The 141,693-nt window shown below is 38.0% G+C and overlaps 12 protein-coding genes and 1 pseudogene across 14 annotated transcripts in view; 5 read left to right on the top strand and 8 right to left on the bottom strand.

Annotated features, from left to right (window-relative positions):
- LOC131768958 (metabotropic glutamate receptor 3-like) overlaps positions 1-7,311 on the bottom strand; it is a 12,049-nt pseudogene extending 4,738 nt beyond the window's left edge.
- A 2,541-nt stretch (positions 7,312-9,852) lies between these two features.
- Positions 9,853-13,136, bottom strand: LOC131768969 (uncharacterized). The gene is made up of 2 exons (XM_059084683.2): positions 12,975-13,136; positions 9,853-11,215 (listed from the first exon to the last, which is right to left on the bottom strand). The coding sequence occupies exon 2, from the start codon at positions 11,178-11,180 to the stop codon at positions 10,659-10,661; it is 522 nt and encodes a 173-aa protein (XP_058940666.1). The 5' UTR covers positions 11,181-11,215; positions 12,975-13,136; the 3' UTR covers positions 9,853-10,658.
- Positions 13,137-13,841: 705 nt separating this feature from the next.
- LOC131768914 (nucleoprotein TPR) lies at positions 13,842-48,506 on the top strand. The gene is made up of 57 exons (XM_059084617.2): positions 13,842-14,055; positions 14,274-14,378; positions 15,109-15,182; positions 15,312-15,408; positions 15,690-15,751; positions 16,904-16,945; positions 17,383-17,496; positions 17,713-17,763; positions 17,915-18,007; positions 18,363-18,443; positions 19,289-19,376; positions 20,104-20,172; positions 20,298-20,369; positions 20,951-21,045; positions 21,297-21,389; positions 21,638-21,742; positions 22,870-22,977; positions 23,280-23,413; positions 23,934-24,026; positions 24,174-24,258; positions 24,386-24,451; positions 24,742-24,899; positions 25,737-25,815; positions 26,191-26,334; positions 26,928-26,966; positions 27,585-27,719; positions 28,116-28,256; positions 28,777-28,887; positions 29,471-29,555; positions 30,016-30,114; positions 30,347-30,441; positions 30,893-31,180; positions 31,872-31,946; positions 32,220-32,408; positions 32,603-32,730; positions 33,311-33,596; positions 33,775-33,879; positions 34,664-34,870; positions 35,971-36,123; positions 36,497-36,967; positions 37,586-37,661; positions 38,067-38,322; positions 38,705-38,859; positions 39,598-39,946; positions 40,631-40,747; positions 41,178-41,250; positions 41,817-42,387; positions 42,620-42,852; positions 43,412-43,518; positions 44,037-44,134; positions 44,555-44,641; positions 45,470-45,782; positions 45,959-46,023; positions 46,814-46,882; positions 47,245-47,340; positions 48,056-48,106; positions 48,307-48,506. The coding sequence occupies exons 1-57, from the start codon at positions 13,842-13,844 to the stop codon at positions 48,387-48,389; spliced, it is 7,728 nt and encodes a 2,575-aa protein (XP_058940600.2). The 3' UTR covers positions 48,390-48,506.
- A 1,021-nt stretch (positions 48,507-49,527) lies between these two features.
- Positions 49,528-52,551, bottom strand: LOC131768909 (uncharacterized). Its single transcript, XM_059084611.2, has 3 exons — positions 52,508-52,551; positions 50,991-51,436; positions 49,528-50,250 (listed from the first exon to the last, which is right to left on the bottom strand). Exons 2-3 carry the CDS (start codon positions 51,426-51,428, stop codon positions 49,678-49,680), a joined length of 1,011 nt encoding a protein of 336 aa, XP_058940594.2. The 5' UTR covers positions 51,429-51,436; positions 52,508-52,551; the 3' UTR covers positions 49,528-49,677.
- Positions 52,552-61,875: 9,324 nt separating this feature from the next.
- On the bottom strand, positions 61,876-70,497 carry LOC131768977 (CDK5 and ABL1 enzyme substrate 1). Of its 2 annotated transcripts, none has more exons than XM_059084695.2 (11): positions 69,982-70,497; positions 68,071-68,166; positions 67,149-67,224; positions 66,884-67,001; positions 66,527-66,639; positions 66,137-66,243; positions 65,599-65,635; positions 65,245-65,310; positions 64,434-64,470; positions 64,170-64,240; positions 61,876-63,284 (listed from the first exon to the last, which is right to left on the bottom strand). In XM_059084695.2, the coding sequence occupies exons 1-11, from the start codon at positions 70,464-70,466 to the stop codon at positions 63,240-63,242; spliced, it is 1,251 nt and encodes a 416-aa protein (XP_058940678.2). In that variant the 5' UTR covers positions 70,467-70,497; the 3' UTR covers positions 61,876-63,239. The 2 variants fall into 2 exon arrangements, with proteins under 2 accessions (XP_058940678.2, XP_058940677.2); XM_059084694.2 differs by having other exon boundaries at positions 61,876-63,632; positions 69,982-70,496.
- Positions 70,498-73,062: 2,565 nt separating this feature from the next.
- Positions 73,063-74,441, bottom strand: LOC136279125 (melanocyte-stimulating hormone receptor-like). Its single transcript, XM_066162597.1, has one exon. The coding sequence runs from the start codon at positions 74,236-74,238 to the stop codon at positions 73,333-73,335; it is 906 nt and encodes a 301-aa protein (XP_066018694.1). The 5' UTR covers positions 74,239-74,441; the 3' UTR covers positions 73,063-73,332.
- Positions 74,442-85,044: 10,603 nt separating this feature from the next.
- LOC131768956 (peptidyl-prolyl cis-trans isomerase FKBP1A) lies at positions 85,045-89,251 on the bottom strand. Its single transcript, XM_059084658.2, has 6 exons — positions 89,144-89,251; positions 89,037-89,078; positions 88,857-88,946; positions 87,128-87,150; positions 86,085-86,158; positions 85,045-85,594 (listed from the first exon to the last, which is right to left on the bottom strand). The coding sequence occupies exons 1-6, from the start codon at positions 89,181-89,183 to the stop codon at positions 85,540-85,542; spliced, it is 324 nt and encodes a 107-aa protein (XP_058940641.2). The 5' UTR covers positions 89,184-89,251; the 3' UTR covers positions 85,045-85,539.
- Positions 87,943-95,175, top strand: LOC131768927 (protein-L-isoaspartate O-methyltransferase domain-containing protein 2). Of its 2 annotated transcripts, none has more exons than XM_066162063.1 (4): positions 87,943-88,075; positions 90,658-91,339; positions 92,715-92,838; positions 93,648-95,175. In XM_066162063.1, the coding sequence occupies exons 2-4, from the start codon at positions 90,758-90,760 to the stop codon at positions 93,794-93,796; spliced, it is 855 nt and encodes a 284-aa protein (XP_066018160.1). In that variant the 5' UTR covers positions 87,943-88,075; positions 90,658-90,757; the 3' UTR covers positions 93,797-95,175. The 2 variants fall into 2 exon arrangements, with proteins under 2 accessions (XP_066018160.1, XP_058940613.2); XM_059084630.2 differs by lacking the exon at positions 87,943-88,075 and adding an exon at positions 89,521-89,781 and having other exon boundaries at positions 93,648-95,174.
- A 7,035-nt stretch (positions 95,176-102,210) lies between these two features.
- Positions 102,211-104,244, top strand: LOC131768951 (protein phosphatase 1 regulatory subunit 27-like). The gene has a single exon (XM_059084654.2). The coding sequence runs from the start codon at positions 102,565-102,567 to the stop codon at positions 103,090-103,092; it is 528 nt and encodes a 175-aa protein (XP_058940637.1). The 5' UTR covers positions 102,211-102,564; the 3' UTR covers positions 103,093-104,244.
- A 5,786-nt stretch (positions 104,245-110,030) lies between these two features.
- LOC136279248 (uncharacterized) lies at positions 110,031-110,816 on the top strand. Its single transcript, XM_066162856.1, has one exon. It carries the CDS (start codon positions 110,031-110,033, stop codon positions 110,814-110,816), a length of 786 nt encoding a protein of 261 aa, XP_066018953.1.
- Positions 110,817-113,671: 2,855 nt separating this feature from the next.
- Positions 113,672-115,146, top strand: LOC131768967 (ankyrin repeat domain-containing protein 49-like). The gene has a single exon (XM_059084680.2). It carries the CDS (start codon positions 113,859-113,861, stop codon positions 114,501-114,503), a length of 645 nt encoding a protein of 214 aa, XP_058940663.1. The 5' UTR covers positions 113,672-113,858; the 3' UTR covers positions 114,504-115,146.
- Positions 115,147-116,986: 1,840 nt separating this feature from the next.
- The window catches only part of LOC131768944 (endoplasmic reticulum aminopeptidase 1), a 34,262-nt gene continuing 9,555 nt past the window's right edge, over positions 116,987-141,693 (bottom strand). Inside the window, exons 5-21 of the mRNA XM_059084645.2 lie at positions 128,804-128,924; positions 128,038-128,192; positions 126,834-126,950; positions 126,195-126,329; positions 125,521-125,586; positions 125,118-125,183; positions 124,351-124,508; positions 123,695-123,774; positions 122,809-122,942; positions 122,437-122,492; positions 122,052-122,196; positions 121,568-121,641; positions 121,099-121,209; positions 120,197-120,373; positions 118,925-119,065; positions 118,016-118,094; positions 116,987-117,736 (exon numbers count right to left, since the gene is read on the bottom strand). Coding sequence (XP_058940628.2) covers positions 117,572-117,736; positions 118,016-118,094; positions 118,925-119,065; positions 120,197-120,373; positions 121,099-121,209; positions 121,568-121,641; positions 122,052-122,196; positions 122,437-122,492; positions 122,809-122,942; positions 123,695-123,774; positions 124,351-124,508; positions 125,118-125,183; positions 125,521-125,586; positions 126,195-126,329; positions 126,834-126,950; positions 128,038-128,192; positions 128,804-128,924 — 1,980 coding nt within the window. The 3' untranslated portion in view covers positions 116,987-117,571. The remainder of the gene's footprint in view (positions 117,737-118,015; positions 118,095-118,924; positions 119,066-120,196; positions 120,374-121,098; positions 121,210-121,567; positions 121,642-122,051; positions 122,197-122,436; positions 122,493-122,808; positions 122,943-123,694; positions 123,775-124,350; positions 124,509-125,117; positions 125,184-125,520; positions 125,587-126,194; positions 126,330-126,833; positions 126,951-128,037; positions 128,193-128,803; positions 128,925-141,693) is intronic.
- LOC131768945 (uncharacterized) lies at positions 132,848-134,041 on the bottom strand. The gene has a single exon (XM_059084646.2). It carries the CDS (start codon positions 133,813-133,815, stop codon positions 133,036-133,038), a length of 780 nt encoding a protein of 259 aa, XP_058940629.2. The 5' UTR covers positions 133,816-134,041; the 3' UTR covers positions 132,848-133,035.

Consider the following 141,693-nt stretch of genomic DNA (forward strand, 5'->3'; position numbering starts at 1 on the left):
CATTTCAACAGGTGTGAGTCCCATTCGCCAATTTGAACAGTTTTGTACTCGTTTCCACGCTTTGTGAACATAAGAATGTCATATTGCCCTTCAACGTCACCATTTTCATCGAAGTGCATATGATTACCACTTTCTCCTATAAAAGAGACATTTCTGATATACTTCAAGATCTCTCTTCCCGACATATTGCGCATGCGTTCGCAAACACCACTCGCGCCCGAACCTTATCTTTCAGCATAGCAATCTAGTGCAATGTGCAAACACGTTGACGGCATCCATAGCACTTGCGACACGATTATCCACTGGACTGTTCATAACGTTAAGATTCAAGCGGCTACATTTACCATTCAATCTTCTATTAAGCGAACAATTGAAATGTTGCTCCCAAAACTCGTTAAACCATGGATTACTGGAGTTCACACTGGGCTTCAGACGATAAAAATGGTCGTTAAAAGCTTTCAGTTCCACAGTTTTCGGAGTAACTGTAATGGTGTTCTCTGCCACATCTTCCAAGCCTTTTAACCACAACATGTTTCCCCAGGCGTCTGTTCCTAACCACTGAAAAGTCCCAGATGCTCCTTTGCTTTTTGCAGCTTGCAGGAGATTTCGGATTTGTCGTTCCTGACTGCTGAAAACTACCACGCCTCTGGCTTCGATCTCTTGCAGGAGTTTATCGATGATTATGTTGAATGTAGCAGGGACTAGATATTTCAACCTTCTCGGCTACAGCAATACAAATACCTAAACACAAAAAAGTATTTGAAAAGTGACCTGAATTCGAAGAAGTATCGGTGAAAAGTACTAATTTTCATCGCCTGACTTGCTGTCCTAAAATGAATCAAAACAATATGTTTCATATACGCGATGTACTCCTACCATACTTACTCTCTTTTTGTCCAGTCAGAAGCAAAAAGGAACTAAAATTGTACCAATTACACTTACACTTCACACGGGCATATCTCCTTCCTTTCATCTCGTTGAGTCTATTGACTCTTTTTGTCGAGTTTTGATAGGTTATTGCGCCACTAGCACCATTAATTCGCACTACAAAGAAAGCTTTTGAACATAAGGCAGGATTTGACTTGGAAAACCACTCGCTTAGATGCTGATAGAGGTTGGTAAACAGTGATAGGGAAGAGACGGGGAAGGAGGTCTTAGGGTGAACCTAGTTCCCTACTTTGTCAAAAAATGTCATTGTTTATAACATTTAAAACAACCTGGAATACCTCAGCTAAAGGCATCTTGGTAGGGCGTTAGTGCAAGGCCCCCTCCCCCTTCCCTTACTTATAAGCATGAACACTGAAAATTCCTGTGAACCATTCCTCATAAGCTAAAGCTTCATACCTGCTTTTTTTGCTTCCTCTTTGACAGCATGATAGCCGAGCGTGCCGTAAGAATCGTCACTATAAACAATTGAGATGTAGGTCCAGTTCATGACTTTAGCGATGTCTACTAGCGCCTTGGCCTGGTACAGATCGTGTGGAACTGTACGAGAGAAGAACTCACATCTTGTTTTATCGCTCAGTTCATAACTGGTGGAGTCAAAACTCACTTGCGGAAGCTGGAACAAGCGGTACAGATGTGCAACTTGCACGGAGATGGAACTGAAAGATGGTCCTATTACACCCATCAGGACGGAACCATTTGCGGAAAGATGTTCCCGGATAGCCTCCCTGTCTTGCACGAAGTGTAAGGCCCTGTCCAGAGCCACTGTCTCGCTAGAGCAGGTGTCATACACCTCTAGTCCAAGGGTGACACCTTGCAAAATGGAATTGTTTTTGTTTATGTTGTTGATGGCAAAGAGCATGGCCTCAAGTCTTTGGATACCAATGCGTTCATGAAGATCTCCGCAATGCGTTTGATCCACTAAGTCATGATCGTGTATCGGTACCAGACCTCCAATGACAATCTCGCCCTTTACTATCAAGCGACGAACTTGGCTGGTTACGTAATGAATATTTGTTGCCATGGTGATCATTAATATTATACCAATCATCGTCTCCATTCCTTTAGCTTTACCTAGAGAGGGTTAAAAATGTTATTTCCGTGACGTTGTTAAAATTAAGTGTTACAGAAACGGTATGTTGTATCTGAGGATTTTAGTCAAATTATTCCAAAGGGAACATGAAGGAGTACTTTTCGATATTCTCTACTGGAACAGTTTGAGTGTTATTCCAACTTCACCGCTTGATTCTAATTTTCCAATTAAAAGGTAGGTGCGTAAGTACATATCACGCACAAAAAATTCTGACTTTTTACACTCAGAAACACGAGTTTCACAAATTTGGCCCGTTGTTCTTTAATTCAAACCGGATTCGGGTAAGAATTCGGTTCAACGTGAAGAGGTTTTAGCTTCAACAGATATAGTTCTGCCAATAGATTAAGTTAGACCTATGGATCGCCTCCGTCGAAGCGTCTTTTTTTACGATATTGGTCAGCCTTTGCCGTGTTTTATCGCGTGTCAATGTGTTTCATTTTAATTGCGGTATGACTCTGCAATTTAAAAATCTGAAGAAAGCTCTTTTTCTTTTCCAAATAGACAGCTTTGTCCAATGTGATCATCTCTTGTAACAAAGCTTTCCGAAGATATAGATAAACAAACAAAATAAGAAAGATAGCAAAATAGAACGATTTTAGTCACAAAATAATCAAGACTGTGTATTATTTAGCGATTATAAAAACAAACTTGAGTTAAAGCTAAATTTGAATTCATAACAAAAATACGGTCGTGGTTTTTGGTTTAAGAAATTAGAAGGAATGACATTTTTCCCAGATTAACATCACATAGCAAATGAATGATCATATCTTTTAACCGGAAAATTTGATATTGCTTAGTTTATGTCGGTGTACAGTAATTACTGAAAGCCTTCTTTGAGTGAGAAACCACGGCGATTGAAATTCGTCATCGTTTTCAGCTACATTTTTGTGAACGAAACCGAAAAAAAAAAGAAAAATCCAGTGGGTTCCTGCAAAACCTGAGTAGAAAAAACTCCAGGCATGCAGCGTTTGATAATGTAGAAGGCTTTTAGTTACGACAGCGAAGGTCAGGATACGTCAATGGAGAATTGTCTCTCGTGCTAATTACTTCAGAAGCACTCAGCTTGTATATTTCGAATTATCCTTAGTTAAGAACCAAATATATGAAATGTATGGCTCCAAATACTTCAGTTTCTATGAGAGGTTCCGACTTGGAAATTTTCAAAATGCTTCAAACTAATTATGAATCCTTGCCCAAAATTATATATTGCCTGAAGGCACTAATTGTGAATGCAATCAGTTTGTACCAAGTTCTAGTCTAGTGAATATAAAAAATAGCGAAACCGTTTTTGTTTGAAAGACGTCAAAGAAAAGAATTTGCCAAGAAAAACAACCATCAGATAAAGAGAAATTGAAAAGCGAAACAGGAAAAGTTTCGTCACATGTTTCTCTAGCGAAAATATGGTTTCTCTTGAAACTGTTGTCATGACTTAAAATCAGTCAGTCATTGCGAACAACTTGACGGCGGGCTCCTTTATGATGTTAATGTATCAAAGTGGCAAATTTTTCATTTGATTTCGATGGTGGTGGCTTTTCTTCGGTCAAAGATTTCTATGCTCCTTCTGAGAGGTTACAGTTACCAGTTACTAGACTAGTTTAAGGATGTATCACAAGTTTTGAAATAACGAACTTGATCAGTTTACTACAACTAAAACTACAACTGCTACACTTGTACTTCATACTGAAGTCATCTGGCCCCAACTAAACCAAATCTTACTAATCATACGACTTCTCTAAAAGATAAAGACAAACCTTCAGTTTAGATAACGTAGGGTAGTTAGACAAAACATAGCATCAGCTTTGAATTTCGAGACCAGGCAAGTTGCCATCATAAAGAGTTAAAGATAAAATTACCTGTGGGTTGCCGCGTTCGGTTCAGGTTTCCGTGTGTTCGACAACACTCAGTTTGAAATCTAAATGCCTCACTAACTCTGAATATTGATTTGCTGTTTATTAGCATAAATATATACAATATCTTGGTTGTCTTAATTCCTTTTATATAGTTTAAGTGCCAAATCTAGGATATATTGGAAATGAAATAATAAGAACGCAATAGTTTATATTCAGGGCATCAATTTTTGAAGACCAAGATTAGCTTAGGGAAAGTTCTTGCAATTCGACTTAGAGCTACAGGTTTAGACAGACAGAACCGTAAGATACATAAATTCATTCATGTTATACGTTAATGAAAAGTGTAATTTAAGTTTTATCACACGCATAAATTCATATTCTGAGTTTTGATTTAACACTTGGTTATAGAGAAAGCTTTTTCTGGTTCATCTAACTGATAAGAAGGCGTACTGACGTAACACAATTGTGTACCAAAAACACTTACAAACCACAACCAACCGCATTTCATAGTTCAAAGTAAATTATTGAACTTAAATATTAAGGAGGTTATCTCAGGAATGATTGCAAAAGAAGAGCATACCTTCTAAGTTGTGTATAGTAGCTTCGATTTTATCGCGAAATCGTATTGCCGATAAAAAGAAACCGTCCCTCGTGGTCTCTGGGATATCCTGCTTTTGGTTTTCGGTGCGGAAATCGGAAATTTGTCTTTAAAAACAGCGGTTAACCGCCTAACATTCCTTCTTCACGACTTTGGGAAATACCTTGAGATAAAAACTTCAGAGCGAACTTTTCATAAAAGCTTTTTACTACCTCAAACGACAAATACAAGAGTCGCTCAAAAAAACTATCTTTCAGTTCAAGCTTTCCAAAGCGTTGCGTGCTTGGCTTAGTGACAAAGGATTGATAAACACAGCGCAGAAAATGATAAACAAAAAGATTTGCGGCTTCCTAAAAATCTCTTTTCTCCAATAGAATCCGGCTTTTGACACTAAAAACTTTTCAATTTATTTTTCTCATCAAGTGTTTTATTTTGACACTTTAATTTCACGCTTGTGAAGTTTTTATGACTTTCCTAATTAAATTGCCATTTTTGACCAGAATTTACGAGAAACTTTGAAGTGCGACAACATCAAGTGTTTACTCTATCGCTTCATTCGTGCCCAATCACCTCTCTTATGTGAACTGAAAATGGCGATGAACTCAAAGATGCGGATCCTTACTTTTCCGTTTCAATTAAAACATGGGTGACATTTAATTTTGCCTCTTCCGTTAAGAAAAAAAAAAAGCGAAATTGATTATAATAATTTCTTTTTACCAGAAAAAAACCTTCTAGTAGGTCGTTTTTCTAAGTGGCAAAAATCTATCTCGATCAATCGAAAATCCACTTACGAGTGTTACACTTCGGCAGATGCGAAGCTTGCCGAAAAAGACAAGATGTTCTCTTAAAAATGCGCGCCGTTCTCTATAAAATGGTGTTTCAGTTATAAGGGTAAAACCGACTGAGAAATATATTGCTAAGAGTTGATCAAAGCCTTAGCAAGAATAAGGAGTTTTGCCATCATCAAGTTTGTAGCTTTAAAAAAAATGTTAATTGTCGGTTGATATCATATCAGTTATTTATTCATACAAAAAATATTCGCACAAAACTGTGTGACGAACTAAACAAAGCTCGTGTATGACAGAAGTTTATGACGAGGGTTACGAACAACATACATCATAAAGTTTTGGCAATGTCAGAAAAAGAAGACTATTATACTTTATATTACAAAATGTAAGCAAAGCTCAACCGTGAATGGACGCAGCTGAAATATAAAACCTATTGAATGTATCATGAAATAACAAAACTGATAATTTTGTTTATATTATTTTTGTGTGGTGAAAACTGATTTCAAAACAAGTGATTATTCTCCAAGAAAGCCTCTGTTTGATTAGAGTTTCTAATGACGCCTGTGTTGATAAAAAACTATGACTTTTTGTTAAGATTAATGTAAGCCCTTTTCTTTATTATTCAAATTATTTTAGCCAAATATATTTCTGCCTTAATCTATTTTTCCTTGGTATTGGCTGCATAGGGTGAGGCTAATACAAGCTTTAAATCAATACGCGAAATCCATATTTATTCGCGAAAATTCTAAAACACATGCAAAGGATAGAATCACGCGAGCAAGTGTAGATAAATTTGATTGTTAAAAAAGAAACTTTGTAATGTAAAATGTACTACCGAAATTCTATGTAGAGTGTCGTTTGACGAGACGTTATTCAAAGCGCCAAAGTATTAATTTCCTATGTTTTGAGTATCTCAGTGTGAATTAGTTGCCATGGAGAGCTTTTTGATGCTTAAGACTAAACCACGCTTTCACCGCGAGAGTCTTTGCCTAAATTTAATAAGTGAATAAAAAATTGAAAAGAACCAGAAAATTCTTATAGCTATTTTTGGGGAAAATGGCAGTTGTATCTCTTTATAGTATTAAGATATAACATTTTACGTTATTTTCGTTCCATTCTATAGTTTTCTACGTCCGAGTGTAATCAATTTTTTACTTTTGTTGTGTTAGCAAAATCCACGCCCAAATTCAATATGACTCTTAATTACTTGACTGAAGATTCCAAGCTTATTCCAGAAGGTTGGCCAACTTCAAGTGATCTTAAAATTGCGGTTTACAGAATATTAATAAATCAATGTTTGTACCTCCCTGACAAATGTTTCCCCTTTTGTGCGACATATTTGGTTTATCAAAGATTCAAATTGACTGAAACAGTCATTACAACTTCGACCAAATACTTATCTTTTCTCTAAACAGCGAGTTATTTGCATTTGACTGATACGCTTTGAACTCACCTCTCTTAGGTGTTGCGCCCTTCAAACTTCCCTTTAAAATGGAGTAACGATCTCTAAATTGCTCGCCTTGTAGAGAACGGACGAAGTTTTCCTTAATGCACAAAGTTCAACTCAACAGTTCCCAATTTTACTTGTCAACATTTGGTTGGATACAAAGAACAGCAGTTTACGGTCGATTGGCACGCGCATACCCAGACAGATTAATCCCTCACTTTTAAAAACTTGTTTACTTGATAAACCTCTGAACACGTTGCGGTTTCATCAATAAGTCCTTTGTTGTGGAACTCGTTCACAAACTTAACGTCTCATTTCCTTTAAATAAGAGAATTCTCTGTTTACCAACTACAACGTATTAATATGGGCGAGTTAGACGTACTTACGCGCCAAGTGAAGAGCCCTTCTGTCGTTGAATAGCGTCAACTGGAATACAAGGAAGCCACTTGTTGCAGAGTATTGAAAGCGAACGATTTAGATCAACGAGAAATGATGTGTTCGAGAGCCTAGCTATTCGCTTGCGGCGTTACTCGTATCTTCGCAAGCCATGTGTTATGTGTTATCTCTCGACGAATGAGTGTTTTAGCATATCTTTGTCTTGTGGTCAAATTGGCGGATGGCACGCGCAGTACAGGTGCATTGTAACTCTGACAGGTGAGTGCAACTGTTGAATAAATCATTTGTGACGTTATCTTGATCGCAAGCAATGCGTAAACAGTAATATCCTTTCATGGTTCCCCACTCGAATCAAATGAGACTAATTTTGCCTCGCTAGTCGCCACCATCCATCATTTACGAAGAAAGTGCCTAGGCGAGCGAGACTTAACATTCGTAATATTGGCTTTCTTGAAGACACAAAGAAATAAATGAGGCGTTTTCTTCATATCCCACAATAAGCTAGCAGGGTGCTACTTCTGAATGAAAGAAGGAGAAAAAATTACTAGTGGGCGTTTTTAACAAACCTAAGCTATAAATGTAAATCAGGTAAATGTGATGTAAATGCGATCCACGGCATCCTTTTTTTCATGTGATGCCAGCTAAGTTTTATCTCTCCTTATATCAAAAAGGAAAACGTAATGCTACAAAGGTCTGTGTTGGGTCATATTTTAATCCCTTTGGCATTGAATTTCATTCTTCTTCGGTATAACTGTCATTTATTTTTTGCAGATAAACCAACTAATTTATTTCTAGTTCTTTTCGCTTGAAGACGTCTGATCCAGCGTAAAAGACGCATGTTGTCATGCGCGCAAATCAAAATGATTTTAATCACTTCCGAAACAAGCTTTCCACTCTTCAATACTCCTTAATAACTTTTTTTCATCAGTTTCTCAAGAGTTACTGGCGCTACTCTTTTTTTTTCATCGAGAATTTTATATTTCGTCGTGTAATGCATTAAAAAATTAGCTAAGGCTTTTAACAGACTCTACCCGACCCAATATCGTTACATTTTTACAACCGAAGAAAAAAGGAAAAAGGGTTTCTGGCTGACACCCTAGATGCAATAATTCTAATATTTAAGCACTGCTTTAATCTCCCAGAAGACGGCAGTTCTGTTTGCGCAGTTTAATAAGTCATTCCTAAATTACGGTTGTTACGTGTTATTAGGCCAGTATTCAATAGAGCGGACGGATCAGTATTAAATAAATATGCTTAGTTTCACGATGAACATGGTAATTTACTTTACTTGAAAATATATATTCCATTTTTAGACTCAGCGGCATAGATTTTTGGAAAATGATTCTCTTACCAAGTAAAATGCACCGTGGCTTGGCTGTTTCCGTGTTCCTCAATTATTTTTCATCTCGCCTTCATCTCGCCACCTCTTGACGCGAGTGTTCGAAATTGAAATATTGACCGCGGTCAGACATAGCTCCGTCGGTTTCATTCCTTCTCATAAAATTTTGATGATAATATTACTTTAATGGCTCAAAAAAGACGATGGAAACTATACCGCAAATTCATCTCGTGCTGCCAAAGAGATTGATTGGCTACGATCCTCACTGTTTTTCCATTTGTATAGTTTTTTCAGACTTCGGACTGTAATTAGTAAGCCACTTGGTAGGAGTAATTTACTCAGTACATTTAAGAGAACGTTTTGCGCTATTTTACTCTCAAGTGGCTGTACAATATTTCCCAATGCTATATCAAGGAAAAAAAGAACATGTAATCCCTTATGGTATCCATCAGCAGAAATAATGGTATCTAGTCTCCTCGTGTGGCGCTTTTAAACTGCAGGCAAAGTCGCTCGTTCTGAATAATGCAAACTATCAGGTGCTTTCTTACTGAGCCAAGCCTCAGTTGCTGATTGAAACTTAATTCGCCAAGACCTCCTGTGTAAAAAAAACGTATAAATGCATTTGGGACCAGCGTGAAACTACAGACTGCTGAGGTTTATCGGCATCGTGGCCAAATAATTTCTAAAATTCAAAACTGAGGTGCCAAAAAGCAAAATTAGCGGGTGGATGATTGCTCGTCCTTGAAATTCTTAAGAACAAACTATGCGTTCGATAGGGAGGCTGTAATCTGGTGTTTCCACCCATTTCTTCCCAGGAGCCCTTCCTTTCTCAATTAACGCCGGTTGAGCCACTGAGACACATGGCGCTCTAGTGATGTAAAATATGTATCACCTACTCGTCAGTGTTGTTTTTGTTTTTTGTTTTTTGTTTTCTTTTTTAGACATATGTCTGTCCGTCCAGTCAAATGGATGGGATCCTTTCGTCTGGGTTGTACTCTGACAACCAGTTACAGACCAGTCAGGCGCCAATCTTTACTTATCCTCTGGGTAGATCACATGGTTTTCAGGGGGAACGGAGATGAGGATCAGTCGTCGCCAACAGGGTATAAACGGGGGACTATAGAAAATTGACTGCCAATGAGAGGGGGGCAGGGGGTCAGCCGATTTTATCGTGACACAACCAAAATCCTCCGACCCAACCAAGGGATATATAAATAATGTGTAGTCCCTAAGTATTTAACTCATTGCAAAATGCTTGTTGGTAACCAGTCCCTTCCTCCAAGGGAAATGACCTACGACAGTCCTACATTTAAAAAAAATTGAATTTATCATAACGTTTATAAAAATAGGTCAACCAAGAATATACAAAGCATACTAATCTCCCCCAATTGCCATGCTATTTTTACGTTTACATTTTATATAGATATTTCACACTATACTTCTTTATACGCTACAAACGCGGAAAAGAAATGAAGAAATCAATGTCAAAAGTTTAGAATACTGCACAAGGATACTACAATAACCTTTCAAAAGGTATCACCAATTCACGAAAGCTTTTATGTGAAAGAAGAGACACCCTTAGCGCTCGGTGTTGGCCTCAAAAGCGCAAAAAGGAGGAAAAATACTGACGCTTATCCTGCAAGTTTCATTGATGTGAGTAAACAGATGCTGAAAAAGATCTGATAAGCTGACGATATTCCACGAAATATTACTATTGAACCTTGATCCGAGGTGTTTCCTTCTATTAATGGTTATGGCTAATTTCAGTGCAGTGCATTTCGTAAACCAAGGTTCACTCGTCAAAAATCTGCATGTCAAGTTGATAGAATCGCAAGGTTACTGCTGGTAAAACTCAAGATTACGCTGACACGTGCAGATTATGGTTTGATAACCTTAAGTGTATGTAATGTACGTTCCACTAAAATAACCTTTAAAATGGTATCAGACGCTATACACGTCCTTACCTTTAGGCAAGAACAACATATTAATCAGAATATACGACAAAAGTTTTGTAAAAATAATTTTTCAACTGAATTAGGGATCAATGTCAGTATCTGAGCTACTACGTACCTACCCCTCCCCTAAACCAACATTAAAATTGACTTGTTATCAGTTGACTGTTGTTGAGTTAGGGGAGGGGTAAGAGCGCAGTTGTTCAGATATTGACTCTGATCACAAACTGCAGTCGTAAGCATAATTTCCTTACAAGTAAGTGTTTTTGCTATGCGACGAGGCCCGTCTTGTTCGTACGCTTTCGTCCGCTGTGTTGAATACCACGTGACCTGCGTCTACACCATCAGCCGTTCCGTTTTCAGCGGTAGGTCCTTTGGCATGGAACACTACATCACCAACTTGAAGTGTGTCAGGATTTTTCTCAGAAATCGCGTGGTATACAACGTTATCGCTTTGAAACTCAGGTGCGCGTCCACCCTTGGTATAAGGCTTTTGCTTCAACACGTCATCGTTTAGAAATGTCCGGGAGCCGCTCAGATTTGGACTTTCTTTACCCGCCTCGTTCAGGTAACCATGCTGGAAATGCCCTTGAGGGGGGTAGGGTTGGTGCTTTGCGACCTCAAATGCAGGTGGGGGTGGCTGGTTGATGATTTGCATTTGTGCTTGGGCTTCTTGCTTATGCCACTTTACCCACGTGTAGGCGATCAACGACAACAAAATGATGAGTGCAATAACACAGACTACTATCATGAGACTGTCGAGCGTTTCCATGACGATCCAGTTCTTAATCTGTTGTGTGTTCAAAGCTAAATTGACAAGAGAAACAAAAAAAGTCATTACATCAATTCAAAAAATTATACAGCAAAATAAAGATGCTGCACTGAGAAAGTTCCCTCCACACTCATTCACGTGATAAAATAACTGAGAGAAACTACGAATACCCTGATTGGTCAAAAATCTATCGCTTATTGTACCGGTAAACCCCTTTGAAAATTAAAGGTTATTTCATAAAAGCAGTAGATGGCAATTTCTATCGGTTTACTGGCGTTATAACCCGCAGCATGTTGGGAGAACACTCGAAAAGATGAATTATCATTCACCTGCGGTTCCTGATTTAGAAAATCTTCTCATGTTCTCCCAACATTGCGCCGGTAAACCGATTGAAGGTGCGGTCTACTGCTTAACTAATAATAATTGGGTCATACGACTTAACGATCCGCGGCGTGTAATGTATTCATCGCGAAAGTTTGAGGAAAAAACAAAACAAGGAAACTTCGCTGCTAAGGAGATAGCATGCAAACCTTCTCATCAAGGAAGTTTTTCAGCAAATTTTTCGCCTGTCACGCAAGAAAATAAAATGGTAAACCACCAAATAGCGCAAATTCGTCGCCTCTTTTTGGCTTTTAAGCGGCAGGTCACGATACGTAAGATCGGTCTTTGCTGTATAGAAATAATTTCCTTTAAAAGAAGCAAGGCCTTGAATCGATAATTTTTTTTAGTGTGGGCAAACGCGAAGGAGGAAAAACGGATGGCTTAGGATGAATAACACTACTAACACTAAAAAGGTTTGCAGATATGGAACTTGATCAATTTTGGTTGAAGTTTTCAAACAGAAAATTCAGCCTTGTGTTAGCTCCTTCATGATTCGAGAAGTGAACTATTGTGCTACGTTGTATCGGTTTCTTATTGTCTAGCACGCAGATGTGTGACGATTTTTCATCGCTCGGTCACACATAAGTATCAGCGTCAAACTGGGACTTTCCTAATTTACCACACTTCACTCTAAATGTTATCTTTCTAAGTTAAAGCTGTCAGTTATATATCTACGTAAGGGAGATATGACAAAGTCTGCTTTTTGCTCTAACAACGCAAACATGCGGCTGAATCGACTTGTTGATTTAAACAAAAGCTAGCAAATTAGCAATTTAAATAATTCGGGTTATTTAAACGATGAGACGTTGAATAAAATTTTATGAAAAGTTAACCAGCTTTTCGGGTACAAAAATGTACCTGCTCCATACAACTTAATTAATGTCACTTCTAAAAATCGCGATAATACTGTTTCAAAGCTAAGTGGGCGGTATACGTTAGTCAATATTATTTAAATGACGAAACTGTTATATACTTCCTAAGTGACTTCTAAAGTTTCAACTACGTGCGTGCTTCCAGAATTCAAGAGGAAACGTTTATTACGAAGCTGTTAATGATTTCGCAAGAGACTCAGCCTGTTACTTTAGCTTTTGCTAGGTGTGATAAGTATATCTGACTTGCACCTGAAATCTCGTAGTAAATAAGTGATACGAAGCCATTAACACTAATTGATCTAGTCATAATTATTTTCAAGAATCGTCTGCTGTCTCTAATTTAACTAAAGAAATTACTGCAGACGATTTCTCGCAACCTTTCCTGACACTAAAGCATCGGCATCGAAATCGATATTTCACAAAAAAGAGAGATTTCATATCAAACTGTTTTACTCAGTAGGTCGTTCAAGCGAGACAGATCCACATTCCATCCAAAAAACAAGAAATCGTTAAATCAGGCTGTATGTTGCGTGATACTTACTGTTATACCAAAGCCTGTTTTGCGCAAACTGTATCAGTGAAAGCAACAGAAACCTTTTTCTTGGACAGACCGGCTAAACGGAGACCGTTGGTAATTTCTGCTCAGACCGGTACGCGATAACAATGATTAAAACGTTACAAGCCAGTGACTATTAAAAAAAATTTACATATGCAGATTGAGATCTTTAAAAAATGCAAGGGTCCTGAGTCCCTCCCCCTCAGCAATGAAAATAATCCTGAGGGAACTTTCAAGTTGAATCCAGGCGAAATAATCAAAAGTCTGAATAGGAAGTTAAAGAAACTAAAAAGCCATCAGATGGAGATGAGAAGAAACGATTGTTTAAAGCCAAACTTTTCAATGAAGTTTTATTCACCTTCTAAAAGTGGCTGAGGGGAGGGGACAGGCTCCACGTGACTAGAGTATCGATCCCTCGCAAACCGGATGGGTGGGCCACGAGGAGGTCACGCACTGTAGTCGATGCGTCTTCATCTCAATAAAACACCACGAATAATAAAAGACAATTTCATATTTGTAAACGCGATTAAAGCCTATTCAAATTTACAGATTCCAAAATATTAAGGAAATTTTGAGTCAAATCTGCAAGTAACGATTTCATTGAGTTATAACTAAAAGCGTATCACGGATTGAATGAATTAATGCTTTCAAAAATCCATCTCCCTCTTCATCTGCCAATTCACTTTCCGTGATACACTTGTCAGTCTAGTCATAAACAATGAGTCTTTGTATTTGGTTATTATCCTACCATTAAGTTTGCAGGCTCACTTTTATTGTCATGTAGCATGAACGAAATATACGAATTCGCAGGAGAAATATCCCATGATACCTCGAAAGCGTCTCACTGCCAAAATGGCGGCCTCTGTAGCAGAGGAGAGTGAGGTTGTGACAACTTTATCGGTCATTTTAGGGATTTCTAGGGAATTAATTGCTCAGTTTGCCACTAGACATGAAGATGCAACCGTATTTCTACTCAAAGTCAAGCAGATGTTTGATGAATACTCTTCTAAAGAGGAAAAAATTCGCTCGGACATGGCTACCCTTCGACGGGCACGTGTAGACGCAGGTTTGTATTTTTTTCCGTTTTACGTGATAAAAATCCTGATAACATTCCCTAATATAGCTCCTTTTGGCTTTGACTTACTGTTTCAACTCAAATACGTTTGGGAGTTGTAGAATGTTCCTTGAAATCATGTTTGCTATTCGTTTGAGGCGGTGAATATAATTATCTTATGGGTTAATCTGGCGAGTTGGCTCAAACTAACCATCATTCCGTGAATGTAGAGCAACAGTTCAACCAAATAGAGAAGCAGCTAATCTCCTGCAATGCCAAACTGGAGTCAGAGCAAAAACAGCATGAAAGACTTCAAAAGGAACATGAAGAAACTGGTAAGCTTAAGATATGTATATGAACGAGTGATTATTATAGTATCCAAGGTTACGGAAAAGTCTGTACTCTAGCAAGTACCACCATTCCCCTCTAGATGGGATCTTAGTCCATACAAGGTTACCTGCAGCATTCCATCAGGCTTCCCTGACAATTTGCAGTCACCCATACATACTCCTGGCTGGAGAGAGACACTGTAAGAGTGAAGTGTTTTACCAATGAACACAACACATTGACCCACAGTCCAGTGTACTGACCACTAGGCTGCTGCATCACCTGCTATTATAGTGTTGAGAACACTGTAAAATCTAACAAGATGCTTCTTGGATATCATCCAAAAGACTTCAACAAGACACAGGATGTTGTCGCAATCAATATTACTTTCAAATATCATCAATAGTTTTCTACTAGAAGGAATTTGTTCAGGGAGTGTTAGAGTATCTCCATTGCTGATAGAACTTAATTGGGCCTGACTGGCCATTGCAGCACTTTAGAAAATTGGCAGTACTTCATTTCTGCAGACATAGGGGTGTTTTCCCCAATCCAGTTTGTGTGGGATTTCAAGTTTGCAATTATATAGTATAGGATGTGCAGAAATCTCACCCCAGTTTGCACTATTCTAGTTCTGTTTTCGAAACAAACTACTGTAGCTTCCTATTTTCCAAACTTTACAAAAATCCTAGTTGCTGTAATTTTATACTGAAGGTAATTTGTACTTTTGCTTTCTTACAGTGGCTTCCCTTGCAGAAAAGCAGAAAAGACTTCAAGAAGTAGAGGGTATCAAGGAAGATGCATCAGCTAATTATGTAAGCTTTTCTTTGTAATCTAGTGTATTTCCACTCTCATGCTATTCTTCTAAGCTGATGACAGTCAGTGAAATGTATACATGAGCTCTAGTTCTTAGGAAGTGTGGATATTGTTTTTTTTTCCCCCAGACACGTGTGTCACGACTCAATGAACAACTTGAATCAGAAAAACTAGAGCTCTTGTCAGTTGTAGAGCGGAAAAACCAGGAGATTGACAGATTGAATGGTATGAAAATTAATATCTTTGTTTGATACCTTTGTTTGTTTCTATTTGTTATTGAACAAATAGATTCTTTGTGGCTTATGATTACTTTTTCTCCTAGAAATGAAAAGGATAAGGTTAATATGTGTTAAATATGGTTAAATAAAAAGTGAAGGTTTAAGTGAACTATAAATTAATAAAGACCCTTACTGGCCTTTATAGTGAGGATTCTGGTTTGATGTTAAACATTTCTCATAAATTTTTTAATGAGTAATGTAAATATTTTGTCCTTGATGTAAAAACAGAGGAGTGGAAAAGCATGTCAGAAAAACTGTCTGAAGCCAATGCTGTCAAGTGTGCAGCTCAGGTATGGTAGTAAATGTGAAAGACAAGTTGTGGATGCAGAGGTAAAGTGGGAGGTGTTCTAATTTACTCTGTGTCAGTATAAATGCAGCTTTTTGGTTACTGTCTTTAGCATCTTAATGTTCTTGAAACGAAAAAAGATATGAAATCATAGGATTCAGGTCATAGCTGTCAATAAGTTTTGAAGCAGCTGTTAGATTGGAGACGTCACCTGCAGAATTGTAATAGGTGCCAAATTTTAACATAACAGCAATTACCAGCATCACCTATAACATTGAGTGAATTCAGCCTTAACAAGTGTTAAAGGTTGTGGCCCTTATTCACAGTCCCATATGTATTGAGATTTACATGTACCTACTGTTCAAATCTGCATGTATATGCTCTTGTGCTGTGGTTTATTTTCCCTCTCTGTTGTCAGGTGTATTTTTTTCTTTTATAACACCCATTTTGGAATCACTGGTGGTCCCTGTAATCTGATTGGCTCTAATTGGTGCAATTTATTCATGAATCACACCATTGTTTGCTTTAAATTGCATCTTTTTCCCAGCCAATGAGAAGGCTACACTAAAAACAAAACAACCAATCAGATTTCAAGGCTTGTTTAAAGTAACCAATCAAATTGCAGGAAAATGAAAGACAAAGAGTATCATGTGGCAAATTTTGCAACTTTTGTTTTCAAAATTCTTATTTTTTCCCCACAAAAATGAATAAATTTAATTTCAAGCCAGCTTAGTACTGCATCAATGAAATATTTGAACTGACCAAATCCTGTATTTGGGTGATTTCAAAATGGATGTAATAAAGTGGTAATTGAACCTCATGTCCTACAATTTTTAGTCTGAAATCATACTTTTGATTTCAAATCAAACTCGCACTGTGCACTCATTCGATTTTGAAATCAGGTGTATGATTTCAGCCCAAATTACATTCCACTCAGTTCAATTACCATTATTAAATAAGAATATCAAATGTGATACATGTCCTGTCATGTACATGTAAGATGCTACTTGTATTACGACTCAACTTTGTTGTAAAACTATTCTGTAAGACTTAAACTTTTGAACCACACTTTAAAAATTATGTGTTTAATCTGGAAGAGAGGGGAAAATGTATATAGACACTGTATTTCTGTATAACTGGGTTATTTGTATTTCAGGCCAAACTTGATCAAATTCAAAGTCAGGAAACTTCTTTCAAGGTTAGGATGATAAGAGCTATGTGTTTAGAGAAAGATACAAAGAAAAATAGCTAGAAAACTATTTGAGAAGAGAAAACAAATACCCTAGAGTTAAGTGCTCATCTTGACTAAGCGTCCACCCTTTTGTAATAAAAGTTAATTAACAACCACCCCCCTCATTTAAAAACTGAAGTGCACAAGAGGAGTTTTATTATGATTACTTAACTGGCTTATAATCAGTAAATTCACTGTCTATGGTATATCTTCAGATTTTGTTATTACTGTACTCATTGTTTTGTTGCAAAGAGAAAGAATGAGGAGGCAATGTCTTAGAACAAGCTGTTATGACCATTGAATATTTATAAAACCTTAAACAAGAAAAAGTATTGGAAATGAGGTACTGTACAACTGCCCTTAAGCTGGTTCTTTCAAGTTAAACAATTATGTTATTCTTGTAGTTCCGTGAAAAGAGAATTGAACAAGAAAGGGATCTTATTGAACGACAGAATAAATGGCTGAATGAAGAACTCAAGAACAAAACTGATGAATTGGTACAAATTCGGAAAGAAAAGGTATTTGGTCTTTGCATATTAAGTTCACTTTTGTGCCTGTCAGTTCAGGCCAAAATTCCGTTTACCTATTCTTAATACTGTAATTGACCAATTTTCTCTGCTGAATATTTTTTTTGCAAGGTTTTTTGTTTCTTTTTCCTCAATATCAGTGAACCTGTGAAATACTCTGTTGAGGTTTTTTTTTTACAAAATTGATGTAATAATGTTACTTTTTAGTCATCCCAAGTATTGGAACTTCAAACACTATTGGATCAGAGAACTGAAGAGGTAAGAGATTCATTAGTTTTAGGAATACTCTGCATTACAAAGTGCTTCACAAATTCAATGTTGTGAACAGCTTTTTGCATGCAGTTAATAACTTTATGCTTTTCTATAAGTTTTTGGGTGTACAATGATGTTTTGCTTGTGCATCTTTCAGCTTTCTCATCTTAAAGCTTCATCAGAGACATTAAAGGAACAGAGTAATGAGACAAACAGCAAAGTTGTAAGCTACATGCAGCAGCTACAAGCGGTGAGGGTTCTGAGGACCATGCCCTTTAACATGCATTTGATTAGTACAAAATTAATGTAATTCTCCTTGCTGTCCTACATACATTTCTTACAATGTTTATTCTGCATTTTCCTGTATGGCCTGCTGAATTTAAAGGTTTATTGAATATACATCTTTTCGTCACCATTTGAAGCCAGAAATATGTGTTATATCTCGCTAATCTTGTTGTCTTGATCTATACTGTAAGTTCCAAGGTTTTTTTCTAGCATTTACGGCCCAAGCAGAAAAAAACTTGGTCCTTAACTTACAGTACAGACCTTAAACTCAGTTAGTTACAGGTATGTACTATGTTACTAATGTATAGTTTTGTTTGCAGGCTCGTGAGCAGTTGATTAAGCAGGACGACCACTTCAAAACAGAACTAGCTTCACAGTCAAAGCTGGCAGTACTTTATAAGGTGATTTTTCTTGGAATATTTGACTCTCTACCATTTAAGAGGTTGGCAAAGGGTTTATACAGCTGTACCTGACGTGTGATTAAGGCTTAATGTGTGAAGAGTGAATTTTACAGAAAGGTGAGCGTGTTTTATGTATTTATGAACTAACATTCATGAGGCCTCCTGAAGACATGACCTGTGAATGTTTCCTTGCATTTTGGGAAAACCTGAAGATTTTCCTACAACATTGCACACAAGATGAATAATTTGAAGTTTTCCCTTCTAAATCTGTGACATGTGAAACACAGTTTATGGTATTTGTCACACAAGAATATTTTTTCAAAATTCAGGCATGAAATGGGATCAGGCTCCCCCCCACTCTTTGCCACCCTCACTTATTATACAAACTGTGGTGTTGTACAAGGATTTCCAGCCCTGAGAAAAGCCATAACAACACATGTGAAAAAAATACAATAATTTTGCATGTGTGTTTGATATGGCTTATCAACTGCACCTTCCAACTTTTTGCAGGAATTGTTGATCCTATTTTTTCATTCGTGAATAAAGCCAACTTTTCTAGTCAGTGAAAGCCTCTTGTGCTTATATAAGGAACAAAATAATACATAGTTGCTTGTAAATACAGGTGTATGGAATTTCTCTTCTTGTGTTCAACTCAACATCTTACTTGTTCCCTGTACTCACTTGTGAGCTGTGAATGTATTGAGTAGAACACTTGAAGAGAAATTCCATGTCTTCTTGTGCCCATGGATTATTCTTTATTTAACACACCTTTGATCCAAAGAGAGCATCTTATTTCAGTAAGAAGGAGATCATGATTATAACTTTGTGAGTAATTTTATCATTAGGATAGTGCAGATGAAGCAAAGAAGAAAAGTGAAGAACTTCTAACAGCATTTGAAGAACTTCAAAAGCTACTAAAAGAATCTAATGAAAGTAAGTAACTGCAGATGTTGTTTTTGTTGTTGTTGTTGTTGTTTTTTTTCAGTTTAAAATTAAGTCTAGAGTAAAATAAACTTAAACTAGTTTGATATACAATATGTATGTTTTTACCTTAGTTATTGGGATACTGTATGTCAATCACACGATAATCCTTATTGTTTCTAGTAATTCTCGTTACTGTCTGTTATACAATTTGTATGATGTTAGTTTAGAGAATTTTGTACTGGATCAATTCATAATTCCCCAATTTATATTTTTCTTTTTTCCTACTTGATATTGTGTATTGTATTTTATTTTTCTTTTTGTGTGCTTGATATTGTATCAACATTGTTAGCTGAAAATTCTGTCTCGGTCACTCTTGGGAGTTGAAGGTTAAACAAAGGAAAGTATGAAACAATCCACTGTTGTTTAAAACCATTCTAACCTGAAATCAGCTTTAAAAAACATCCATGCAGGTTATAATTGACTCTTAACCCTATCACTCCCAAGATCTCATTAGTAATTCTCCCTACTGTTTGTTATATAGTTCATATGATGTCAACTTTGAGAATTTGGTATTAGATCAACTAGTAATCCCTGAATTGATATTTTTCTTTATTCTCACCACTTATCTGCTTGATATTGTATTGATATTGTAAGGAGAAATTCTGTTTTGGTCACTCATAGCAGTTAAATGGTTAAGAAAATTATGGAGTGCTTACTCTCTTCTTGAAATTCTTAGGTCGACTCGAACTTGATAGCAGATTCAAGGAACAGGAGAATTCCCATTTGGAGAAAGTTAAAGAACTTGGTAACTATAGCCCTTTTTTTGAAATAATGTTGACTTGCGCACTCAGATCTTAGATGGAGGAGGAGGTTGGTAAAAATTAGTCAGAAATAAGGATTTTTACAAAAAAATAATGTTTTCTTCAACAGAGGAAAAGATCAACAAACTAGACAAGGAGCTGGAGAATGCCAATGATTTATTAGCAGCTGCAAGACAAAGAGGTAAAATTAAACTCTTGAACAATTACAAACCTTTAAGGCTGGTTTTCACAGGCAAGAGAGAGTGAGTCATAGTCATAGCCAAAATGGTAAGAGCACTTCTTACTTGGTGTGGATTGAAAATTGGAGTTGAAAGCATATTAATTTCCATAACCTTAAAAATTTAGCACTGCTTTAGTATTAGTTTCCTTAATTGCAAATAAGTTTCCCTCTCAATTTTGCATTAGAACTCTTATAAGTGATTAAGATGGAATTTCTCCATACACTCTCAAGACAGACAGTAAGGAGAATTACTTTCGCAGGTGTGAAAGGGTTAATTTCAGTCATGGTAATATCAAATACCTACAGTAAATGAACACCATCATCAATAAATCAGTCTTTGTAGTTTATTTTGTTGAAAGAGGCTTTTGACCCTCCATGCTAAAACTTATGTAAACAAGCACTCTGGACAGACATATGGTTTCTTCCAATTTCTCTCCTATTGTGATCTAATTTTTATCCCTTCAAGCACCAACAACGGTCATCAAATGGTTTGGGTATTCATCCAGTTACCTTATCTTTGGCATGTTTCCAACTCTTTTCAGGTACAGCACCTTTAACTCCGGTAGAGCTGAGCACACTTTCACCAACTGCTGCAGCAACAAGTTCATTTATGAAGTCTGGAATGACTCTTACCCAGGTTGATACTTAGTCTAATGAATTTATTTTCCCTTTTTGTGGGACAGTTCAGTGGTAACCTTGTTAATTTTCCTTACATCAGATGTTAGTGAACTATTAAAAGGAAAGTCTCCTTGTTTTTCTGTTGAATCAATGGGATCACTGTAAACTGAAGAAGACTGAACACATTTATCTATATCTTCACATAGTAGTTTGCAATTTGTGTCAGAAAAGCAATAGTTGTGATTGACATGCTTAATTTGTATTTTGCAGATTTATAGTCAATATGTGGAAGTCTCTGATGCATTGCAGCAAGAAAAAGATGAGAATATCAGACTAAAACAGTACCTGGATCAGATACTGAAGGTAAATCTGGTACACTGATCAGTGATTTAGTTAATGGCATGAAAACATTCCCTTTGTCATGAGTTTTCCATTTTCCTTATACTGCAGTCTTAAAGTGAAGTATCATCTGTTATACTGCATGTCACTTCAAGGAGTTTTTCTTGTTTTCTTGCTTTTTTATGTCTCTTCTTTCCTCTTTGCTTTCATTGTTTCATTATATTCATTGTAATTGAGTACAAGAAGAAACATTTTGATAATTGATACTGTAGGAAATTGAGGAGAAGGCACCAGTGCTTCAACAACAGAGAAGAGATTATGAGCAGGCATTGAACAGTGTGGATCAACTGTCAAGGAGACTGGATTCAGCTCTTGTGGTGAGCAGATTTTTATATATCTGTATTACATTTTAATCTGTGAACTTACTTGTAAATGAGCAATAACAATTTGTAAGTAAAGTGATGACTAATGATCAAGCACCCTCCTATCGAAAAGTAACCCCTTTATATTAAGCCCTATCCACTTTGAATGTCCTTTCTCAACAGGTTCCCCTATTGCAAAAACCCTTTATCTGATAAGCACTCCTCCATCAGTTGGAATCCTCTGTCTAGCAATATTAGTGAATGTTGAGGCCAAGTCTCAGTTTATGTATCTTCCTCAGGAATTCTCACATCACATCATTTCCCATTACAAGTCCATTGCTTTTCTTTTTGTATCTCACATGTTATTTCCATGCAAAAGTACCACTTCGAGAAGTATTATAATTGTTCAGATGACTAATGCAGTGTTGGCTCTGATGTCTGTTGTAGCTGGAAGAAATCCATTTTTGAAAAACAGAGTGCCCTTCCCAAATAGATACCTTATCTCTGATAAGCCCCTTCCTGTAAACCTCTTGTGAGAATAGAGAGTTTTAGATCCATGGTTGGAGTGTTCACCACAAATGTCAAACTGTGGTCAGCAGTTTGTGGTTAGAAGCTAGAAGTTTCAAGACTTTTAGCCTTTTAGATTGATGTTGGATTTCACCTGAAAAAAATTAACATGTGTGCTGCCATTTTGAATTACACAAAGGATGGAGGTCCTAAATATTTCAAACATGAAATGTGGCTAAAAGATTGGTTTACTACTGTCCCAAATGGAATGGTTATAAAGAGAAGACTTCACTTCACATGTATTTATAGGCTATACGTGATAAATTTCTAACAGGAAGGCAAAAAACATAGAGGGAGTTCAACTACCTGAAACTGCCTTGCACAAAGTTTAAGCATGGATGGCAAATGGGAAACATGACTGCTGGGGTCTGGTCACTTGACTCCTAGATGTTTGTGGTCACATGTATTCAGAAACAACTGTGGATCTAAAACTCCTCAATAATTACCCTCACTCCTCCCTCTCAGGTTGTAAATCAAAGAAAAACTAAGCTGATGAATTTTGCAACAGTTTGTGTGTGTCTTTTTGGCTTGAGTTGTTTCCTTCTTTAATATCCATGTCACTTTTGTTATGGAAGGAAAATGAAGAGTCTAAAGTAATTGCTGACGAGGCTACCAAAAAGAGTGAACATCTGAAAAGAGAGAATGACAGACTGAGGAATCTTTCTGCTGACCTAAGTCAACAGGTTTGTGGGAATTAGAAGCTTTCGATGTAAGAACCTCTAAACAACCCAATGTGCTCTTACCAACTAAAGTATAGCTTATCAATACCCATTCTTCTTTTTGCTTCCCAAAAATCACTTTATCATGAGTTTGGATCCATATCTTTGTTGATTGTAAAAACCAACCTGTGAGTAGGATGTTGTCTTTTCCACCTGAAGAGGTCAAAAATCAGCAAAAGACGATTTAAAGATTAGTGTTGTTGGATGGGAATAACAGGAATTCACAAATAAAGGATTCACTTCTGTGGTGGTACTTTTACCTTCAGGTACAGGTCTTATTGAAGGAATGCGAGGAGGCAAGAGGAGGAGTGGTCAGCTCTGAATTGAGTTTGCCTCCCATGTCAAGCGCTGAGGTCACTAGCTCATCACAAGTCATCTCTGAACACCTTGTTACTTTCAGGTAAACAAGCTACAGTATCAACAATGTTTTGAATTTGTTAATCCTCACAATAGTTTTGACAAATTTCATGAGATAGAATTCTCCAGATTGTAAAACAATTGTAGGATTGTGATCAGGTGATATATCCAGTTCCTTGATAATGTTGTGGTGCCCACATCCAAACAAACTGACAAATAAAAATTGCACAGTGCCAAGTACAATAGTATCTGATAGTGGCTCTTTCCCCAACATCAGTGGCAGTATTGTAAATGTTTAACCCCTTAAACCCTATGAGTGACCAGCATTTAATTTCTCCTTACGGTAAAACTGCTGAATAACTCATTAAGATCATGAGAATAAAAGAAATAATCACCAACCATGGAGCTTTGATTGTTTAGCAAATTCTCCTTGTCAGTACTAAAGGAAGTGGGTAGAAAGGAGTATAGAGAATATGGATACTGATATTAGGATGTAAAGGGTCAGCACATATATATGTTGCCATTATTCCCTTCTTCAAATATCGTCATTTAATCTCTGACAGGAGTATAGAGGAACTTCAACAGCAAAACCAGAAACTTCTGGGAGTTATCAGGGAATTAAGTGAAGAGAAAGAAAAGAAGGAAGGGGAAGACATGTGAGTTGCATGACATGTAAATTTTTTAAAGGATATTTCTCTTCTTGTATTGCTCTGTTTTGACTTTGATTTTGTCAAATACAATGCATTGTTAATCAACATTTGTTATATTGTACAAAGTGCTAAATTTAAATCTCTTTTAACCAGTATGAAGGGGTTACAGAATCAATTGGACATGTCACTGAAGGAAGTTGAAGTTCTTAAGGAATCAAGAGAGAGGCAAATGAATATGGTTTGTATTAATGACATTTACTACTGTATATCAAGAAGCTGATGCACCATCTCCCAACTCTATCGTCAGCACTATTACCACGCAGTTTCCTCATCAATCTAATTTTGTGGTTTGTTCTCCTTAACAGGTTGAGGCTGTGATCAGGCAACGTGACATGTACCGTGTTCTGTTAGCCAATAGTGGACAAACTCCAGTAAGGAGCAACTATTTTTAATCCTCTTTGACTGTTTTCCAATTTTTTTCTTGTTGAAATAAGGAACACAGACATGAACATGACTGTCAACAGGTTACATATTATTAATTAATTTCCTTAAATACTGTTACCTAACCCCCTAAAAAGTTCCGCATTGGAATACTGACTCGAATCCTCATAACCGACTTCCTTCTTAAGGTATAGCTTTCTTTGAATAGTTCCATCGAGATTTGGTATCCTGAATTTTGAATTCCCATCAGTTTGCAATCCATGTTATTCCTGAATTTCAGATCCCTACAGGAGACCTTGACCCATCTGTTTTGGTATCTTCTCCATTACTCAAGACCCCTGATAAATCAAGTGCAGAACTAGAGGAAACTAAAGTAGCTTTAAAAGAACTACAGAGACACTTTGAAACTTACAAAAGTGAGAGAACGCAAGCTGAGGAGTAAGTTTTTAACCATGCCTTTCAAACAGTTACAGTCCTGCTGTATGTAATATCTGGTCAAAACCATATATAATAATGACTGCTACTATAATTATAACAGATGAATTGGGCACCTTTAATACAGTGTATGTCACATACTTGTAGTCCTCATTTCCCTGTGTTATTCCTGAGCAAGCTCAGAAAGCATGTGAGACTATTTACAAGATCTCCTCAAGTAATAATTTCTCATACTGTCTGCCGTACAGTTCTTATGATGCTAGTTTGGAGAATTAGGTATTTGATCAATAAATAATCCCCTAATTGATATTTTTCCTTCTTGATATTTTAAAAGGTTGAATGTTTATAAATACATTAACCACATTGAAACAAGATATCCTTGTAAATTTATGATATATTTTCCTTTTTTTTTTTTGATTCATCAATCAAATCTTTACTAATAAGGAAATTATTGTTGTTGGTGAGCTGCATTGTTTAAATATTTTTGGGAATAAATCCTGGAAAAATTCAGATTTTGATAGGATTCCAACCTGTGCATCACAGATACTAGTTGGGCTCCACTTCCATCTGGGCTGTGTATTTTGAGCATAGAAATTTTCAGTGGTTCTTTGTTCCTGTAATAGATTCTGATTAGGTAATGAGGTGATCCTTTCAAATGAGCTGCAGTCAAAGAAAATACAGAAGGAAGCCTGAAAAATATTCTCACTTTGACAGCTAACCTCTGATGATCATTTCATTCCTTATAATTTAACATGAAAGAAAAAAGCTAGTTCAGACTTTCTTTCTAAAAAGTAAATTTTTTTCCTGAAATGTCTTACGTGTTCCTTTTTTTTTTTAAAGGAAATCGAATGAGCTGCGAGATAAATTGCAAGCTGAGAATCTTGAATTAAATGGAAGTAATGCCAGATTGAAGTCTCAGGTGAGTTTTATAAATTTCTTTCCTTCTTGTGAGTTTAACAGGTTTCAGAAAAACTGCTGTTGATCAGGGAACAAATTTCATGTATTTTTTTGTTAATCTCTAGCCAACCTTTTTTGGAAGGAAAGTATCCCTTGGTTACAAGCATTCCATCAATATTTTCAGGAAATATGAACTTTTTAAAAGCCTTTGTCTTCAAATGTTTACACTTTCAGTTAATTCTCATGATAATAATACAAAAAAAAAAACTTCAAGTCACAGCTGAAAATTTTGTCTATACCAACCTAGGAGGTAAGAAAGAAGATAGTGTGGTATTTTTATCATTTATTCAATGATTTCATGAATCCAGCTTAACAATTTTACATTCTCTTGCCACAGCTGGAGTTTGCTGAGGAACGTTATGGAATGCTAAAGTCAAACTCTGAGGCTTTCAAGAAAGAAGCATCAGCTGCATCTGAGAAGTCTCATAGCTTGCAGACGGCACTCAGCAAGTTGCAAGCCACTCTTGACAGTGTGTCACAGGTGTGTTAATATACCAGGTTTAAGAGGAGTAACCAAAGATTGAGATCAGTTAAAAAGTGCCTTTTAATAGATGACTTTCAAGAAAAATTCAGACAGATTTATATAGCTTATAAACCAATTGTAGTTATTGCAGCTACTGTCACTAGTTTATGAACTAATTACAGCCCCATTGGTCCATTTTTATTTCAGATCCTTTCTCATTTTGTTTTAAAAAAAAAGCATATTAGTTGAATTTACTTTTAAGTTAAAATGAAGGAAAAAGCCTTGAAATCAAGGTAGACTTGGCTGGTCAGTTTAGTTAGTTTGATCAAGGAATTTTCACCTCAGTCTGAATCTAGCAACGTGTTGTGTCAGTATGTCACATCTTTGAATGTTTTTAAAGAAATTGTTGTGGAAAGCTGGACTAGTGGAAGATTACTCATTAAAAAATACTTACCAGATGGTTTGTCAACAGTGGAAATAAAGATTTGGGAGTGAAAAAGACACGAAAGAGCCTCTTCCCTTAAAAATTTTCTATGCATACTCTAGATGAGTACATGAAATGGTTTGTGTCCTAGACATCATTGTTCTTGTATTGTTTCTTTTTTAAATAGGAACTGACAAACACTAAAGAAAAGTTAAATAAACTTGAGGTGGGTTTCTTTACTTAGTTGTAATTTTGCTGTGAGAGAACAATTTTTAACACTTTAGGCTAAAATGTATACAGAACTGTCCTAATTTTAATGAGCTGTGTAGTGATCCATTTGGTTGATCAGTTGAGCTCTTTGAAAAGTTCATTAGCCTGTTTCTTACCTGTTTTACTTATATGTAGCATGTAAAAAAGGTATGTGTTTGCCCTATTTTCTAGAAAAGTTACACACAAATGTGAAAGGTCACAATTTTATGACCTGTTTACATTGTCATTTGCTAGTTATGAGAGTAAGATACATAGAGCTGTAGGAAACCTCAACAAAACATCACCCATGTACAGCTTAAACCATAGATTATGTCTTCTTATTGAAGGTGAAAAGTTAGTGCAACTTACTGAAGCAGGCTGGAGTCACTTACAACATGCTGCATGTTGATTATTCTTTAACTTAAATGCATCACACAATTTATAATGATGAAGTGATAGAGCAAAGATGATTAATTTCTTTTAGTGGTTAATTAAAACAAGTACCATACTTTGTAGTAAAAGGTGACAGTATTATTTTCCAAAACTGATGGTTGCTGATCCTTATGGAGCATTCTGTTTTCTCATTAAATTTCAGGTCACTTGTGAAAATCTGAAAGCAGAGAAAGCCATGATGAAGGAGTCAGAAGTTCGTCTAATGCAGGAAAACAAAAGCTTGTTGGAACATCAGAAATCACAAAATGTTCTGGTCACAAATCTACAGACTCTTCAGGTTAGTCAGAAATGTAAATAAATCACTCTAAACACAGGTTGATGCAACCATCATGTCTAGTAAGTTCCATACATTATAGCTGCTGTGAATCTATTTCATCACGTCAGGTTCTGTTAAGTTGACCATGAGTATGTCAAAGGGGGTTACTTTCTAAAGAAACTTTGGTGCTTCATGGGTGGGGGAGTAAGGGTTAGGGTTAGGGTTAGGGTAATGTGGTTTAATCAAATGAGTCATCTACTCTGATGAGGGGCTAATGCTCAAACCTTCAGGTTTAAAACTCTTCATGGCGGCCAATTTATGTTATCACTCAGTTGATGATACCACATTACCATGAGTATGTCAAATCATTTGGAACTCCTCACCCCTATGATTTCACCTGTATACTCTTCATTAAAGAATAACTTAGAGAGGTCTGAGTTTGAGGCAAGAACAAGACTTGGTTCTCAAGTTGAGACCTTACAGCGTGAAGTAAATCTACTGAAGAGGAAGCTGGAATCTGAAGACAAGCATCACAAGAGTGTCATTGATACCTGGCAGGTGAGAAATGGCTATTGCTATTGTTTTTGTACTTTCTTATTTACTCTCTGACAACTTTTCTCATTTTGGACTCTTATTTGTCAATGTTGTGCAAAATGTGCCAACAATTCTCTTTGTTGTGCAATGTAAACAAAATATACAGATCCTGCACAAAAGTTGGCAGAAAAGGTCATCACTTTGCTGGAGGCCTTTAGGATTATGACACCTTTTACTCTTTGGTACAGGTTCCCTAAAACATTCTTTCATCTGTATCTTGCATAATATTCTTATTAGGATTTTACAATTTTTCTGGCAAATTAAAGTTAATTGCTTTCTCTCACTAAAGAGCCAAAAAAAAAAAATTTTTACCAGATTTTGTTAACTGACAGTAACTTTAACTTGTCAATCCAGCTTTAATAATTAAGGATACTTGATGAGTTCTGCTTTTGTTGTAAAGTTTGGAAAGTTGAAATAAATATTGTCTTCCATGAGATACATTACTTATGCAGAAAATGGGAAAAAAATTTGTTTAAAAAAACAGAACCGTGTTCAAGAACTACAATCACAACTGAATGCAGAGATAAAAACTCACCAGCAAGCAAGGGAACAGCTGCTAACTTCAACCAGGGATGTTGACTCAGTGCAGCTCAGAGTAAGTGTTGTTGACTTTTTAAAGTTCAGTGCAGTGAAACCCAGTGTAACAAGGACTAAAGTATGACCAGCCTGGGAGGAAGCCCTCACCATTAATTAAGGGCCGTGGCACCAGCTTTTCTTCACCAGTGAGAAAGTTTGAGGCGTTGGACAAAGCCAGTGGGCAAGAGATCTGTGACGTGTCTCTTAGACTAAGTGTAGACCTCAGGCTGGCTTGCTTTGCTCAAACCCTCTTGCAGGCAAAGAAATGTTTGTACTGCAGCTCTTAAAATGAGGATCTGATCAGTGGCTATTAGCTTGATTTGCTGGTATACAGTCAAATGTATTACTTGAACAAACATAGAGACTTGAAGGCTTTTGAAGCCTTACAAAAACTTAAAGTTGGAATGGATGTTGATATTATTTGTGGCCAGAAGCTTGTGAAGGTTTCTGCTTTAAGCTTCTGTTGTGGCTCATAGGAATGGTTGATATTAATAATAATAAGGTGACCTAAACACATACAACAAACAGGATGTTTCACTAATGCTATAAATTTTCCTTTTGACAACCCAAATATGTCAATCATTTTGTTTTTTTTCACACAGTGTACTCAAGCTGAAGCCCAACTGCAAGCTGCTGAAAGACGAATAGCTGACATTTTAGGAAAAGATACGAGTTCTCTCCAAGAAGGTGAGTGTTTCATTTCAGTCTCTTTTTTGGCCAAATGTATGTAGATGCCTTATTAAAAGTGTTGGAAGCTTACAATTCACCACCTGTGTGGTGACTGGAGCCTTTTTGTTGTGGACAGAACCAACTAAATGTAAACACTTTTGGTGACTTCTCATGGACAGTTCTGAGCCATATCTGTGGAAAATGTCTGCCATGAATGCACTTCAAGCTATTTTTTCTGTTCTTGAATCATGAAATATGGAAATAAATGCCTTTTTTTTGTCTAATAAAAGGTGTTTCACACTCCAAGATTTTGAATTATGTATTTCAAAGTTTTCAGTGATTTTGTCTAATTTAGAACAGCATACTTGTTTCCAGTTTAATTTGTTTTTAAAATAGTCATTGGAAAGTATATTTTTATGATCCAAATTCCTCAATTAACGTAATCAGATGTGTTATGATGTTACTTAACTTCTCTTAGCTGATGAAGAGAGGATCAGAAAAGAAGTTGAAGAACAGTACACCATCAAGATTCAGGAATTTGAGTTGAAATTAAGCACTGCAGAGGTAAAAATCAAAGGTGAGCTCTGACAATGTTCTCTTTGGAATCATTCTTCAATTCACAGCAAAGACATCTGAAACTTTGAAACCTGTCTGAAATGCATCTCGGCTTCCAATTGGCAAATGAGCAGGTACAATTGGGTGTCTGACGGGGAAATTCTCATACCTCTTTTCTTCGGTGAACTTATATACTTTGTTTTATATGCTGAGTTTAGTAATACTGTGGTGAACTTGTCTGTTGGTTTGTACAGGCCTTGAGGAACAATTGGACCAAGCCAAAAAACATGTTGAACAATTTAGATCCATGTCAGAAGCCAATGAATCAGCCCTTGGTGACTTGAACAAGGTAAGTTAGTGTGGAATACAGAACTATTGTTTTTAAGTCTTAAGACTTCAGACTTCAGACTTCAGAATTCAGACTGAATTCAGTCTGCCATCAGCTGTCTCAGTTCTTTGTAAACATTTAATTGTAGAGATACACTGCAATTTAGAGCCACAGTTGACTTGGTAATTCAGACCCCATTTAAGCCCTTTAACTCCCACGAGTGACCTAGACAGAATTTATCCTTACAAAACAATATTATTAAGCAGACAAGTGACAAGAATAAAAAAAAATCAACAAGGGGATTATTGGTAATCAAATACCAAATTCTCAGAACTAACATCATAACAACTGTTGGGCAGACAGTAAGGAGATATACTAAGGAGATCTTGGAAGTGAATCTGGAGAATTATACTGTTAGTAGTAATCACATGGAATCCAGGCTAAATAGCAAAGCTTTTCTTCAAATTTTTAGGCAAGTGATGAATTTAAACGATCTACTGAGGGTAAACTCAAGACAGCAGAGCAAGAAATTGCCCAGTACAAATCTCAGATGGCCACTCTTCAAGCCTCAAACCAAGATCTCAGTGCAGCAAGAGCCAAATTAACCAGAGAAGCAGAGTCACAAACCAAGAGTTTACGAGACGTGTTGAGTAAGGTTAGGGGGGAGCTGGATGAAGCTTTAAAGAAGGCACAGACATCTACTGCTGCTGAGATGACGGCCAAAGAGGAACTGAAGGAACAGGCTATGTTGGCTGCAGAGGTAATGTTAAACAGAAATTAATTTTTAATGATTTCCCAATTTTTGGTTCTCCACAGTCACACATTAAGTTAGATTACTCAAACATTTATCCTTACCCAAATGTCTTACATGTAGCAGCATTCACATGTAATACAAGTTGAATTATCTGAAATACTTTTAAATAATTTTTTTTTAGAGGGGGGGGAGGGGGAGAATAACACAAATGTACACTTGTGGTTTTCTTTGAATTTTTTTCTGTCAGCTAAAATGTCTGATAACCACTGTATAATTTGAGATGCCCAAATGACAACTTTAAAAAAAGACAAGACTAGAGTCTTCAGTACAGTTACCAATATGAAACTTTTATGTTTGAGTTGATAGCCACCTTAACTGCTTAACTCCAGTGAGTGAGAAGACAGAATTTCTCCTTACAATATCAATACAGTATCAAGCAGACAAGCAATGAGAATAAAGAAAAATATCAATTAGGGGTTCATTAGTTGATCCAACACCGAATTCTCCAAACCAACAAATTGTTATAATTGTATGGCAGACAGTAACAAGAAGTACTAAACAAAATGAGATCTTTGGGGTAAAAGGGTTAAACCCCTTTAATTTGTACTAAGCCTACAATGCTTGCAAGGAATATGCAATTGCTCAGAACCAAAATAGTATTTAATACACTTAATACACTTTTTTATTACTTCTGTAGGCTCAAGATAAGTATGAGAGAGAACTTGTCCTCCATGCTAATGATGTTCAAGCTTTGTCCACAGCTAAAGAACAGGTACTGTAAATTAAAGTCAGTCATTAATGTCATAATGTTGAGCTATAAGAAAACTATCATTATCATGCTTGCATCTTGAAGGTCCTGTTAACATTTGCTTTTTAACACCTATTTACAAATACAACTGTGTTCAACTGGTTGGACAAGAGTCTTGTATTATTGCTCAAATAAACTATGCATCTTTGCACCTTTTAGGAAAGAGATGGCATAAATTATCAACTGCTTTCACTGTGGTGATATTGTGAGTAACTTTTTTAATTATTTTTTCTCCAGCTTCAAGAACAGAGTAGTAAATTTAAAGAAGTAGAGGACCGTGCCCTTGCAGCAGAGCAGAAATTAGAGGAATATGCCAAGTCTTGGGAGGATCAGAAAAAGGCAAAAGCCTCAGAAGCCAAAAAACTAGAGGCTCGCTGTGCTGACCTTGTGAATCAGAACTCTATGCTTCATGGCCAACTAGAAAAGGTTTGTATTGATTCTATTTTTCCACTAACTCATGTTCAGATTGCATTGTCATAGCAGCTGATCAATTTTGTATCAGGTAACCCAAGATTATCAATATCAAAAAGATGATAAAGAGACAGAAACACTGGCATTCTACATATATATTTTTTTGCTTATTAACTATATTTTAAATTGATTCTCAATCCATCCTTTAGCTCAGTTCCCAACTTGCTGGTAGTAAACAGATGGCGTTGAACATCCCTGTGACACTCCAAGAGGGTGTGGCGCTAGAAGGAGGGGAAGAGGCTAACAAAAGTATTGAAGAACTCTGGGAAATCATCAGGTTTGTATACTATTACTCTTTTTTATAACTGATTTGTCATCTATACGTGTAGGTATTGAAGAAAAGTGTTTTAAATTTTTTTTCATGGCTTTTCAAAGGTCAGTTTCTGTAGAGAAAAATATGAAGCTTACTGCGAACCCACCCCTCCCCTAATCTAACATTAACCCTAAATTTTTATCAGTTGACTGTTGTTGGGTTAGGGTAGGGGTAGGTGCATAGTTGCTCTGATGCTATCAATGATCCGAAGCTAACATGGAATATCAAAGGAATGGGGGAAGGGTTCAAACTGAAAATAACCCTTGTTGTATGTTGTGGAGATTTTCAAAAGAACACCATGTTAGTTTTGGGTTTGCCTAACACGACTAATCGCTACTTTCATTCAAGTTGTTTATCTTCTTTTCTCGTCACCATATTCTCACCTATAGGGTAGCTCCATTTTCTGCATACACAACCTACAATTCCTCCAATCTCTCTGACAAAGGGCTAATGCTCAAAATGTCAGCTTTAAACTCTTAACAGTGGCCAATATGTTATCAACTCAGTTGGTAATACTGAATTACTACTTTTTGTTGGTTTAAAGATTTGTTCGTCGGGAAAAGGAGATCTCTGAGACCAAGTGTGAACTGTCTCAGTCTGAAAGTATTCGCTACCAGCAACGCTGTGAATACTTAGAGGCACAAGTGGCAGATCTGCAGAAGAACATGACTGAGGAAAGAACACAGTCAGAGATCAACACTCAGACTGCAGCTCAGCATGCAGAGATCATGGAGAAAGTGGAGCGACTGAATGAAGTTATTGAGAGCAATAAAGTACTGACAAATGAAAAAGAGAGAGCTGAAAAGACAGTAAAAGAGCTTGCAGAAAAGGTTTGTTTTATTTTAATTCACTTTGCAGTGAAACCACTTGGTTGCGCCTTGTGGTTTCACTTAATAAGTTTTGAACATTGTTGAAGTTATTTCTATAATGATCATTGAGGTTATGGACAATGGAAAATTTTGGTCCATTTGTTAAACTGATCCTGATGTTATTATGGTTTTTGCCCAGATCAAGGGACTAGAGGGGGAGATGAAACCTCTGAAGGATGGTGTGCAGTCACTTACATCACAGAAAGATGCTTTGTTGGCCGAGAAAACAGCTCTTAAAAATGAGGCAAGTCTAGCTCATCATAATCAACAAAAGGGAGAGAGATGCCAGGCATTACAGCCATGGAGAGCTTGCAATTCTCAGTTGATAGCTTGACTCTTCTGTTGATTGTGGTGACTCTAAATCTTGAGAAAATTGTTGAAGTATTTACTTAATGATTTTTACTGCAATGAACAAACATCTTTTCCTTCAGATGTTTTCTTGTGTGAGTATCGTACACAATTTTATCACACCACAATCCATAAGGCCCTGGACAGGCTTTTATTGAAAAACATTAGACAAAAATCCCTGTGTAAGGGCCTTTGCACTGCTGTAAGCAGGGCAGTACAAACCTGTACAGTCCTGCGAGCTGTGAGCTGAAGGAAGCAAGGAAGGAAAAGGAAGACCAAAGGTTGGGTGACAAATGGCTTATTGAATAAGTTATATCATGCCAGACAGGAAGATATCTGGATCCTAGTCCTGATGCATGGACAATGCTGCACTCAATCTACTCATCATTTCCTCAAAGCAAATATTTTCCCATCTGGCCCTCCCACTCAGTCAATAAGTACATATTATCTATTAACTAATAAAATAAGTCATACAACGGTGCCTTGAATACTTGGAAGGAGTTCTTGAAATAATTGTTGAAAAAAAAATTTAAATGGCCTAATTGGCAAAAGCAAAATTGTTGCATGTAGTAGGAATAAGTAAAGGTTTTAGACTAAAAAAAAGATTTTTTTCTGAAAAGAATCTTCTGATTGTTATATGGAAAATGGGGCAAATCAAACATCAACACTTTGTTTAACAGATTGTGCGCTGGACAGCAAAGATCAAACAGTTGACAGAACAGTACAAGGATGTTGATGTTGATGAGTATAAGAGAATTAAAGAGGAAAAGAAACAGTTTCAGCAGCAGATATCCAGCTTGAAAGCTGATAATCAAAGAATAAGAACTCAGACAGAATCCTTGAAATCTGACTTGTCAAAAACACAAGGAGAGTTAGCAGGATTAAGGGTAAAGTTCCACTTTCTGTACTATCAGTGCCAAGTATGATATCTTTTGGTATCATAGGATCATTTATGGTTTAAATCCTCAAACTCCCAAAAGTGATTAGCATGTAACTTCTCCCTATTAAATTCATACATTATCCAGGAAACAAGTGATGAGAATACTCCAACTTTTTGGGTAGAAGTTGTCATCTTGATGTAACACCAAATTCTTGTAACTAATTTACAAGGAAATGTGTATCGGCTGGAGGGGAGAATTAACAATCAATCAGTTTCTAGTTTAACTCTTTAACTCACGGAATTGATCAGCATGTAACTTCTTCCTACGATATCCATACAATATCCAGGAAGCAGATAATGAGAATACTCAAACTTATAGCATAGGAGTTGTTATCTTGATGTAACCCCTAATTCTCTTAACTGATTTACAACAAAATGTGTATAAGCTAGAGGGTAGAATTACCAAGTAGATCATTGAGTTAAAGGGTTAAGAGCTTATGTCTTAATTTAAAAGCAATTGGATTGTTGTGCCCTGTTCAGATCAAAACATATTGATTCTGTAGCCATGACATATAGTTAACAAATAGGGAAGCCTTGACTTTGCTCCATTCTGTTGTGAAAGGCACTAGATGTGGCTAGAGCATGAAAGAATTGTAAAGGGAAACAGGAGATGTAGTCAAGTATTTCAAAATTCACATTCCTTACTAGATTAGTTCAAATAATTTTTTGGGTGAACAAGGCAACAGAAGTAAATCACAAACTTAACTCTGGATCTAATGAAGAATAATTTCACCTAACTTTTCTTTTGTTTAACCCTTTAACTCCCAAGATCTGATTGGTAATTCTCCCCTCTAGCTGCTACACATATTTTTAAAATTAGTTATAAGAATTTGGTGTTAGATCAAGAGGAAACCTTCTACCAGCTGTTTGCTGGATTATGTAAGGATATTATAGGGAGAAGTTTCATGTTGATCAGAAAAAAAAGGAATATTTGGAAAGGTGAGAAGGGATTGTCCCATATGTTTTGGTCAGGAGATAAGTTCACATTAATGTGAATGTGTTATCTTCACATATGTGCAATGCTTATTGCTAGAAATACTATTTCAGGCAATGTCACAAAAATCCACTGATCAGCTGGGAAGTTTGAAAGAAGAACATCAGAAAGAACTATCTAAAATGCAGCAGGAAGTAGAATCACTAAAGGCATCTGTAGAAGCCAAGACAAAAGAAGTCAACGAAAAGAACGCAACCCTGCTGCAGGTTAGAATTTGCCCAAACACATTTGATCACTTGTGAGCATAGAATATGGGCTAGAGCACCACGGAAATCTTTTGTAGTTCCATGGTAGAGCATTGGATGGCAGTATCTCAGTATCCTTGAATTTGAAATTGTTTTTTTTAAGCCCTTCAAATTCCCCACCCCACCTAGGCAAGTTTCAAATGCCTCACCTCCAGGGCATGGATGACAGTCTAATGCTTGTGGACTCCATGAGGAGGGGGATGTTGAAGCTTTGAATTGATCAGCCTATTAGCAAATGGTATAAAGGATTGATGCAATCAAAATATGTGAGAGGTGACAGGACATTTGTATCTGAAAATTTTTTATCCTGATGGATTATGTTTGGTTGCTAAAGGTGAAACGAATAGCTCGTCGTTACAAGACCCAAGTTGATGAGCAAACAAAGGAGATGGAAGAGCTCAAGAAAAAGACCAATGAGGCTGGGCAGTCCACAGCTAACGGAACAGCAGAAGCTGCATCTTCTGGGGTGACAGCTGCAGAAAATGTTGATGTTGCTGCACAGGAGAACAAGATCAAAGAGCTAACAGAACAGGTAAAGAACTTTGATGAGGAAGTAAAAAAACTTAAAAAGATAGCTCGTCATTACAAGACTCAACATGAGGAACAAACTAAGGAAATGGAGGAACTGAAAAAGAAATTTGAAGACTCTGGGCAGGCCACAGCAGAAGGAGTATCACCAGGTGATGCATCTAGTGGTACTGCTGATCTGGCATCAGAAGAGAACAAGGTGAAAGAGTTAACAGAACAGTTGAAGACTGCAATGGATGAGGTCAAAAAACTGAAAGAGTTGGATGAGCAGAATAAGGTTAGTAAACTCTTGAAAGTGACTGGCATCTAATTTCTCTCTCTACATCATCACTCTTGAATCAATTTTAAAGGTCATGAGAGTAATGGGAGTGATCATCAATTCAGGAAGCTCCTGATTGTCAAACAAATTCTCCTCATTTTTACCCTAGAAAGTATAGAGAGAACAGTGTGGAGAATATTAGTTTTGACTCACTACTTCAAAATGGTAAAAGAGATGTGTGAAAATTTGAATCATGATTGCAAAATTTTCAAATAGCCTTTCATCTCAGCACAATGTAAATAAGAATTATTGTAGCATCCATTTACTCCCAAGATCTCATAAATAATTCTCTTTACTATTTTCAGTACAATTATGATGTTATTATGGAGATTTGGTATTGGATCAACCTGTAGTCCCTTATTGATATTTTTCTTTATTCCCATTGCTAGTCTATTCAATTTTTTATTGATGTTGAAAAGAGGAAATGTTATTTTGGTCACTTAAGGCAGTTTGAGGTTAATGAATGAAGTCTGTAGAGCACAGCAGTTTGGATAAGACTACATTGAACAGTTAAGTTCGTGATAAAACCAAACCAACAAGAGACTAATGCTGCCTCATTTTCCATACTTACTGTAGACATCCCTGAAGGAGAAAGAGGATAAGAACAGGAAAGTGTTAATACAAGCCAGAGAAAGGCTGCAGCAGCTTTCAGGTAAGGAATGAGTTTGAAGCGATGTCAAGGTTTTCATTAAGAAGTAATTAATGTAGAAGGAGAATGATTAAATAAGATTATTTCCAACCTCTGTATAAAAAAAAAAAAAAAGATGCAGCCATTTAATTGAGCAGATGCAGCCATTTAAAGCCATTTTGATAAGTAGTTTAAGTGGAGGTGAGTAGTGTTGGATATTTATTAAGCTGCATATTTCATGATTGGTAAACTGAAATGATCCACATAAACAGGCAACCAAGAAAGAAACATTAGTGTACTTTGAAGGCGTATAGAACATACTGGAAACAGCAACTCAATATAAATGTTCTCCTGTGGCTTCTAGAAGGGTATTTGGGAGTTGTTGAAACACATATAGTTATCTTGCAATTTCTTTCTGATTGTCATCAGCTACTAAGGACAGACTGAGTGCAGAAAATGAAGAATTTAAGAAGAAACACAAGTCACTGAGTGATGAGAAGGAGGCAGTAACCCAGCAATTGACTGAATTTGAGATGAGAATGAAAGTCTTGAACTCACAATGTGAAGGGAAAGTAACAAGGTTGGAGAAAGAGCTACAAGATTATAAAACAGCTAATGACACAAAGGAGAAGGCAGTTGAAGAAATGAAGAAACAAATAGAGGAGTACAGGCAGAAAGAAAAAGTGTAAGTTGCAGTTTTCTAAATTCTGCTATTATGTTGCCTTAAGGTTTTCCCTTTTTTGTGGACAGCATTTTCTTACTGACAATCATGTCATAATTTTAGGTTGCCTTTTGGTTGCTTTGAATATAGTTAAGCATAGAACCCTATTGTAACAGTCTGTGATATCAAAGTATTTTCCATGATACTAATATACTGACGACTAAATCGTTGTTGGTTAACTCTGTTACCCTCAGGCCTGTAAAATGTTAATGTTGATAATGCAGTTGAAAAGGGCTTAATTGCTGCTTGAACACAGAAAATGATCCATTATTTGTTGAATCTGTGAATAATGAAGTGAAAAGTATATTTTAACATGTCAATTCTTTTCTTGGTTGTACTGCGACAGTGATGTGGAAAAACTTCAACAGAAGCTGCAACAATATCAAGCACTGATACAGAAACAGCAGATGAAAATAAAGTCTTTTGCAGTCAATACATCAAGTTCCATTTCAAGACCATCCTCAGGAGAAGTTACTGGAGCAGAGACTACAACAACTCAAGGTTAGTTCAGTTTCCGTAAGGTAATTTCTATTTTATCAACACACATGTACTTTATTCGGAACCAACTCAGTGGCTTAAAGGGGGTAAGTTTCTAAAGAAACTGTAGTGCTGTGTCACTGGGAGAGTATGACAGGGTAGTTTAGTGTTATCAACTGAGTTAAAAATGTTAATTAGCCACCATAAAGAGTTTAAAGGCTGTCATTTTGAGTGTTAGGCCTTTGTCAGTAGCAGCCTGAAAGGATCATTTAGAGTAGTCTTTGCACCGTGTAACAGCTAAGAGTGACTGGCATCTTATTTCTCCTACAGTATCACCCCTAAATTAAAAGAAACTCTTTATTGTTTAACAAATTCCCTCCCATAGGATTATGGTTAAAGAACAGTATGGAAAATTTGTATACCAGTGTTAGGATGCAAAGTGGTAGATAGTAATCCAACATAGTGTCCATGGGTAATCTCTGTTAGTTCCTAAATGAGGCAATTATATCCGTTTTCAGTGCTTCAGAGACCCACACTTGATAATAATTACATTCTTGCAGCTCTTAATTGATCAGATAAACTCCTTGTTGAAAGAAATAGTGAGCCATTCTTTGGCATTGGTTCTTGTGTCTTAATTCCTGCAACTCTTAATCTGACAACCCTGATGCCTTCTCATGAAGAAGTATTAACATTGAATTGACAGCAGAGTTGTTAAAGATTCAAAGCTTGATAGTGAAACTCTATTTCATTGTTTTTTTACAGCAGAAACACCGTCAAGTATCACTGTTACATCAGCACCACCAATATCTCTAGTGCCACCAACAGCAACAATAAAACCAACCACCACCCCCACAACAATTAAACGCTCTGGACCTAAAGCTAGTGTGCGGCCTATAGCAGTTGCACCAACACAAAGCACACCCACCCCCACTGCAACTGTTTTACCAACAGTCACTTCCACCCCCTCAGAGGCTGTAAGTGTTGCTGGAACCATAAGGGTGACAGGAACAGCAATTTCTACAGCAAGCAGTGTGTCAACCTCTGTACCAACCACAGTGTCCGTTCGTCCAATCACCAGTACTGTAGAAGTGCAGCAGCAACAGCCTTCTCAGTAAGTGGTGTTCAGTAAGAAAAAAGTGGTGTGATAGTACCTGTAGAATGTTTTTAAACGAGGCAAGGGGGAGAGGGGGGCATTCAATAAATGCTTGCTTATACTGCTGTTTGACCCTTTGAACTCTGAGGGTGACTAAATATAGCATCTATTTTCTCACTAAGGTATCATTGCTGAATCAAACACTAGGCTCATGAGAACTGAGTGTCAGTGCCATAGGAAATGTTTGAAGAACAGTATAGAGCATTTGCATGCTGATGTTAGGGTGTAAAGGGTTAATAAGTGAATGCCTCGAACACCCTACTTGTACTGGAATGATTTCTGAATTTATTGAGAATTAGTTGTTTTGTTATTTTAGATCTTTTTTTTCTTACATTTATGTAGTTAAGATTAGTGGTGTTTTACTTGCTCTGTTCTAATGTCAGCCTTGCATTTGTAACTTCTTTTGAATGTTATCCTAAGGCTTAATAATTTCTCCAAATAGTTTGTCCATTTGTGTAGGACAAGAGTTAGAAAAAATTGGCAGCCTAAAAAGATTATTGTTTTCATCACACTGCTTCTGGATCCAAGAGCTTTTGGATCCCCCCACCCACCAGTTCTTTGTAGGTCATATTCATAAACATTAGTTACAAACATTTTTCAATTGCTGATTCAAATTGTAATCTGAGAAATTGAACTCTTTAGAGGAGAGTCTGAGGTGTCATCCACTGAGGTGACAGCCAGTGAACAGCTGCAGCCTACTCCATCTACAGCTGTGGTATCAGGAAAGAGACAGAGAGATGAATCTCAAGTTACTGACAGGTATAATTGCAACATACTCAATGTTGTTTGAACATCTTCAAAGTTACGCTGAGTGAGAAATCCCATTTAAAGAGTATTTAATTTGTTATAATTTTTTTTATTCTTTTAATGAGTAAGACACTTATAATTAGTTAGTTGAGAGAACTATCCAAGTAAAGAAACTTAACCATTTGGCTCCTAAGATACTAGCATCTAATTTCTCCTAACAATATCAACCCTGAATCAAACATTAAGGGCATGAGAATAAAGGAAATGATCGCAAACTAAATTAGCTCTTGATTGTCAAACAATTTCTCCTAATAAGCTTCTTAGAGAATGTTTAAAGAACAGTATGGAGAATAATTTTACATACCAATTTTAGGGTGTAAAGGGTAAATAATTGTCTGAGTGGGTGATTTCCACACTTAATGAGTGATTTTCTATGTAACAGAAGTGCAACTGAAGTCGTGGAAGGTACAAGTACAGAAGATGAACCTCTGCCGAAGAAAATCAGGACTGTAGAGGTTTGTTTAGGATTGAAAACTCATTTGTTTTTTGCTGTCAGCTGTAGATTCAATCAGTCATTCCAGTCAAAATTATGACTACCTTTGTACTTGGACAATGTCTCTTCTTCTTACCTTGGTAAACTTTGTAGGAAATCCTATTTATTCTTTTAACAGTTTTTTTTGCTACTTAGTCTAAATTTAGCAATTTCTTGTCAGTTGTGTTTTAGTATACAAAAACTGCTATTGCTACCAATGATATTAACTATTTTTAATTGGTAACTATTTTTGGTAGCAGTGCAGGTACTTTAAAAGTTACCACGATCAGGGGAATCAACTTAGGTTGCATATTATACATTAGAGTTCCCTAAGGTTACCTAACACCTTAATAATTGTCTGAATTTTAAAGAATTTAAAGCAGCAAGTAATTCTTCTTTTTCAATGCTTTTGTTTGTTTGGTTATACTATTATCTGTGTTTTATAATGAAAAACCAACATACAACAATTTGAGCCCTGAAGGTAACTTGTAACCTAAAAAAAAGCTGTAGGCCACCATAAATTAATTGTGTTATACATTCAAACTCAAGCTTCAAGTGGAAGATGAAGTTGGAACATCACAAGAAGCATTTGAAGACACAGCTGTAGATGGCACAGGTGATGATCAACTTGAAGAAGAGGAAGAAGGAAAGGAAGAGTTTGATTTTGATGGTTATGATGGGGAAGAGGGTGAGGAGGAAGAAGACCAGGAGACACAAGATTCTGGAAGACAAGAAGTGATTCAAGCTACAACCATAGAACCAGAGGTAGTTTTGATTGAAAGTGATGAAGATGAAGATGTTGAGGAAGAGAACCTTGATGAAGGAGAAGAGGAGGAGGATGATGAAGATTATGTAGAGCAGGATGAGGATTATGCTGAGGGAGAGGTGGGTGAGATGGAGGAAGATGATGAAGGTGAAGATGAAGAAGCAGAGTACATGGAAGGAGAGGTTGTTGATGAAGATGATGAAGATATGGACGAAAATGGAGAGGATGATCCAAAGCAAGAGGTGGTGGAAGTGATCGATGATGATGAAGATGACATGGATGAAAATGTTCGGGAAGCAGCAGCAATTGAAGAAAGGCAGATGGGAGAAGAGGATGCTGGAGAGATAGTAGGAGGTTAGTTTTTTTGGGTTATTCACAATTACCGTTACGGTAGTTATTCGGTTATAAGGCGCACTCGGCTATAAGACGCACCCCCAATTCAGCAACTTCATTATTGCATGTTTTTTGGTCCATGGGGAAAAAAATGTGTCTTAACATGGTCCCATTCTGTGGATGTTTGGTCTGTCTGTTTCTATTTAATTGTCTGTTTTATCTCCCTAACTACTGATGATTTCATTTTCAACAGAAGAAGATGTTGCTGAAGAAATACAGGATCAGAATGAGATTGAACAAGCTGAGACTTCTGATGCAAATGTAGAAAGAGAGATTTCCACAACAGAGCAGCTTACAACAGGAGCTGCTGTTGATAGTCAGTTATTGGAAGGCGCACAGAGATCTGTTACACCAACAACATCAGTCACAATTACACAACGTCTCCTGTCTGCTAGGTCCCATTTGCCACCGTTTTCATTTCCTCAGGTGAGACATGAAATTTTTTTCCCACTTGGAAGCTTACACTAGTATTGATTGACACTGCTCAAGAAGTAATGAGTGCATCATTAAAACCGTAGCTGGCTGCATAAGGTTATAACTGAGTACAAAGTTAGTGCCATTGCTATACCTGTTCATTTGTAAATGTCTGTTAAAAGAACTCTGTGCATACCAGATTTCTCTTTCTCAAAATTGATTAAGTAGTTGCGTGCAAATGGAAGACAAGCAAATGAAATTATCTTTAGATGATACAAGATTTTCTCAAACTTTTGAAGCACAGTGTAGGAGGCATTACATATCAACTTTTTCAACTTTTTCATGCCATTTCCATCCCTTGAACTTGAGTTAAGAACTGAAGAGACCACTGAAGTGCGAAAGAGTGTCCTTTGAACTTTGCTTGCAGTTGGTTAGATTGTTGCAATATTAAGAATGGCCATTGACATTTTTGGTAGACTGAAGGCATGGTAGTAAATGAACTCTCTTGGTAACAAATGAATGAAGCCCCCATTAAACCTGTGTCTTAAATTGCATAATTATTGTTATTCAGGGCCAACCAGCTCCAGGTCCATTTAACGAAGAAGAAGACTGTATGGTGCCCAGCACCCCTACACTGTATGTACCAAAGAGAACTGATGGTTTTGCTGAGGCTATAAGGTAAGTTCTGTGTCAGAGCAGAGTAGTTTTTGTGCAACACCTCTTCCCTTAGTATTGTAATGTCATACCAAGCAAAGAACCTGCATTCCACTTGGTAACCATATCTGCAAATGTACATGACCAATTAATCTTTCGACTCGTTCACCAGCAACTTTGAGAATCAGAAAAACTGTGTGCAACAATGCTGCCCTTTATACTGTGGACCCCTATTCCTGGACAAACATACGGACACTTGAAATGAAATTTTTCCTTGCTATGAATTTGTATTGGCAATCCTAAACAAGATGTTCAGTCAGATTAGTTCAGTAGCAAGGAGTTGTTTGAGGCCTTTTATTTTTTTTTTTTGAAGGAAAGAACGGGAATGTCTTGAGATTGTGCAGTACAAAGCCTTTTCTTTGGGGTTCCTTAGAGATGTAAAAATGAAAAACTGCTACAGTACTGGAATATCTGTCTGTCTGGAGATTTGTAAAATTTTGTGACTGTTTCTTTAGCTGAAGAAAATCCTTTTTTGTCTTTAGTTCTCCACAAATAAATCGTTCATCATTCTCATTTGCTGCACCTGGAGAGAGCTCTATGTCATCTGTAGGTGTTTTGGAACTTGGCATGTCAGAAGAAGGTGAGTGGTTTGCATTCTTTTGGGTAACTGAAGAACAAAGCAAGATTAAAAAGCAATGTTACATTAAAACCTAAGTTTGGTTATTGCCCTAAAAACAACAAGGAAAGGTTTTTTATGCTGCCATGCAAATCATGGAACAAAATAGGAGAATTGAAATCTGTTTTATTTGCTGCTGCTGCTACTCAACTGTGTACGGTGGTCATTGTGATAATGTGTAACCGACTGATACCAGCATGAAACAGAATCACAAATGGGCATATAGCCTCTGAATTCACATGTTTTTTACAGATTCATGCAATAAATGACTGCCAAGTTTTTTCATTTTCATTTTCATTTTTTTGTTTTTGTCTCTTTTTTTTTCTGCAGAAAGTAAGTTGTAATATTGTCTTTCCAAATCCAATTTTGCTTTTTTTCTTTAAGGGCTCCGTGTAGATGACACACAAGTGGACCTTATGGGGGGCTCAGATGAAGCTTCTCATGAGAGACCTTCCTTTGTAGTGCCTACAGGTAGGGCAGTGAGGAGGAAAAGAGAGAAAAAAAGCTGCACAAGTTGTCAGGAAGACATTAAGATGCTCAGGAAGGAAAAGAAGGAAACAGTTTTGAAGATAGTCAGACATAGATTTGCAAGAAAGATACAAGTTGCTCTGTTACTAAATCAATCAAAAAGAAGACGAGGTAGAATTAATGTCAAAGGTAGATCAGTCAGTTGTAAATATGGTAAGTAGGGTACGTAGTTCTGATCATGGGTGCTGGAATGAAATGAAAATTCCATGTTGTACTCCCTTATAGTATTCAAATATTTCCAGCAGAGCTGAGCTCTACCTACCAGGACATCATTATCATGGTCATTTTATCGTTTTTCTCTCTCAATCTTACATTCAAAATGTTTGTCTGAACTTCTGCCCACTTTCCATCACAGTTAGATAAGAATACATGGACATGCATGTAAGAGCATTTTGACCATTGAGTTTGTAAATGCTGTTAGGTATTTTGCCTTCTCACTTTTCATGAACCCTTAAAGTCTTGGAAGTGATTGACATTTAACCTCTTGTTTAACCTTATTCTGAAATCAGGTGATGAAAACAAACATTTGTATATGTTAGAGGTAGTTGTCTTTACTTACATGGGTTAGTAAATTCACTATTATCAATTTATTAAAAAATGTGCTAAAGCTAGTGGTTAGATTTATAAATATGATCTGGAACAGTAAATAATCAAGAGATCAAGAGAAGCAAAGGTGTTAGAGAAGGAAGAAGGAAGGTTTAGTGAATGAGAATAAGTTGAATGTGTATTTCAGTAAGAGAATAGTTTTTTTCAACTGTGCTTTTATTTCAGGCTTACCAGAAGCAGTGGAAGCAAGTACAGCCAGCCAGTCCAACCAACGAATCCCAAGCACTAGCTCAGACACAAGGCAGCTCTCATTAGAAAGTTTGGAGAGTGAGACAGAAGCTGGCAGTATTGCCACTGTCCCTGCCATCATGGTCACACCTGTTACGGAGGCATCGGAGGAATCATCTGAGCAGAATGTTCCTGTTTCTCAAGCTCATCCTGAGGTTCTTGACACAGAAGTGGTGGAGCTGTTGGAAGATGTGGAGGCACTGAAAGAAGGAGAGGAAGCTGAAGAACAAGAAGCAGTAGAAAAAGGAAGGTTGGTAGCTTGAGGGATGTAGTAGTTACGGATGATTTTTCAAATCTATTGTCACTCTTGGGTATCTCTCTCCACTTGAAAACAGGGCTTCAGTGGCCTGGCCTTTATACTTTAAACTATTTTGTATGTCCAAAGTGGAACAGTAGATTAATGATAAGTATTATTATTTTTACTAGTGAGTTAGAAATGAAAGAATCACAAGAATTTGCATCAGAAGACATTTCCCAGCCAAGTATTTCAGGTAAGGGATGGAGCAAAATACAATTCTAGAAAAAAACCCTTTTGACAATTAAAATGTCAGATAAATATCAAGCCATTCTTACTGTTTTAGTGCAGACTGCAGAGATTGCTAGATCTTAAGTATAAAGCCATTCAAGCCATTCCTACTGTTTTAGTGCAGACTGCAGAGATTGCTAGATCTTAAGGCATGATGTATTTTTCTGAGAAAATGAACTGGGAACAGCTAGGTAGCCATTTTTCCACAAAACTTTTTAAATATTCATTTCTGAACCCTGACATTAAGTGTAAAACTAAATCTCATGCTAACCTTAGGTATACCACTTGTCTAGCTAATTTCATCATTTTTAATACACATGATAAAATTATGCACATCCAACTGGGTGAAAATGAGTGCATTTTTCACAAGTGTAAAGTTGTAATATGAGTGCAAATTACAAATAGCATGCATCCAATATCAGATTTTTGTTTATCTTGACTTCCTGTGATGCTTTTTTCATGTAAGTTATTCACAAGTAACAACATTATTTCTCTTGCAATTTTTAAATGAGCATTTGTAAATTTTTCAAAGACTACAAATTGCACTCCTCCTACAGGCTCATGCAACTCTGTTGTCTTTGAAAATTTTACTAGTGCTTATTAACACCAAATTGCACTTGAAATCATAGTATTACGTATATTAAACTTGATTTAATTGAATCAGTTTTTTTCTATGGACAATTCTGCTGAGGACTGGATCCCCCTTTCCCATCACAGCTTTCATTTACATCCCAAGTTTAATTTTCTTATTGCAGGAGAACCTTCTAGGACTAGTGCTCAGTCTGCCTCAACAACAGGGGGATCTGCAGCTAAAGCTAGACAAGGTAAGGTAAATACAGTAAGAAGCAACAAGGGGTATAGTTTGTTCTTGATTGATGTAAATGAGATGAAGGGTCTAAGAAGTAGCACAAATGTTGCACTTAAAAGTGCCAAACTGCAAAATTAAACATTTTGTCACATGTTGTCTGCATTTTTTGCAAGGGTTCATTTTGAGCTGAAGTTAAAAATTCAAGTTAGTTGTTCCAAAACTCTCTTGCTTATCCTAGAGAGCAAACTTGATCTTGTGCCCAGTGTTACTGTAGATCAGATTTGGATGTATAGTCTTGCTATCAGCAATTACTGTTTGTTATTCAAAAATCAGTGTTATGTTGATTGAAGTAAACAATCAAGTGTTGTTTGTTTTCAGATCTAAGTAGGGGCAGAGGTTCAGTTGTGCAGTTAAGGAGGCCAGCCACAACATCTACTTGGTCCACTACAAGGGGAGGTACCCAAGCTCAAAGAGGTAGGAGACTTGTGGCAGTTGTCCATTGTTTTTGTAATACTTAACCCTTGTAACCCATTCACACCAGCAAAACATGTTTGGTTAAACCAGATTTAACTGAATGAAAATCAGAAACAGAGAACTGAAAAATCGAATTTTCTGTAGGATTCAGGTAGTGGCTAACTTGTATGCTCAATGTGGTACATCTGAAGCTGACAAACATCATTTCAAGCAGCTACTACGAAGAAAAAATATTCAATCATGTTAAAAAAAAAAACAGCTTTTAAACCTGTTTAAGCTAAAGTGTGAATGGGGTATTAGACTCTCAGGAGTGACCAAGACATTATTTCTCCTTACAATGTTAATACAATATCAAACAGATAAGTGATAAGTGATGGAAACAAAGAAAGATCCCACTTAGGGGCTTGTTTGTTGATGTAACGCTAAATTCTCCAAACTCACGTCACTAAGAATTTTCTGGCAGACAGTAAGGAGAATTACTTAGTATTAGATCTTGAGAGTTATAGAGTTAAGTCATGTTGTGTTGTTGTCTGTTCCTGAGTGACCTTCTTACTCAATGAGAGTTTTCTCAAATTAGAGTTCACCATCCAGCAATTCATTCCCACCCTATTACTAATAATAATTACAGAAGTCTTATTGCTATTTCTACCCTTAATAAGATCATGTTAACTATTCCAATAAGTGGGTAATAAAGAAATGTAAATGTAATTTGAAGGTACTTCAGCATCAGGAAGAGTTCGTCGTCTAAGAAGGGATCCTGTGAGAGGTGAGATGTTTGGATCTTGTTTTGCTCCCAAACTTAAGGCATTCAAAGCTGTAAAGGAATGCAAGTAGATCTCATGGAAACTTACAGAGACAAAAAATAGTCAATGCCTAGTGTGCTAGTCCATTTTTGAATTGTGAACCTCCATGACCTTCAGCTTTCTGGTTTTGTATACTGATATATCCATCTTGCCTGTTCATTAGGTCCTGGTGCTCATCGTGGTCGTGGGACACAAATGCCCCGTGGCAGGCAGGGCGGGACTCCAAGAGGAGGAGGACACGCATAAAATGACCTTGCTCATGATTAAATTGTGTAACCTAGGATCCTTTTTAGCTTTTGTACAGAATAGGTTTTTTGGTTTTGTTAAAGAATCTTGTAATAAAGTTAACATACAGTGTTTAAAGGCAGAAGTAAAGTTTTATTGTTTTTCTTATTTATTTAATTGCTTTACATCTTAAGGGGTTTGAGTATGTCCAAGGTTAACTCTGAACCCCTTCCAATGACAAAAAAGTTCACACTGGTGTAGCCACATACTAGTTTGGCATTGACCAACCAACAAGGCGTTGAGAAACGTGATTAGCCTCTGGTGTTCGTTGATTCGTGGCAATGGCAAAAAGCTCAATGGCTCTGAAGACAAGACCATGGAAGGGCTCTATTGTGGAAGTGACAAGTTTGACTTTGAGAAAAGATATTGTCTGACAGTTGCTCATTTGCCGTTATCCCCCCAACTTGACTGTGAAGTTGTAGTAGACTTTTTTTTTCACAAGTGATGCGTCACAACTGGGTGGTTTGCAAAGTGGTAGCTTACTTTCTAACAACACGATCAAGCACTCATCTTTTCTGATGTTCCACTCTCAATAATAGTTGTATTTAAGGATTACTTACTGCAGTCATTGCCAGAACATGAGATTTGAAGTCAGTCATTTACTTGAGGTAATGGACTGCCGTTGAGGACAGTGATTGTTGTTTCAAAAACCATAGCAGACAACATCATAGAATCAAATGGGGATTTACAAGTTTGTTGAATGCTACAAGCTTGTGATGTGAAAAAAAGCTGATCTATTTTGCCGTGATTTTATAGCCTGTGGGACTCAAGGTGAGTAATCTAACAACTGAAGTTGTGTAATGGTTCCAGATTGTTCATTCATGGGGTTGTCATGGACATGAGAAAACCTTCTCACAAAGTTAAGTGGCTGATGCATATATCAATGCACCTTTGTAATGCAACTAATTTTTAATTTTAGTTTGGTTTGCATGACTTTTTTTTTTATTCTTGACTATTTTGTTATTGATTTTTTTGGCATGATCCTGTTCTTATACCACTTCTGATAATTTTTTTTGTCATTTGGCTAATTTAACTGTGCCTATGTGCTTAAGAGATCACAGAAAATCACTTTTAATCAAGCTTATCTAATCTCTAAATATTGTTTGCATTTAGTTCTTACTTTGAAATAGTTTCATTATTTTACAGGAATTTATGTAAGGACTGTGTAATGGTTACATGTGATTGCATTGTCTCGCTCATTAGCAGTCAGTATGATGATTACTTGCAAGAAATTAAGCTTTAAGAATTTCTAAGTCTGTTCTTCCTTGAAGTCATCGTCACTAGCTATCTGCTTTGTTTGTCCACCTGTTAAATTGCTATCAATACCTAATGTTTCAATTTCATTTGTGTTTGATGTGTCTGGATTGACAATGGTCACATCAGAACAGCTGTCTTCTTCCTCCTGGAATGTCTTTCCAATTGTGTGAAAGCCTTGGGAAGAATTACCTTCCTCTCCACAGATATTTGAAAAACTATGTGCTTCAGATAGAGTTGTACAGTTTTCTAACTTGTCTGAATTTCCAGTCGTTTCACCTGATCCCCCTGCCTCCTCGCTGCTTATTTCATCACTGCAAGTTTGTTGTGTGCAAGGCAAACTTTCAATGTCGCTAAAGTAATCCAATTTTTTGACTGAGCTATTCTTACTTTGAGCTTCATCTTGGGATAAATGTTTGTCAATTTCCTGCAATACAGACTGTACCATGGTTATATCAAGCACAGGAAGCTCAGAGATGAAACTATCCAATATGCTGACTACAATTCCATCTGCCAGATCTGAGCTGAAGATATTCCAGTTAAGGTCTTCAGTCACTGGGTCCAAAGCCTGCATTTTGGATTAAGGAAAATAATTGCAATATCAGTATACATCATATATGATATCACCATACAAACAGACTTTCAATGAAATTGTTTACATAGTTCTTTGACTCCCAATATTCAAACAGTAGATCTCCCTTCTGGCTGCCATACATCTCCTTTTAACTTAGACAGGAGAGTTTGGTCTTATCTCAAAGAACACCCTTTAGCAGATAAGTTTGTTTGTTCTCATTACCAGCTTGCAAGATATCATATTGGAATTGCAAGGAGAAGCTAAGAGTTGATCACATTAAGTAGATAAGGGGTAAGCAGTGACATCAATTTGTGTTGAGATTCCTAAAAGTGACAACAGGGAAATTGTACTCTTGCAAGAAGGCATCGTGTAACTTGGAATCTGGGGTTGACATCAAGAAGTTAAAGGTTCAGTCCTGGCTGGTGTCATTATTGTGTTTTGAGGAGAGATATCATTTCTCCTCTCTTTGCCCAAAGTAAATCTGGATAATAGATACTTACTATCAAGCAGAGGGAAAAACCTGATGGACTGCTGTGGTTAAACTGTGATGAGCAAGTATCTCATGCAAAGCAACTGGTGATCTTCAGAGTAAAGTTTCACAAACTAAGCCATATGACCATTCTAGTAAATTGATCAGATTCTTGTTCATGATAACAAGGTAAATGTCAGGAAAAAAATTCTCCAGATATGACTTGTAGAAATACGTGGAACATAGAAAGAATTGGGACACTGACCTTATGGCCCACAGAATTGAAAACTTGTGTTAGCTTGGATGTTGTCGTTGTGTTTCTTGTCAATGTTTTAGTTTTCTGAAGAGTTCCTACCAAAGAATTGTCTGATTTAGCTGTAAAAGTCTTGTCTGGAGCATCACTGCTCTTTTCCTGTCTAGGTGTTGGCAACAACACTGGATGCTCTGATTGGTCAGAGCCAGTCTGTGCATAAACAGGACGGAAGGTGGGAGGCAAGCCATATGGGTAACTATGTAAACATATTCCTGGCTGGCACCACATGTAAAGTGGAGGTGGGGCTGGAAACTGCTCTCCCCAGTGCTTTTCCCAGAGTCGATGTTGTACTTCCTGGCCAATCAGAGTTGTGTTTGCTAGACTGTAATGAGCCACATGTGCTCCCGCTGGGAAGTGAGGCCCATTGATGTTATGTTGGTAATTACTCATCTGGTAAGCTGAAAGGTATGTTGAAAGCTTTGAACTAAGAAGTTAAAATTGTTATGGTTAAAACAATCTTACAATGTCATATTCTGAATTGCTCTGACGAGGGCAATCATGAAGATGAATGTTGTTGATGATTGGCGCCAAGTTATCTCAGAGTCAAGTCTAGATTTAAGTCTGGTTACGTAATTAAAGGAAACAAGCATCTGGCAAACTTAAACTCTACAATCAAACTTAATTGGCAGATTGAAACTCATTCGTTACTAACTTGACCTTTGTCTACATATGTACATCTAACATATGAGGCTGAGGTATTCTAACAATCCTGGGTTCAAAACCATGTATCGTCCTCTAAAGAGTGTGTTAGTAGCTGTTCCAATCAACGGAGGAAACTGTCTTGCAAGGGTTATCAAAATGTCTTGCACCACAAATCCATATTGAAAAGGGATCTTACAGGTAAATCATGGATAAAACTTCCATTTTCCAGTTCACAGTGATCAAAAATAACTTTATGAAAGTAACCATTGAAACACAGGAGGAGGGAGGAGATCCCACATCGCCAACACCTCACAAACACGAGATCAAGACTCGATAGTGTCCTTTGTTGTTTCCTTCGTATTTCGTATGGAACAACCAAACACAGGCTCCCAAGTGTAAGATCAACTATTTTCATTAAACACATTGTTTAACCCATTCAAGGGAAGATATTGTTCACTACTAGCTACTGATCACCTACAGAAATACACAAACGTTCGTAACATGTGACCGATGAACAAACAGCAATGGGACGTTTCACAATTACATTTTATCTGCTACCTCAATATGATCAATCTCAAATCTTACGCAGTTTGACCGTTGATTTTCCTCTACAAGACACTCGTTGGAAAACACGTGTAAATATGATGTTCTTTTGGCTCGCGAATGTTTACAGCTTGTGTATTGTTTTAAGATTTTAAGATGACGCAAAATGCATCTTCGTAAAGCGCGAGCACTTATACTGGATAGATTTGCGGACGGTTGTGGGTTGGAAGTTCATAAAAAAGGAAATTTACTGTTTTCTGTGCAGTTTTTACAGATGTACTTACAGGATACACAGCAACGTTTGGCAGTTTTTTCTCCTTCGGAGGGCTTGTTCGTCAAACATTTTCATTTTGTATCCTAAGTCCCAGTTTCCGCGCGGTTTTGCTCGTACCCAGGCTGTCGTAATCAGGACGCCAGCCTCAAACCAAAGTTTTGTTAGAGGCTAGCGTACTTGATTGTCAAAACTGAATTACTTACATATCTTGGTCACTGACCATTGAAGAAAATGAAAAACGGGATTTTTTCCTGATTTTTTGAGGCGATTGTAAATTGTTTGTGATTTTGAATTAACTTTGAGACCCTCTGGAAACTACGAAATCCCCTTACGTCTGGGTTTTTTTTTTTTACCTGAAAACCTAATGAAAACAAGCCTTTTATGCTTTGCCGTCGTCGAGATAGAACTAAAGTCTATCTTGCGACAATAATAGGAGTGTGGTTTCCATATGATAGTAACGATTGCTGAATATTTTTGCAGCGATCGCAGCGATCATATCTTAAAAGCTTTTACATTTTTTTAAGCATTGTCTAGTTACCACCTCAATTTCAATACTAATTAGGCGGCGTGTGCGCGATTGTTTGCGGAGGCGGAGCTTAGCATACCTTGATATTCTCGCGGGAAGTTTAAAATAGGTCACTTGTATTCTCGTGGGGGTCTCCAAAGGACAAATTTGGATAGTACACTACGATGCTGAGCAAACGTTTTCGAAATTCGCGTTTTGCGACTACTTCCAAAGTTTGGAATCCCTTGGAAACTTCTATGACGCTTTCTAGAATATCAAATAAAAATAACCGTATGGTAAAAGAGAAATCTAGCAATTGAGTGAAGATAAATTACGCCTGAAAGTGCGCCGAGATCGACTTCTCATACAAGCAGGATGCCAACATTGTCAATTTTCAAGGCAAATTTGCGACCTCTTCTGAAAGCGCAAGAACAAAGTGAGAATGATACACTGTTCAATTGAACTTTCTTCTTTAAAAGCCATATGGTAAAAGTAGCATTTGAAAAGTAGTTTATCCGTAAACGAAGAGAACGTGAGCCTTCCTCGACATTTTCAGCCCTTTTCCTTTATTGTTTGACAATCGTTTTCTAATTAGCTTTTAAATTTAGCGCCCGCGTCTCAATGAAAGTCCCGGATATGTCGCTGAATTCTGGGCGATGGCCCTAGGGTGAGTTTTTGTAGCCGCACCTCTGCGCCAAGGAGATGGGAAACTCTGATGCCAAACCTAGGCAGATGGAGATCAGTAGTGACTGCATAGCTACAGTAATTCTAACCACACAGACATGGCCCCTTTCCTCTGCAAAGGAGTGAACATGATGGGGATGATTCGTAGATGAGTGCGTGCATCTTACAGTACACATGAGACGTGACACTACAGAAGTGAATATGTACTAGGTAAGAGTTGTTATGATATGATATGATATGATAATGTCTGTTGCCTTTGATCGTTCTGCTTCAAGTTCTATGGAGAAGGAGCCCAGGAATCCCATGCTGACAAATTTCAACCTTGACCCCTGTAACAGAACCAGTCTTTGATTTTTGTTAAATAAATTTCCATTCTTTGCCTGTATTTATAGCAAAGTTTGCGCAGACATAGTATTAATCAGTGATATGTGGGACAAAGATAGTCAGATAAGTCATTTAAAAAGTTTCTCATCGACTTTAAAAACCCCTCCATTTTGTTCATCCAGCTTGTTCTTTGGATCATGAACTCACATCTCGTTATTTTGGTGAAATTTTAAAACTTGATCATTAAAAGATAGAAAAAATCTAAGTAATCTTGAGGTTTTTATGAAGGTTTGTTGCAACAATTTTATGATAAAATCTTTGCTGGTTGCTGAGAGAACAGTGAACAAAATAAGAACTAGGAGATTGGTGTTCCCTCCCAGTTCAGACTGACTATCCCCTTAGGCATAAGACAGTTGAGAGGCATAACTCCCCCCTACTCGGTGACATTTGATCAAATTTTGCCCGTTCCTTTTGTTGTTCAAGTAGTTTTTTTGGGCAAGGTATCCATACAGGCCCATATCTCCTTACGCATACAGTTCTTGAATAAAGGAAACAATAGCGAAAACGATAGATTGCCTTTGGGACTTTTAGAATAGTATGGGGTAAGACGAAAATCTTTGTTTTTTATCTCATCATTCTTTACAAATAAGTGATATGTTACTCTTTAGCACTTTTATCAGTTGGTTGAGAGAATTTTATAAGAATATGTGCAATTCAAAATTTTAACAACATATTTTATTCTTGTCCTTTCTCTCCAGATGCAGTTGGAAAGGAGTGGAGCTGTTCCAAACGGATACAGGAGAAATTGGTCTACGTTACTCACGATGAAGTTCTGAAGGTAAGTCGACTTTAAACGTTGGGCAATTGACATCGTTTCTACTGACTAGGACAGAGTAATTAATTTACTCGTCACCAAAGGGAATTCGCTCGTTGATGTTTTTACAAGTGCATCCACTAAGTGTTGCACCAAGTGTACATGTGATTGGATGGGGTGCGTACACGATGTTTCACGTGCGTTTTAAATTTTTGAGGAGATATGTACAACTCAGTCTGGAATTTGATGAACGTATTAGTTTTTTTACCAAGTCGGATTTGTTATCGTAGACATAAGTAAGAAAAATAGAAAAGAATGCCGTTTTAGGAATAACTTATTCAAGGATGAACAAAGGATTGAGACAGCAATAGCAGGGGATCTCTTTGGTGATGTTTAAAAGCTTAGGAAAACAGGTTATTGACTTTTCTATGTGGATAAAAAGACTAGCTGGCTTGTACTTTAACCAGATACAATAAATTTGCATTTAGGTTTGCACGAGCATTTGAAAAAAAATTTCTTTGAAAACATGTTGAGGATGATTTTGCTTCACGTGCTTCGTCGGCAACAAATTACAACCATTGAATCCCAAAGAAAACGGAAAAGATATGTATGTAAGCTGAACGATATGGGGTTTGTCTAATTTACTCTGTGCTTTCGTTAATTTTTAAGTCAGTGTTAAAGTGGACTTGTGGGAGTCATCGATGTTAATCAGCATAAAGTATAAGCTACGTCGTATCCACCAAGTCAAGAATGACAATCGTTTAAATGGAATCTTAACTTGTAAGCAGCAGTCTCAGTGCAATTGAATTTACAATTTGTTTTTGTTTTTAAGGTGACCACAACCGAGACGAGTTGAGCGAGGAAATCCTATTGTTCTTCAAGATCAAGAGAAGACTCATTGACGCAGAAATGTTTCAAGAAAATTGGACACGAGCACGCATTTTGCAAATGTATGTTGTTTTACCAAGATTCTCCGAAGCTTTCTACAAGTACAAGATGACTCAGCTTGCTAAGTTTCGAAAGACAAAGGCTTTTAGTTTTAAGGCGAAGTTACAATGTTAATTTTCCTGCCAAAAAATACGCTACGCCACTTTCTAAAAATTTTCATTCCCTTGGTACTCTGTGTAAAATTGTTAAATTTTCCCGCTCAAAAATACGCATGCGCCATATTTTTAAAAAACCTCTGTAAGTAACATCCGTTCAAATGTGATTAATTTTCCCGCCAAAAAACTTAGAAAAAATACGGGCGCCCAAAATACGCATGCGCCGCTTTTTTTAAAAAAAAATTTGTGATAGATTATATTAAAGTTCACTTATTTACCAGTTGTGTTACTTAATCTTGATTAAAGTATTTCAGTCAATAATAAATACTACAAGTATTTTGTTCTTCAAATTCTTTTAATTAAGTAATTACAAAAGTGTCAAGAAAAATTCGTTCAAATAATAACTAAGACTTTTGGCGGGAAAATTTGGTAGAATTTGAACAGAGTTTCCCCTAACAATATTTCTGACAAAAATTTTTAAAGGACTTTCCTACAATTTTTCCGCCAAAAGTTCTGAGTACACCACGTCATGCCGAAAAAAAAATTGTCGCAAAAATCTGTGCCTTTATTTAAAAGTTTTCAAATAAATCCGAATCTTCATGCATCCTCTTTTTTTTTCTGTTTTCTACACTTAGTGGTGTACTCATGTTATTATTTCTAATTGACTAAGCATGGCAAGCTATAAATTGTTTATACCCGAGTCATTCTTAAGGTTTTTTCACGCAAAATTTAATATCTGATAGTGTGTTTGTACCCGACGGAAAGTAGATTACAATGCCTTGAAATAATTGCAAAATTTGAGCTCTAAAGTTTCTAGTCTGAAATTTTGGTGATATGTGAAGACTGCAGATTGCAGATTTGCCTAAAATTTTAGTCGCAATAGTACCACAAACATTCCAGGCAAATGCGAGGAAAAAAGCCAATAAATGACTAAAAAGCTCTCCAGCACGTGTTCAATCCAGTTTAGATTAGCGAAACACTTTAATTAGCCAATAATCGACATTCTTAGCAATCAAACGCCAGCGAGATCAAACAACATTGTAGTCTGGTTTCATCGTATACAAACACAAGACCCCCTGTTATGTTTGACGGATTTACCAACAAAAAATAATCCTTATTTTGGAGACAATTTATACATTGCCATACTTTTCAAGACCTGTGTTAGCCAGAGCAAGAGAAACAGGCAGAAACCTTTGAAAATGTTGCCTAACCAAATGGTTCTACTACTCTTTGTTTAACTTCTGAGACAAATGTCCTCATCACGTTTTATCTCAAGTTCTGACGAGTCCTTTTTTATTGCGTGGCCAAAACAAGCGACCTCTTGTTACTTTTAATTAGCAATTTGTTATAAACCAAGACAGTTGTCTTTACTTTGAGTTTCAGCCATATATGTTTTTGTGGCGCGATCTTGACAAGCTAATTACTAATTGATTTATCTTCAAAGGCGATCTCAATTTGATGAAATCAGACGAATTGCTCGCCTAAACTTTTAGCCCTGACGATTTTTTTCGTTTTTGTGTTTCTCTTGCTTTCCGGCTGAAAAAAGGTCATTACATTAAAACTAAGATAGGGCATGAGAAGGAAGACGATGTCTGATTATAGCCACTTAGTGCAACCGGAGCGTTTTATTCGTTTCTCGGTTCTGGTTTTGTTGTTAATTTAGTGTAAAATTAACGGACTGAGAGAGTTTGTTGTGACTTTGTTCGTCTCTAACCTAATTTGCCAAAAGTTTTCTTTCCTTTAACAAGCCTGATTTAAATTAGTTTCTCCTTTTGTAATTGTATCTCCATAATTGAGTAATATCGGTAAATCGCTTTTGAAAATACTCGTTCTCTGAACCAGACATTGTTTCCTTCCTCGAGCCACTTACAATGACAAGAGAACATGGCCTCCTTGAAAGATCTACGTTCTTACCTCGCCTGCAAGTTCGTCCTCTCCACTGGCAATCACAGCATCACGGGATGATTACAATCAACATATTTACGATAAAAGTTAATGGTGGGCCCGCCCTTGTTCTCAAGTCATTTTACATTAAAGTCATGAAACAAACATTCAGTTTTTTAAGGTGGCACTATAAAGTAAACTTCTTACTTTGGCTGTGTTGTATTGTGCTCTTATTGGCATGGGTAAAAATCATTGCTGATCATCATCTGAGCTAGAAAGAGTTGTTTATCACTTTTCAAGTGTCAGTCTGCTTGGTTGAAACTAGCTAGGTGGCTAGTTTTGCTGCAGTTTGTAGGGTGATTAGGAATTTGAATGAGATATGTTGGTTGGATAAAGTGGGTCTGGTTTGTCAGCCACCGTTTTTAAATACCTCGCTTTTGATGTGCTGCAGCCGTAGACTAAACTTAAGCTGTTGTGGTTGCTAACTTCGATCCGTCAGTAAGTTTAAGTCAAATTGTTTGGTCTGTCGAATTGAATAATTATCAATTGGGTGTTGAAAATAACCAGACATAGCATTTCTTTTGCTTGACCGCGCTCTGTGATTGGTCCAGAAAACTCGCACCATTCTCTTAACCAATCAGATGAAAAACTGACACTAATAACGATTTGGTGGCTCGCGTTTTCCCGCGCTTTAGGCAGTTTGGCTGTTTTTACTTCGAGTTTTCATGTGCTCTTAAAGGTATTTTACGCCGTTGCAATTAGTTTGGTTTTGGTTTTACAGCTCCATTGAAAAGCGCTCTATTTCAATATTTAAATTATGTTGCTTGTTTGGTGCTTCAGTTGTAGATTTGATTGGAGCGCGTTAGTTGCGATGGTTCAATTCAATCAAGCAAGTTGTTGGTACATTAGGTTTGTCTAATTGGTTTGTCTGATAGTTCTAATGTCGCGAGTACCCTCCTAGAGTGCAGTCGTTGTTTACAGAGATCTTTCCAAACTATTCTGTCCTAAGATTTCTTTCGTCATCTGCTACTAAAGTCTGGTAACGTGGGTTAAAGTTTGAGAAGAGTCCCAATTAATTTGGTTAGTCTGGATACACAGAGGTTAACTGAAAAAGTCGCTTGTAAGGTGCCGTAGTTGTAGAGATCTTTTCAAATGAGATTTTTCGAAGTTGCTAATCAGCTCTCCGCAGTTATTCGTTGAAAATGAGTTCTGGACATGCGAGTGTGATTTGTGAGTCGATGATGTTCAATTAATTTTTCTTGTCGTTCGTTTCTGTTTATTTCGTCAGCCTGCCAAACCGCATACTTACTTAATGCCAGGAAAAATCAACGAAAGTTCCAAATCGCAGTATTTTTTGCTTTCTGGATAAAACTAAGATATTAAATTTACAATGCCACCTTAAGCATCATTCAGTTTGCCCATGACTTATAGTTCTATAAACATTATTCACTGCTAGCGGATTGTTATGGAAACAGGTAAAAAAAATCAGAGCTTTCGTGTCGTTTCAATTACAACAAATTTGTATTTCGCTCTCCTACGCAGGTCTAACCTTAGGGAAATGACTTAGAGCCGTAAGCCTTTTAAGATTTTCAGCTAACTCCATCGGCTAAAGGAAACAGTTTCCATAACAGTTACTACCAGTTAAATACTACTCCGAAAAACTTGGCTGCAGGTTTACCTAACTCAAAATTCTCCAGATTTCTGCTAGCGTATAAGTTTTCTCGAGACAAAATAGTTCGTAAATGTACGAAATTGAGTCAGCCACAATTTTTCGGAGAATATTCACACTAACGTATCAAACCCATTTAAGTTTCTTATCTTTGCTTTTTAGTCACTCCTGATCCAGTAACTCCATCCACACTGTTTTCTTGTATCTTGCTAAAGACCTTCTCCCTCCTTCTTCGATATGAATTTAATTGTTTTCCTGAGAAAAAAATGTAAAATGATGTTTATATCAATAACGGTCAGAGGTTAAAACCAGCGTGTAACAAAAACTAAATTAAAATTCATGAAGCTAATGTCAAAATGCTGAAATTTTGTGACGTGTGCGCACTGGTTTTATCAAAGCAAAAAACGCGGCCACCTTGTCAAATTGTGATAGAATTGGGGTCAGAAATATAACATGAGAAATACGCCATTATTCGTGTTTGCTGTACTAGCTAATTCCGCCATAAAATCTAAACGTTAGTCGAAGAAACGCTCCAATCGAATCAGCACGTGGAGTTAACTTCCAAGAATTTTGGCGATTGAATTCGTCTTTTTTTAGCAAAAAGAGCAACAGCCATTAAATACGCACTATTTTCAGAAAGCTATACTCACCTTAAGTTGAATTATCGACCATAATTTCCCAAACCTCTTGCAAAAGGCACAAATTTGGCCAGCTTCAGAAGAATGGCTTTGCGTGTCGAAAGACTGATTGACATGCAGGCAAGCTCGAGGTTTGTTATGAATATGGATCAGGGTTTTTGAACCAATCACTGACAAATACCTCACAGAGTTGTCGATTTTTTTTCCTCAACCAATCAGGAACTGCGAATGGTAAAAGCAATTAACATTAAAACTGAAAAAGAAAACAAGACACGTGTTACAACACAAGCAATGAAAAATATTTTTTGTTTTACAACTAACAACAATAATTTTTCTATAATTTAATTCTGTTATTATAAATGTTCTCTGATCAGATCTTATTAGCTTTTGAAGACTGGCCCGCTTAGAGTTAGCACAAGCTAACTGAGGGCCAGATTAGCTGCAACTTTTGTTTTAAAAATGCAATAAAGATTGATGTTGTTTAAAAAACAAAAAAGATTTGTGCTCTAAAAAGGAAAGAAAAACTCACTCAGACTACCGAGGTCGACCAAAATAAGTGAGCGCGTCAATGAAGTTAAAACAGCAACAACAAAGACACGAAAAGCGAAGCGAAAAATATCAAAAAATGGGTGTAAAGAAGAAAGAGGGAGAAAAAAGTTGATGAAATTGGTAAGAAGGATTGTTAAACAAAACGGAACGCGAACGCAAATGAATAATTGGAAAAAAGAATGTTCAATCCTTTACACTAACGTTAGTGTTCCCTATCTCCATGCTGCTCTCTCTAACTTTCCTCAGTGTGGTGCTTACAAAGCGAATTACACTGTTTGACAATCAGGAGCTTCTTAAATCGGTGATCATTTACTTTATTCTCATGACCTTTACATTTGACTCAAGGTTGATAAAATAAGGAGAAATTAGAAGCCAGTCACCCTCAGGGGATATAGGGGCTTAGGAAACGCTTTCAAAAGAGCTGGAAGGAACAGGACATTTGCAAGCGAAATTGTTTGGTAATGGATATACAAACTCGACATCAACGAGCCTGAGCGACAGGCGCCTTGTTTCTTTCTCTTTTCCACGTTTTATAAGCGAGCAGAGGAAAGTGAGTCGCGAGTCGCACTATCATGTACACCTTCCCGCGCGCGTCTCGCACGAGACGCTCGCATCACGCTTGCCTCCTCGATTCTGAAAAACGCCTAAAAATGACGTCTATCCCATAGGATCTATTATTTCGGCCTTAAATAGCCAAGACCTATTGGTTTTTTCTCCCATTTGAAGACATCACTTCTTTGTGTGTACGTCTCCTGAATTTGTTCTACTTCTTTACATCGTATATATTCCACGAAGCCTAAATGCCCTTCACTTCAGTGGAACTCTTCATATACTGTCTAAGAGTTAGCATGTAAATTATAACGACCTGCGTATCTAAACTTTATTGAGAATTGATGACCGATCATTCATGGGTATGACCCGAGTATCAGGCTTTCCAACGGAAGGGGGACTAGGGCCGAGCGAGGTCCCTTAGAAAGGCTGGAAGGGGGAGTAGGGGACTAAGGGCCGAGCGAGGTCCCTTAGAAATGCTTTCTTTCTTTTTCTCTCCCCAACCTCCACCTCCGTTGGAAAGCCTGATATTCAGGCTATCCTAGGAGTAAATAGGTTAACAAAAAAAGGATTATTTATGAGGAAGAAACAGAAGGCACACGAAGTCGCGCTGTGTAAGAGATGACGCCTTAAAGAAACCAACCCTATGCTGATCGAACAGTCCCTCGTCTCTGTTAGGAACTATCAACATATACTGTAAATGCAGAGAAATCTTTGATGCAAACAAATTTTAATGTATAAAATATGCCACTATTTACAAACTCTCAATATACAATTTCTTATAATCTCAATTTACAAAATCTTTCCCATAAACAGGGATCTCATAATTTATATTAAACATGACCTCACAGAACATGGAATTTACATTTGTATTACAACGTGTAAATGTTTTTCCCATAAATCGAATATTTTTTATTACTCGCACAACCGAACTTCTCTGACAAAGAGGGATTGCCCTTAGTCGTGAGTGATAACCTATTTAGAGATATCATGCAATCCACTAATTTTTCAAGTGTAACCCACGATGATGGACATTATGGGCCGGTTATTTAAACAAACTTCAGCCCTTGTTTAACAACACCGCGTTCTAAACTATCTTGAATTTAGCTGAATCTTTAACCTGAACATTTATTTTTGTGAACAGAGTAAAGGGAGCCAAAAATTAGCAGTAGAAGGACATGTATTTAATGGAAACAACCCTCTTGGGGAGGATACGTAAGGCCAACTGCTTGCATAAAACGGCGGTTTAGGTTAGACCTTGTGTAAATAACTGGCCCTGTAGGCTCTGGATTCCAGTTGTCATCATTAGTTAACCCTTTAACCCCTAAAAGTGACTAGCATCTAATTTCTCCTTACAATATCACCCCTGAATCAAACGTTAATGTCATAAGAGTAAAGGAAATGATCACCAACTAGGGAAGCTCTGTATTGTTAAACAAAATAAATTCTCCTTGTCAGCCCCTTGATAAATGTACAGAGACCAGTATGGAGAATATAAACACTGATGTTAGGATGTAAAGGGTTAAAGAGAGTAATTGAGTAGTGTGTATGTCTACCTCACCATCCCCACTAATTAACATTTACATCATCTCATTAATACTGAGTCAGAAGTTCATAAAAATCACATCATTATATTCAACACTGAATGACCACACCCAAAGACAGTGTAACATTCTACAAAAGACCTGGACCCGGTTTTTTGATGGCCAAATGGTGCTAACACAGGGTTAAACTTTAATTCAGGTTTCTAAATTTCTTTGTTCAAAAGCTGTTTTGAGATAAGTCTTCCAAATTCTTTTTAGTGTATTCAATCATCAAATTGTAGACAAGTGGGATTAACCCAACTTTTTTCAAAGCTTCCAGATCTGGAATCAAATTTCACACTAACCCTGGGTTATCTTAACCCAGCTTTGAACAACTGGGCCTGACAATGAGTGGTTTGTAATATTTCATGACCATGAATTTCCATGAACTGTATTCCCTTGTATTAGTATCCCACATTTTCATAACCCAAAAATTTAGCTTGTTTTCAAAATAATTCTTTCTTTAGCTATTTCGTTTTTTTTCCTTGAGGAAATCACACTCAATTCACTTGAGCTTCCAGGCCTTGAAGGTAATGAGATTTGCACTACAGTAATGAAAAAACATAAAAAAATATTATCATGGAAAAAATGACAGATGATTGGATAACTCTAAATTTTTCATGTCCTTTCATGACCTGTACAAACCTTGTGTTTCTCAAGCAACAATACCTTCTAAAACCCAACATTAAACATTGTATTCCTGAACAATTTCATTGCTTGGTGGTGACATTATTTATGAACGGATTTTTATGAAGTTATTCTGTTTCCATTCGTTTGACATGCGGTAAGATCTCCCACTGTGGAATGTGTAAATCAAACTCCAGAGCAATAACAACTTGGAATTCAAATCTAATGAGCTCTTTTGCTGATATTCGAAGCCTATCCTCTATGGCCTACAAGATGAAAAAAAAAATTTCACTCTGACAATCACTTTGATGATGACTCACTATGTCTGATTTCTGCTCTAGTAATTACCACAGCTGATCAGAAGAAAGGCAAATCCCTCTAAGAGTGAATGAGAACTCAAAGTAAACACATCCAAACTGCCTTAAGGTTAGCATCTGATTGGTTGAGAGAATGGTGTGGGTTTTCTAGACCAATCACAGAGCAAAGTAAACAACTGCAATGCAGTCTCAGATTATTTTCAACAGTCCATTGAAAATTTCTCTAGTACATATATTCTGAAGTGTGATCCCCTAGATTATGTTATTCCTGAAAAGAGCTGTTGCTGTTCATCAGCTTCAATGGAAGAGTTGTAAATTGTCATGATTTGGATGATATGATGGATGTTTGCTGCAGAAGTTTCAAACTGATTGCATGGAATGATTTCATGGTTGAAATTCACCGTAATGACAACTGGATACCAACATGATTATTTCCATTCAAATCCTAAAAAGATGCATTATAACAAAGTAGCTGTGGTATCATACCTCAATGACCTCTTTGATTTTCTCTCTTTTCATATCACCATTAAATTTTGCAGCCAATAACAAGCAGGAACCTAACAATAAAAATTTGAAATTAGGATGGTTTCATAAACCCAACTACTGACAGACAAAAGAAAAATTATCTCCTCTTCACATTCCAAGTTAAGCTTCCAGACACACCAGTTCTAAAAATATAAAAGCTATTTACATGTATAATAAAGTCAGAGAATCAATTTATAGAAAAAGAAGAAGAAAAAGAATGCCTACCTGCCAGAAGCTTTCTGTTTGCCTTAGTAATCTTTTCCTGTAAAAAAAATATATTGTGTTCAAAAATGTGCATACACTGTAAGTCACAAATATTTAAATAAAAAGTAAGTAAAATGCACCATCACAGCAGGCTAATCCCAGAACACATGATCAGGACTGGTGTTGCCTACTCATCACACCTTCCCACCTAAGGCAGGGGTTTATTGGATCAATTTCAACAACATAATAATCACTGCAAACTTCTATTCATGTGGTTAGCACAGAAATAAGTAACATGATCTCAATATAAAGAAAGATATTTTTCGCCTTGTCACAAGTGTGGGACAAAGAAAAAATTTCAAGTCACCATGAGGAATCGAACCTCAGACCTTCAGATTCTGTGCTCTAATGCTCTCTCACTGAGCCACAGAGACTCTATGGTGAGCAAAGCCCATTATGAAGTTCATATATGACACACGTCCTGCATACTGCTGGGTACTTCAATGCTCTACCGTGTATGTTGCTACTGTATGTTGCATGTTATTGTTATTGTACATGTTATTTTAACAGTTACACAACACAAAAGAAGTTTGGTATGATCCCTAAGTTTTTAGTTCAATATATCCCTTAGTGTTTAGTTCTATTCCTGCAGTGCTGAGAAAGAGAATTTGTTCAACATTAAACAGCCTCTTAAGTGGGTGATCATTTCCTTTCTTCTCACGACTTTACCATTTGATTCAGGGGTGATATTGTAAGGAGAAATTATATACTAGTCACTCTTAGGGGTTAAAGGGCTGAGCCAAAATTCCCTGAGCAAAAAATGAAATTTTACCTTCAAAATAAGTTTTTCAAAGTAGACAAATGCATAACCCACTGTGGTTGGATCAAGCAGGCAATCCTGAGAAGCAAAGGCATTAAGGTATTATTATCAATTATAATATTAACATAACCCTTCCAGCATCTACTTCACACGAACAGATTACTGAAGACAGTATAAGCAAAATGTAGATTGTACACCCCATAGCTTTCTGTGTCATGTCATACAAATATTAACTTAACATGGAACTAAAGCAATGAAGGAAAAAAATAACAACAATTAAACTGTGTCAGATTATCCCAAACAACACATGAAAAATTTGCACAGCACTTGACTTGTAAGGTAATTCTGAGTCTTGGGCAAACTTACTTGTGATAATGCTATTTTTATAATATCTCTCTTTAAGCTGAAAAAAATAAAAAGTATCATAGTTAGGAACTTTTAAGATTCTCAAACTACCTTCAGCTAAACAGCATCTGCAATCAACAATTGACTGCATTCTGCTATTGAAACATTCACAATGTGACCATAGTCCTCAGTAACTGTTTTACAAATGGATTCTATGTTGTGGTATGTCTTTTCTTTTACAGATCACAGGTGACATCAAAATGTGGTCACAACAAAAAAGCGGCACATGAGGTACAGCCAAGTGTGTCACTTATGTTCTCACCACAACTTGACACCTTCTGTGATCTATCATTGAACAGACCCACAACAATGAGGAACCTTTGATTTTTGTAATCAAGAAGAAAATTTTGTCAGTGATGAGATTATCTGGGTGTCTGTCCTTCAATAGATCAAGGATAGGAACCAATTGAAATGTATGTTTAATTCAGCTTATTATATAACACATGATAGAAATCTCAAGCTTTTAATCTACTTGTTAAAAGGGAAAAAATCTTGTTACCTTCTTAATTTTGTGAGGGTAATGTTGAGATTTGGAAACTTTTCTCTGAATTGTTCATTCAGGTCTTTTTTCAGCTCAGAAGGCTTTGCATATGCCACCATGGATACCTGAAAAGCATATTCATTTGATATTTATATCTTCCCTTCCTTTTTTTATAGGAAAATACTTTGCCATTTCAGTTTTATGATATTTGGTGAAACATTGGTGTGGTAAAGGGGGTGGGGGAGATATACCCCCATGAAATTTTTGTTTTTAGTGACACTTTGCCACAAATGAGGACAGTAATCTAGAGCATGAAAAAGCAGCGGTGGTAGATAGTGAGCTGTTGAAAGATGTTAAAGAATTACTGATTTAGAAATACTTCCTAATTTCCATATAAATTATACTTACCAAGTATGAAGTCAAGTTGAGAACCTTTCTGTGCCGACCTGATTTCAGTTCAGGATTATCAAGAAGAAGAGGATCATACCAACTGGGTGGTGGCAATGCTCCCTCAACATTCTCTGAAGGATATAAAGAATCAGAAAATTTTCACAACATTTTCAAAACTGAACACCTACATCATTACTTTGATAAACAAGTCCTGAATATTATCATTTCATGTAACACAGGTTTCGATGAAAAAAAGCCCTTATAACCCCTTTTCTGGGAACAGCTGCCTATTGCACTTCCCTTGATGTGATGAAATTCTAGCTATGGATCTTTAATAATAAAAGTCTCAGATAAGAAGAGTTAACATTAATTTACCTGAAACAAGTCCTCCATTATCCATTGGTAAAGGTACAGATGGAGATCCTTTGTTGGAAACAGCTTCATTCCAAGCCAAGGGATACGTTGATATCAGAAATGATCTGTATGATACTGGCTAAAAAGGAACAAATTTAAATGAAAAGATATTTAGTTCACATACTTCAGATTACAGTTACTATAATAAACTTCTCACCTCTACTGTCACTGCCAACCCAGTTAGTACTTGTTTCCATTTATCACTAAAACTAAATGACTTGTGTACCTTGTCAATTGTTCCAAGTTGAACCCCTTCAATACCAGCAGACTGGCTGGGTGTAGCTATGGATATCTTCTTGACACTACAAAAAAGGAGTGGGAAATCATTTAATCCTTTCTATTAATACCACAACCTCAAGCCAATTCATTCATGGTAGAGAGATGATTGACCCTTTAACTCCCATGAGTGACCAAGACAGAATTTCTCCTTACAATATCAATACAATATCAAGCAGACAAGTGATGAGAAAAAAAATCAATTAGAGGATTATAAGTTGATCCAGTACCAAATTCTCCAAACTAACATCACAAGAACTGTATGGCAGACAGTAAGGAGAATTACCAATGAGATCTTGGGAGTTAAAGGGTTAAGCAAGATAATGATTCTCACAGGTGAAGTGCAATTTTAGCAATTGCAGAAAGTTAAGCTTGGAAAAATTCAAATGGCTTATTCATTCTAGATTGCTTACAGAATCGTATAATTAGTATTAGGTAATAACATGATTTCAAGTGCAATCTGGTGTTAATAAGTAAGAGTAAATTTTTCAAAGACAACAAAATTGCACAAGCCTGGAGGGTAAGTACAATTTGTAGTATTTGATAAATTTACAAGTGCTTGTTACATAAAATTGCAAGAGAAATCATGTAATTACTTTTTGATAAAGTACAAGAAAAAACATCACAGAAAGTCAAGACAGACAAAATTGTGAAAGCGTGTGCACACTATTTGTAATTTGCACCCATGTTACACCTTTGCACTGGTTTTACAACTTTGCACTTTTGTTACATGAGAATGCACTTGTTTTCAGCCACTCAGAAGCTTATAATTTTTTCACGTACTTTATTATCTACAGAAATGGAAGAGTGTAAAATAAACCAAACAAAATGACTCATTGTAGATGCCAATCACTCTGATTCTTTGGTCTCACCTCATTCCTTCTTGGCCTGCTTCTTGGTTTTCCTTATGATATTTCAGGACAGAGTAGGTGGCCAGTGGAGCCTTTTGAGAAGAACACAAGACTATTCTGTAAACAAATGACATGTCAACTATTAGTCAGTGCTGAAATAAAATTTCAACTCAGAGTACCTTATTGAACGCAAGTTTTGTATCTTTTATCTTTTCCTTGTTTGTATTGGCACCTAATGGGATGTGACCATAACAAATATGTATCAGTTATGTCCAGCGTGTTGCCTATAAATTCACAGATATGGATTGATGATTTTCTAACTGAATTCATTATGTGTCTCTTTGTTCAAATAATGGAATAAAAAGTAACTGAATTTCAAAATTCAGCATTCTTGCTTGGGCAATTTACAGTCATGGTTTACCACATGACCACAGCATCATAGCATTTACTAAGAGTGAGATTCTTTTCATACATTTCATTGGAGAAACTTTCAACAGAAACAATGAAATCAAATGAAAAAAGGTAGAGATTATGCAGTAAAATCTTTGAGACCACCATAAAGGTTGCAATAGATCCCAGATGGTTGTAGCTTGCACAGTCAAATTTCTGAACCATGTTACTGAAACTTTTTAAGACAAATCTCTTTCCATAGGACTGCAAAAATTTGTGGGAAATTGGAAGTCAACCTTTTGTCCTTTACAGTACTGGTTCAACAATATTGGTCAAAGCAAAAAGTTGTACATGAGTTATCCAAGATGACCAAAGAAACTGTGCAATGAACAATGAAAAAGATTAAGAAAATTATTGCAGAGCTTTTTATCAAAATGGACCACAGCTTAGTTTCAAAATAATTGCAATAATACAAGATGACGGCAAGAAATGTGACATGTTTCAAATTTCTGAGACTAGAGACACTGATGGATTGTGTGGTTTTTCCATTAGATTATAGTTTGTACAACTTACAATTCCTTAATCTTCTCTAACCCTAATTTCAATTCCCCAATCACTTTGGGATGAACATAACACTCAGGAAAACATTTCAGGACAGAGCATTATTCAGTCCAATATAGAGCAAGTTAAAAGGAATTATTTGTTTCATAACCCTCCTTTTATTATCAAAACGTTATTTTTATTCAGTATATTTTGTATGCAGCTTTAAAAGGGATTTCAAACCAACAACGAGAAACAAAAGCAGATTGTAAATCTATTTCTTGAATTGTTGCATTTCTACTTTTCCTAGCTTTGATTTGAACTCTATGTTGACATCCACCTTCTTATATTGCTTTGCTTTTTTATTTTTGTTTCCAAAATGTGTCACTAAGATTGGACAAATATCAAATCAATACAACATTCCTTAAGCATCCAAGACTGCAAAATTTCCCATATGCTATGCCAAGTCTAGGAATGCCTTTTGATTACCATTTTAATTCAGACATGGAGTATATTCAGTTGACAGTATTCTCATGCTACTAGAGTTTTATCTGAAAATCCTGCATCACATATTAAGAAATATCAACAATATTGCCTGCAATCTGCCAGCCCCATACCACATGACGCAGTTTAACCAGAGTGGATGAGAACAAAAATTCCTTGGTTCCAAATAAATATATTTAACTATATTTGATTAAGTTGCAGAGTACTGTGTAGCTTAGCGGATTTTTTTCATATAGATCTACAGACATTTCAATAAATCAAAACAAGGCAGATTCTTTGGACAACGTTGTAAAGATTCAGTGTGGAACTCAGCTTCATCTTAATTGACAAAAGTAAAATTATGCAATAATAATTTGATAGAAGACTCTTTGATTAAATAATTTATGATCAAGAACACTTCATTAAATCTTAATTTTTTTGTGACACTATAGCTTGTTATAAGGGGACGACATGATTTGAAAAATCGCCTGATATTTGTAAAAGTGAATTTGCTCTCACCTCTTGTCATTTGCTCGTCTCTTGTGGTGGAAAGAAGATCCCGCCAAACACAAAATCCGATTCTTCGTACGTTGGAAACTAACACTCGTAGTCGAAGGGTCGTAGGACGATTCAGACATTGAAACACTCCTTCGTATCATTACGGAACTCTCCTGACATTTTCTCTCATGAATAGCCTCCGTAACACTACGTTGTCTGTGTATTGATCGTTTGGAGCTGTCCTCAAAAGATTCTCCACTGGAGGTCGAGGGTTCAGATACAGAGTGCAGCAGTTTATTCCGTGTCCTTCTTGTCGCTTCTAGCGAGAGGCCAGTGTCTCTACGATCGTGTTCATTGCTTTCTTTGAGACTAGCCTTTTCTTTTTTCCGTTCAGCTGCTTCCTTTGTAATATTTCCATCCAGTGAAATATTCGAAAGGAAAGCACATGCCGTAGCAACACGCTTTGACCTTCCCTTACTAGGACGGCTAGCCGTCACAGCCGCCATATTGGCGGTTGTTGACAAATTGAGCCTCACCAGCCTGTGCCTGGGCTTCCGTAAATTGTACTCAACCTACCCCTGAAGACATAGCTGTATCCACAGGTCACCCAGGCGCGGCAGCCTAGACAGCCCTACACATCGTAAAAATTTCAAGAAAAATATTATTTATTCGAAGAGACAGAATTTTACCATTTCAAACAGCAACTAATGCTCAAAAGAGCAACGACGGTCCGAATTTTGACTGGGTGACCCTATTCACCGGAGTAATGGAATGGTGGAATGGTGGAATAGAAAATTGGGGGAATGGAAAATTGATGGAATGGAAAATTGATGGAATGGAAAATTGATGGAATGGAAAATTGGTGGAATGGAAAATTGGTGGAATTGAAAAGTGGTGGAATGTAAAAGTGGTGGAATAGAAAATTGGTGGAATGAGAAATTAGTGGAATTGAAAAGTGGTGGAATGGAAAAGTGGTGGAATAGAAAATTGGTGGAATGGAGAATTGGTAGAACGGAGAATTGGTAGAATGGAGAAATAGTCGAATGGAAAATTGGTGGAATGGAGGAATGGAGAAATGGAGAAATGGAGAAATGGAGAAATGGAGAAATGGTGAAATGGAGAAATGGAGAAATGGAGAAATGGAGAAATGGAGAAATGATGGAATGGAGAAATAGAGAAATGGAGAAATGGAGAGAAATGGAGAAATGGAGAAACCGAGGAATGGTGGAATAGAGAAATGATGGAATTGAGGAATGGAGGAATGGAGAAATGGAGGAATGGAGAAATGGAGAAATGGAGAAATGGAGAAATGGAGAAATGGAGAAATGGAGAAATGGAGAAATGGAGAGAAATGGAGAAATGGAGAGAAATGATGGAAAAGGGAAACGGAATGGTTGAATGGGGAAATGGTTGAATGGGGAAATGGTTGAATGGGGAAATGGTTGAATGGGGAAATGGTTGAATGGGGAAATGGTTGAATGGGGAAATGGTTGAATGGGGAAATGGTTGAATGGGGAAATGGTTGAATGGGGAAATGGTGGAATAGAGAAATCGAGGAATGGTGGAATGGTGGAATGGTGGAATGGTAGAATGGTGGAATGGTAGAATGGTGGAATGGTAGAATGGTGGAATGGTAGAATGGTGGAATGGTAGAATGGTGGAATAGTAGAATGGTGGAATGGTGGAATGACAGAATGGAGGAATGATGGAATGATGGAATAGTGGAATGGTAGAATGGTAGAATTGTACAATGATAGAATGGTGGATTAGTAGAATAGTGGAATGGTAGAATGGTAGAATGGTGGAATGGAGGAATAATGGAATGGAGGAATGATGGAATGGAGGAATGACGGAATGGCGGAATGGCGGATTGCCATGTTGTATGAAACAAAAGTCTCACAAAAGTGGAAGCACAGTTTAATCATAGAACAGAAGCATAGTTTAATCATTATTGAAGATAGACCGATAGTGGAACACTGAGGTTCTTGAACTAGCCCCCTACTAGTTATCATTATTATTATTATTTTTATTTATCATTGTTCATATTATTATTTGTTACCAATAAATTATTGGTTGAGTGTCAATTATTCAACATTCAGGCATCTTTCTCTTGAGAATCGTAATAATTCGATTTAACGCGCCCGGGGAGCCTATTTACTTTTGGTACCTCAAGGGAGGGTGCTTATTTGAAACCGGGCGCCTATTAGGGACAGGATGCATATTTCTTTTAAAGAAAAAGAAGAATGTGAAACAAAGTATCGATGTATATTTGACTGAGGATCAAAAAGACTGGAAAACAGACTTGTCCCTGGATCCTTCCTCGCAAAATTTTAAGACAGGGTCCTTCGATTCAAGGAAATGTGCACTCACGGCGACATAAAAGTTGAGAGACTGAGACAAAGACCACTTTTCTCCTTGAGGTTTAAAGTGAGCAATCAAATGAAGATGGACCATAGTTTATCTCAATGTACATGTTCCCTAACTGATGCAAAATAGGAGTGTTATTGGAATAGGGGCGCTTACTCAGGAGGGGCGCTTATTGGAATGAGGGTGCTTACTCTGTAGGGGCACTTAAAAGAATAGGGACCCTTATTAAAAAAAAATTCGAAAGAAGGGGTGCTTAGTAGAGAGGGGACGATTAGTGGCTGTTTACCAATTTCAGGAGCCATTACTTGAGCTCCAGCCAGTCTACAATTTCGAACAGACAATTTTTTTTTACCGATAGAATTTTTCTTTTAGATATACAAGAGATTTTGGTTGCTGCCTTAAATTTCAGTTCATCGAGATAACTGAATTTCTATACTTAGGGTCGTTGTTTATCGGGGGAGGGGTGGGGGAGCTCGGTGGATTTTGGCTGTAATATACTTATGATCCCCCTGTGAGGCAGTTAACTGACAGTTAATTGGCAGTCAATTTTCCATAGTCCTCCACTTATACTCTGTTGGCGACGACTGATCCCCCTTCCACTCCCCCTTAAGACCATGTGATCCCCCCCCCAACGTCCCCCGTTACCCCGTTCCCAAGTCCCCCCTCTCGGGCGATAATAGCTGGTCCTTAAAATAGAAATTGTCTTTGCGGAAAACTGATTGCTCCGTGCTTTCAGCTGTTTATAAATGAAAGAGAAAATATTTAGCTATTTAAGATATGTCAGAGTTCGAGAACTAGTGATTATCTACTTTTTTTTCGACAGGGTTATTGGAAAAAATGGTGTAACCGTCATCTTAACTGTCTTAAATTAATGATAGCAACACGTACTGTTAGGTTGACAGAGTTTGTTCAAATAATATTTTCTCCACTAGACAATTCAATAGCCTTGTAAAAAGGTTTTCTTCTCTTGGGGCAGCCTGTAATTTACAACAATATAATGATATTTTAACAACACCACAACTGTCCAATAATTTCCTTTACTTTTTTTCTCACCTCTCCGATCTTCCAGCAGTACAGGACCGGGTTTAGAGATGAGTTCATGAAAATCATAGTCTGTGTAGCCATCTTTGGCACCACTTTGTCAAGCATTTTTGTTCCAGCTAATATCCCATAAGGAACATAACACACAAATAAAGCAAACTGCACCCACAAAATGCTGGACACCGTTTTTTTGTACCTTGCTATGTTCAGCTGATTCCCTAATTCGCTAAGACGTCCTTGGGGGAAATTGTTTTGTACTTGGGTTTGATGCTGTCGTAACCTAAGGTATATCTTGACAAAAGAGGAAATTGAAGTAATCAGAGACAGCAGAATGAAAGTAGAGGATAACTTTTGTCCAACGTCTCTTCTCCAAACCCAGAGCGCTACAAATAGAGCACCAGTAAGCCAAAAAGAAATGACAACATAGCGAATTCGACTGAAAGTTACGACATGTTTGTATCGCATACCCAGCATCAAGGCAAGAAGTCTGTCCACATTGACTGCAGTTGACGTCAAAACAGATATCCCACATAAAATGTTTGTTAAACCTCCGCCAACTTTAAAAATATAATACAGACTATTCACGTTCATCTCTCTTACATGGAGCATAAAGTAGGCGCAGAATAGTGGTTGTACAATAAAACCGACGCAAAGATCAGTCACCGCTAAGCACTGAAAGAGGAGTTTTGTCGGCGGATGAATAGAAGTCACTTGCCGGAGAGCGAAGAGGATAAGAACATTGCCAAGAAATGCCGTGAAGGCAAGAAAAATGTTCAGACCTAAGAAAAATTCTACTACACCTGTTGTAGTTTTGCTGATAGCTTGACTTAGCTTCACCACTTGGTCTATATTTCCAGAACTGCCGGCCATTATGGTTTGGTTAAATCATCTGCCATCATATGATGCTTGCCGTGATGTTGCTTGGCGTTCTTTAGTAGCGTATGGACGATTTTTTTACGTCAGCAGAATAATTCAGTCAATCGTGTTTAATGATTTGAGGGTATTTGGTACCCATAGCTGGTGTGATCGCCGCTTTTTAAGTACTTTTGTTTTGTCAGCGTGTAAGCGCGTTGTCATACGTGATCGAATAGGCAATCACTCTCTTGGAAATGGAGTTACTACCTGATCTGTAATAATCAAGATATAAAGTTTCTTTTCATTAAAACCCTGACAGACCTCGGAACACCTGTATCACATGTCACGTAGCGCCCCAAGGCAGTCATTAGTTAAGCTAATAGAACAGGCGAACGTCACATTTGCAGGTTTGCTTGCATTGAATCGTGTACTCTTCGTGACAGGTCAACACGTATTTTAAGTTGTGTGTCACAATCGTTTCTTCTATTTGTATATAGGTAATTAAGTCAATGTCCTGAAGGATGTCTGCTGTAATAACTTAATCTTCGGCTCTAATTGATCTTAGCTAATAAGAGTTTGATTTCATCGAAGAGATGTGGGGTGCCCTCAATAAGACAAGATTTATTGAAAATGGTTCTTACACCGGTCTAGCTCGACAAATGATATCCTCAAATCCCATCCGAAAAAAATTCAAAATTCTAGGGATACTTTGGACTTAAAAATCTGTCTAGAATTCTAAACCCTAAAAGTTGCATTTAACAGTCGAGTGAAGTCCATAGATGCAGCGTTTCAAGCCGGTTTTAACGGAAAATTTAACATTGGTTCATTAATTATTAAACTTTGGTCCCACCTCCTGGAAAAGATTTCTATGTACTGAAATTGATGAGGTCTCAATTCGTAACTATAATGAGTTTAAAGATCAACTTAAATTTCTGAAAGCAGTGAATGCATAGAAAAATTTTCACCTTCTTTAAAAGCCCATTTCCAACCTTGATGCAACGCGGTCGTTTGTCTTTGTTTTGAACCACCGCTTTTGTTTAAATTGCGCCTCTGATTGGTCAGTTATTTTTACCTTGTCAAGTCTCAAAATACCGTCTGCGTTTTCTCCAATGAATTTGGAAGCTTGTCAAAATAATTCTGATTAAAACAGTTCTATACGTTTTAATCCGGAATGGAATCAGATGAATCCATTGATTTAGTAGTTTCCGAGGCAGTGAACGCTTATGGATCGGTTGTTGCTAAAGAGGAACATGAAAATCCTCACAAGAATTTCGAAGAAGGTGAAAATGTTGATCCACCACGTTTTCATTCATTCATCAATTTTTTTAATTGAAGTTTGCCACCCTTGGTAAATAGGACCAAGGGTCAGTTGAAGTTTCATGTCCGTGCCGGGGGAGGAGCTTGTGCCCGAAAGAGTGGTCGAGGTTGTTGTCCATGCAAAGCAGCAAATAAGAATTGTAACGTAAACTGTCAGTGTCGCTGACGTTCCTGCTATGAAGTGACTAAACTTAAGATAATTAAACGTCAGGCAGTCCGATATTTTTCCATATTTCTCACGAAAATGTTCTACCTTTATTTACAATCCTCAAGCGCTTCCAGGCAGCCTAAAATTTCGAACTTGATATTTTTCGCTAACACTGTACACAGAGTACGAAGAGATCCAAACGTGACACTAAGAAAATTTTCACCGAACACTACCGGACACGGTCTTCGAATAACTAAACGTCCGGCAGTCTGATGTTTTTCCATATTTCTCTTTGAAAAATACCAATTTCTATTGGAAATATTTTATCTACATTAAGAATCCTCAAGCGCTTCTAGAAAGTGAAAAAATTTGAACGTTGTCCTTTTCGCCGACTTGGGAACCTGTAAAATGAGGAACGATGAATGTATTTACCGTAACACAGTTGACTATGTGTCCAGGATGGCTCTTGAGAGAGACGATTTTAGAAGGTTTTTAGTTATCTGGGAATTTCGTGTTACAGGAAATTGGATCGCGGCGCGCGTTACATCAAGGTTGGAAATGGGGCCTCTCTTCCTTTTGGGCCACTTTTCACTATTTTCATACTGCAATGTGTGAAATTACTGCTTAAACTATTGCTTTCAGTTTCTCCTGAATTTCCCTTTTACAACCAACTGTCTCCCTCGTACTAAATTATTCAAACGATAAACTTCCTTTTGTTAACAGTCTGCAATCATGATTTTTACGCTCTTTAATGTAATGGCGATAAGTGACGATTCAAGTTTTGATTACCAACTAAAACCATAGGGTTTTTTTTCTCAATATTCAGTGCTTCTCCATCTGGAATCTCTCATACACTGCTATAAATTAACACGATCAGTTGCGTCAAAAGACACCCCAACCCCTCTTGCGGCTGCTGTTTCTAATTTGTCTTGTATTTGTTGTTCTCCTCTGTGGGTGTTTTCTATTTAAATTCTCGCTGACCGATCGACAGAGTTGTATTTATTCTTGAGAGTAAAATGCTCATATACCGTGCGGTACAAAATCCTGCTAATCAGAATATAGCGCAAAGAGGAGGTAAGTTTCTAAAGAAACTGTGAGGCTGCATCAGTGGGATATTACAAAATAATTACTGCTTAAATACTGCTAATTAGAATGAAGGAAAGAGGGTAAGTTTCTCAAGAGACTGTGGTGTTGCATCAGTAAGGGAAGTTACAAGATAATTTGGTTTCATGAACTGAGTTCATAATGCAACTTGGTTACCATGGAGAGTTTTAAGAATGGAATGGAGGAAACCTTTGAATTTTCACCAGTGTTGTACCCAACCTTCCAATCGTACGCTGCACTTTTGCTCCTCCGAAATTTAGGAAAAGGTGCTACTTCTCGTTTCGTTCATACGTTTTCCTTTGATATTTGCAGTTAAATTGCATTCTTTGTATTCTATGCCGTGTTTTTTTGTTCATAAACGTTCAGAAGTTTTAAAAGTGTTGCCATGACGGTTCAGTGACCAATTAGTCAGTTGAAAGCCATTGAAAATGAAGTCGTCGCGCAACACTTTCATTTTCTTTCCGCTCTACTTTCTGGGTTTATTAAGCGCTCACTCTGTTTACGAGCGTAATAGGCCACGCGTGACGTTGGGAACACATGAGGAAAATTTGTAAATCACAAGCCGCTGGCGAGTGATTCTTATATAATAAGCTCAGTTATGCACGCATTCTGATTGGTTCTCACTTATGATCTATTAGAGGACAGACGTGTAGATGACGTCATCATTAAAACTGTTTTTTAATTCTTTATTATATAGAACAAATAGATTCCAAGTTGCCGTGGGTCTGTTCAATAATAGATCACAGAGGACGTCAAAATGTGGTGAGTACATCAGTGACACTCGGCTGCGCCTCGTGTGCCACTTTTTTATTCTTACCACATTTTGACGTCATCTGTGATGTATTACTGAACAGACACACGGCAACTTGGAATCTATTTGTTATACAGCCTTTTTGATAGAAGGTGCGGTCTAACGCTTTTACGAAATAAACCTCAAGTCTCTGTGGATTTACCGGTGCAATGAACGATAGGTTTTTGACCAATCAGGGCGCTTTTAGAATCAAACAAAGTATTTTGTCTGGTTATGGTAACTTCCACAAAACTTTAAGATTTTTTCTTTGCACTCTCCTAAAATTGAGTCAGATTTCGAAGAAAGAGACTCAGTATTGTTATGACTTTCAAAAGTTTATCACCGTCATACATAGATAGGAAGACAAAGAAAAAGTGATAATTCATGATAACACGCATGAGATGCTTCATCATACCAGTAAGAGAGCAGTGTAACAGTACATTCACAAATCCAGAATTCTGCCTTACAATTTCCGAAACTTCTGTCATATTCTCTGCGAACTGTCCAGCTACATTTCATGTTACCATTTTCGGCCACCTATCCCTTCAACACACTTTAACCCTAATTTTTTCCCTTCCAGACTTAGTTTCAATTCTCTCTTCTTTCCTGGTACTGGAGAAAGATGGAGATGAGCAAGGGAGGCGCACTTTAAAAGAACAAGGATACCGCTTTTCGTCTTTCATTGTAAATCCATTCTGTTCATTCAAAAACTTTCTTCTCCCCTTTAAACAATGCAGTACAATATCGTTTTAGGTTCCAGTTAGGAACTTTTATGCACTATAGTGGGTCACGTTGAGTCACGTCTGGTTCGAGTCTGTTGGTATAGTATTCAAGTTATATTAAGTGGTGTGGAGAGGGCGCGTTTTCCTACCCTTGGTGAAATATACCCTTTAATACACGAGCATAGCTTTTTGTCAGATACACCAGGAAATCTAAACAGGACTTTGCCTAGTTATGAAAAGGACTGGATTCTTGCATGCTATTCACAGTGCTTAATAGAAAGATGCAGGAACTGCACAATCATTAGACTGGGAAAAAAAAATAGACTTTTATCCATTCCGTAATGAAAATAAGCAACTAGATATTAACGTTCTAAGCATTAAAGCCTACTTTATTCATAAACAAAGCACCAAGCATAGTAAGCTGTATGAGCAGTACAATCAATTAATAAACGTTTGTTAGCAAAGTGGAGGGGAACAGGGGCGTGGACATTACATGAGGTAAGAAAACAGGATGTCATCTCAAAAAGAGAAACAAACCAACAAAAGAGAAGAAAGGACATAAATTGAGAGATAGGTAACAAGAAATAATGCTTTCAATGCAAAAATTGGCAAAACATCAGAATAAAAGGTGGGAGCCTGGAATGGCAAAGGTGAAAAAGAAAGAAGTTCACTTCCACAACAGAACTTTACTTTATCCAGGAAGTAAACAAGTTTACAAATGGAATTAGTATGCATTAAGTCACTTAACTTAGCTGCATGTAATCCAGAATAAGAGACATATTTAAACTTTAAGCATCTATATTAATTATCATTTTGATGAGGAAAAAATGGCTTTGAATCATGTTGATTGATCTTTTTATTCCACTCATTCCAGCCCAAGCAGCTCTACATCAAATATCAAGAGTACATTTTGAGGGATAGTGCAAAGGGTTAAAGAAAAGACTCAGAGTTGTACTATAACAATAATCGACTATAATAATCATTTAAAATCTCACTTGTTGTAGTAAAAAGAAGACCATGATTGGCCCCTGAATGACATTTCGGCAAACTTTTCCTTAAAGTTAAGGAACGTTGGCTAGATAGTTTGAACTTTATAGATAGAAATGATGATTATTAGAAATGAACTTTAGCTGGATTTATCTCTTGGTAGGTTCAAACTTTAGTACCTAGAGATTTGTGTAATCCATAGTCAAAACAACTGATGCCCACCACTATTATGCACGCCTTACCATTTGCAATTTGAGTAAAGAGTCAATAAAGATGTCAATATCAGTAGCCAAATGCAGTCTTAAGCTGCCAATCTTTTTCTTCATTCAAGTCCAAATGGTGCAAATCAAAGGGGTTATCAGTTAAAGTCAGAGAAATGTTTCCCTCTCGAGTTCAAATTGAGAAAACACCGACAGCACTAATAGAAGTAAAAGTAAACAAAATAACTTCTTTTACGATGCTATTCCAGTTTTTCCTTGCCTTTCTCACTGCAGCCCTTAATGATCTTTGATCCGTAAAAAGCTGTGAGACGAGATCAGTGGAGCGATGCGGAACTATGACAAAGCTGCGAGTGGAAAAAGAGACGATGGGTAAGATTTCCTGGCTGTTTACCAATTCTTGAGCTTCAGCCAATCTACAATTTCGAAAAGGCAAGTTTTTTCTACCGATAGAGTTTTTCTTTTAGATATACAAGAGATTTTTGTTGCTGCCTGAAATTTCAGTTCGTCGAGATAACTGAATTTCTACATTATAACTTCCCCTGAGAGGCAGTTAACTGACAGTTAATTGGCAGTCAATTTTCCATAGTCCTCCAGTTATACTCTGTTGGCAACGACTGAGCCCCCTTCTGCTCCCCCTTAATACCATGTGATCCCCCCAACATCCCCTGTTCCCCGTCCCCCCGTCCCCCCGTCCCCCCGTTCCCCCGTTCCCCCGTTCCCCCGTTCCCCCGTTCCCCCGTTCCCCCGTTCCCCCGTTCCCCCGTTCCCCCGTTCCCCCGTTCCCCCGTTCCCCCGTTCCCCCGTTCCCCCGTTCCCCCGTTCCCCCGTTCCCCCGTTCCCCGTCTCGGGCGATAATGATAACGGTCCCTAAAATAGAGATGATTTTTGCGGAAAACTGATTGCTCCGTGCTTTCAGCTGCTTATACATGAAAGAGAAAATATTTAGCTATTTAAGATTTGACAGAGTTCGAGAACTAGTGATTATCTACTTTTTTCTCGACAGGGTTATTGGAAAAAAAGGTGTAACCGTCATCTTAACTGTCTTAAATTAACAATAGCAACACGTACTGTTACGTTGACAGAGTTTGTTCAAATAATATATATTTTCTCCACCAGACAATTCAATAGCCTTGTAAAAAACATTTCCTTGTATTGGGGCACCTTGTAATTTACAACAATATTCTGATATTTTAACAACACCACAACTGTCTAATTATTCCCTTTACTTTTTTTCTCACTTCTCCGATCTTCCAACAGTACAGGACCGGGTTTAGAAAAGAATTCATGAATATCAAAGTCTCTGTAGCCAACTTTGGCACCGCACTGTCACGCATTTTTGTTCCAGCTAATACTCCATAAGGAACATAACACACAAGTAAAGCAAACTGCACCCACAAAATGCTGGACACCGTTTTTTTGTACCTTGCTATGTTTAGCTGATTCCCTAATTCGCTTAGAAATCCTTGGGGGAAGTTGTTTTGTATTTGGGTTTGATGCTGTCGTAACTTAAGGTATATCTTGACGAAAGAGGAAATTGAGGTAATCAGAGACAGCACAATGAAAGTAGCGGATAACTTTTGTCCAACGTCTCTTCTCCAAACCCAAAGCGCCGCAAATAGAGTACCAGTAAACCAAAAGGAAATGACAACATAGCGAATTCGACTGAAGGTTACGACATGTTTGTATCGCATACCCAGCATCAAGGCAAGAAGTCTGTCCACATTGATTGCAGTTGACGTCCAAACAGATACCAAACATATAATGCATGTTAAACCTCCGCCAACTTTAAAAATATAATACAGACAATTCGTGTTCATCTCTCTTACATGGAGCATAAAGTAGACGCAGAATAGTGGTTGTACAATAAAACCGACGCAAAGATCAGTCATCGCCAAGCACTGAAAGAGGAGTTTTGTCGGCGGATGAATAGAAGTCACTCGCCGGAGAGCGAAGAGGATAAGAACATTGCCAAGAAATGCCGTGAAAGCAAGAAAAATGTTCAGACCTGAGAAAAATTCTACTACACCTGTTGGAGTGTTGCTGACAGATTGACTTAGCTTCACCACTTGGTCTATATTTCTAGAACTGCTGGCCATTATGGTTTGGTTAAATCATCTGTTATCACGTGATGCTTGTTCGGCGTTCTTCAGTAGCGTATGGACGATTTTTTCACGTTGGGAGAATAATTCAGTCAACTGTATTTAATGATTTGGGGGTATTTGGTACCCATATCTGGCATGATCGCCGCTTTTTATCTACTTTATTTTGTGAATGCAATCATTTGAATCTGTCAGCGTGTAAGCGCGTTTTCATACGTGATCGAATAGGCAGTCACTCTCTTGGAAATGGAGATACTTCCTTATCTGTAATAATCAAGATATAAAGTTTCTTTTCATTAAAACCCTAACAGATCTAGGAACGCCTGTATCACATGTAACGTAGCACCCCAAGGTAGTCATTAGTTAAGCTAATAGAACAGGCGAACGTCACATTTGCATGTTTACTGGTATTTGAATCGTGTACTCTTCGTGACAGGTCAGCACGTATTTTGTGATTAATTTAATTTGTGTGCCACAATCGTCTTTTCTATTTGTATATAGGTAATTAAGTCAATGTCCTAAAGGATGTCCGGCTGTACTTTGAACTTCGGCTTTAATTGATTTTAGCTAATAAAAGTTTAAGTTTATCTCCATTTTGTCTCAATAAGACAAGATTTACTGAAAATGGTTCTTACACTTCTAGCTCGAAAAATGGTATCCTCAATCAAATCCCATCCAAAAAAAAATTCAAAATTTTAGGGGTGCATGCTTTGGACTTAAGAATCTGTCTAGAATTCCAAACCCTAAAAGTTGCATATAACAGTCGAGTGAAGTCTATAGATGCAGTGTTTCAAGCCGGTTTTAACGGAAAATTTAACATTGGTTCATTAATTATTAAACGTTGGTTCCACCTACTGGAAAAGATTTTTATGAACTGAAATTGATGAGGTCTCAATTCGTAACTATACTGAGTTAAAGATCAACTTAAATTTCTAAAAGCAGTGAATGCATAGAAAAATTTTCACCTTCTGTAAGAGAACCACACATTTAATTTTCTTTATTTTCATACTGAAATGTGTGCAATTACTGCTTAAACAATTGCTTTCAGTTTCTCCTGAGTTTTCCTTTTACGACCACCTGTCTCCCTCGTACTAAATTATTCAAACGATAAACTTCCTTTTGTAAACAGTCTGCAATCATGATTTTTACGTTCTTTAATGGAACAGCAATAAATTACGATTAAAGTTTTTATTACCAACTAAAACCATACGGTTTTTTTTCCTCAATATTCAGTGCTTCTCCATCCGGAATCTCTCTTACACTACTATAAATTAACACGATCAGTTGCGCCAAAACACACCCCAACCCCTCCTGCTGCTGCTTGTTTCTAATTTGTCTTGTATTTATTGTTTTCTTCTGTAGGTGTTTTCTATTTAAATTCTCGCCGAGCGATCGACAGAGTTATATTTATTCGTGAGAGTAAAATACTTATATACCATGCGTTACAAAATCCTGCTAATCAGAATATAGCAAAGAGGAGGTAAGTTTCTAAAGAAACTGTGGTGCTGCATCAGTGGGATATTACAAAATAATTACTGCTTAAATACTGCTAATTAGAATGAAGGAAAGAGGGTAAGTTTCTCAAGAGACTTTGGTGTTGCATCAGTGGGGGAAGTTACAAGGTAATTTGGTTTCATGAACTGAGTTCATAATGCAACTTGGTTACCGTGGAGAGTTTTAAGAATGGAATGGAGGAAAGGCTTTTAATTTTCGCCAGTGTTGTACCCAACCTTCCAATCGTACGCTGCACTTTTGCTCCGCTGAAATTTAGGAAGAGGTGCTACTTCTCGTTTCGTTCATACGTTTTCTTTTGATATTTGCAGTTTGCACGAGTTTTTTTGTTCATAAACGTTCAGAAGTTTTAAAAGTGTTGCCATGACGGTCCAGTGACCAACTAGTCTGTTGAAAGCCATTGAAAATGAAGTCGTCACGCAACACTTTCATTTTCTCTCCGCTGTGCATTTTGGGTTTATTAGAGCGCTTACTCTGTTTACGAGACGTTGGGAACACATGAGGAAAATTTGTAAATCACAAGCCGCTGGCGAGTGATTTACAGACTTCTTGATAGAAGGTACGGTCTAACGCTTTTATGAAATAAACCTCAATTCTCTGTGGATTTACCGGTGCAATGATTGATAGGTTTTTGACCAATCAGGGCGCTTGTAGAATCAAACAAAGTATTTTGTCTGGTTACGGTAACTTCCACAAAACTTAAAGTTATTTTCTTTGCACTTTCCTCAAATTTAGAGTCAGATTTCAAAGAGACTCAGTATTGTTATCACATTCAAAAGTTTATCACCGTCATACATAGATAGGAAGACAAAGAAAAAGTGATAATTTATGATAACACGCAACCCGAGATGCTTCATCATACCAGTAAGAGAGCAGTGTAACAGTACATTCACAAATCCAGCATTGTGCCTCACAATTTCCAAAACTTCTGTCATATTCTGTGCGAACTCTCCAACTATATTTCCATGCAACCATTTTCGGCCACTTATCCCTTCAACACACTTTAACCCTAATTTTTCCCTTCCAGACTTAGTTTCAATTCTCTCTTCTTTCCTGGTGCTGGAGAAAGTACAATATCGTTGTCGGTTCCAGTTAGGAACTTTTGTGCACTACAGTGGGTTACATTGAGTCACATCTGGTTTAAGTCTGTTGGTTGCGGTTACAAACGAAACTAAAGCACTGAATAGTATTCAAATTATATTAAGTGGCGTGGAGAGGGGGAATTTTCCTACCCTTGATGAAACATACCCTTTTAATACACGAGCATAGCTTTTTGTCAGATACACCCAGAAATCTAAACAGGACTTTGCCCAGCTATGAATTCAAAGCCCGGCCTCTTATAAGGTTGTTGTGTTACAGAAAGGACTGGATTCTTGAATGCTATTCGCAGTGCATAATGCTTAATAGAAAGATGCAGGTATTGCACAATCATTACATTGGAAAAAGGGATGGGCAAGGGAGGCGCACTTTAAAAGAACAAGGATACCGCTTTCCGTCTTTCATTGTAAATCCATTCTGTTCATTCGAAAACTTTCTTCTCCCCTTTAAACAATGCAGTACAATATCGTTTTAGGTTCCAGTAAGGAACTTTCGTGCACTACAGTGGGTCTGGTTCAAGTCTGTTGGTTGCTTGTAATAAGTGGTGTGGAAAGGGCGTGTTTTCCTACCCTTGGTGAAATATACCCTTCAACACACAAGCATAGCTTTTTGTCAGATACACCCAGAGATCTAAACAGGACTTTGCCCAGTTATGAACTCATAGCCTGGCCTCTTCTAAGGTTGATGTATTACAGAAAGGACTGGATTCTTGCATGCTATTCACAGTGCTTAATAGAAAGATACAGGAACTGCACAATCATTACATTGGGAAAAAATAGACTTTTGATCCATTTCGTATTGAAAATAACCAATCAAATATATCAACGTTCTAAGCATTAAAGTCTACTTTATTCATAAACAAAGTACCAAGCATAGTAAGCTGTATAGGCCATACAGTCAAATAATAAACATTTGCTAGCAAAGTGGAGGGGAACAGGGACATGGACATTACACGAGGTAATAAAACAGGATGTCATCTCAAAAAGAGAAACAAACAAGCAAAAGAGAAGAAGGGACATAAAATGAGAGATAGGTAACAAGAAATAATGTTTTCAATGCAAAAATTGGCAAAACATCATATTAAAAGGTGGGAGCCTGGAATGGCAAAGGTGAAAAAGAAAGAAATTCACCTCCACAGCAGAACTTTACTATATCCAGGAAGTAAACAAGTTTACAAATGGAATTAGTATGCCTTAAAACACTTAACTTAGCTACATGTAATCTAGAATATGAGACATATTTAAACTTTAAGCATCTATACTAATATATATTTTGATGAGGAAAAAATGGCTTTGAATCATGTTGATTGATCTTCCACTCATTCCAGCCCAAGCAGCTCTACATCAAATATCAAGACAGCATTTGGAGGGATAGTGTAAATGGTTAAGGAAAAGACTCAGAGTTGTACTATAGTAATAATAATTTACAATAATAATGATTTACTATAATAATTATTAAAAATTTCACTTGTCGTAGTAAAAAGAAGACCACAATTGGCCCCTGAATGACATTTCGGCAAACTTTTCCTTAAAGCTGAGGAATGTTGGGTAGATAGTTTGAACTTTATAGATAGTACCTTAAAAACTTCTCACAGCCAATTTCTTTGCCTTCATAAAACAGGAAACAAAAGGAGAGCAAATGCGATGACAAGTGTCAATTTTGAGGTCCTTATAGTTTTCCAAATGATCAGTAAGCTCCACACTTTCTCGATTGAAAATGAAGAGCAAAACCTGAAGAGAGCACCAAACTCAAGGAGGAGACCCTGGGGAATACCTCCTGCTTTTACTTTGGTGTTCCCATTGTCAAAAATTTCCATCTTCCGCTCCCCTTAAGCAGCAATATCAAAAACGTAAAAAAGGATATACACCAGGGACCCCTCTGCCTCCATACCCAAAGTCTGGAGAACAAGTGAGCTTTGCTCGTTGACCTACACACATCTGTAACAAAAGAAATGAACTTTAGCTGGATTTATCTCTTGGTAGGTTCAGACTTTAGTACCTAGAGATTTGTGTAATCCATAGTCAAAACAACTGATGCCCATCACTATTATGCATGCCTCATCATTTGCAATTTGAATAGAGTCAAAATTCTGTCTATTTACCGCATAGTGACAGAAATAAAATAATGTTTTGATTTCTGTGAGATATCTACCAAAATAATTATCACCTCAGTGTGCGAGAAAGTAGTGGATATTTAAGTGGCTGCTTTGTAGCTTGGTAAATATCTACCATCATTCACCTCCACTTAATGAATAACTGTTCGATAAAATAATCATTTACAAGTATATATAATTACAGAACAAGCTAATTTAACAAAACTAATACTAAAAGTAACAATTTTTTAAGCTGTCAAAAAGTGCTCTATCTGAGAGCAATCTTATTGTGAATAAATATTATTTGTTAATTATTCATTAACATGTAAAAACAATCAATCAATAAATCAATCAATCAATAAATCGCCAAATTCATGTTTTATTATAGAAATAACTTATTGCCTCCATTACTTCTCAATCTTTTTGTAACGAATAGCCAAATTCACAACTATGGTACCAGAACAGCCAGTAATTATCGAACACATTTGTGCCGTACAAATCTCAAGCAATTTACAATTCTTTACCAAGGTCCTAAAATTTGGAACTCTCTTCCTGTTTCAGTCACTCGTTTGTCAAACCTTCTTAGTTTTAAGACAAAAATGCAAGAGTTTTTAATTAAATTTTCCTTGAATTGGCCTAGCCGCACATTCGCAGCACTTTTTCTTTACTTTATTTATTAATGTAAGTGAGGTGGCTCTCCCATAAGCCCGGTGGCTTCCTGGGTCTCCTCGCCTTCTAGCTATAACCGCTGTAAATAAATTTTTTTGTATTGTGTAAATAAGGCAAATTAAAAAAATATGATGATGAATATTACCTGAGCTACTCCTTCATCCCAACCTAAAAGATGTCAAGAAACATGCATATTAAACAATAATAAGCAAAAAAGAATCCTAACTTGCAGATGCTAAGGGAAAGTGTTAAGAGCTCTGCCAAACATTGTGTCTTTGCAGGAATGCTATGAACCAAAAACAGTTTGACCTTTCCTTCAAAAAAAAAAAAAGGGAGAGAGAAAAAATAAAACAGGATTGAAACAAGGACTGGAAAAAAAACCCAAAAAACTGGTCAGTGACCAGGATTTTAATAGAGATTGGGGGGATGGGGAGAACATTCAATTATGAATGAACATCGCAAGGAACTGCACCTGATACCTCTTATTAACCTTGTTTTTATGATTTGCACTGTAAGTTACAGCCAAGTTTTTTCTGCTCAGATTTATGACCCAAGAGTGAAATGGGAAAACATTCAATTATGAATGAACATCTCAAGGACCTGCAGCAATAAATACCTCTTATTAACCCTTTTTTTATGATTTGCACTGTAAGTTACAGCTAAGTTTTTGTCTGCTCAGATTTATGACTTAAGATTGAAATGCCCTTGCCATAAATTGAAGTGGTGCAATAACTTACATAATTGTATTGCTAACAGTGCAATATGATGCAAACCCTCTGATCTGATTGGCTACCTGAGCGGGCAAGATGGGCCCATCTTGCCTGCTTGAGTTTCCTACTTTAATCCCACATAAGAAAAAAAAATGCAGGGAGCACACTTACAAAGTTCAAAATATTTGGACAATGTTGGCAACAGAGTTGCAAAAAAGCAGCAGAAGAATGTCAAAACATAGTAGCCTTGTTCCTTTCCTGCATTTATATGGACCTCGACTTTGTCTCACTCCATAAAAATGCCAAAAGAGAACTAGGCAATATCAAGCCTTATTGTATTCATGCTTGATCAATAACACATATGTATGGACGGTAAAAAGGAGGTTAGTAACAAAGATATTTATGATATCTGCAGGTTCAATAGTAAAAGGGAAGAATGACTGAGGGAATGCTTATATGTGTGACTGCTGTTTCATATGGGTAACTATTTAACACAGGTTTCATCCTAGCTGTTTCCGCAATTATTCGCTCCAGAACAAATGTCCGTCCGTAAAAAACAACCAGAGCGTTTTTTTGGTTGTTGCTGATCTCTGATAAACTCAAAAATCTTAAGTTTTAATTCTAACCAATCTTTAATTAAAATAGAATCTTTAGGTCCTCATAAGAATACTTGATAATCCCAGCTGCTTTCCTCTCATTCCCTCACTCAAATTTAAGCCTCCCCTTCGGTGGAAATGTTTACGTTCCCTACCACCTTTCCTTCATTGGAAAAGGGTTTTATTCGACAAGCTGCAGGGAGACTCTGGCACGCAGACAAAAGTGTACAAAAAGCTAACAAATTTAAATACACAACATTAAATATACACTGGTAGGTAACTAGATTACGCCGAGGCTCACCTCTTCCTGTTTAATTGACAGGCCGATTATTCGATGTAATAATTTACCACTGATGAACCCGGTAAAATTGCCGTGCTCTTGCAAACTCTTACGTTAAAGGAAGGAAAAAACCTAATTCTTCGAAAACGCAAACAAAAAAGAGTTGCAAATACCGCCATTATATAGACCTTATCAAAAGAGACCAATACAAGACTTGAAATACCAATGGTAGTCGGGAGTCACGATCGAAGATTAAGTCATGAAAATAGTTTTTGATTAAAAAATTACCTCTAATCACTTCGCCTGCTCCAATCTTGAACTTGAAAGGTCTGCCCTTGTCTCGTGAGGAATCAAACTTTTTGCCGTTTTCTAACGTCCCTGTGGTAACAAAGTTGCCAGATTTTGTCAAGTAATTCTTCAACTGAAAAGCTGTGAGAATTACAAATATTCAGACATCGACAAACCTACCGGTGTAGTGTACCACCACAGTTTGGCCTCTCGTTGGAGTTCCTGGAAGAAGAATATAAATAAGCTCCCTACACAAGACTGGTATACACTAGAGCATGGCGAGATACCTCCATCTCCCTGTTTAATAACCTCCACTTCCACTCCCATGATACGAAATGGTTCCAATTGCAACTAACTGCACTCTTCTCGTCTTCTTTACTTACCACGTGACAGCTTTTGCACTCAGGAGGGAATGATCTTGTTAGCTTACCTACCCCCACTCCCTAGTTGATTTCTCACCTTTTTAGTCTGCATCTAATAAAGAGGCCTATTTCTTAAAAAATATCGAATTTATCTTTATTAACTCTTCCTGGTTACATTTTTCTCACCATTTTGACCAATTTCAGCATATTTACGACAAACTACAATTTGCTCTTGCGAAAGCTTCACTAACTCCTCTCCTAGACAGTAGTTTGGTTTCTTTGTTTGTTTTGTTTCAGTCCAAGGTTCTTTCCAGCTACACAGTGGTGCAAAAACGAACGAAACAGCTTTGAAATTGAACATGTTTTTTCCTATGCTATAAATAAGATTGTATATTAGAAGGCTTATCGTCTCTTAAAGTTACAAACACCATATGTTTGGTCAGCATTATCGGAAATAAATCATTCAAATTCATCGATAAAGCCACTTTAAGCCGCCGTGAACGTGGTAGCATCGATATCATTTCTTCTTCATCCTGCATTCAATAGTCGGTAAAATAACGAAGGTAGGTGTGTTCCTCAGTTACAAGGAGTATTTCTACGAATTTCGTTCTCACTGCTTATTAATTTACTGATGTGTACGTGTTAGTCAGACTTGTCCAAAAAAGTCAGTTTCATATCCATTTATGACGTGATGGATCCTCTAAGAACACGCTTCGTTTCTAAACAATTCATGCGCGCCTGAGTTTATAATTGACTTATTCCTTGGTTATAATTTCATTTTAAGACTTCTTGTCATTCAATTTGAAACTAGTTGAAGCCGTGGATTTATATATCATTTGAAGCTTATTGAATTAATACGCCAAAATACTCTTTCAAGCAACATGGCGCGTGTTCAAATGTTTTGACAGGCAGGCAGGCCACATGTTATGATTGTTGGCTGTCGTGGCCAAAGAAACAGTCGGTAAGAAGCTACATTTTTCCCGATCTACCCGCTTTTTCATTGCCATCGGGTAGTTATTGAACAGCTGTATAATCACTGGTTATCTACCTGAGCAGCCATGTTACCTCTTGTTCATTACTCATTTGTATATTTACTAGACCACTTTGACTTATAGAAATAATATTTTAACCCTTACACTCTAATATCAATATATAAGATCTCCATAATTTTCTACACTTATTTCCCATGTTACCTGCAAGGAGAATTTCTTTAACAATCAAGAGTTCTTCAGTTTGTGATTCTTTCCTTTATTCTCATGACCTGTACTGTTTGATTCAGAGATGATAGTTTTGAGAGAAATAAGATGCTTATCACTCTTGAGGGTTTTAGGGTTTTAAACTAACTTTTCAAACCATGCTTTGCTGTCAAATTGCGGCCCTTTATCAATTTGCACAGCTTACTATTACAAGTATGTTGATTGACACATTTTGTTTTTCAGGAATATTGCAATTAAAGGAAGGAAGATCATCTAATGAATTGCTAGATCTTTTGTGAAGGACTTACTCTTAGAGGAGCTGATTTTAAAATATCCATTTATCATGGGTGGTGCAGTTAGTTCAGGACAAGACAATGATGAGTTGATTGACAACTTAAAAGAAGCTAACTACATCAAATCACCAGAGGTGGAACATGTCCTCCGTGTGATAGATAGAGCGGACTATTTTCCAGAGGGAACTAAACAACATGCATACAAAGATTTGGCCTGGAAGAGTGGTAATGTTCATTTGTCAGCTCCTTGTATTTACTCTCAAGTTCTAGAATCTCTTGAATTAAAAGAAGGATTATCATTTTTGAACCTGGGTAGTGGAACAGGCTACCTGTCCACCATGATTGGATTGATTATTGGTGCCAATGGAGTCAATCATGGGGTTGAATTATATGGTGACGTTGTTGAGTTTGCTGAGACGAAACTCAAAGAATTTTTGCGGACTAATCCAGTATACCAAGGAACCAACTTTTGTGAGCCAGTGTTTATTGTTGGCAATTGTTTGTGGTTAAATGCACACTATAGACAGTATGATCGTGTGTATTGTGGAGCTGCCTGCCCTCCTGAATATGTAGAGTATATGAAGTCATTAGTGAAAATTGGTGGAATTTTGGTCATGCCCTTCAATGAGAAGGTGAGAAAATTAAAATTTTTTCAATGAATTATGTACAGCACACATTTCTCACGACACCAAAGACTTCAACCCTCCCACCTTGGACAGAGACTTCCTGATTATATCTGACATGCTCAGTATTCTCCCCATTTTTGTAACTTTCCTCTGTCATAGTAAAGTGAAAGTTTTTTAATGCTTAATTCAGCATTTTACAATACTTTCTGCTTATCCGTGGTATCAACATTTTTCAAGCTCAAGTCAGCAGTTTTTAGGGTGGTTCTTTTCTAGATTACCTTGACCTTATGTGGGGTGCATGGTCTCTAAAAGCAGGAAAAGGTATCTGAGAGGTTGATATTGTTGAAAATTTTGCCTTAACCCTTTAACTCTTATGAATGACTAAGACAGAATTTCTCCTTACAATATCAATACAATGTCAACCAAACAAGTGATGAGAATTTAAAGAAAAATTATCAGTAGGGGATTATTAATTGGTCTTATACCAAATTCTCCAAACTAACATCACAAGAATTATATGGCAGACAGTAAGGAAAACTGCTAATAAGTTTTTGGGAATAAAACTGTTCAGACCCTTCTTTAGGCACTTGTCTTCACTGTGTATGTTTACGGCATTTGTAAACCCAAAATCTCCCATTTTTTTATTTGTAAGAGTTGAAATCACTGTGTTGTGGGTACAAGAAGTTGCAGGTTGAACCTGGATAGATATTATGTAACAACTTCAAGCCAACCCTGAATGTGTATTTAGTGAATCTTCAGGAATGATCCTCCAGAACTTTCCTTTCTATGAGAAAAAAGGGAAAATAGTTGATTTTTAGGCTTCTAATTAAATCATTTATCATTACCAGTCAATTGCTCGCATCTTAATCAAAGAATGTATCCTGCTAAACTATAATTGTAATCACAAGGACTTGTCTCCAATGAAAAGCGAGGGTAAACATTTACATTTACTTTAAAATTTTGGACCGCACATGTCAAATCCATATTGAAGCAATTCCAATAAAGTGACATCCCTGAGAGGTGCAATAAGAAAAGGCCTGCAAAATCTGAAATTAGCAAAGATTGTTGCTCTTATTAAGAACTATTTAAAGAACTTTTTGCACATACTGTTGAATACTGTTACCACCCACCCCTTGAAAAACCTTTCTTAGGCCTATGAACCTTTTATGCCTGATCATCGGAATGAATATTATTCTCCATACAACTGTTCTCTATACATTTTTTAAGATGCTGACAAGTTTTGTAATTGACAGTATGTAAGCAGATAAATTTAAAATGTTTTTACTCATAGCACTATTTTCATTCTATCAACTGAAGGCTTCCTAACAATCAAGTCATGCTTTTTAGTAATTTTTCAATTTTACTTTGGTCATGAATGCAGCTATTCAGAATGCGTCGAAATGGTGACACTGAATGGGACATTGAGGGGCTACTACCAGTGTCTTTTGCACCACTGATAAACTGCAAGGAAGAAAAGAAGGAATTTCCTCAGTTTATTGAAATACGTAAGTGTACTACCTGAAATCCAAACTTAAATCATCTGCATCAGCTCCTTCATTTTACAATGGACTTAACCCTTTACATCCTAATGTTTGCTTTTTATATTCTTTATACTGTCGTCTTTACACTTCCTATCATACTAGCTGATCATCAGAAGCTCCTAAATCAGTGATCATTTCTCTTTTCTCTGAATGGTTATGTTTGATTCAAGGGTGGTTAACTGTAACTTGTCTCTAGATCTGATTGTTAATTCTCCCCTCTAGCTGCCACACATTTTTTTGTAAATTGCATACAAGAATTTAGTGTTCAATCGAGACAATTATGTCATACCTGATAAGTTTGAATATTCTCACTACCTGATTGCTGGATAATGTATGGATATTTTAAGTAGAAGTTACATGTTAATCACCTCTGGAAGTTAAAGGGTTAATCAGAAGTAAAAAGGATGAACCTGTAGCAAATTAAACAATTACTTGCATTTTCTCACAACATAATACCAAAAAATCATGACTTGACCTTTGCCTGGCTCTTCTCCAATATCCATTACTATAACAGAGAGCAAACTACATGAAATATATTTGTCTGCTAAACAAGTCTAGACTTGTGTTATGTGAAGTTCAACAACAGACCTAGGAGGTGGGGGTGGGATGTGCACCCACCCTACCCTGATTTTAGCTTTTTTGTATTAATGATAATAGTGCTCCTAATGGACACAAACACAGAAAAAAAGCCAAGGGGCCACAAAATGGTTACCTTACTATCCCAAAGTTTGGATCTGTGAATAATTACTAACTTTTGGAACTTGATTTTTCAGCCACACATCCAAGGTACCTCCAAGACCTCTGCAGACTTGTGATAAGGAGAACTCTTGGTCCGGATGGAGTAAAACAACTCTGTGATCTACCTCTTCCTCCTGCACTTGTTATGTATCTGAACTACTTCCATGAATTGAGGCAAGAATAAACAAGTTGTCTGATGTAATTTCTCTCTATGCTTTCACTGGGGAAGATGAGAATGAAAGCATGATCTGCAAGGGCTCTACAGGTGAAAGTAATGTCTCCATTCAGCATTAATCCCAAGTGAGGTAACACCCTGTCAATATGTGAGAGTTCTCAAGACAAAGACTTTGCTCAATTGTCATCTAGCAGACTGTGAAAGACTATTGATATTCAGTAAAGCAAATTATTCTGTTTCATGACTTACTTGGGTTTGGGGGAAAGACAGAATGGGGGTGGTGTGGTTGGTGGTGAGAAAGTTTAATTGACCCTTTAACTCCTAAGATCTCACTAGTAATTCTCCTTACTATCTGCCAAATGATTTTCATTATGTTAGTTTGGAGACTTTGGTATCAGATCAATTAGTAATCTCATAACTGATATTTTTCTCTATTCTCATCACTTGTCTGCATGATTTTGTATAGATTTTAACATAGTGAGGAGAAATTCTGTCTCGGTCACTCACTGGAGTTAAAGAGTTAAGGACTCTTCAGGCTCTCGTTCTGGTCCTAGGGAATAGAAATCATAGAATGTGTTGTGTGGCAAAGAGTATATGATATACTAATTTCAACGAAACTGATCCAAGGTTTTGAAGAATCTTCAACATTAGGAACTTGCAAAGCATTCTCTTTTCTGGATTTCTCTAGTCTATCTGCAAAATATTCAAGAGTCAAATGTGCAAGATTGTTGGTAGAGAACTGCAGCGAAGATGCTCAAAACCCTCACAAAGAAATCTCTCCTCTTGAGATTGTTTCAAACTCTCCTATCTAAGGTACATTTCTAAATTCTCTCATTCAGTGCAGTAATAGTGCAAATTGTGTCCTGCATTTTAGGTGCATGAAGCAGAAGTATCACTCTTGCTTGTCATTTTTATATTCATGAACTCGTCTCTGCATTTTCTGTTGAAACATTTTTGTAAATACATGGTGATGGTGTATTTATTGAATTGAATGGTAGTTAATTTCTTTCAAAAATAATTTTTGTGTATTACATTTCCCATACAATGCCAGTGTAAAATTTTTTCTTTATGTTTCAAAATGTCGATATTGAGAAGTCAGGTCTATATCACCACAGTCAATTAGTTTTGGTGACATGTTCCATGTGATTAATTTTCAAGTGCAAAGTCAGCTTAAGCACCACTTATGGTCTCTGTTATTTTGCTATGCAGTGCTCTCCTGGCCCTGCAAAAAGCTGTCAAGAGAACATAGGGTTGGATCTAATTGTTAATTAAAGGTGTGTACAAGAACAAAAACAAAAAGGTGTTGGTTGTGTAACCTAGAAGGATTGGAAGAGTGTGAAAGCTCAGAAATAAACCCCTCTTAAACAAAATGTTACACACCAAAAAAAGTTACCAGGGAGAAAATGTGAAGCATTGCACAGTTCCCTCAGATTACAGGTCTCAAAAGCACAATAGCTGTGGACGCATAGGACAACAAGTTTCTTGAACATTTCTTTGTGAGGAAGAGTTTATTGTGAACTCAACTTCCAACTTAAGACATAACACTCTAACTCAATTTAACCCTCTAACTCCCAAGATTTCATGAGTAATTCTCCTTACTGTCTACCATACAATTTATGTGATGGTAGTTTGGAGAATATGGAATTGGATCAACCAATAATCCCCTAATTGATATTTTTCTTTATTCTCATTACTTGTCTGCTTGATATCATACTGATAATGTAAGGAGAAATTTTGTCTTGGTCACTAGTGGGACTTAACGGTTAATGGAATGAGTTTTGCATTTATTCAGTTCGAGTTTCATCAATTTGATATACAAGGCAACCAGGTGGACAACTAGACATGGTTTGATACCATTCTTGTTTAAAGATTTAATGAATGTAACCAAGAAGTTACAATTCATAGACCCAATGTTTCAACACTCCTGTCTAGAGCCTTTATCAGGTGTGATCTAATCACTGCAACAAGAGGTCCTCTTACATGCTCACTAATTAGCTGCCCTTTTTTCTTCTGACAAGGTGTAAATAGTAGGTAAGCTGTTATCATCACCATTTAAAGGAGTGTGGGCTGAATTGATATGCCAGGCTTCCAAATAATTTCAGAATTATCCTACAAAATTGTATAATTAGTTAGGCATTTGAGCTCCTACAAAGCTGAATTTTCTTTTTTGCAAAAGAAGACCACTTTTTGAGGCTCATTCAAACATGTACCAAACTGACATTTGGTCTGTCTGATACACTTGTTATCACAGTGATTGCATAGAACAGAATGAATGGTTTTGGATCCTTGGGTTTGGCAAAAATATGCTGTAAAGTCTGAAAAGGTTTTTGAGCAAATTCAAATTTAACGTTAATACACCTTTAAATCGTGATGATGGTAGCTTACTACCTGATGCCTATTTACACCTCTTCAGAAAAAAGGGCAGCTAATGAGTGAGCATTTAAGAGGACCTTGTTGCAGTGATTAGATCACCCCTGGTGAAGGGACTAGACAGGAGTGTCAAAACGTGGGTCTATGAATTGTAACTACTCGGTTATATTCATGAAATCTTTAAACCAGAGTAGCATCAAACCATGTTTGTTCTACTAAATTGTTCTGAGGATAAATTTGGTTGCTGTGACAAATATTTAAACAAAAAAATTCCAATGTCACACAGACAGAAACTGTTTATTGTTGAGGTAAGTTGCAGTGACCTGACACTGTACCTGAGCCTTATTTCATTTTCACTCTCTCTCCTGTTTTTAACAGTGAAATGTTAATGTGAAAAATACAATGATAAGATCATTGGATGTTGGCCTTCAGAAGTATTCTGAAGCAATGGTTAGCTTCAAGTAAGGTTTAATACAAGTACAGTGTTTCTTTGTTTCAATTGAAAATGAAAAACCCAAGTTTCACTGAATCATCAGAGATGAGTGGATTATTTTGACTTTTTGGGTTCAGGTGGCTTATAAGATGGCTAATAAATAACCATAGGGTGGCTAGTAATGAAGCCACCCTAATTAAGGCAGTTACTCTTCAGGTCTCCCCCCCGAAAAACTTCAAAATTATCATAACTTTTTACACGAGAGGCAACAAAATAAGTATTCTGCTAAAGTGGTCATAAATTTTGGTTAGCCTATCCCTCCATCCATGTCTAAAACTACTGGTCTTCAATTTCCTCACACACCCCTACCAATTAAAATAAACCGTTTGAATTCTTACAATAGGGAGTTTAACTTTGCGTGACCCACTGGTCTGCGTTTGTTTCACGCTGCTTTGTGTGGAGACATAATCCAAGATTTGTCACAAGAGAAACTCGAGTAAGACCGCACATTCCAACCTTACAAAAACGAATTTATGCTTAGAACCTGAATTATAAAAATATTACGTTCAGATACAGATGCTCAGTTTCTTTTAATTATATTGGGCTAGCGGGCGAGGTTAAAAAAAACATGTCAATTATGCTTAAGAGAGGAGAAAGGTTCTTTGTATTCCGTGTTAGAATTGTTATTACGTGAGAAGATGTTTTGACTGTATTCGTTTCACTTTCGGATGCTTGTGTTTCACCTCGCCCTTTCTATTCAGCCCGTACTCTTTTCAAGTTAAATATTACGCTTTCATATGCCACGTCGACGCATTTCATAGCCGCAAAGGAGATCGAGAAAAAGCTTATCTGTAATTGAAATCACACCGTGCACAACCAATGCAAATTTACGAGACAACTTTAATGTGAATAGCATAAACTCTCGCTTTAGCTTGTTTAAGCGTGCTTAGCTTATAATGGAAACGGGTAGAAGGAATAATATTGCAGGTCGAGTTTCCAAATAAACCCTACAAGAATTCATTTTAATTTCACTACAGTACACAAGATTAAAGTTCAAAGAACTATTTAAGCTCAGTCCACGGTCCAAAGGTTCAGAATGCATGCAGTAACTAAAGTTACAAAAACCAACTTTTACAGGAGAGAGTATTTCAGCTAACCGTTTAGAGAATTCGGAATCACTTTCTCAAAGATTTACCGACTTTGGGCGCGCCACTCGCAACGTACACAGTAACATTTCTGGCCTAATAAACAGGATAAATCCAAATTGCGTCTACGATAGTAAAACCCATGTTTTGACTGAAAACTACAGGTGATCAAGCGTGCGATAGATCGACGATTTCAGAAATACAGAAATACACAATACAATTACGAGTCATTGCGTACAGCAAGATTATAAGCTACAACGAGACAAGTCCGAAGAGGTCAAAAATTATTTGATACTACACTCAGTAAAGGAACAAAAACGAAAATAGGAATAAGCAAACTTGAAACAAGGAGTAACCAAATCTTTTGTTCAATGGTCTTCAACCGATACGTCTGGGAAGAAACCTCACTTAGGACCTGGCGATGGAAGCTCCAAACGGCGCTTTGACTCCCACTTCCTGGGCATTCTGCACGAGAGTACACAGCGTACAACAACAGCTAAGGAGAAGATCACTAACCAATGAACCTTCGATTCCTTTCTGCTCACGGATCTTACCACGGATTTGGCTGAAGAACCACAAGTTTACAAGCGGAACGAAGGTCACCACTCCGCACATCAGGCAATCATCTCCCATCGCTTCGGCCGTCTTGCCGAAGGTGTAACACGGAGCACAATAAGTTGTGAGACAAAGTGGAATATCGTTGAGGCAGCTACAGAGGCCATTGCTCCAATCTGAAGACATCTTGTCGGTCAAGTGCTGAGAAGAAACCTCGATCAATAACAGCGCCTTCCAATATCCTAACCTTGCAGGCTAAGGCAAGATGAATCGATTGTGAAATGAAACACTCCCCTTTTCTAAGAAATCATAGGGTATAATTTGTCGACATGTGATTGGTCGCTCGAAATCACACTCTCAGCCCCATATGGTGACTGAACAAAGGCGCAAAGTTCTCTTCTTACTCTGGGAACGATTAAATTTCCACTTGGTGATGCAAATTTCTTATAGTCCAGAGAAAAAGAAACGCATAATAAATTGGTATAAGAATGTATGTCTAAAAATTATCTTATAAGGGAAAACACATCCTTGTGCGAACATCTTGCTTTCTAGGTAGGAATTGTAAACTTAAATATTTTTTTGGCTTCGCACAGACGTTAGATGTAACATAAGACGATTCAGTAGAGAATTTCGATTGTTTTTGTTTCAATTTCGTACATATTTCTGATTTTAAGAATTATGCAAATCCGTTAAACAGTTCAGCACCGGTCTAAGCGGACTAATAGTTGTGTTCTTCGGGGGGGGGGGGGGGTGGCGGTAAATAATAAATAAATAAGTGTAGGAAATTCACAAGGTCTGGTTCAGGAAAAGGCGAAAAAAACACGATTCCATGGTTCATATGTTAAATTTTACACAAGGAAAGGGAGTTAAAATTGGGAAGTTGTTCCAAGATTCCAAGGGCGATGCATTACTGTTAGTGAAACTGTTGAGTATTCTCCCCTCCTGAAAAAGACCGAGCATCTGCGTGGAAGTTAAGAAAAAAAAACAGCATGTCATCCAAAGCTCACTTATTGAAGAAACTCGACGAAATTCATTCTCTTTTGTTTATTTATCATAACTGCAAAACTTTAACGCAGAAGGGAACGAGATTGATTATAGAACCAATGGTCATTCTCTGGAAATAAAGACCTAAATTTCCCTTGTGATCCCGGCTATCTCATTGAAACGTTCTCTCTTGCGTTAGAGACAATTTATGAGTGATAGTTTTACAGTAGAAAAATTTGAAAGTAACATGTTTCTATGCCCTAGGATTCATGATATTAATATTTGATCAGGAGCTGCGAGCTGCAAGTTTTCAGGAAAAATGATTGTTCTCGAAAAAAACGAATGACGCGTTCACATGTGAATCATTAGAAGACTGGTTATTGGAATCTCTGTTGTGTCACCTCTAACAACGAGTTACCTTCACAGATATGGGCATAAATATGAGTCAATAAAATAGATGAAAAGCATATAAACAATTAGTTCAGGTATCGTGCTGATTCCTCGACAATTGCTCATGTAATAACATGGGAGCTGCAAGTTTTCAGGAAAAATGACTGTACTTGACAAAGACGAATGACGCGTTCACATGTGAATCATTAGAAGACTGGTAATTAAAATCTCTGTCGTGTCACCCCTGACAACGAGTTACCTACACAGATAAAGGCATAAACAAGAGTCAATAAAACAGATGAAAAGCATGTCAGTTCGGGTACCGTGCTGATTCCTCGACAATTTCACATGTATTAAAGCATTTTTTCAATATTTGAACAGAAGCGGTACTTGTAAAAAGGGATGATTTTCGACTTCTTTTAACAACGTTAGTTTCACGTGGAAGCAAAATAAAGCGAAGTGTTCCCGTTATCAATTTCACTTTAAAATTATATGCAGCTTTACCTCCGCCTGTAATCTGTTTCTAAGATGTCTTAGGGCATGAGGTAAAATCCAAATAAATTAACCTGCTGAGAACCTGTCCGAAAAACCTGAACACAATTAACCACACTGTACACATCCGCTTTGACGAAGGGCCAACGCTCGAAACTTCAGCTTCTGAAAATCTTTACGGTGGCCAAATTACAATCTCAACTCGGTTGATAAATTAAAACCAAATCATCTTGTTATACGCCCTCAACGACGCTGCACCACAGTTTCCCTAGAAACTTTACCCCCTTTATTCACTGTACACAATGAACCACTGTGTCATTTCCTCTTGTTACGACATGAAATACTGATAATGTTGGCACACAAGTCTTGGGCCTCAAAATGCATGGACTAGTTGGGTTGTTTACAAGATGACCCTCTTAGAAATACGCAGATTCGTAGCTCCGGCGGGGCTTTGCTAACTTTGGTGTGAACCCGGACAAAATACTGATCAATACTGTAATCTCGGGGAGGGTAGGGTGGGTAAAGGGGAGGGTGGAGAGGGTGGAACATGACTGCCGGGGGATGATGTCCAGCAAAGTCTTGCACATCTTACAGCCGTTCCTGTGCCAGGCTTCAGGTAAGAGGATGGGTTGCCTCGAGAACAAGAAAAAATTATATTTTGGTAAAAGAATAGGCGTTATTCGGCGAAGTTCCCTCTCCTTTAGTTAATGTCTTCTGGACTAAATTCCAAGTTGTGGGGGGGGGGGGGTCATTACAACCATACTTTCATTCTTCAGTTAACAACTTATGGTATTTTCCCGTACGATCTACGTTACCATACTGGAGCACTGTAGCCCTCTAAAGAGAACACAATTTTAGCTCTAAAGAAATCGCTGACCCCTTTTCATACGCCGAAGTTGCCTAGCCAGGAAGATGGAAAAAAAAAACCGTGACATGTTTGTCATAACATGTCTTCTGCATGATCGGATGGACCAATTTAGAACACAAACTCAAGTGAAAGGAAATATTCTTCCGACGACGAGATTTGAGGGGTGTAAATGACTCGACAACGGAAAGAGCAGTAATAAATCGATCCACAGTAAATGCCCTGAAGAGTGAATTGTCATTAGGGAAAATTTAACTTTCTTAAAGGTAAACACTTCCTTCAGCTCACCCGCAGTGTATAGTATTATCACACACTAGGCCAAATAAAACTTGATAATTCGGACAGGGTAAGGGGGCCATGTCCCTTAAGAAGGAAATTGGAGAGCACAGCCTTTTCAGTGCGGAAAACATCGCAGGCGCAGCATAAAAATCTTTGTTCCTCCCGCAGAGGAGCACAGGCTCATCTCTTGAACAGCGGCTGGTAATTGAGCTTACATAAATTTAGCATATCAAAATAGCTAGTCCCATGATCTGTCTCGTGATATTATCATTAGAAATTTCTACTTGATTTCCCTTACATGACGAAACAATTCGAAAATACGTCGCGGACGCACTAAAAATTGGTAGGATTGGAGAGAGTTTCGCCGCTCGTGCGAACAGACCACTTAATACATTAACGCTTTGAGAAATTTAGTAGAAGAATGCGCTTGTCTTGATGAACGATTAGCCTCTCAACATTTCCAAACGCCCCGCCGCTTCTCATCAAGGTCACCCTAAATTGAGCAAAAATCTGGTGTTTCGTGAAACTATGAAACATCGTAGTGAAATGACACTGTTACTGACGTTGGTTTACTTCGGCTTGAGATCAGAATTGTTTAAGATAAGAGCGAATAAGGATCTAAAGTACACGGAGAACGTTCGCTACGGAAAAAAGCCACATGTGTAGAGCGGTATTTTAAGGGTAAAGTTTCGTCACATCCTGATGTATCAGGTGTGCAGAGAAGCTGTTGATAAACAGATAAGGGTTATCAACATTCCCCGTTTGTCAAGACGAGATGGCCCTTTAAGGACAATGTGCAAAGTATATGTTTATTTTGCACTAATTACTTCCTCGGGCTGTTACGAATCGCCCAGTTATGACAATCATTTTTGGTGTTAAAACGTTTGGAGGTGGGGCTCGGAAGCATAAAAAAACCTTAGCTTGGAAAGACATAACTTTTGTCGTCAGGGATTCTATTTAACTAAATGGAGGGGTACTTTTGACAAATAAACAGTCATAACTGGAAATGCGATGAAAAGATTACCACGTCATGCTGGCATTCTCTGATATCAGGTGTACAATCCTCTGTCCTTATATTGCATGACATCCTATTGTGAAGTCATTTGACCGACAACCGGGCGCAGTCTCGAAGTAAGCACAACGAGAAACAGTTGTCTGTTTCAGGTTTGACGTCTAACTATCTGCAGTAACGGATTGAAAAGTATTATTCTGTAATACTCTAAGACGGATTGGATCAGCAAGAAGCCAGTGTCTCTGATAAAGGATGATTCCCCTGAAAAGTATCCAAAAGAAAAACAAGGCTGTTAAGCACGAAAAGCCTGAAAAACGATTGAAAAATAGGAGCAAGCTTCCTCATAAGAGGACAAACACTGTGGCCCTCCCAGAGACACTCAACAAACGGGTCGATATAAACAGGATACGGAACAGAAAGTCGTCCTGCCCGGAGATTCTTTTGTACAATACAGGTCTCAAAGGCAAAGAACTTCCCGAGCTTTTCAAGTTGATAAAGATTGGGGAAGCGGACTTACAGTCGCTAGCCACGAAAGGAATCTACCCACTCCACGATGCCGTGTCTAAAGGGCTTACAGACTGCGCTAAGGTGCTTATAGAGAAGGCCACGACTCTAAACGTGCGGAATGCTGACGGCTACTCGCCTCTCGATATAGCAGTGGAAACGGGAAATTTTGAGTGCGCAGAGTTACTGATAAGGCATGGAGCTTCAGCAGAAGACATCAGGAATGGTTTTAAATTGAGGTCAAGGATCGTACGAAAGATCTCCAGTCCAAAATAGGCGCGTGCCATGCACGATTGTATGTATTATTCAGGACTTGAATTAGATTTTATGCAAGTATATAATGTTAAGTTTAGAAACTGAAAATTCCAGCTTCTGTTCAGCAATGACCCCCTCGTTGAAAAGAAGATCTCAACGACATTTAGCGGCGCAATGTAGCCGAGAAGTAATTTTATGACGGTGTAGCTGTCTTAATGAGCAATGATACACGAAAATTGACTCTGTTAACTCTCTCGTAGATGTAATGTTTTTACCTAATGAGACATCATTTTTAAAGCGTTTTGCAGCTAGCCGAGTGAATGTTAGACTGTGGCTGTATACGTTTTTTCTACAAGTGAGAACCTACCCTTGGTACTCACTTAGACAAGCATCGTTATTTAATCTTTATAACGTTCGTGATAGCGATTAAAGCAAGTCAAAGCTCTTCAGGTCTCAACACCGCGCTCCTCAGTTTAAATCGCAGTGAATCTCATATTCTACCAAAACGGAATTCAGGCAAGGACTGATTTCGAGCTGTAGGTGGTTGTCAATGTTAAATGAAACTGTTAATTGGAAAGAACAATACCTCGATTAGCTTATTTTAAAATCTCAAGTGTTGTTTAGTCTTCTTTGACATTGGGAAACATATTTCACATTTCAATCGTTCAAAAAAAAAAAGGAACGTTGATGACTTATCCTTTTATAAAACGTAGACATTAACTTAAAAAGTCCGTAATCTCATACCTTCGATGCGTGCGATGTTTGTCAGATGAATTCTTCTTTAAGAGTGAGAGAAATCCCGAAAACAAGCCAATAATTTACATTTCTAGCTAATATGATATTTTAAAAAAAATGTCTTCTCTGATCGACTGATTAAATGATAACAGCGGAACCGTGATATAGTAATCTCATTAGGTACCGTGAGAAATTGAAGACGAGAACTGTTAAAAGTTCAAACCCTTGTGTTAGCCTTGAAGACAGATTTTCATTGAGGTTTGATGATGAGTTAGAATTGCCAGTTCATTGCTCTCAATGAGAGCACAATCTAGCGTAGAGATTTTTAAACATGCTGAAAGTTTCCAGTTTGACCGGCGAAACTAAGCGAAAGTTAGCTGTGGAAATAAAATTTTTCATTACTGAAAGACGCACTGAAATTAAAATTTACTAATCTTTTGGTGGTGTGATTGAAGACTGAATACTTTGAAGTTATGATGGCGACAAGTTTCAAGATGCAGGTCACCTGTTCGGTTCAAATTTTTGAATAATTTTGCCCCGTAACAGTTTGTCGTTCACACTGCTTCAACTTTACTTTAATGATGGCTCAGAAACAATTATCTGTATAGCTGTCTTGATCGATATTTCTCCCTGTTATCACAACCCAAGTGCGGTAAATGATAAACTTCAAATTGATATCAGTTAACAGTGAACCTACAGCCATTAACAAATTGACCTGTTATATCAGTCGGTCTCAGTGCTATGCGGAATTCTCTTGACGTTATCAAGATTGATTCTGTTGAGAATGACACCGAAAAGCGAAAAACTTAGGTTATGAGAATTAGAAATATATCTCAATACTTCGATCACAATCCAATCTACAGAAATACAATTCCTCTTTGTTGTGAAAAAACGATTAATTTTACATTATTTGGTAGGTTAAAAAGTAATAGATTCCACATATCAGGATATGGCTATCGCGTAAACCAGTAATTTCCTACCTTGGTAGGAAAAATTTCCATCATCGAGAAAAACAAACATTGGTAACCTGGTTGAGTTTAATCTATAGAAGGTCAAATATTTGAAAACATTGTCTGAAGTTTTGGCAACTTTCGTGGTTCGTAAAATAAGCTCGTCTTATGACCGTCTTCACGAGGAGAAAATTCCATTCATCTTTATCTCAGATAGAATTTTTAGAAAAGTTTTTACAGCGACCAACTCTGAGTGGATCAATATCTGTGTCTCTAGCTATTCTAAAGTGCCGCTCAGATATTTTACTGTAATAATTTGGGGTGCATCCCTGTAATTTTAATTATTTCGCATTTCTAGAACGAACTTTTGGGGATTATGGAAACTGAATTTGGATTTCGGAAAACGGGTTTGGCACTAAATTAATGAAAGTATATGAGACTTTTGGAAAGCTTTTTGCAGATTATAGGCATGCATGTCGCGTAGGTCATCGTATTACTTCTGCTCCTTACGTTAACGGAAATCACAAGAAAACTTGACAGTGGACGATGCGCTGTTAGACTTAAGAAGTCTTCAAAGGTAACAGAGATTAGTATACATTAAGATTTATCTTCTTGGATTTTTGCTTTTAATTATAGCCGCGTATGGTCTATTTAAAGATATCTTATGTTTTAAAATTTTCTCGACAACAAGCTGTGGTTAGGTTATAAGAAAACTGGCTAGCAAATGAGTTTTGAATCCAACAACCACTGGAATAAGGCCAAAGGAAGAGGACGCTCAAATATCAAGAGGTGCATGGCGATAAAAGTGGAAAGAGAAGGTCCTGCTCTTACATACGAATGACTCAAACTGGCACCCGATAGGCAGAATTCAGTCTTGACATGGTGATTTGGTGCTATCAACTGAGATGATAACATAAATTAGTAAACGTAAAGAGTTTGAAGGCTGACGTTTCGAGCGTGAGCCCTTCGTCAATCGCCCTGACGAAGGGCTAATACTCGGAATATCACCCTTTAAACTCTTTACGGTGGCCGATTTAAGTTATCAACTCAGGTGATAATACCAAATTATCCTGTTATACTATCCCAACGACGCAGCATCACAGTTTCTTTAGAAACTTACCCCATTTAGTCCAGTCTTGACATGCATGTTAACACCTAAGATCTGATTGTTAATTCTCCTCTCTAGCTGTGACACATTTCGTTGTTGATTAGTTACAAGAATGTGGTGTTAGATCAAAACAAAAACCTCTACCTAATAATCGATGATAAGTTTGAGTACCTTCACATTACATGTCAGTGCAGGCTAATGTTTGGATATTATAGGGAGCAGTTACATTCCGAGAGGTAAATCTCTGGTTAACATCCTCATTTAAAAAAAACAAAACTGAGATTCGAAAATTAAATAATATAAAAAGAGCCAAAACGGAATTTCAAAACATCAACTTAAACAAGGTTAAAAAAAGTAGTAAGCGACCTTCAGCTATTTTGACAACCAAGGCGGTGTTGGTACCAAGCCAACCTCGTACTTCCCTTCCAAAGAGGGAACTTGAGAATGAGGTTGGTACCATGCATACAAACAAAATATGGCTTCAATCAATCGTCCAAAGCTGTCGCAAAATAAGAGGAATTCGACTGTATATTTCCAGACGACAGGAAAAGACGTAGATAAACTGGCAAAGGTGAAAAAGACGCATCAACTCGAAGGTTGCGATGACACAAGATATTAACGCCGTTCTGTGAAAAGGTTTCAGGGTCAGAAAAATACGTCGCGTTCTTTAGAATTTAAATCGCTTTTTATTCATCCGCACCAAAAATTCACAGAAAAATCTTCTTTGGAGGTTTTAACTGCACTAATCCACTCTAGCTGATCGCCTAAAGGAATGAAAGCAATGAAAGGATTTTGAAAGCATATGCTCACAGCAAAATGATCACCTCTTACTGTTAAGCATTGCGTATTGTGAGACTGAAAATTGCAACATTTCAAATCCTACAATACATATTTTGCTGGGTTAGTTATTCTGTCGAATTTTCACCAACACAAACGTGTTATGACTAGGGTTTTTTCTCTCCCCCCTTTGTATCTTAATCCTTAGCATTTAAAAAATTTGATGCTGGAAAGTGACCTGGCCTTCCATTTTTTTCTCAGTATCATGTTGGGGGGGGGGGGGGGAGAAGAAGAAGAAGAAGGAGGAGGTGGGGGGATGGGGAAGATAAGCTAAAGGCCGTAACGTTTTACCATTTTAGTGTGAACATATATCGACAAAATTATATATATCTTTTATGGGATTCTCTTGCTTTTCTGAAAGAGGAAAATAATGTTGAATGGACGGATTGTAAACATGAACGGCTAAAGGTACGAGTTCCTCTTCAGCAATTTAGGTCTCCGATACCTGATCACTCTTATTCCCCAGCAAGTTCGTTCATCATTAGAACATAAACTGTTTAAATATTCTCTTGTTAAACATAGCAAAAGTTAGCAAGGAACACGATGTAACATGTTTATGTGAAGACACCTGAGTGCAGTTTTCGTTGAATTCAGCTCAACGGTCCCCAGTGAGGGGTTCCATGCAATGTTAATTCCTTTAGGAATTCACTGGACAAGGCATAGTAAAATGAACTAGAATACTTGAGTAAAACATGTGTCAAAGTAACGTATTTCGATAATCATTTAGTTTCCTACTCCTTCCGTACCTTAATCGTCTGAATGTCAGATCGGATGTTCCAGATCGGATAGCTCGTTTAGGAGAACAATTAGTGCTTGTGAGCAGCCGCCCTCTTACCTCGAACAAAACAGGGGAAGGGGCAGCTGTACTCAGTCAAAGCCGTCAGAGCGAGGACAAAGCATGTTGTTTATTATGTGGCAGATTTTGATGGGATTTTACGATGCATGTCTTGTTTTACCAAAAAGAATTTCTGTTAATTAACGTAACTTTCCCGACACGATGGATTATCTCCCATACCGGATATCATTATATTTTCGGTATCAAAACTCGCACTGTGGTCGAGAAAGTCTAAGAACAGACTATACTTTTAAAATAGAACATACTGCTATATATAAAAGCAGGTATCCAAGAAGATACTAAAAAAGGGTAATTCATATCATTCGCAGACACAACTTTAACACGCCCTCTACCGACATTAGGGCGGATAGAGATAACCCAAAATACCCGAAATCTTTGAATTATAAAAATTAGTACATGGGATGCTTACTTCGAGATAAGATTATTCGAGGAAGCGATACATAAGATTTTTGGCCGATACGAGGGGCGTTTATTATAAGAGGAGTGCTTCTGATTGGAGAGGAGGTGCTGATTCGAGGATTAACGACAATCATTCAGGGTAGACATGCGCCTAAGAGGTAGCAAAAGTAAACCAAACGAAGAGAACCTTATCACTTTGGAGGATTCTCTCTTTTTGATACTACAATAATCACTTAGTCGCCAAGATACTATTTTTGGCTCATACGGATACGTAACAATAAACTTGACCCTTCCTTCTGTAAGATGTACACAGATGGGCATATGAAAAAATTGCGCCGGAAGTTATAGAGATTTTGAGACAATCATTCCCTCTGTTAAATCAAAATAACGAGACCTCCGCAATGATTTGCTTCGTCTAGTCCAGTAATGTGACATAAAGAAGAGAACAGGTTCAGCTTAAACACAAAGATATAATAATAACTCTTTCTTAGAAGATGAGAAGTTCGAATGAAGTCGTAGCATTGGTTGTGCGTTAAAGAACAGACTAAGTAATAAAAGAAGATGGGAAAGGAATTCCCTCCGCTTGACTGCTCCTTCGTAAGATGGTTTATTTAATCAACCTTACTAAATCGCAAAATCTCCTGCATGGCCTGTGATTATGACAACATTTTCAGAAGTCACTAGTCATTAAAAGAGCATCCTGAAGGAAGAAAGTTATTTGTTTTGAGTTTTTGAGTCCAGCATAAGTAAACACGCTTCTCCTCTCGCGTGGTACCCGCGCCTCGCGCTCCCCACACCCTGAAGCAAAAAAAAGTTTCAGCACGTGCTTTTTAATACACTGTACATTTTCCGTCCGTCCTCTGAAAAACAACAGCAATCTCGAACTTCGAATCATTTACGTTTCCATTTGCTCACTTATGTTATGCTGCAGTTAGGGTGTGGCGCTGTTAAAGACGGTAAACACATCCTGCCTTTTGCTTATTTATAATGATTCATGTTTTGTCGACGTTTTCCCCTGTGTTGCCGTCCTGTCTGCCTAAGGTCTCTAACTCAAAGCGAAAATGTGTTTCCCGCATGTTTTAAAGTAAAAGAATGACAGCGTGACCGGCGTGGTTAGCAAACTTACATGGCAAATGACAAATTAGGCTGACTTCTCAAAACGCACGAACCGGGTTCTTCGAAGATGCCCTGCATAACATACGACGTAAACCTTGCCATAGAATCATAGCTCAAATTTTTAGTGTGAGGAGAAAGATGGTCACCTTCGCAACGCTTCCTTACAGCATCGGGAAAGTGTTGAGTGACGTTCCAAATGAACGGCAGTAATAGGGACTAAGACTAACAGTTTTACTAACACTATAACACATCCAATTCATTTCCCCCACTTTCTCCGATTTAGTCTCCGGTCCTCGGAGAGAGAAGTGCGGGCTCGTGCGCGCAACATTCCTGCGCTAAAAGGTTGCGCAAGCCTTGCGAAACTTATTCACCCTTTCACTCCCAAGATCTCATTTGTAATTCTCCTCACTGTCTGCTGTACGATTCTTATGATGTTAATTCAGAGAATTTGGTACAGGATCAATTAATAATCTCCTAATTGACATTTCTCTTTATTCTCATCACTTGTCTACTTGATATTGTATTGATATTGTAAGGAGAAATTCAGTCTTGATCACTCATGGGAGTTAAAGGGTTAAGACTGTGTGGAGAATTTTACGTTTGCTGCCGTGCAATTCCTAGTGCATCAGAGTGAAGAGTTAGTTGTTTATCAAAATCCAACACTCCGGTTGATAACTTAGCTGTTCTCATCACCAGTTTTCCTACAGTGAACCAAAAGAATATAAACATTTTATATATAAAGTTATATAACGTGGTCATCGTCCGCACTAAAAAGAGGCCATCCCACGCTGGGCCTAGCAGAAAGTTAATTTCGAGGCGTGACACACGTGCTAGTAGGAAAGCCGAACTAGGACGGTTCTTTTCAGCCGTTGATTGGTCCATTTTGGATTCTGCTCCTAATATTGATGATCGCTCTAGACAACTGTGTGACATCATCACCGCAGGTCTGGACGCTATCATGCCCGCAGTGAAATCTAAGGTTCATCTTAATGACCCTCCGTGGATTACTCCTGAATTTAAGACTCTAATCGCCAAGCGTCAGCAAGCTTTTATGTCAGGGGATTTAGCCAGCTTCCGTCACCTTCGAAATACTGTCAACCGGGAGCGGAAAGCTCTCCGTGAGAGGTTTTTTGCTTCTAAAGTTAAACATCTAAAGAACACCAAGCCCTCCCAATGGTGGGGGGAGGTCAAGCGTATCGCTGGGATGACTCCTGCATCAGGTTCTGACAATCTGCGTTCGCTACTCCACGTTGAGGGACTGGATCACCATCTTCCAGACCGTGATGTCGCAAATGCCATCAATTCTGCCTTTCTGGACCAAATGAAGTCTTTCTCGCCACTCGATGCTATTCCACCCTTCGAAGCGAACTCGGCGGTGGTAACCATTTCTGAGGTCGATGTTTTGACCGCAATCAGAAAGTTGAACCCCCGCAAGGCTGCGGGTCCCGATGGGATACCTAGTTGGGTGTTTAGGGAATATGCTGACTTTATAGCTCAGCCAGTGACTTCCATCCTTAATTATAGCTTTGCTGAGCAACAACTTCCCCCATCTTGGAAGCTGGCGGATGTGGTACCCATTCCTAAACAGAAACCTGTCGAAGTCATCAACAAGCACTTACGACCAATTTCCCTCACACCAATAATTTCCAAATTAGCCGAAGACTTCGTGGTATCTGCGTTCATCGGTCCGGCTGTGTTGAAAATTATCGATCCTCCTGAAGAGAGCCCGCGTTCCAGCGGATGACATAATTAATTTTTATTGTACAACTATACGTCCTGTTCTGGAATACTGCACACAAATATTCCATCATGCGTTACCTGCGTATCTTACTGATGACATTGAAAGGGTCCAAAGACGCGCATTATCCATCATTTCACCAGAACTGTCATACCATGACTCTTTAGACAGGCACGGTTAAGCTTCGCTCTATGACAGACGCATGAAATTATGTACGGATCTGTTTTTGTCTGTCTCAAATCCATCTCACAAATTATATAATTTGCTGCTAGATAGGCTTTTTTCAGCTTACAATACTAGACACCGGCGCGTTTTTAACATGCCGCGCTTTCGCACTGACCGTTTCAAATTTTCATTTATCCCGGCTATGTGCGCGTGTGCTAACCTAGATTTTTAGCTATTCCACTGCTGTATATTAGCTATATTAGTTATATTAGTAATTTTATTTAGGTCTTAGCATTTTTGTAATAGGTAGTCCATAGTAGTCCGTAGTCTCCTCTACTAACTATGGGTAGTCTTATATAGTCTTATATAATCAATGATTGTGAAAAGCACGCAATTCAGCCTATAGCTGCAATGTATTTTATTTGATAATAAACTATCTATCTATCTATCTATCTATCTATCTATCTATCTATCTATCTATCTATCTATCTATCTATCTATCTATCTATCTATCTTTCTATTCTGTTGATTGAACTTGCTCGATTCGTCTTAGGCTGCCACTGATATGAGCGCTAAAATTTCTTGTGCGGCACGATTATAGCGTAGAATTGGAGGCTAGAGAGATGAAAGGGATAACTGAAGAAAAAACGATTGAAAAAATAGTACTTAAGGTATTCATTCATTTTTGCACTTATTCTATAGGCGGGTAAAGTTAACGAACGCCCATCTTCAAATAAGCGTTCATCCGCTTCCTAGTCTCGTACCCAGACCTTTCACGGCCAAGCGGTCCTCCATTTCAGTCAGAGTTACAAGGTAGGATCTGGGTATGAGATTTCTCCCTATCCTCTACCCCTTAATTGACCTCAGTAAGTGCTACTAAAAGACTTCCCCGAGGAGCGAGTTCTCTTGGCATTTTAAAGAAACTTTGATCGAACAGTAAAAATTCTGCCTCACGTTTTATTATTATTTCAGGCCTTATTTTCACTACTGCTCAAGTAGTGTTCTTTACTGCAAAGATCGCTTTCACATTCACGTCTTCATTCGCAGTTTACATACATGACTTTCATATATTCACAGTCATTTATCGTTTTGTTGCAAAATAAACTTACTACTTTCTGAAAATGGAGAAAAGTTAATAAGCAACCAGCCTCAAATAAGTGTCCCCCTCGAATAAGCGTCCACTCAAACCCAAGAACAGTTTTTGTTAGAGGGAGGTAAGATTCCTTATCGTTCACAGCTTTCGCTCAAATCACTGTGAAAGAGTTTGGAAATAAAGGCAGTCTACCGATGAAACCAAGGTGTACGTTTTTGAAGAAACTGTGGTGCTACGTCGGTGGGGTATATCACAACATTATTTGGTTTTATCAATTGAGCTCATTATGTTAAAGTGTTTTACATCATCAACGCGGTTGAGACAAACAAAAAATTTTGCAACAATGAAACCTTCTGATGTAATGAAATGCAAGCAAAGATTTCCTTCGCCTGACGTGTTTTGTAATTAAATTTACGGAGGCTTTTGTTTAGATTTTATCAACACTAGACATCAGCTATTAACAGCCATCGATTACGCCACAAAGTGAACAAAATACTTCAGCACGTATTCCCAAACATTTATTTACAGTCTCATAAGTCAAACTGAAGATTGAGGGTGGATTCCGAGACCTTTCACAGTCGCAACCTGTAAGTCTTATCAGTGGACGACTGACTCCGTTCACCTGCAGAAAATTATCCAGTCTTTGAGAATCATTTCTATTTTAGGTCATTTGTCTTAGAACAGAATGTTTGGTGTAAGTGTTTACTCTTGTTTAAAACAGTTTTGAACACCACAAACGATAAACAGGGTGCAGTTTATTGATCATTCTAGATAACTCTTTATGACGCTTAACGATGGAGAACGAGCTTGTCCTTGATAAAAGAACAAAGAAAAAAACCTCATTGAATAAACGCACTCTTTCGAGAAAAAAACTTTAAACAGGCTAACCGCAAATTGCATTTAATTCTATCCTGTAAAACCGCAAGACTCTTTGTTGAATGACAATTAAGCCAAGTGTCATTGCAATAACGGGGCGTTACAGAACCCGACTCAGTGATCAAACTACTTTCATGTGTTTTACGAATGGCTGTTTAGAAAACACGCGAGTGTGAGTTGTTCCTATCACAGCAGGGGCTCCGACACGATGTCTTCGTCCCTATATGGGAAGTCTTTGTTTACTACAGAGCAAATTACTTATTAGCTAGTAAACCGGGGGGGCGGGGGGGTACCAAACAACGTTTTGTTAGAGAGTACTCCACCGTACACTTTCGCAAAAACAAAAAGACAGTTCTCCTCTGGTGTAGCTACAGAAGTCCTTAAATGACAAACCAAAGAGAAAGAAATAAGCGTTGAAGTTACTAACTGAACGACTTCAATCAGTTTCCTCTTGAGCAACTTTTTAAAACAACTGTTAAACCCTTTAAAATATCTGAATTACGGTTTTTTTCCATAAATCTATGGAATATGTTATCCCTGTCCACTTGTGTATGATGCCAGCTCCAGAGGTCCGTTCAGATAAGCCCCCCCCCGGGCATGTAAATATCAAATGGAGTCTCGCGCCCTCCTGTCGCTCTATTCTTTATTTTCAATTGTTTCCGTTTTTAAGTTTTTACCGACATTGCGTTTTGAGTGCTTTTTCTAGATGTTTGACATTATTGCTGTTATTAGTTTAAAGGGCGTGATGAGATTCCTACTAACTTAGCTCACATCGTTATCAACACAAAAAAAGCTTCGCAAAATCGTCTTTCGCAGCTTAGCAGATTCTCGCCTTGCAAACCACTCTATCGTCCGCACAGTTTACAGGAAGTTCACCTGTTTGATTCCCTGATAAAGTAGCACGGGAGGTTATTATGAAGGTAATTAAAGGGAAAATGTCGTTCAGGGGGCAGCTGAAGAAGAGGAAGTATTCTTGCCCGGACGAAGCGCTTTCGAAAGCAGAGGATGGGTCAAAACCCGAAGAGTCAGCACCAAGAGAGAGAAAGATTTCAGCTGGGGAGGAACTAACGCAAGCTATCGTGCGAAGTCGCCGAAGTGTTGACGACGTAGTACGAAGAAGATATCAAACAATGCCGATTTTCGCAAGCCCCGACGAAAGCCAAAAACCTCCGAGGGCCGTGTCGTTTTGTCCGGAGATTTTACTTCTTTCCGCCGTGATGGAAAACAATACTGAGGAACTGGCCAAGATACTGCGAGAGGGAAACGTCAACGTGAATCAAGCGAACTCCATCGGAAGGCTACCGATTCACGAGGCTGCTTCGGAAGGCTTCGTAGAGTGCGCGCAGATCCTTATCGAGAATGGCGCGAATTTGACTCTGGAGTGTTCGGAGGGCTTCACTCCGTTAGAAGCTGCTGTTATCAGCGGAAATTTCGAATGTGCGGAACTCTTGATTAGAAGTGGAGCACCGATTGATAAAATAAAAAATGGCTTCCTCGATCCCGTGTTCGCCGCGGGAGGCAAGATGGAGGGTGAGAACGAAGAAGAATTGCATAACTGAAAGAACTCTGTCAGTTTGTTAACAAGACAAAAGCTCGGCTATGGGAGCAAAGAAGCGAGACATACAGATACATTGTTCATTTGAAGTGATTAAGGAAAACACGAAGTTCGAAACAAACTGCAAAAACCATTCACCGTGTCAGTGCTAGATGCTTTTCACAAATGCAAGAATAGATCTTCTAGTACGGAGAGCAGGCGAGCACGTTTTAAGAGACATTTCTGCGCATTTTTTCCTCATCTTATGAACCTATTTTTTCCGTTCAAGTCTATGTTTGTACACCGTTGAAATCGCTGCTTAGCAAAGCGGCAAACCAGTAAGATTTTCTTTCGCGAAATTTAGAAAATAAACAATGCAATATAACATATATGTACAATAAGATTGTATAGCAAACTTGAAAAGCATAGAGATCAAATATTCTGCTTCACATAATGGAATGACCTAAATGGTGGCGTGTTACAGAGTAAGGATCTTCCAGCAAAATGTAGCGGTGCATGCTAAACGTTGGAACGAACCAAATTCGCAATAATCTTAAAAGTGTTTGTTAACTATGAAAAACAGTTTGCTAAAGAAGTTTAATAGTAGAGGATAAGAGCCGGTGTGATTATAATGGGAAAGGTAATTGAAAAATAAAAGCCGAATTCTTTAAAAGCTCCTTTGACGTGTAGTAGTGATTTCAGACATAACTTTATTGGTATCATGCATATTACTCTTGGATACAGCCTTCAGCAAAGAGGCGACAAGAATAACGAACGGAATCGACGAGGCAAGACTGAACTGATGCAACTCCAGATTCTCAAAACTAATATTCAATAAAATGAATAGAGGTGTTAACCCTTTCACTCCCATGAGTGACCAAGAGAGAATTTCTCCTTACAATATCAATACAATATCAACTGGCAAGTGATGAGAAGTATGAAAAATATCCATTAGGGGATCATAAGTTGATCCAATACCAACTTCTTCGAATTATCATCATAAGAACTGTAGGGCAGACGGTAAGGAGAATTACTAATGAGATCTTAGAAGCGAAAGGGTTAAGAAAGAAACAAAAGTGTGTTATTGAAAGTGAAAGACCGTGTAAAGAGCTGTTCTTCAACTATCACACTCGCCCGTACACGTTAACGTCATTTCTGACACTCAAGGGTAATATTTCATGAACATTCGTTACCTGATGCTTTGAAAATGTTGTCTTTTAAGTAACCAGAACTCGACTGTCGATAAATGTTGGACGAGAAGAGAATAATAGAGAGCAGAAAAAAATGAATGCATCAGTAATCTCGTAATAGTTCTTCTAAGTCTCCTGCTGTGAGTATTTCAGTTTAAACTTTTTTTTTTAAAAACATTCACGTGTTGGTAAATCCGAATGCACTTTTCTTAACTACAAACTATTACTTAACATTTAGTTATAAAGATCTGAGTCAGGAATCGTCAGGAGAAGCCTTTGCCCCACCCCCAGGGGCTTCATAGAGCTTTTAATCCCTTAGCTCTATTTCTCATTTGTAACCGAACAAAATCAATATTACCCTCTCCGGTTGATGAAGTTGTCTATTCTCAGCACCTGTCTCCATAATAATGTTATGAAATTTAGAGGAGAATTTACATGTAAATCTAAAGGGGTAAGGAGGTTTGAGAGACTTTAACAAAAAAATTAAAGATTATTCCTTTCAGGATAATTCTAAATCATAAATCAATCTCATTGTATCAAACTCGTGGTAAAATTATTACGAAAAAAAAGTAATTTAGAACAAAATATTTTAGTGGTTCGATGAGACTAATGTGCAAACAGAAACAGACATATGCCTTAAAAGACGGAACCGTCAACAGTAGCGGCAGAGAATCAATTCTACACTAATTTTAAAACCGTGAGTTAAACTATTCATGTAGGAGTTGCTTTGTTGACTTTTTAGATTGAAAATCTTTTGTGCTGTGACTTGCCCACACAGGTCAGCTATTATGATTTGACAACCACCGACCAACCAAAGCATGAAAGCATACAGAAAGAACAAGGTTGCAAGCGTCTGAATAGAGGGAGACGGTTGGTACGGATGAACAAACTGGCGAAAGAATAAGCGATACGAAGAACCAACTAACGAAGCAAAGACAGGGAAACGAACCAAAGCACAAACAGACGAAGTGAAGCCCAAACAAAAGAACGAATGGACGAACAAACACACGAAGTCCTCAACGAATGGACGACACAAAAACGAGGAAACGAATCCCAGCAGAAACAGACAAAGTGAAGCCCAAACAAACGAACGAATGGACGAACAAACGCACGAAGTTCTCAACGAACGGACGAAGCAAAAACGAGGAGACGAACCAAAGCACAAGCAGACGAAGTTAAGGCCAATCAAACGAACGAATGGACGAACAAACGCACGAAGTCCTAAACGAACGGACGAAGCAAAAACGAGAAAACGAACCAAAACACGATAGGAAAAAGGAATAAACAATAAAAGGCTTAGCAACAAACAAAAGCTCGACGATTTAACGGTGCAAATTTCTTGCAGATATATGTTTTACTGCGGTGTACTGTTAACAGAGCCAAGCTTGATTTTCCTATGTTTGTTGGATGAATATTATGTTCGTGATGGCAAACTTGAAGTGCACGTGATGGAAATATTGATAAAATACGATTTAATTAAAAAGGGAGAACAGTAGCCTATCGGATATCCATAGATGTTCTATCTTCCTGTAGGGTGTAGCTTTTTTGCGATAACTTGGAAATGTTAGGTAGATAGTTTTACCGTATATTTTCTATCACCTCCCTTCACAGCCACTTGAATCGTGGACCAAACACACCACCTTAGATTTGAACCTTGCTTGTATCTGAAACTCCTCAGATTGGGACTAAAGACTCACCGATAAGAGTTTGTTTCTGCTCACAAAAATCTGATCTTTTAGCAAAAACAAACATCCTCCAGAGGGGAAAATATGATATTAGTGAGTCTCCTTACAACACGTTTGTCGCTGTGACCATAAACTTGGACAAACTTAACAAGTGTACCCATTACGCTTCAAGGACTTTTTCAAAAAATGATTCACTCCCATAACTCTCTGACGTCGTTTCAGGAAATTCGTTTGTAGTCTTTCAGCCATCTGACTATTCGTTTTTCGCTTGTCTTAAGATGTGCAGGGTTACCAGCAATATTATGTTGTATTTTCTCCACGGTCTGGCTTTGAGCTCTGACAGCAATTTCCCCGGGAGTTAAGGATTGAAAGGTTTTCTTAACCTAGCAAAATGAATCATGATGTGAGGACATAAGCGTGATCATGTCTTCATATCCATTATCATACACAAGGAAAAAAGTAAAGCTTCTATCCGGTTGCTTACATATCATACCTCAAATATCAGATCACTGAACACACCACAGAACGTAAACGATGATTTTATCTCTTTGATGAGGTTGGGTTGGGTATGTTCCCTTCAGGGGACCTAACCGATTGTTTGATAGAGTAGCTAACAATATGCAACGGAAGTGGAAAGATGGGAAACGATTTCATGTACTTGCCATTTTAAGCTGGTCTTTTGAGTGAAAACTTCCAGCCACCGCTTTGATAAGGTTACCAAACTTGTAGCTTCCAGCATATCTAATAAAAAGTAAAATTCAGTTCAGGACACAAACCAAAAGATTACATACGCACTAGCAATCATATTCCTTTCTTAAAGTCCTTTCCTGTTTCTCCTGTTTACGGTTCAAACTATAGTTTTCGCAAGAACAACACGAAGTACCAAAATCATATTTATTCGTTCGTTATGTTAGGTGTATTTGATCATTGATGAAATACAGCAAGACCTGTAGAGATGATAGAAAGAGTGGATCTGATTCAGCTCTCCCTCGATAATTTGAGGGGAGGAAGAGGAGATAAATGGTTTGGGCGTTCAGATGCACTTGCCAGAGAATGACTTTACATGTGAGTGAAGATGTTGTTGCACACGAAAAGCCTTGCACTTACATGCGTGTTACTTGATGGACACTCGGCCAACCACGTCGCCAAGACAAGGTTGACACTAAATAATTCATGGAGAATAATCGAAAAAACAGGGCAAAATAAAATGGGAGAGGGCTCTAGGAGAGAAGCAAATGGCGAGATTCGGCAAGAGCCTTACAAGAAGAGATGACGAAAGAGCATGACCTGAAAGCATTTGTCTTAGCAAGAAATTAGACAATAAAGGGTTGGATTTCCCTGTTTTCGTACCCTCCTGCCTCGAAAAATAAATGATTTCTCTTGCTATTTTGACACTTTGCAGAGGAAAAATTGAAATCGTAGGAAAAAACATATCATGGATGAAGAAACCAAAGTCTAGGCTTTAATGAATGCATTTGGTGAGTAACAAGAAGAATCACGCGATCTATTGCCAATTTTTTAATTCTTCTAGAAGCTACATTTGTTTAAATGGTAGGTAATTACGAACCTACCTTCTTGCGAGAGTTTTCCAGTGTTTTAGTATAAATTCCCATCTATCGTCCATCTTACTGCGCCCTTTACCCATCATTTCTATCCAAAACAAGCTGTCCTGCGGACGAACTCTGTTTTCATCCAAACTGAACAGGAGATTTCTATTCATAAAATGAACATGGAGAGTCCGTCACAAACCTTATCAGACTGTCTTAACGCTTGACTGAAAGACTGAACGATTGACTGAATGACTGAACGATTGACTGAATGACTGAACGCTTGACTGAAGGACTGAACGATTGACTGAAGGACTGAACGCTTGACTGAAGGACTGAACGATTGACTGAAGGACTGAACGATTGACTGAAGGACTGAACGCTTGACTGAAGGACTGAACGATTGACTGAAGGACTGAACGATTGACTGAATGACTGAACGATTGATTGAAGGACTGAACGATTGACTGAATGACTAATTGATTGACTCTCTATGTGACTGAATGCCTGGTTAGCCGACTGTATCACTACGTGACTGACCGGGTGACTAGCTGAATAACTGACTAAATTACTAAGCGAGCGCCTTGTTGCCTGACTAAGTGAGTGGCTGACTGACTGACTGACTGACTGACTGACTGAGGGACTGGTAACTAACTGACTGACTGATAACTGACTGACTGACTAACTGACTGATTGACTGACTGACTGACTGACTAACTGACTGATTGACTGATAACTGACTGACTGACTAACTGACCGATTGATTGACTGAATGACTGGCTGACTGGCGGATTGACTGACTGACTGGCTGACTGGCTGACTGGCTGACTGGCTGACTGACTGACTGACTAACTGACTGACGGATTTACTATATGATTAACTGGCTAAATTCTTGATGAATTACTAAGCGACTGACTGAATGGTTGACTGACTGTCTGACTGACAGACTGACGAATCACCGGACTAAACAACTCTTAGGCTGACTAACTGATTAACTAAATGACTGACCAACTCACTGACTGAATCCACTGACTAACTGACTGACTGTTTTCGACCAGGAAATTTCCTATTAAGTTGTCAGTTCTTTAGTATTCAACAATTTAGGTTCAGAAAATCTTTTATCTTTGTGTATGCTGTAAGGGAACACTCCATCTGTGTTTTGCGAGGTACTCTCTAATTCGGCACATTGCAACCTTAGTGTTTGAAACTAGAGTGAAAGACGATGTAGTGGACCATAATGCTTAAGTCCCAAAGAAGAAAGTTCCGAGTTTAAGGATACTTGAAAAAAAATGTTACCTTGATCTGATGTTTTCCGTATTGAATGACGTAATAACTCTCATCAAGAACTTCCGGTCGGTATCAAAAGGAGACTGTTGGTAAACGGACCAGAGGTAGTGCCAGTCCTCCTCACTCGACTTGTTTACCCCAAATGAGAAAGCCAGGTACCGGAAGTTTGGACCTACACTTGGAAGACTGAGGAGGGGAGGAGACCGAAAAAAAATAAAATTCAGCGATTCAGAAGGACGAGAAATTGACAAGTAGTCAGGGGGAAAACAAGGTTTCTCGGCGAATACCTTTGCGGTTCGGGATAACTGATATTTTTTCCAAGAACTAATATCTATGACTACCTGTGCAAACACGCGCGCCCGGAATATTCCAGGATCCGTCCACATGAACGAACACAAGTGCACCCGGAATATTCCGGGATCCGCCCACACGAACGAACACACGCGCGCCCGGAATATTCCGGAATCCTTTCACATCAACGAATACACGCGCGCCCGAATATTCCAGGATCCGTTCACATGAACGAACTCATGCGTGACCGGAATATTCCGCGATCCGTCCACATGAACGAACACACGCGCGCCCGGAATATTCCGGAATCCGTTAACATCAACGAATACACGCGCGCCCGAATATTCCAGGATCCGTTCACATGAACGAACAAACACGCGCCCGGAATATTCCGCGATCCGGATGAAAAGGGTTAGGGGAGGAAACCTTAAGTTTTCATTTGCGCTGAGATACAAAAAGGGTGATTCGTAAATATTTCGAATTATTTCGAATACGAAGAACATGAAATGACATTCTATCTGCACGCGGAGTTTTTTATTTGAGTGGAGGTTGAAAATTTTTGCGTTTTGTTTTTCGGCTTTTTTTCCTCACAATTTCCTTGAGTGCGTGGGAGTCGTTACCTTCCAAGAGGGGTTTCCTTCAGCTCGTTAAACAAGCGAATAAAACGCTCTCTAATCTCTTTCCTTTGACCACTCCTCATTGCCTCGGATAACACATCATATCTGAAAAATCTGCGCAAAAAAAAAGGAATTTTGAGTCAGGCTCTAGCTGTTGAAACATAAATACAGGAACTGAGGAACATTCAATGAGTCAGAAGGGAATCCAAGACTACCATTGTCTTTTCCTCATCACGTTTCCTGATTGGTATAAAAAACTTACTACCTCTCTCTCATCTCATAAGATACGAAGCCAAAACAAATGGTAAAACTTAGTATGGCTTTTTCTTGGGCTTGGATTTGTTTGGATGAGTGTACTTTGAGTGCCCACTGATTACTTTGGTTTGAGTTCTTTTGATACATATTAGCAAGGCTCTTAGTTCTTAGTTTGTTTTAGATATTTCTTTAAAAAGAAAAAAGAAATAAAAAGCACCTTTCCAGGTCATTCCCTGTATCTTCCATGCCAACCAAGTCGATAAGATGATCCTGAAGAGACCACAAGTAATTCTGGAACAAATATTGTGAAGAATGTTTGTAAGAATTTTCAGTGCAAGAAGGCAGTTTAGAATTGCAGAACATTTCACAAATGGAAATAAAAAATGGAATAAGAATTCTATTCTAAGGAATGACACAGTTTGTGATAGCGACATGATACAGATGGTAAACAGCTAAGTAATTCACAATCGAACAATTTAGTGCACCCACATGCTTTACGTTCGAAACCGACATCCGATACACTTTTAAAAGTTACTGCCAAATAAATCAAACCGCTGTCTTTATTATTTGGGGAAATTCGTGAACACTATCCAACACTTTCCCACGCAATTTGTAAAATTGATATTATTACCTTAAACATAGTCGTAGCATCAAAAGACAGCATTGTTCAATTCAGTGTAACGTGACTTAGCAAAAGTTACCTTGTACAGAAGTTTATGAGCTTTACTGAGCAATCCCATGAGACACTTGGATTTACCTCTCGCCAACGCCCAAGGGACTGGGTGCTTTTCTTGCACCAGGTATGTTGACAGGTTCAAAGCGAGGACTGGGTCAAGCAAACCTTGACTACAAAAAAAAAAAAAAAACATTAACAACACTAAAGAACACGAGAGCGACCTATGAAAAAATTGCATAAAGAACGAAATGGTACCACGAAGAATAACATACAAGTATTATATACAAGTAGTAGATATCAACGGAACTACGAGTGATAAGCTACTAGGTTAAAAGCTTCTGGTATCTAAGCCGAGAAAGCTCGACCTGATGATGATGATGGTATCAAGTATACCAACAGGTATCACTCACCATGCAAGAGTGAAAACATCATGGATCAAACCAGCTCGGTCGTTTGGAGTAAACACCTGCAAATGGTGCACAACGATAACACAACTAAACTAATTGTTCAGATTTTTTCTAAATTACATTTTAAAGGTAAATAACCTACCTTATTGCTTCACTCTTGCCACACTGATTTTAACCTTCCAAAGATTCTCTTGGTCTCCAAAACAAGTAGAGATGGGATGAGATCCCCGTTACATTCGCCGCCTTCCCTCGCCTACCCACTGTTCCCCCCCCCCCCCCTTCCTCCACTCCTCACCCCATAATTCGTTCTGACACCATACAAATAAAAACCTCAAAATATTTCACAACGGTAACAATGAAGTAACACTATCTTACCTGGTGATCTTTTCTGAGCTGTACTGCAAGTTTTTTCCAGTTTTCCTCATCATAGTTTACCATAAAGAACCCCGTGGCGTTGATATTAGCCATTATCCAGCCACTAGTAGACACTGTTGTTAACGGGTAAGATTCTGACGAAAAATGACCGAACAGTTAGCATTAGGAGCGCAAGTTATTCGCGAACGAAGGAGTTGTTGTATAAAGACCAAGCAGTTTTTTTCAGAAAAATCCAGAGATTGCTGTGGTGCAGTTATGGTGACTAGAGCGGTATATCTTAAATTTTTTTTAAGTATTTTAGTATATACTAAAACAGTGGATTGCGTTCTGATTGGCTACTCAAACTCCGAATTTCCCTCCCCAATTTCCCATATTCAACAACATGCACGGGATTCATGCCCAAAAATATTGTAACTGTTGTAGGATCAAATGAGTTCAATTCATCTTTTTGCGCTCTATTATCTTACGTCACTGTTTTAGCTTCGCAGCTCGGTACATACCCACCACTCTCCACCTAAACTTCGGTGGATAGTTGTGAACTGTCCAAGATCAACTGCTTCAATATCTTTTTTTAGACAGCCTCGGTATGTCTTTTTAGTTACTCGGGCCTCTTATAAAAATAGAATGTTTATTGGTCAAAAAAAAAAAAAAAAAAGCGGCAAGAGAGCTCAGAACAACCTCTTAGGCTACTCGTGCACCTTCCACTGTCACGAATCTCGCTGACTGGAAACCAGAAGAACAAACAACAGTTCTAAACTTGTCAGCGAATAATTTGGATTCTAAAATGTTTCTACATCGTACACATCTTAAGAAGCACAGTGGTAATGGCTAATTATCTAAGCGAGGGATGGACAAAACTAAAAGGAAGGAAAATTTCCATACTTACGCGTGTGTGGAGGTATTGTAACCCAACGTACTGTTGGATCTGACTCCGTAAAATAAGATATTGGCAAGTACCACCTCTTCCTACAGGAAAAAAACGTTTCGGTAATACCTCAATCCCATATTCGTCTTCTGTTTTGTAATAAGTCTTTGCAGCAAATATCTACTAGAGATTTAAGAGTAGCTATATGAATTTCGAACATTTTAGTTACTGGGTAAACTTAGGCGTTTCATAAGGATTCCTGTATATGAGTGATCAAATTGGTTCCAGGAGATTTACGACAACTGAACGTGTTAAGATCGGGCTAATCGTCTGTCGAGACATTTCACCTTTCTTTCGGTGCCATTTTTCATGGATAAATAATGACGGCTTATTTTGTGATTAGACAACAAATACTTGTTTATCCCTTTATCTGCCAGGATCTGATTGTGAATTTTCCCCTCTGGCCACTACACATTTCCTTGTAAATTAGTCACAAGAGTTTGGTGTTAGATCCAAACAAATTAAAGCTTCAACTTGATAAGTTTAAGCATTCTCATTACCTGTTTGTTGGAGAGCGTATGCATATTATAGGGAGAAGATAAATGTTAGTCACGTCTAGGAGTTAAAAGACTAAAAGAGGACGGTCAAAGCCTTTGCCTGGGTAAAAGACAAATTACCTGTTTTGCGCTTGTTTCTTGTCTTTCATCAGCTTGTCAAGGACGTCTTCCTGTTCAATATGAAACACGCGTCCTTTTCTTCGAATGCTGACGATTGGGAATCCTTTCTGGTCCGTCCACACTCTCATCATTTTCTTGACGTTGATATGGCCGCTGGCCTAAGGGCGTATTAAACAACAAACACAGTTTTAACTTGACAAAATTATGAGGTGACATAGTTGATTTTAAACGGTCATTACCACAGATGGCGCACCTTGGAATCTTAACAGTACTTGTATCTTTAGGTCAAATTTATCATTCAATGTCACTCAGAGCCCAGATGCTACTGAAGGGAAACCTGGAGGAGAACAGTCTTCTCTTAAAGTTGGATCGTAGCGCGCAGCTCAGATTTTGGGGCCACTGTATATGTCACTTCCAAAAGAATTCGTTCTTACCACAAATATAATGCAAAATTAATGAATACTGAAAGCGTCTCTCTGCAGAATGAAATGTGAGCTTTGGCCCTTAAGTGCGTAGTTTAAAAGCGCAACAGGTGGTCGGCTGATGGCAAAGATGAGAACCCCAACGATGCAAATGGGGCCTATCGCCCAGAGTGTTCATACCGCATAGTTTCTGTGGAACGGCATTTCCAAAAGTAAGGTGACAAAACTATCCCGCGAATTGAGTATGGAAAACCAACTGAGTTTAATGGGCACATTTATTGTCAAAATAACTTTTTCCACTTTCATTTCATTGATAAAACTATGAACAGCATATGACAAGCTAACCTCGCCAATGGCATCCCACAATTCCTCTGCGTCAGCGTTTCCGTATTTGTAGGTCTCTAAGTAGCCCTATTAAAAGATGTCCATTCAAGGAAATGAGTTGTTCCATTCGCTTAAGGGTAATGTTAAACCAGCTATCTGATAATCCGTTATTGCTTTGGGCAAGTTTACTAACCTTAGCATGGTTTACTTTCAAAAAGGAACCATCTCACAAAATGAAGGGGAAACACTACCCCAGGACCCCACCCACCTCCCCCCAACCCTGAGTAGCCTATGCTTTTGGTAAGTTTCCATGTGATCGTCCACTTACTTGCCAAGTATTCTCGAAAAAAGGGTGATTTAGGCCTAATTTCGAGCTTATGTATGGCAACTACGTTTGGGAAACTGGAGTCCCTGACAAGTTTACCTTGATTCCATTCAAGAACTTTTCCACACCAAGATAGTTCATCAGCATACGGAGAATCATCGCACCCTACCGAAAAAAAAAGACAGATAAATATCTCAACGAACAATTAATTAGTGCTGACTTTCGAAATGCTGTTACAAATGCAAAAACTTTCCCGCGACCCTGATTTAGCTCCTCTGTTTAAGACACTAGATTGTATAAACGGAGAGTTGACTTTGTGTTGCATATTCAGACAAATTTTATCATGAGACTAAAAACAACTGTTAGTGCCACTCAGGTAGATTGTGTAACGTGAAGTTTACACCCTGATCAAGTCTTCCCGCTGAAAAGACATTCTGTTCAAGACGCAAATAGCTAACTATTCAAATTTTAGGTCGGATAAGAGAGTCTCCCCCTCCACTTCCCCTCCCCCCTAAGGGGCAGCTCTCTAAAAATAAAGAAAAAAAAAAGGAAAAGGAGCTAATCTGAGTATCCTGAGTATTCTAGGTATCCTGGGTTTCCCGGGTTTCCTGGGTTTCCTGGGTTTCCTGGGTTTCCTGGGTTTCCTGGGTTTCCTGGGTTTCCTGGGTATCTTGCAGTATGCCCATCCTCCTTATTTAGGAATTCTCCTTCTTAAGGGAAATGACCTCACAATAAAATGACTTTAATCCGCAGCTAAAAATATCCTTGAATACCTTCTGGTAGGATATGGCGTCAAATATGTCATCAATCTCTTCCGGTTTCTGAACTTCAACGCTGATTGGATGTGAAGACCACATGGAGTCACCGTGTAAGGCAGACTTCCAGCTGGTAGATACAACTGTTTCACGCTGAAATAAAAACAAAACAGAAAAAGATCAAAACGAACTTGTGTTCCACAACCCATCTTTTAACTGCTTCTTCGACCATTGATACAATTTTTCGGAATCAATGATCAATCTAACAGATACATTTCCAAGGCTATTGACAAGATTGATTCCCCAGTCATCAAAGATATTTACCGGTTGTTTTTCGATTGTCATCGATGTTCACAGGTCGTTTTTCAGTAAGATTGATTTTCTTTTTCACAACAACCCTTACAAGTTTTGACTTTTTCTCGGCCCACGTCTAGTTACAAGCCAGATAAGACCCTAGATATCGATTAAAATCGACAGCAATAGCCGATAACAATTAGAAATGAATCGGGTAATTAGGGACGTCGGAATTGCGTGGCCACCAAAGGATCACAAGCGATATCGTTGTCTTTTCAGCACCCAATGATCTTCACAGATTGGTTAGGCGGAAAATACAAAGACATAGAACGGTTGAGCTCCATCATGTTAGACATTATTTACCATATCCCAGCCATTCATCACATAATTAGCTCCAAATTCATCCTCGACAAAGACGGCGAATCCCTCGTTCAACCACAAGTCGTTCCACCATCTCGGTGTAACCAGGTTGCCGAACCACTTAAAATAAAAGCAATATGTTGGAAACGATTAAATAGTTAAAGCATGTTATTAACAGCCGAACGTGTAGGCTGATCCTCCGGGTAAGATAAGAGTATTCCTGAGAACAGGGGGGGGGGGGGGGGTAAGTTTCTGAAGAAACTGTGCTGCTGCGTCGGCGGGAGAGTATAACCAGGTAATTTAGTAGTATAAACTGAGTTGATAACGTAAATTGGCCACCGTAAAGAGTTTAAAGGCTGACGTTTTGAGCGTTAACTTTTCGTCAGAGCGATGACGAAGAGCTAACGCTCGAAACCTCAGTTTTTAAACTCTTTACGGTGGCCAATTTACGTTATCAACTCAGTTGATAATACCAAATTACCCTGTTATTCCTGAGAATGACTGTTTATTGATGACCGAGACTGACCATTCAAAAGACCATTGGTTTAATCAAGTGAGTTGTTAGCGTAAATTGGCTGCCGTAAAGAGAGTCGCAACCTAACGTTAGTCCTTCGTCAGAGCATTGAGCACAGGTCCAAAGAGGGATTATCTTGTAATACCCCCTGACCGACGCAGCACCACAGCTTCCTTAGAAGTTTACCCCTTTAACTTTCTGACAACCTGCACCGAAGTCCTCATCAGAAGCAAGCGAGAAGTTGTTCGTCAGTTGAATGTTAATGACCGTCGCTACTTGTTTGATTCTTACAGCCCAAAAAGCCACGGCAGAACTGAACAATCAGTTTTCACGAAGCAGACTTGTAACATTCAACTGAAAAACCACTCGTTGGTTACGTTTTTTTCGGCGAATGTGACAACGGTAATGAACTAGAGGAAGCCAGCCGTAACCCTTCACACTCTAATGTCAGTATATATATTCTCCATTCTGTTCTCTATACATTTCCCAGGTGCTGACAAGGAGAATTTGTTAAACAATCAAATGTTTCTTTAGTTGGTAATCATTTCCTTCATTCTCGTGACCTTAATGAGTGATGATATTGTAAGGAGAAATTAGATACTGGTCACTCTTAGGGGTCAAAGGGTTAAAGGCTTCTTAAACCAATTGACCAAACTGGAAAAAGATCCCGATTGATTGGTAGAGGGGACTCACCTGATGAGCTAACTCGTGCGCTATAACCTTAGTCATTTTCACTTTGGCATCAGTCGAAGTAAATTGTTCATCATACACAAGTAGAGCACGTCGGAATACTATTAGGCCCCACTCTTCCATTGCACCATTAAGGAAGTCGGGAACAGCCAGCAGATCTGGAATACAGAGACAAAAAACACGTAAAAGATAGTTCGGTTTCAGTGAACAACGAGGGTTATTCAGTGAATGAAAGAGGCATACTCGGGAAAAAGAACTCTGAGTGCTCCTATAACAGTCAAACGTAGACAACGTACGACCTTCCGATTATTAGGTTAGGCTTCAGTGCGATGATGATGTAAGTGTGGAAGAAAAATTTTAAACCTGGCGATTTAAGTGAAAGTCGATCTTATAAAGCCGAAATGACACAGGCATCCTCAGAAAAAAGAACTCCGAGTGCTCCCATAGCAACGTACGACTTGCGATCAGTACTTCGGATGCTCTACCGTCGTGCTATAGGAGACTCGTGTCAGGTTAGCCCTTTAACTAAGTCTATGGTGACAAAATTTCTGCATACTGCTAAGATAGGAATTTCCATATGTGACGCTTCTGTGCAATGATGATGTAACTGTGGAAGGAAAATTTTACGCCCGGCGATTTAAGTGAAAGTCGATGTTATTCAGGAAATGAAACAGGCACACTGAGTGTTTTTTCGGTTTCGTTCGAAAAGAGCGTTTCATATCGAAACTCGCTCCTGCCTGGGAACCTTGATGGTAGCTGCTTGACTCACCGAGTTTGGGGAGAGGGAAGGGCTCTCCGAACAACTTCTCATAAAAAGACAGCACTTTAACACCAGTATCAAGTGCATACTCCAAACGGTCAAAATCACTAGGTGGGGCATGGACCCTAACCTGCCAATGAACACAAACGAGTGAGTACTATGAAGAGAGTTATTCTAAAGGAGGATAGTGCTAATCAGGTGTTAAATGTAACCTTGATTTGGTTTTTCGCTGAGTACAAACGAATAGCAGAGCTAACATGGTGAAGATTTATGTTACCAAGAGGCAGAAGCTAAACATCACATCTGGGTACCTGCAAAATTCCTTACAAAATCGTAAACTGCCCAGTGCAGTCTGGCCAAGGTCTCCCGCAAAGTGTTGTAAAGCGCATTAGAGCATATTAGTATGAATAATGTGCTATTCAAATTCCTCACCATATATTTAAATTCCTCATCATTATTACATTTTCACTCCATCCCCCGGCTTGCTTAAACGTGCTTTGAACAACCCGCCTAGGATTTTTCCCCTTTAACCCTCTTTGAATTTTTTTGTTTATACTCCCAACGTAACAGGGCAGCCCAGCCGATTGCCTTCTCCTCCCTACCCCCCCCCCCTCCCCCCTCCTCCCTGCAATGGCTTCTTGGCGTAACTTTAATCCATCTCATCTTGGGCGGGCACTTTTTTTTGTTGACAATTTCATTAATCGAAGGTCACCTGTGACGATCACCTCCTTACTCATCACTCTCAAGGGTTTGTGTGTTTGATCACCACAATGAAAAGGGCTGTATCTTTCAATGGATTCGTTTCCTTTTACTCAATCTCCTATACAAAATTATAATGTCGATGTTTATTCTGCCTGGAATGTAAATATATTTAAGCCCTAACATCAGTAGCTGATAAATTTTACATAAGTAGGTTCCAATGATTCCACAAACCCACAGAAGCCTTGAAGGCTTGGATCAAAACCATAATTTGTTACTCTACGTACACCGAGTCGTGTGGCTGTGAGTCTCCCTAACAGCTGTTAGTGCCTCTTCTCCCCTCTCTCTTTCCTCTCCTTTCTTCCTTCTCTCCTTCCCCCCCCCCCTCCCCCCCACCCACCCCACAGCATGTCATTAATAAGTGTCACCAGTACGCGTGACTCTTGATGCGAGACGTACGAGGCATGCGAAACATAGAGACATACTATAGAAAACACTTGAATTCAAATTAAAGGCAGTCTCTGTCTGCATGTGCCTACTGTTGTGTAGTTGTCGAGAATTGCGGTAAAAAAGCAGTGTGGCGTAGAATGCAGAGGGGTTAGAATAAACAGCTTTTGTCAATGCCAAAATTGTGGCAAAAGGAGGACTTGGTTCGAACAAAGTTTGTACACTAATCAATTGCCAGGCCGCGGACAGGCAATCTTATTGCTTCGCCCTTAATGAAACCATATTTAACGCCTGGTGGGTAGCACGGTAGTGTAAATTGGATGGTCTCGGTCGCCTTGTAATAGGTTTTGATGTCCAAGATGGAATCTCTTGCGAATCTTTCTCACTTAAACACTGTGGCATCGAGGAGAGTGATTTGGTTCTCTGATATTTCGGCCGTGAATCTGATAGTAGGGTGAAAATAGTTAGCTCGTTTAATAAACCGATCTACCTCTTTTGTGTCGCAATCCCAAAAGGTGAAAACGTCAACTATGTAACGTTTCTATTCTCTAGGCTTGGTTTCGGTTTGTTGGTTTAATTTTGTTTCAATTTCCGCCATGAAAATATTGGCAAACGACACTACCATTTTCGTACGTGTATACAAACAAAGAATATCGGAATGTCGGATCACCTTCCAACAATGGCGGTTCGACGCTACAGAGGTCAGACTTCGCAAAGCAAAAATGTGATAACACCTTTTCCTACCGAGACATGAAACGCCTAGATGCCCAAAAATTTGTAGATGAGTTGAGTGATGCCCCATGGGACAGTGCTTTCGAGGACACTGATGATATTGTTGACAGCTGATACAAATTTTTACTGTCGTTCTTGATTCTCAGATACCTGTGAAAGAGAAAAGAGTGAAAAAAAAGAAACCAGCCAAATTGGATCACTACAGAAATTAACGAAGCCATGAAGAAAAGAGACAAACTGCTAAAGAAAGCTAGAATTTCTGAAAGTCCTGTTGACTGGGCTACTTTCAAACGCGCTAAGAATGAGGTTTGTAAGTTAATTAGGAGTGCCAAAGAGCAATACTTCAAGAACAATTTGCTGAACATAAACATAATCCTAAAAGATCGTGGAGCCTTATCAGGAATCTAACTTGACAGAATGTGAACAACCGTGTTTCTATACATCAACTGAAGGAAGGAGCCGAAGTGATCACAAGTACACTCTACATTGCAGAGCGCCTTAACCTTTGGTTTGTGAAGCAACCCTTAGAATTGCTGCGAAATCTACCATCAAATACAACCTCACAGTTTCCTTGCAAGTACATAAAGGACCTCACAAACGGCGTTAACATGGCGCAGTTCACTATCCCACATATCACACCGCAAAAGATTGAGGAGCTGCTGAGACACATGCTATCCCACAAGGCTACCGGATCTGATGGACTTGTCGCAAGGATACTGAAAATAGCTGCCCCTGCAATCTCCTTGCCGCTGAGTCGACTGATAAATCACTGCATTGATACAGGTACTTTCCCTTCAGTGTGGGAAACTGCCAAAGTTACGCCCATTTACAAGGGGCGAAGAGGCAAAGATGACAAGAACAATTGTAGCCTAATCTCAGTGCTCCCTATACTCTCGAAAATCTTTGAAAAGCATATCCACCAAGCCCTGTAGAGCTATATGAGAAATAACAAATGGTTATATAATTTGCAGTCCGGGTTCCGAAAATCCCATTCCACAGAAACAGCGCTCATATGTCTGACGGATCAATTATTGTCAGACTTGGACCATGACGAAATCAGTGGGCTTGTACTTGTCGATTACAAGAAGGCGTTTGACTTAATTGACCATGACATACTCCCGTCCAAGCTTAAGGCATACGGCGTAACATCCAGTGAACTCCTCCTCCTAAAGAACTACTTAAAGGGTAGAGGGAGCGCAGTTGTTATTATACTGATGGAGTGCAGTCAGAATACAGACTGATCACACACGGTGTTCCTCAGGGATCGGTGCTGGGGCCACTATTATTTATCATCTTTACGAATGATCTCCCCCAGTCAGTCTCCCGGTCAATTTTAGACATTTACGCAGACGACACCACTTTAAGTACTTCTGCTGCGGTTTCAGATCTACCTACAATTCAGCAGCGGCTGCAACATGACATAAACAAGATTGCTGACTGGACATATGGCAATAAGATGGTACTTAATGCCTCTAAAACGAAAAGTCTGCTTGTAACTGGAAAACGCCTGGAGAAGAAAGCCTTAGATACGGCTCTCAAATATCATGTAACAGTAGCGAGATTGAGCAAGTCAATTCACAGAAACTACTTGGAGTGAGACTAGACAGTCACTTGAATTTTACCGAACATATCGATGACATTTGTAAAAAAGTATCACGACGATGAAAACAGCTGTCCAAGTTATATAACGAAACTATTAACTAAGAACTCGGACCGTCATAATTACAACTTGGTGTGTCCCTCCTACAATAGAGAAGCAGAAGGGGGTAGATCCTTTCAAGTCAGTGGAGCCAAACTTTGGAACAGCATTCCTTTAGATATTCGCAAGAAAGAGTCCATTTGCGCTTATAAATATTCTGTCCGAAAATATTTGTTATCCAGAAATACTTAGCTTAATTCGATTAATTAGTGTCTTATCGCCCTTTAAATCCCAGTTTCCTTCCTTATGTACATATCTCTCCTCGTTTTTAAAGTTTTTTACATATTTTGCATATTTTTAAATTCTTAAGTTTTAAATATTTTAAAATTTTAATGACATTCTTATTTTTAAATATATCCTAGATGTATCTTAGTAATTTAATATTAATTTTAGATAGAGGACCACTAGTTTATCAGTTATACCGTTATGTGCCACCCTCTCTAAATAAAGTTGTTACTTACTTATTTATTCAAAATGCCACGTGTACATCGGTATCGTTTGTCCAAGACAACTGAGTCACTTTGCCTGAAGCACAGTTCTCGAACAAATATATGTTGCACAATTTAAGTTACAAGAGGAACTTCACTCACATCATGATTACTATATCTAGGTTGAAAAAATCATAAAAACGTTCGACTAATTCGCGTCAATTCAAGTCTGAGTTTCAAAAATCACGATCGCTCCTATGAAAAAACACTAAATAAAACAGACATGCAAGAAACGCACAAATCGCCAGCGCAACGAATAACTTCCGTTTTACTTTTTCAAGTTCGGCTGAAATTGCTTGGTGGGTGGTAGATAATGCGACATTTTCCCTTGGAAATTCTTCTTCAGGCACGTCACATTCAAGGAACTTGCACAAAGGTTTCCAGCCTTGTTTCACGTTGTAGATCAGCAGTCTTTCCTTCGGAATAACAGCTTGTACTCTCTCGTTGTGCTCACGGTATTTCTTCTTAAAAAGTGACGTCGACTTCGAATTAAAGCTACCATAGCAGACCCTTACGACCAGTTGAACGAAAGTTGATTTCTTCCATGTTTCAGCTGCTTTACTCGGGGCGGATATCACACCAAGAATCGGTCTCAGCCAAAAAAGAGAGACTCTATTTACAAATCCACCATAAGTCGTCAAGATTTCAACCTGCTTAGAAAAGCTCTTTACCCAAACCTCTTCGTTATCTCGCAGAGAAAGAATGACTTTTGCATCAGGAAAAGCTTCGTAGATTTTCTGAAACCAATCCGCCGCTGGAAGATCTGTTACAGCGTCGACATCTCTATACATGGCGATAAAATCAGGATCTTTACCCTCGCAGAGGATAGAAAGCCACTCATTTGCATGAAAGCTTTCGTGTTCAAAATAATCATACACGGTATAGCCTAAGATTCTCAAAGCTTTAGCCAATGTTTTCGTGCCTGTTTTACTCAAACCAGCACAAATTATCTTCATTTTGACTGTTTTGACTTGCCTTTATATGACGTTGTGTAACACTGTTTACTGATGACGTGGGAGACCCAACAGTGTAAGTATTTCAGCGTCATTCAGTGTGACATGAGCTGAAGTCAGGAAACTAATTTTTCATTTAAAAGGATTTTCGAAAACCAGTATTTTTCTTTGCAATTTCTTTCTAGTAGTTGCTGTAGCTACGTGCCTATTTACGGATAAACTAGTTCTCCTCGACATTTCCTGCTAAAAATATATTATTGCTGCGCGTTTGATGTGGTGAATGATACTCACGCGATGTCCGAATTTTTGTTTTACGCGCACTTAAGACCCAAACTCATGTAAGAAATTTTCTTGATAAAGCTTTTAATGCGATCTTTCGCGGAACACTTTAATCAGGTCTTGCCACTAATGCGATCGGAATTATCTACTTCATGAACCCTGCCTCTTCCCGGAAGGATTTTGGTTGGGTCACAATAACATTTACCGGATCCCCCGATAAGACTTGCAGTATTATGATGATCGTCATTCCCTGGCAGTTAATTTTCTACAGTCCACTCTTTTTACTCTGTTAGCGACGACTGATCCTCCCTTCGTTTCCCCTGAGAACCATGTGATCCCCCAAACTCCTCCAACCACCCCCCAAACTCCTTTGACCCCCCAACCCCTCCGACCCTCCTAAACTCAACCGACCAGCCCACCACACTCCCGTGGCCTCCCCAAAACTCCTCCAACACCCCCAAAACTCCTCCAACCCCTCAAAACTCCTTCGACACCTCAAACTCCTTCGACCCCTCAAAACTCCTTCGACCCCTCAAAACTCCTTCGACCCCCCAAAACTCCTCCAACCCCCCAAAATTCCTCCACATCCTCAAAACTCCTTCGACACCCCAAACTCCTTCGACCCCGCTAAAACTCCTCCGATCCCCCCAAAACTCCTTCGACTAGGCCCTCCCGATTACGCTAGCATTTATTTCGGCATTATGTGGTTTTTAAAAAGAATCGCTAGCATTATTTAGTATTTGCATAACTTTGATCTAGATTTCAGCGCTCAAAAGAGTTTAAATGCTAAATTTTAGAATTAAAAAACATTGTTGATTTGCTTTTGTGTTTTAGAGAAGGATTTCTGTAACTGTATTAACTGAGTGCAGCTAGTCAGCGGTTAACTTTCAGAGGCAGTTCAAGCGCATATACAAACAAGATGGCGTCGGCCAGTGCCACGCCATCTTCTCGATACTTGCAGCTCATAGAAGGAAATTCTGAAGGAGAGTATACACCAGTCCCTTCAACGATAGCTCGAGATCGATCTTTAGAATCAACCAGTGGAAATTACAAGCGGAGAGGAAACAGCGATACAACGAAATTCCCGTTTTATGAGCGAGTTAAGCAGTTCCCAGGCGAGAATTTGATTGTCAGAGAAAGAAAATTGTTTTGCAGTGGATGTAGAGAAATCATTTCCTCCAAAAAAAATGTTCTGAAAATCCATATTTCGTCCAAGAAGCATCAGAACAGGAGAGAGAAGTTGAAAAAGTCGAAATTGAAAGACCAGACCATAATCGAGGCATTCAGAAGAGAAGGAAGTTCAAAAGATAGCACGTTGCCCTTGGAAGAATGTGCCTACGGACTCGAAGTTGTCGGTGAGTTTTTGAAGGCGGGTATCCCGATCGGTAAAATAGACATGCTACGGTCTCTGTTGGAGAAGAACAGCTATCGACTCACCGGAAGCTCTCATCTACGACAGGATCGTACAGCGAGACTAGATGGTGGTCCAAATGGGAGGTGTATCATCAGTTGATGGTGCAGTTTGGAGATGCCGCAAGGTTCGTAGAAGAAGAAAAGGACGCAAAAGTTTGCCCGCAGCTACTGCCACAACTTCAAGCAATACTCTCTGACCCAAAGCGACTAATGAGCTTGAGGCTTGAGCTTGCCGCTACTATTGATGTTGGCGAACATTTTGTGAAAGCCACGTATTTTTTGAAAGGGGATGGTCCTTTGGTTTTTACTTGTTATGAGAAACTAAGCGCCGTTTCCCAATTTTGTCAAGCTCCTTGTTTCCCTAACGCCCGTGCAATTGCCACTGCAATTGCAGAGGAAGACCCAGGTCAGAACCTAACAGCACTTGAACGGAGTGCGAAGGGTTGTGTTGAGCCGGCAATTACGTGGTTTCTGTGAAAGTTCAATGTCGATCTTTATGATGTAGTGGTAGCATTCAAGGCTGCCAGACTACTCTGCCCCGCTAGCATCCAGTGGCTTAAGCCCACAAATGCATTAGAAGAATCTCTGAGAGCATTTCTTTTCCTGGATAGTGATGCTACCATCGACGGTCTCAAAGCCGAACTTCCAGCCTATTTGGCTGCTGCTGCTGAATATGTTGTTATACCGACTGGAGAAGAAAGTTGAATGGTGATGTGGGCACGAGGAGCAACTTCCTCGTTGGGCTTCCGCAGTGAAGCAAGTTCTCCTTGTCCAACCATCGTCTGCTACGGCAGAAAGAGTACTTTCAATACTGAAGGCTTCCTTCAACGAGCAACAGAATTGTGCTCTTGTTGACTACCTCCAAGCCAGCGTCATGTCACAGTGCAACAAGCGCTAAGGACTTCGAACATTAATTAACTGTTTTTAATTGGACAAGTTTTGACTTTATCAGAAGTTTTAAAAACAAACAATTAAACACTGTTCACTTTATTCAGTTGCTGATACAAACATGATACCTGAGTTTCTACGTTTTTCTTAAAATTAAACAAAAAAGCATAATTTGAGCATTTTTTTTGGCGTAAAGCGGAATTTCTAGGAGCATAAAATGCCAGTTTTAGTAGCATAATCGGGAAAGACCTACCTTCGACCCACCCAAAACTCCTCCGACCCCCCCCCCCAAAAAAAAACTCCTTCAACCCCGCCCCCCCGTCCTTATAAATAATTACGGGTCTCTCAACTGAATATGTCGATACTGAATGCAACAAATCAGTGTCGTAAGAAAGTTAAGTTCCATTCACCAACAACGGTTAACGTGTCTTGAATAAATGTTGCACAGCTACATTTATACCATTTTAGGATTTATCTTTTATATCTGTTTACATCTATATTTTATGGAGGTTTTAATATTATTGTAATTCAACTATTCGTGTCTCTCATAAATTTAGGTTTTTAAGTTTATTATATTATATTTGTATTCATACTTTGTAGTTTTATTTTCCGAGGGCCACAAGCTTATTAGCCTTTGGCTAGTAAGTGTTAACCCTCTTTAAATAAAGTCTTTATCATTATTATAATAACCGATCTACCCCTTTTCTGTCGCAATCCCAAAGGGTGAAATTGTCAAGTATGTAACGCTTCCATTCTCTTGGCTTGGTTTCGCTTTGTTGGATTAATTTCGTTTCAATATCCGCCATGAAAATATTGGCAAACGACACTGCCATTTTTGTACCCATAGCAGTTCCATGTGTTTGCATGAAGTTCTCCTCATTTTATTGAAACGAATTTAAGTTTCTTTAAGGATTAAGCCATGCATTTCCCTGCGTTGGAGTCGGTGCGTTATGGTCGTGGAACTTTTCGTATGCTTCACATACTGTAGTCGTTCCTTCTTTTCGAGGTATATTTTTGTACAAGCTGGAAACGTCCATTGATACTCGAATAGTATCTTTGCCTATCATAGGTATCTTTGTTTTTTCTAAGAAGTCGATAGAAGAAAGGTATCCTTTATATAGGATTGTTGCAATTGCGCGATAGGCTGGAGTAGCGTCTCCACAAAAGATGATATTTTCTCAGTAAGGCCGTCATAACCTGAGATTATAAGTTTACCGACCGGTATAGGTTTGTGTGTTTTCGTGAGCGTGAAGGAAGAATGTTGGTATTCTGGGCGGATTGGGAGTTTGTGAAAGCCAGTTGTTTATCATGTCATTAATGTGTTGCCCCGATGCATTTGGTCAATGATCCCATTAACCCTTGCCTGCGTGTTTTTTACGATCGGTGCTCTGAGAGGTTTGTAGTGAACTCTTGTCGAGTTGCACTTTGGCCTCTTCTATTTTTACTGGGATACCTGTGGTAGCCCAGTCATAAAATGCCTTTGTTTTTTACTGGGATACCTGTGGTAGCCCAGTCATAAAATGCCTTTGTTTTTTTGTCGTCTTTTTACTGGGATACCTGTGGTAGCCCAGTCATAAAATGCCTTTGTTTTTTTGTCGTCTTTTTTTTTTTTTTTTCCTCCGCCACAAAATGGCAAAATTGCGCAATAGTACCCAGAGGTCATTGGGCCCTCAACACCATGACAACTAACTGTGATCCAATGAGGTGTTCACATGCTGATCACGCGTGTTATCCCTCGACACCATGACAGCTAACTGTGATCCAATGAGGTGTTCACATGCTGATCACGCGTGTTATCCCTCGACACCATGACAGCTAACTGTGATCCAATGAGGTGTTCACATGCTGATCACGCGTGTTATCTTGATGATGATTGACGCTGTCATGCACAGACAGGGCCGGGTCACATGACGAATCATGAGATTTTGCTTATAAAACTCTTTGGTCAGTTATTTTGTATTTCAACATATTTGGATGGCGATCTGCCGGAGCATTATAGCGCAAACGCGCAAAATACTTACAGACGCATATACAAGTATTATTAATCGCGGCTAATCCACACTGAAAGATGTTATTGAGCGGTAATTTTGGAATGGATTGAGTCGCGAACGCTTAAAAGCCATGAAAGCCTTGAATGCCTTGTATGCTAAGTATGCCAATGTCTTAGTTGAAAACGTTCACTTGTTGTAAAACGCAAAATCTGAAATCTGAAACCAAACTGCATATACTTTACGCAATTTATTGAACAACACAGTGTTGTTGCGAAAGGTGTCTTTGGTCTCGCGTTCAACGCAAACATCTCTATAATTAGTAAGTTGTAGTTTAATAGTTTCTCACACTACTGTGAATGACGGCCAGAAATTCTATTTCAGAGACCCACGATATAAAAATTTCCCGGAGGAGCATTCCCCCGGACTCCCTAAAACTTCGTGACTTTGGCGCTCGTGGTGGGCCCCCCCAATAATTTTAACCCTGCTACGGCACTGACACTACTACCGTGAGACTGAAGAACATAACTATAATGGATGCAAACTGCTTGTGAAGAAAGACGACATGTTGGATTCACTTGATGGCAAGGAACGTAGCTACGATAACAGTACGAATGGTATTCATTTCACGATCAGAAAGGTGAATCTTATGTTTGTTTTCATTGTAGTTGTATGGATATTCTTTTTTAATAAATACGTGATCCAAAACCCTGTGTTTTTTTGTGTATAATGTTGTTATGTTAAATATTGTTTACGCAATTGTCTTGTCACAAGCGGCCCAAGCTCACGTCTCTAGAAAAAGCCAACGATTAATTCATGAACGCGTCACGCGTTGTGTGACTCGGTGTTAAGTTACGAGAGGAACTGCACCTTATAAGGAATAGTACAGGGAACGAAGTATGGTCGATTTACAACGATACATATTTCGAAATATGAACATTTTTCTCGTAAAATCAATAAAACTTACTCATACCCTGTGTATCCGTTGTATTTTCTGGCGATTTCTGCCGTTTTAAGCTTGCTTTACCATCACTGTTGTTCACATCATCTACTTTTATTACGTTGATAAAATCTGTACAGACATCACACCAACCAACTCGCGCACAAAGTAAGAAGACTATATTGAAGGTTTGAAATAATATTGCGATCGATTTTCATCAAGAAATGGGCCAGGAATATTCCACAATAATGCAAATAATCGTGAAGGCGGATTGCAGAAAAGCGATTGCGTGACGCTCGGTAAGCTGTAAGATGACATGCTATTATATACCAGACGTAAAAACTCTTCAGATTCTTAGTCTGCATTTTATACCCACTCTGCAGTCTGCAGTCTATATTTTGTATCCGGTCTGCAGTCTGCTGTCTGCATTTTGTACTAACAGGTATCCGTGGCACCAATACAGTTTATTTTTGGTTACATTTATTCGCAAAACACACATAATCTATCACAAAATACCTGTGAGTGAGGTAATTCGACATTTTCGTTCTTTCCCACATTAATATTCTTCTCTCCTTTTGTAAGAATGTAGACATCACTCAATGTTTCAAGTAATCCACCCACCCAACAAAAAAGGAACTCTTGCACGCATAGCATGCCTATGTTTTGAAATAGGTGTATGCCCTTGGCCAGACTTGAGCGCACTATTTCAGTATACTAGTCCGACACCCGTAGTATCACTACACTTGATTCCAAGGATCCAGTACCATCCAGGTATCCCAGTTACCCTGCTCACAGGGTCTAGTTTTTGTTGTTTTTTTTTTGTTTTTTTCCTCCGCCACAAAATGGAAAAATTGCGCAATAGTACCCAGAGGTCATTGGGCCCTCAACACCATGACAACTAACTGTGATCCAATGAGGTGTTCACATGCTGATCACGCGTGCTATCTTGATGATGATTGACGTTGTCATGCACGGACAGGGCCGGGTCACATGACGAACACGAGATTTTTGCCTATAAAACTATTTTGTCAGTCGTTTTGTATTTCAACGTAATTGGATTACGATCATCTGGAGCATTATGGGGCAAACGCTCAAAATACTTATAGACGCATACACAAGTCGTATTGTTCGCGGCCAATCCACACAAAAAGATGTTGTAATTTTGGATCGGACAGAATCGCGAACGCTTGAAAGCCATGAAAGCATTGAATGCCTTGTATGTCTTGTTTGCCAAGTATGCCAATGTCTTAGTTGAAAACGTAAACTCGTTGTAAAAAGCAAAATCTGAAATCTGAAACCAAACTGCATATACTCTATGCAATCTATTGAACAACACTACTACCGTGAGACTGAAGAACAAAATTCAAATGGATGCAAACTGCTAGTGAAGAAAGACGCCATGTTGGATTCACTTGATGCCAGGGAACGTAGCTACGATAACAGTGCGAATGGTATTAATTTCAAGATCAGAAAGGTGAATCTTATGTTTGTTTTCATTGTAGTTGTATGGATATTCTTTTTTAATAAATACATGATCCGTTATTATGTTAAGTATTGTTTACGCAATTGTCTTGTCACAGGCGACCCAAGATCACGTCTCGAGAAAGAGCCAACGATTAATTCACGAACGCGTTACGCGTTGTGTGACTCAGAGTAAGTTATGCTAGGAACCGTTGAAAATTTGAACACGTTATAAGGAATAGTATAGGGAACGAAATATGGTCGATTTACATCGATAAATATTTCGAAATATGAAGATTTTTCTCGTAAAATCAATAAAACTTACTCATATCCTGTGTATCCGTTGTAGTTTCTGGCGATTGTTGCCGTTTTAAGCTTGCTTTACCATCACTATTATTCACGTCTTCTACTTTTATTACATTGGTAAAATCTGTACAGACATCACACCAACCAACTATGTTGAAGGCTTGAAATTATATTACGATCGATTTTCATCAAGAAATGGGCCAGGAATTTTCCACAATAGTGCAAATATTAAATCGTGAAGGCTGATCGCAGAAAAGCGATTGCGTGACGCTCGGTAAGCTGTAAGATGACATGTTATTACATACCAGACGTAAAAACTCTTCAGATTCTCAGTCTGCATTTTGTACCCGCTCTGCAGTCTATATTTTGTATCCGGTCTGCAGTCTGCTGTCTACATTTTGTACTAACAGGTATCCGTGGCACCAATACAGTTTATTTTTGGTTACATTTATTCGCCCAACACACATAATCTACCACAAAATACCTGTGTGTGAGGTAATTCGACATTTTAATTCTTTCCCGCGTTAATAATCTTCTTTCCTTTTGTAAGAATGTAGACCACTTACAATGTTTCAAATAATCCACCGACCCTACAAAAAATAACTC

Source organism: Pocillopora verrucosa, chromosome 2 (assembly GCF_036669915.1).
Source record: "Pocillopora verrucosa isolate sample1 chromosome 2, ASM3666991v2, whole genome shotgun sequence".
Taxonomy (NCBI): domain Eukaryota; kingdom Metazoa; phylum Cnidaria; class Anthozoa; order Scleractinia; family Pocilloporidae; genus Pocillopora; species Pocillopora verrucosa.

Bases quoted from the DNA above. Each gene is read 5' to 3' on its own strand.
- LOC136279125 (XM_066162597.1), bottom strand. From the start codon at position 74,238: ATGGCCGGCAGTTCTGGAAATATAGACCAAGTGGTGAAGCTAAGTCAA.
- LOC136279248 (XM_066162856.1), top strand. From the start codon at position 110,031: ATGCCCGCAGTGAAATCTAAGGTTCATCTTAATGACCCTCCGTGGATT.
- LOC131768951 (XM_059084654.2), top strand. From the start codon at position 102,565: ATGATTCCCCTGAAAAGTATCCAAAAGAAAAACAAGGCTGTTAAGCAC.
- LOC131768945 (XM_059084646.2), bottom strand. From the start codon at position 133,815: ATGAAGATAATTTGTGCTGGTTTGAGTAAAACAGGCACGAAAACATTG.
- LOC131768967 (XM_059084680.2), top strand. From the start codon at position 113,859: ATGAAGGTAATTAAAGGGAAAATGTCGTTCAGGGGGCAGCTGAAGAAG.
- LOC131768909 (XM_059084611.2), bottom strand. From the start codon at position 51,428: ATGAGTAATTACCAACATAACATCAATGGGCCTCACTTCCCAGCGGGA. The intron at 50,251-50,990 runs GTCAGTGTCCCA...TCCAAAATGCAG, and splicing joins TCAATTCTGTGGGCCATAAG to GCTTTGGACCCAGTGACTGA.
- LOC131768969 (XM_059084683.2), bottom strand. From the start codon at position 11,180: ATGGAAACGCTCGACAGTCTCATGATAGTAGTCTGTGTTATTGCACTC.
- LOC131768914 (XM_059084617.2), top strand. From the start codon at position 13,842: ATGGCGGCCTCTGTAGCAGAGGAGAGTGAGGTTGTGACAACTTTATCG. The intron at 25,816-26,190 runs GTGAGTTTTATA...CTCTTGCCACAG, and splicing joins ATGCCAGATTGAAGTCTCAG to CTGGAGTTTGCTGAGGAACG. The intron at 33,880-34,663 runs GCAAGTCTAGCT...TTTGTTTAACAG, and splicing joins AAACAGCTCTTAAAAATGAG to ATTGTGCGCTGGACAGCAAA.
- LOC131768956 (XM_059084658.2), bottom strand. From the start codon at position 89,183: ATGGGAGTGGAAGTGGAGGTTATTAAACAGGGAGATGGAG. The intron at 88,947-89,036 runs GTAGGTTTGTCG...TTGTTACCACAG, and splicing joins TGTGGTGGTACACTACACCG to GGACGTTAGAAAACGGCAAA. The intron at 86,159-87,127 runs GTAATATTCATC...CTTTTGTTACAG, and splicing joins GGGATGAAGGAGTAGCTCAG to ATGTGTGTAGGTCAACGAGC.
- LOC131768927 (XM_066162063.1), top strand. From the start codon at position 90,758: ATGGGTGGTGCAGTTAGTTCAGGACAAGACAATGATGAGTTGATTGAC. The intron at 91,340-92,714 runs GTGAGAAAATTA...TCATGAATGCAG, and splicing joins TCATGCCCTTCAATGAGAAG to CTATTCAGAATGCGTCGAAA. The intron at 92,839-93,647 runs GTAAGTGTACTA...TTGATTTTTCAG, and splicing joins TCCTCAGTTTATTGAAATAC to CCACACATCCAAGGTACCTC.
- LOC131768977 (XM_059084694.2), bottom strand. From the start codon at position 70,466: ATGGCGGCTGTGACGGCTAGCCGTCCTAGTAAGGGAAGGTCAAAGCGT. The intron at 65,311-65,598 runs GTAAGTTTGCCC...TTTGCTTCTCAG, and splicing joins TAAAAATAGCATTATCACAA to GATTGCCTGCTTGATCCAAC. The intron at 63,633-64,169 runs GTATGATACCAC...TTCATCTTGTAG, and splicing joins AAATCAAAGAGGTCATTGAG to GCCATAGAGGATAGGCTTCG.